Source organism: Chenopodium album, chromosome 10 (assembly GCF_948465745.1).
Source record: "Chenopodium album chromosome 10, dcCheAlbu1.1, whole genome shotgun sequence".
Taxonomy (NCBI): Eukaryota; Viridiplantae; Streptophyta; class Magnoliopsida; order Caryophyllales; family Amaranthaceae; genus Chenopodium; species Chenopodium album.
In genome coordinates this window covers 62,421,481-62,565,175 of record NC_137843.1, presented here as the reverse complement: position 1 = coordinate 62,565,175, position 143,695 = coordinate 62,421,481, and the positions used below count along the sequence as shown (strand labels likewise).

Below are 143,695 nucleotides of genomic sequence, written 5' to 3'. Positions count from 1 at the left end.
TTGACGGATGAATGGACTTTGTAAGAAATATCTCAGCTAAAAAAGTTTAGAGTTTTATTTTGGGGATAGGGATCTCATAAGGGCATTTTTGTGCATTATTAGTTGTCAATTTCAAAGCCGATTTTTTTTTTTTTTTTTTTTTCCTGAACAATTCTGTTAATTACTTGATTGGGTTTCTTTAGTCGTTTTAAAGTATGAATCAGTAATACTCTACATGTATCTAGATTTCTAGTGTCAGGTGTGTATATAGAAATCTACCTTTATCCTGGCCTTCTAGATTGGTAAGGAGTATGTTTCTGAAAGGCATTTTTGACAAGGTATATAGAAGGAAGAGTGATAGGAAAAGGTAGTCAATTTTGGCCATTATCTTTACAATTTTGGCTAGGTTGGTCATGTCTGCAACAATCTTTTGCAATAACCTTCACTCTACTACTCTTATTGTACTAGGTCTTTTTTAAGACCATCCTCTTCTGATTTAAGTTGATGAAGCTCAAGATGCTAAGCGAAAGATTAGGGTTTGTAGTCAATTAGCTGTGTTTAGGTTGAGGGGGGCTCACACCTAAAAAGTGAGCGACTTTGGCTCTAAACATGGAGGAGGAAGCCGCTTTTTCTCTCTACGTGGTGAAGGGAATGAAATTTCTATGTTGAGCTATGGTGTTAGACGTTTGGATCTGTAATCGCATTGGTGCCTATATGTGTCCTATGAATTATGTCATTTATTGCACCTTCTGCAATATTTGTTTGATTATGGGTGTTGGTGTTCCTTAGCCTAGTTGTTCACAATTGTCTTAGTTTCGACTTGCCTTGTAAGAGTTGTAACTATTGTAAGTGTTGGTAAGGATTGAAAAAAAAGGTACTTCCTCTAGTCTTTTTTAATCGCAACATGAGTAAAATGCACTTTTCTCACATGGTCCTTTAATTGTCTTTTTTGAGATTTTCACAATAGAAAAATAAGTCATGTGGGGTCTTGTTAGATTCATCTCGATATATATATATTTTGGTGAAGATATACTTTTTTAATATTAACTTAAATAATTTGTACTCAAGTATAATTACATATACAAATGGTATAGAATGTGCATTGACAAGCATGAAAACTCTTAACGTTTCAATTAAGAAATAATGGGGGAAAGTATTAGCATGTTGCAACTTGCAAGCACCCCCAAAAAAAAAGTCTATTTGATGAAATATGGTGTTGCAATCTGTAGAACTTCTGGTTGGACATCATATTTGTATGTTAATATCTAAACAACTTGTAGCCTAGAATTTTAATTTAAACATATGATGTCCCTGTCCCTTATCTAATTATCAAATTCTAGGATTTGTGAGGCATTCATCTGTCATCTCAATAACCCCTGTTTATAAGCTACAAATTATCATTGTTTTTAGTTATATAACCTTTGATGACTTTAATCAAGCTGTTTTATCTTCAGAAGAATATATAAGAATTCTCTATCTCGCGTGTTAGCTTCTAATGATTGTTACGTTGAAATTCAGGAATGGGATAGTTTGATGCTTTCCAATTTTGCTCTGGAGCAACAATTACATACTGCCAGGCAAGAATTGAGCCATGCTCTCTACCAGGTATTAAAATTTGTCTTTATGCATTGACCATTTGGGTTTTGAAGTTAAGTTATGCCGGCTTTTCACTTTACTTCAGATCCTCTACACTATCATGTAATGGGCATTTTGACATTTTTGGAACAAAAGCATAATTTTTATATATTGTAAATTGAGTTTGACACTTGGACACATACTTTTATCTAATATGAGATTTATTATTAGTCAATAAGAGGTTAGGGGGCAAATACCTGATTCTGGCTTAAATTAAAGTCATTTGTGGCTGGATATGCTTGTTATTGACTTTTGAGTGATTCCTAGTTTTGAAGAAACAGGTCAAGTGTCTGAAATGATCTCCCAATGTTTATATGTTTTTTTTTATTGGATTTAATAAATCGATATATTATATATCTATCTTTGATTTTACATTATGTGCCATACTTCATTTGATTACTCTTTCTCTCTGTCATGAGGATTATGATTGTAAACAAGTTTGTGATTTCTGTCTGCAGCATGATGCTGCTTGCCGTGTAATTGCAAGGCTAAAGAAGGAGAGAGATGAGGCAAGATCGCTTTTGGCTCAAGCAGATGAGAGGCTCAGACCTATGTTAGGGGCAACAGGCAATGCAGTACATCAACCTGCATTGAGCAATGGGAAAAGAGGTAGTTTTTATTATTTCTCTTTTTCCATTTCACTGATGGATATTTGGACTGAAAAAAAATGTGAATTGCAGTTTCTGAGGAAGAGACTCTGGGCCCTGATGGAAAGAAAGCCCGAATGGGAATTTCTGCTGATACAATCGCTGAACTGACTGATTGCAACTTGGAACTTTCACAGCAGCGTAAAAAGAGAACGGTATGTTTTGTATAAAAGTATATGTGCTATAATATGATCTTTATTTCTTCTGTTTTGATTTAGTTGCTACGGCTAGAGTTTTGCACTAATCCTCACTCCACTTTAACTTTAACAATATTGTCATGTGGGGTCTTTTTAGATTCGCCTCGACTTGTAGTGTTTTTTTTTTTGACAGAGACTTATAGTTTAATTATATTTAAATTTTATAATTTCTACCTTATGATAATTAGATACATGAGTGTTTGAAACCACGCATTGGCAAACGTGAAATGAGAAACGATGCATCTTAATAAAAAACAGAGGAAGTATATGATAGCTTTTGTGTTTTTTTTTTTTTTTTCAAGGCTATGATATAAATCTTCATTGGAGAGAACGCTTTAATTTTCTTGCACTTGATACTATTGGGAGATTTACTGTGTTGAAGCAGTAGCTGAGTTTTCTTAATTGCTTGTCTGCTAAATATAGTTTTTCTCTGTGGTATTGTCTTTCAGATACCTTCTACCTTGGCTTCTATTGAGGATCTGGAGCGCTATACACAGATCTCTAGCTATCCCCTTCACAAAACTAACAAACCTGGCATTCTATCTGTTGATATCCAATATTCCAAGGTATGCTAGATACAATTTTTGGTGCTACAATGCTTACAATTTCACTTTTAGTTTGTGAATATCAACAATATTTTGGGGGGCTGTTGTGATATTATTTCTCAATAATTCTGTCTACTCGTGACCATCCTTTTGATTTTAAGTGATTCTAACCTCTGCTGTTTTGGTGTATGTGTGGTTTATATTTTTTATTTATTTTTGTGTTTCGAATATCGTTATCTGATGTATGTATCCATGTTTTTATAGGATATCATTGTGACCGGGGGGATTGATACAAATGCTGTTGTCTTTGATCGACCTTCTGGACAGATTGTATCTACACTAAGTGGTCATTCAAAGAAGGTCTTTTTTTATGCCTGCTTTTGCAATGTAGAAACCATATGGACTAGTAAATGTTAAACTAATTTACATCTTATTGCTTTTTTTTTTTGCAGGTTACCAGCATCAAAATTGTTCCACAGGATGAAAGTTTAGTTATAACTGGATCTGCAGACAAGGTAGTATTCTATCAGTTGTGATACACTCCCTTTAAACACACATTTCCTTATTATTGCAGAGAGTCTTTTACAGTCATTTGATTAATGTAATATGTATTGCTTTAACTTCTAGTGATTTTTTTGTTGTATAATTTTCTATTACGAGATTAGAATCCTTTCCTGTTTCCATTGCTTTTTAATTTTTTTTTTAATTTTTTTTTATTTTTTATTATTTTTTAGGGTAATGGTTGCCATCAATTTCAGATTTTTTTTGTTGCCATTCTGATTGGAAGACACTGTAGTTGTGCGACTTGTTTAAACTGCAATTAGTTTAGTGCTATTCTGTTCATGTCACAGTGTTCAAATTTCACTGCTTTGTAGTTGTCTTCCCTTTCTTCCTTTAGCTTTAATCCTTTAATTCATTCTTCCTCTTTAATTTTTTCTCTCTTTTTTAATTGGATATTATTTTTAAATCCCTCCCTCCTTTGACTCTCATTTGTTAGCTAACTTCTATGAAGCCACGTTATTAGTGATAGAAGTATTTTGTGATTTGTGTTTGGTTAATTAGTTAGCTGCAGGAGATGAATATTAGAAATTCTTCATTTTAAAACAGAAATTGAATATGGTCTTATTTAACACAATGTAATAGACTTACCCAGGGGTAGGGCATTATAGAAAATGTATATTGGATTTTTGTTATGAGATAGCTTGGGGAGTAATTTGAGAATTAGTTATAGTAGAGAAGGAAAGAAAACAGATTATTCATATATAGTAGTGATCAAGGAGATTAAAATGAATTAGATAATTGCTGAGTGGATTTTACTTTGTTTTGAGCTGGTAATTAGGAAGCCCTAGGCATTTGGAGGTCTGGGATTGTAGGTGCAATTTGATTTTTTAATCTTATATGATTACGATCAAATTATCAAATTTCCTAATGTCTCTGCTTATTAGTCCATTCTGTATATCCATTTTTTTTTGTTCTATTACACTTATGAATTTTTTTCTACAATCACATTAGCAACACTGCCCTCTTGAAATATTAGTCCTGGCAATAATTGTTGTCATATCATCATCCTTGTATATTTAGGTTCTTTTAACATTCTGGACTTTTTTGGTTCTTCAACTCTAGATTTACTTATCTTTGTTGGTCTGTCATGCTTCCAAGCTATCTGAAAATAAAAAAGGTTGATAATTATATAATACACTTTTGATGTCTAGTAAATAGTTTGGCAGGAGCACATTGCTTCGATTTGGCTTGGAATAGTTGGCTTCATCTTGGGTCATTTTTTTTATCAACTCAAGTCCAGACTAATTTGTTATTGAGCCAACTGTTCCAATATGATCCATTTTGTCTTTTTAGTCATTCTGGCTGGACAAGAATGGGCATAAAATTCAGCTATGTAATGCAGACACTGGTATTAGTGTCTGGTGCAGATACATATCCGAGTATCTGATGTCAAGTATGGCAGTATTAGACATGGGGACACTGCCCTTAATTGGACACAGATGTGGGAACACGGCATAAATTAAGCGTTTTCCTGTTCTTATAAGACTTTTTCCATGAGTTCTAACGTATTAATGCACTCATTTTCCCACTAACATGATTGTTGAGTCTTGCTGAAAACTTATCTCAAGCCCATTTGTTATTATTGCTTGACACATGTGTGCTGTCCAACAGACTGTAAGATTATGGCAAGGATCAGATGATGGTAATTATGATTGCAGGCATGTTCTAAAAGATCACACAGCGGAGGTAAATTATCTTTTAGTTTTCTTTGTTCCTCTCTTTGGGAGTAAGGCTGTGGCTTTGTTGTTTGTTCTTTGCAAACTCTCTCTAATTTGAATATATGTGTGCTTGGCTTTTTTCTGGTGCTTTTGTCTATATGTTTCTCAATTATATGTTAGCAGACTAGGATTATCTTGCTTTTGATCATTGAGCTAGTTACACCATGCTATAACAGTTGTTTTCTGTTCTCTTAGAAATCATTGGTTTAAGATATTTTCTCAGTTTTCATTTACTTGCAACTCACAACTTTGGCGCACACTTAAAGGAAGATAGACTAGACAAACGGACAAATTAATTGAAATAACATTTATAAGAAGAAAGTCTTTTTAAGGTTTGACAGCATTATAAATTTTTTGTATGTTCCAATATGATGATTATTGTTCAAAGATTTACTATCAGCACATTAGTTTTGAATTGGAAGCTATTGGAGTAAAACATGAATTTTTACCTAAGGTCTGATACACATTTTTAAACATGGACATTTACTCTTTGAAATACAAGCTGTAATTGTGTTGCTATCTATTAATTTGTGACAGGTGCAAGCCGTTACCGTTCATGCAACTAACAAATACTTTGTAACTGCTTCCCTTGATAATTCATGGTGCTTCTACGATCTTTCAAGCGGTCTCTGTCTCACACAGGTTTTGTCTGCCTACTCTAAGCTTCTTCTTTTTTTTTTTTTTTTTTTTTTTTTTTTTTTCTTCCTTGTACGATTTCCCAATATTTGTGTGAAGTTGAAAATTGCAATGAGAGAAACACTTAATGGCTGTATAACTTGTATTGCATGACTTGCATCTCCCTGATTACCTGTGTCGTTATCTTATATTGAACAGGTGACAGACTCTTCAGGGTCTGAGGGATATACATCTGCAGCTTTTCATCCGGATGGACTCATCCTTGGAACAGGAACGACAGATGCTCTTGTCAAGATTTGGGATGTTAAAACTCAGGTAGAATCTAAGTAGATGGTTGCCTTTTGTTAAGCTCTAACCCACTTTGATTTTCCTTAATTTTCCACTTAATGTGTGTTATTGTATGCTGGTTTTGCAGACTAATGTTGCCAAATTTGACGGGCACACAGGTCCTGTTACAGCCATGTCTTTCTCTGAAAATGGATACTTCCTTGCGGTAGGGTCCTTATATATATATATTTTTTTTTTTGGAACTTGGCTGTTGTGTTAACATAATTGCTCCTCTGATTTGTCTCTGAAATTTCTCAGACTGCAGCTCATGATGGTGTAAAACTTTGGGATCTGCGTAAATTGAAGAATTTCCGGTCCTTTGCCTCTCCTGATCCAGACACACCAACTAACTATGGTATTTAAATAATTTAAATTGAAATTTATCCCATCTCAAATCTTCATTCAGAATAGGAGTTTTTTTTTTGTTAATCTGGAACACTTGCCTTTTCTTTTTACCTTGGTGATGTGGTGCATTTCATTGCGCACCTTGGTAAAACTGTGAGCAAAATTCTTACCTTTGATGGAAGCCTATTGTTATTTATTCTGAATTTATGCTAACAATCTACCAATCTGTTATAAGGGGTTTTGTATTAATTGATTTGACTTCCACAGTTGATTTCGACCATAGCGGGAGTTATCTTGCAGTTGCTAGTTCAGATATAAGGTCAGTGTGTATTTAATCTTTGTAATATTAATAATACTCTGTTCTTCAGTTTTCTCTCAGACGACTTTTTTGGTATGTTGAAATTTGTTGATCTCAGGGGTAATGAATTATTGCTGGATTGATTCAACTCCTACATTATCTAGTTTAACAAATTTTAGGTGACAGGGGGGGGCCTGGGTTGGTTTGATTTTTGATGGAAATTAGAGGGAATAGGAAGTCAGCAATGACTTGGTTATCCTTGCCCATTAAGAAATTAATTGACATATTGTCAACCTATCTTAAGTCAGCTCTCTTTTCTATTATTGAAACCTTCTTGCTGAACATGTGGATCGGGGATGATCAGTATTCTTTTTACATAGGCTAATGAACACAGGTTTTTCCGAATGACAGTTTCTGATATCTATTGCCTTACCCATGTGGTGGCTTGATATTGGGAAGGGGTGGTTAATCAGACTAAACATTATTGAAAATCCATGTTGGAATTGATTTCTTTTTCTTTATTTTTTTTTTAATTTATTGTAGTCGTTATATTTATATTGCTAGCTATACTTTTCTATGGTGCAGAGTATACCAAGTTGCAAGTGTCAAGTTAGAATGGAATCTTATCAAGACCCTGCCTGATTTGTCCGGCACAGGTTTCCTATTCTATTTCTCTTTCTAAATTCACATCTGCCATGCCCTGTAGTGTATTATAGTCCTAAGGGGCTTCAACACAGGGTTGCTAATGTTCAATTTTTACCTATTTATGGGGCCTTCAATTGCAGGCAAAGCTACCTGTGCGAAATTTGGTCCAGATGCAAAATACATAGCAGTAGGATCATCGGATAGAAACCTTCGAATATTTGGCTTGCCAGGGAATGATGGTGCTCCTGAATCTTAATATGCTGGCAAAGTGAAATGACTCTTATGGTAGCAAATGTGGTTACGTCCATTTTGGGGGGCACGAGCGACCCCCGGTCCTGACAAAGACCCTGAGCCCATATATTCAATTCTTACCTTCTGGTGCTCGAAAGTTTAAAGTGAAGTTCAACCAATGGTTGTTTTACAGTTTCATGTCAATTCATGTAAAAGCGGTAGAGATGTATTTTTTAAATGTCATGTATTCTAAAACATTAGTATAGGTGTATCTGATGACCCGAGGTATCAGAATTTTTTTTTGCATATTGCGATGAATTTTGAGCTTAGTGTTCACTAAAGTGGTTTGTCATAGTTTGACCTGTGCTTTAGGAATTCAATGAGAGATTATAACTAAATTAAGTTCTAAATTTCTAATCTCAGCCAGTATTTCGTGATGCGTGTTACTAATATTCTAATTCAATCTCACTATAATTCTCCAAGATTCCGATCCAGCTAAAGCAAAGTGTATTATTTTCTTGTGTTAAAAGATCAGAAGCTTATTCTTGATCTCATTGAATTTTTCGTATACTTCTTTGAGCTCTATGCTTCTATCTAACCTGTTTTATCTCATTTTAGTGGAGTGATTTGTGTTGTAAATCCATGACAATAAATAATACGGGGTTGAACTGCCTATGTAGACACCCTGCTGTGTTCTGATACAGTATAACAGATAGTACTACTGGAAATGTCTCCCATCCCTGTGACCAGAATCTAAGCTCAAAGTCGAAGAATCACAGAATCCGGAATTAGGGTAGAATTGAAACAGAAATACATTTCCTCCTATTTCGAGGAGGGTAAGGATAAATGTTACCTTCTAGCCTGGAAAGTTTGTAGTAGTAGCAGCTGTTTCTCTCATGATTTTACACTCCATTAAAATCCAATTTTCAATATTTATAGCAAATGCACCCTTAGTATATGTTCCACTCGTTTTCGTTAAGTAATGTTATGACTCATGATTTCATGGATGAAGAGGGAAATATCAAGAGAGATAGAAACAAATTGGATGGAAATAATTTATGACTATTCTACATCTCTACCTACTTTATTAAAGGTTTTATCAAGTAACCACAATTTTTGGTGCAAATAATTAATTGTACGTAAATTCGTTAGACACCAACTATGTGCTGGTTGACATATAAAAGCAAATTGATTGGCCTAAGTTGAACATGAATAGGAAGAATCCAAAGGTAAACATCAAGAAAGATAGAAGCAAATTCGATGAAAATACGTTATGAATGAGTAGGCCAGCCAAATTCCATGAATAATTTCAAAACTTGACTATTCTACATTGTATGGATTAGCAAGTGGAGGCAGCAGAAAATTGGAAATATCAACCACACAATTTGTGGAGCAAATAGTAGGACTTATCTACAGTTTAAGATAGGGAGGCAACTAGCTACTCAGATCATTCATTTACCAGCCAAATACCATTGCAAATAAAATTATTATTGTACTATATGAATCAATTTTAACTCAAGGTTACACGTTCTTAAATTAATGAAACCATTTCTATTGTTCTAAATACAAGTAGATAATATAGTATGACTACTAGCTGATTTTGCTATGATTAAAGGACCAAACCTGCTGATAAAATTATTCATGGAAATTAACTCGATCAAACTTCATTAGTTCATTTAGTTACCAGTTTCTGGAGGTTCAAAATTTCCGACTATTCTTTCCAACAAATAAATTCTGTATTTTTGAAGCAAATTCCAGAAAATAAAAAATCTGTTGACTATTCTTTCAATTTTTTGTTTTTTATTCTACATGTATTTCTTCACACAGGCACCAAAAAATCCATACGAAGTTTCCTTTATTAATTATGAGCAATGTTTTTATGGTGTGTATATGGATAAGAAAATAAGAAAGATCAACCACACAAATTTATATAAAATAAGGTAGTTAGCTCCTTAAGTGCTCATTCAATTCATTCCTCTCACTCTTCTTCATTCTCTCTCCAATAATTTCATACTCTTCTTGCCTCCTTTGTCTGCTTCACCAAACAATGGAAGGTGCAGGTTTAGCTTTCTCTGCTGTTCAAACTCTTTTAGCAGCCCTGCAATGTCCGCAACTTAAAGATATCCGCTCAACCTTTGAATACAAATCCCAACTTGATGACCTCCAAGGCACTGTCGAATTTCTTCATTCTGTGCTCCGCGATGCCGCTGAGATCGAGCAGGACCTCCTCTCCAGTCAAGACAAGGTTCAAATCGACAAGATTATGGATGCTGTTTATGAAGCCGATGATCTGTTCGATGAGTTTTTCACTCTTGCGCAGCAGAAGCAACTCCTGAAGGCTGATGGTAGAGTCTCTAAAAAATTACGGAGTTTCTTTTCGCGTTCCAACAACCCAGTTAGCGTGGCTTACAGAATGAGTCATGGGGTTAAGAAGATCAAGAAGAAGCTGGATGCTATTGCTACCTACAAGCAGTTCAGCTTTAAGCATGATCCTCAGCCTATCAGGAATAGAAGGCCTGATACCTGTTCTTATGTGAATCAAGTCGATATCGTTGGAAGAGGGGATGACTTGGAGAAGATCGTTGGAATGTTGCTTCATCCTTCTGATGATCAACGTCACAACGTGTCATTCCTTTCTGTTGTGGGTCTTGGAGGGTTGGGAAAAACTGCTCTTGCTCAGCTTGTGTTCAACGATCCAAGGGTTACAAGTGCATTTTCATGGAGAAAGTGGACTTGTGTCGCTGATCAAGATTAGAAAGAGCTTGATGTAAAACAAGTGCTTTGCAAGATTCTTGAACGCGAAGGCTCCACCTTGGAGCAGGTGCAAAGCCAACTTCGAGATTGGATTTGAGCTCATTTTCTAGTGGAGGCAATAGTAGCAAGTTGTAGGTTCCTAAGGGCATTGGATTTGAGCTCATTAACTGTGTGGTGTTACAATGGTGTAAAAATGCCAGGTTGGTTAACCCTTGTTCAAAATATGGTTAGTCTTACGCTTTATACTTGTAATGAGTTGGAGTGTCTGCCATGCATGGGAAAGTTATGTCATCTGAAAGACATTCATCTTTCTGATTTAGCAAAGCTGGAGTACATAGGAGTAGATGATTCTTCATGGGCAAATTCCAATACAACGATGCCAATGTCTGGGTTGGGAAGCTGTGACAAGGAACTATCATTCTTTCCCTCCCTTGAAGAAGTTACGTTATCAAGTCTGCCAAAGTTGAAAGGATGGAAGAGAGGGGTAGTAGGGCGGGTGGAAGACAACAACCTCCAATCACAGCAATTACTACCATGTTTTTCCAAATTGCAGACATTGACAATACACGATTGCCCGGAGTTGACAAGTCTTCCGTCATGTCCCGGTTTGGAAGAGCTAAAATTAGAGAAATTCAACGAAGGGCTGCAAATAATGAATAAGAAAAGAGATGAAGTTGCTCCAGCATCCTCCTCCGCATCTACATCCTGTTATGAGATTGTAAATCCCAAATTACATAGTCTTGATATAGACAACATGGCATGGCTAAATTCGCTGCCGTCGGAGTATTTTCATTGTGTTAATACCCTGATTCTACAGAGGGTCAATGAGGAGGTGGACGTGGATCTGCCCGATTGGATGCAATTCTTTCCCGCCCTCCAAACCCTACAATTTCACAAATGCAGAGAACTGGAAGTAATCCCAAAGTGGATGCCCAAACTCACTTCACTCACAACACTTCGCCTTCATGGCAGTTCAGAAAGCTTGAAGAGAAGATGCAAAAAGGATCCACCTGGAGATGACTGGCCCTATATTCAACACATCCCTCACATTCAATTTTTGGGTTCGTCAATTTCTTCCCCTTTGTCATTTTTAATTAACTTGGTCAACGCTTTGCTAACTTCCTCCCTGGATTTATCTTATTTAGTCAAGTCTATGTATGTCGTGTATGCATCTTCATTCAATTCCTTGATTTGAAAGTGTAATATGACCCTGAATTTCTCCCTATTTTAAAAATATTTCTAATTTAAATTGCAATTTCGATATTGTCAAGTGATTTTATAAACCTCAATTAGATATCTTTAATCTTGCTTCAATATTTAAAATTTAGCTTTACATTTATTTAAATTTGAATGAGTTTTTATTACCTCATATTATCTTACTTGATTGTTCAATGATTTTAACTTCCAAATAAAAAAAAAAAAGGTTATGTGACAATTCATCCGTTTGTTCCAATGATTTCAACTCTAATAGTTGCCCATAAATGACCATATATTCGTATATTGGGCATGCTATTCTTTGTCTTGTAATTTATTTATGAGTGATTACTTAATTCTTCCTCATTATGTGATTGTTATTCTGTTTATTTGAGGCTCTTGAACTCAGAACTCGTATATTAATTTGTCTGCTAATTGTCATGCAGATAGCCAGCTCAACCTGATGAATGATATTGTGTTCCTCAAACTGATGAATGATAGCTAGCACAAGTTGTTTGTATTTTTTGGCATCTATTGTGAAGCCATTACTCTAATAATGAGCACTGCTGGAATTCCTTTCTCCTAATTTTCAAGGCAAGGATCCCAAATTCCAATGTAAACACTACATATTCTTCATCTTGTATGGATCTTTATATTTTGATTTTGAAAGAAAAGCAGCTTAGGATGATCTTGTTCTCGACGACAAACACTTGCATAAATTATGTGTAATTGAATTCCTACTTGTGTAGAAAATGCCTTAGTTATTACTATTACTTTTTTTTTTTTTTATTATTTCTGACATAATGGAGCTATCCTCTTGTATGCTTCAATTTCATCTATAGTATGCTCTTGAATAACTAGTTTTTTGTACATATTTCTTGAGGCATTTTCTTGAAGTAAGTACTTAGACAATGAAATACATTTTAAATTTTTCTTGAGGCATTTTGTTGGAGGATAAACTGTACTAGTGGTAATTGTATTTATGCACAATTAAGAAAGTTGAAATGATTTTAGAGGATGCAAGAGATATCATACTTTCCATTTCTATCATGATCAAGTAAGTACAAATTCTGTGTATCTTCAAAATTCTAAAGGAATTTTCTGAATGCTGATGAACTTTAGAATTTTAGAGTAAGAATTGGACTGGCCTGACTGTATTGCTGTCAAATGGAATTGACCATAGCAAAATTGATGCATCATAACAATTGAATAAGGTGACAAATTGAAATCTGAATCTCTGGGGAAATGCAAGTTGCAAGATTCGCCTTCGTGAGTCGTGACTTGTATGATTTCCGAACTAAAAATCTAGGTAATAAGTAAATATAATGATAAAGGATTCTGCAGAGGGTTCTAGTTTTTAGAACTTCTGTATAAGTTGGTGCAAATGTACTTGAGCTGATACTTTATGGCCTTCTTTGTATGTAGTCAATCACAAGGGAAGTTATAAATTTTGGTTTTCATTTAGAGAGTGCTATTTTTTCTGGGATCATGCTCCATTGAAACAGGCATATCATACTTGTGTCTTAAAATCTTTGTGGAAGGGCACACCGAATGTCGCTAAAACTTTCAAGGTGAAGAGTTCTTGCAGAAGTTTTCATCTTGAAAGTTCCTGTTATAATGAAGTGAAGCTGAAATTAGGAAATCAACTACTGTATAGCTGGTAATTTTATTCTGTCATAACATGTGATGTCTGTTAATATGTAATTATCCACTGTATTAAAACTATTAATAATAAATTGGTAATTACATCTGAGTATTCTGCAATGTAAACACCAATTATAAGGCTATGCTATTATGGGCCAGCAAATAATTTCATCTCATGTGATATAATCATATAATCCATGTACGTGGGCCTTGCAGCTGCTTATGTTTTTGTCATGGGTTTGTGGATCACATTTTACAAGGAAGGTTGGTTACATGAGTTGTACTGGTTACACGAACTTGGTGCAGGTTGCATACTCTGATGGAGGGATAGCTCAAATGGTTAGAGCTTCCCTCCTAATTCCAAGAGATTTTGGGATCGATTCTCACTCCCACCATTGTGGCTCTCTAAACACCAAAAAAAAATATATAGCATGTAGGGCTGCTGTTCGTTGTTCACCAACCTCGCATATTGCACGACTAAATTATTATTGCACAAAGAAGGCAGAGAGATAATAACGTTAGCGTGGCTTTTAATGACTCGTCTTGGCTTAGGGGAGCGCTTCCTGCAAAATCAGGGGTTTGGATGGACTAAGTTATTATTCACAAATTATCTAGTAATGCAAGAATGAAATGAAGAGCTGACGATGTCATTAGTTTGTTAATCAAAGTTTATATTGATTTAGACATGTTTACTTACTTCACTATAATTATTCTACTACACAGTACAAAACACATTATAAATGGACCTTCAGTCTCTATGCTACTTTTTCATTTGATTTTTAACATACTGACCAATTTTGCACATTTAATTTGTATGAAAAGAATGGCAAACATCTAAATTCCTTTATTTTTATCGTTTTAGCTGCTTACTTGCTAAGGAGAAGAGCTATGTTTGAATCAAAACCATTGAAACATTAGAATTACCATAGTTTTGTCTCTTCCTATATACAAGTATATAATAAAATTTCAAGTATGAAAACAGGTGGTTAATCCTTAAATCTTGTGTATATTACCACTCGTTTTTTGGTAAAGTAATGTTATGCTTATGACTTGTGAAATGACGAGGGAAATATCAAGAAAGATAGAAGCAAGTTCCAGAAAAAATAACATACATTACATGGCCTTAAAGTTTTTACTAATCAGGTTAGCATTTGAACTTATTTGATCTTGGTAAAAAATGTTGATTAAGAAATTTAGATGTTTTATAATCCGTACTTTGTAGTTACAATGGAAAGTAAATACAGTAAAAAACAATTATAGATGATGTAACAATTGAATGGCCCAAGCTACACATGAAGAATCCATTAGCAAAGTTTGAAGCCAAGCACATAAAGCAATTAGTGTTACACAAGATTTTTTTTCAAAGACAGTACACTTTACTAAAAGTCTACAAAAACGCGTCATGAATAATGGATCTTCAGTGTTTCACCAGATATTTTTTTTTTAACCATCTGAAATTTGTTCTCACAAACTAGATGATTACATTGCAATAATTATGTTGGGAAATTTTTAAATTATTTTCCTGTCATGGGGACTACCAACAACTAGCTTTTTACAAAAATAGCAGAAAGTTATATAAAACCAGCTAGCTAGCTGCTCAAGTGCTCATTCATTCCTATCACTCTTGTTTATTCTCTCTCCCATAATTACTCGTTAATATCCGCTCAATCGTTGAATACAAATCCCAACTTGTATAATGTAGTATGACTACTGATTATATTTTTCGAACTATGATAAAAGGATTGAACCTGCTGATAAAACTAACATCTTATACTTCAATCATCCTTCATTTAGTTAACAGTTCCTAAAGGTGCAAAATTGAAATAATGAGCTTCAATCCCACAAGGACATGAATTTAGGATGGTTTTCAATATTGATTTAGACATGTTTTATTCACTTAACTATAAATGGACCTTCGGCATGGAAAATTCACACAATTCTGCATTTATTTCAGTCTCGTTGTTACTCAATTAATTTAATGATGAAGAGGGAAATATCAAGAAAGATAGAAATAAATTGGATGGAAATAATTTATGACTATTCTACATCACTACCTACTTTATTAAAGGTTTTATTGTATGTACATTCGTTGGACACCAGCTATCTACTGGTTAATACATAAAAGCAAATTGATTGGCCCAAGTTGTACATGAATAAGAAGAATCCATTAGCTACATTACAAGATATGGAGCAAATAGTAGGACTTATCTACAGTACAAGATAGGAAGGCAACTAGCTGTGCTAAGATCATTCATTTACCAGCCAAATACCATTGCAAATAAAATTATTGTACGATATGAATCAATTATAACTCAAAGCTACACGTTTTTAAATTAATGAAACCAATCCTATTGTTCTAAATACTTGTAGATAATATAGTATGACTACTAGCTGATTTTGCCATGATAAAAGGACCAAACCTGCTGATTAAATTAACGTCTAAGAACTCGATCAAACTTATTCAGTTACCAGTTCCTACAGGTTCAAAATTTCTGACTATTCTTTCCAACAAATAAATTCTGTATTTTTGAAGCAAATTCTTTCAATTTTTTGTTTTTTATTCAACATGCATTTCTTCACAAAGGCACCAAAAAATCCATACGAAGTTTTCCACATTAATTATGAGCAATTTTTTATGGTGTGTATGGATAAGAAAACAGGAAATATCAACCATACAAATTTATATAAAACAAAGTAGTTAGCTCCTCAAGTGCTCATTCAATTCATTCCTCTCACTCTTCTTCATTCTCTCTCCAATAATTTCATACTCTTCTTGCCTCCTTTGTCTGCTTCACCAAACAATGGAAGGTGCAGGTTTAGCTTTCTCTGCTGTTCAAACTCTTTTAGCAGCCCTGCAATGTCCGCAACTTAAAGATATCCGCTCAATCTTTGAATACAAATCCCAACTTGATGACCTCCAAGGCACTGTCGAATATCTTCATTCTGTGCTCCGCGATGCCGCTGAGATCGAGCAGGACCTCCTCTCCAGTCAAGACAAGGTTCAAATCGACAAGATTATGGATGCTGTTTATGAAGCCGATGATCTGTTCGATAAGTTTGTCACTCTTGCGCAGCAGAAGCAACTCCTGGAGGATGATGGTAGAGTCTCTGAAAAATTACGGAGTTTCTTTACGCTTTCCAACAACCCAGTTAGCGTGGCTTACAGAATGAGTCATGGGGTTAAGAAGATCAAGAAGAAGCTGGATGCTATTGCTACCTACAAGCAGTTCAGCTTTAAGCATGATCCTCAGCCTATCAGGAATAGAAGGCCTGATACCTGTTCTTATGTGAATCAAGTCGATATCGTTGGAAGAGGGGATGACTTGGAGAAGATCGTTGGAATGTTGCTTCATCCTTCTGATTATCAACGTCACAACGTGTCATTCCTTTCTGTTGTGGGTCTTGGAGGGTTGGGAAAAACTGCTCTTGCTTAGCTTGTGTTCAACGATCCAAGGGTTACAAGTGCATTTTCATGGAGAAAGTGGACTTGTGTCGCTGATCAAGATCAGAAAGAGCTTGATGTAAAACAAGTGCTTTGCAAGATTCTTGAACGCGAAGGCTCCACCTTGGAGCAGGTGCAAAGCCAACTTCGAGAGAACCTAGCAGGCAAGAGATACTTCCTTGTTTTAGATGATGTATGGACTGAGAAGCAAATTCAATGGCGTGAATTGGTAAAATACTTGATTGGAGGTCAAAAGGGAAGTTGGATCATGGTGACTACACGCTCACATAAAACTGCAGAAATTGTAGGTGGTGAAGTGCATAAGCTACAAGGCTTATCCGAGGAAAATTCATGGAGCTTGTTTCAACAATCAGCTTTTACATCAAATCAGTCATTAAATCCTCCTGATGAGCTGGTCAAGATTGGCAGAAAGGTTGTTGATGGATGTGCTGGAGTTCCGCTTGCTATAAAAGTGGTAGGGAGTTTCTTGTATGGTCAAGACAGGGGCAAGTGGAAGTTAGTTCAAGAGAAAGGATTAGCCAACATTAGGCAGAGCGACAATGACATTCTGCCCATATTGAAGTTGAGCTTTCATCATCTTGAAGCTCCATTAAAGAGTTGCTTCGCTTATTGCGCACTGTTTCCAAAGGATTTTGAAATGGAAAAGGAGATGTTGAAAAGCCTTTGGATGGCACAAGGCTATGTTGTTCCATTGGATAAAGGTCAAAGTATAGAAGATGCTTGTGAGGAGTATTTTTCAATTTTGTCGAGAAGATGCTTTTTCCAAGATATCCAAAAAAATTATGATGATGAGATCTCATGTAAGACACACGATCTCATGCATGATATTGCTCTAGATGTCTCAGGGAAGGAGATTTTCCATGCAACAGATACCATTAGAGGCAACTTGGATACAAAGGTTCGCCATCTATTAGTTGAGAGACTTGAGACTATGAGGGAACGTGGCAATTACTCTTTGTTCGGTAAGTCTCGTATTCGTTCTTATCTTCTTAATTATAATTTTGTTGAAAAAGATACTCAGTTTCCGGTGGATGCATTAGTTGCAAATTGTAAGCTCCTAAGGGCGTTGGATTTGAGGTCGTTAGGAATTAAAAGTTTACCGGGCTGCATAGGTGAATTGTTGCATTTGAGGTATTTGGATCTCTCAAATAATGGAGGTTTGGAAGTGCTTCCCAAGTCATTTACAAAACTCTATAATCTGCAAACCTTAATGTTAAGGAAATGTTGGAGTTTGAGAGAGTTGCCAAAAGATTTGAGTAGACTAGTTAAGCTGAGGCTCTTGGATGTTACGTTATGTGATAATCTTACATATATGCCTGAGGGCATGGGTAAGTTGAGTAGCCTTCATTGGCTAAGTCATTTTATGGTGGGTGGAGGAGGGATTAGTTCAAGTTGGAAACAATGGTTTGATAGCCTGGATGACTTGAAGGCTCTTAATAAACTCAAAGGTAGTCTTAACATTCAGATCTGGTGGCCCAAAAGAGAAAGGAATATTGTTAAGGAAGATGGTGATAAGAGAGAAGGATTATACATGAGGAATAAAGAACATCTCAATCATTTAAGTGTTATATTCGAACACGAGGTGGAAGATTTAAGTTTGATGGAAGATGATGGAGGAAAGGATGAAGAGTTAAGTTTGATGGAAGATTTGCAGCCACATTCTAATCTGAAGGAATTAACTGTGTGGTGTTACAATGGTGTAAAAATGCCAGGTTGGTTAACCCTTGTTCAAAATATGGTTAGTCTTACGCTTTATACTTGTAATGAGTTGGAGTGTCTGCCATGCATGGGAAAGTTATGTCATCTGAAAGACATTCATCTTAATGGTTTAGAAAAGCTGGAGTACATAGGAGTAGATGATTCTTCATGGGCAAATTCCAATACAACGATGCCAATGTCTGGGTTGGGAAGCTGTGACAAGGAACTATCATTCTTTCCCTCCCTTGAAGAAGTTACGTTATCAAGTCTGCCAAAGTTGAAAGGATGGAAGAGAGGGGTAGTAGGGCGGGTGGAAGACAACAACCTCCAATCACAGCAATTACTACCATGTTTTTCCAAATTGCAGACATTGACAATACACGATTGCCCGGAGTTGACAAGTCTTCCGTCATGTCCCGGTTTGGAAGAGCTAAAATTAGAGAAATTCAACGAAGGGCTGCAAATAATGAATAAGAAAAGAGATGAAGTTGCTCCAGCATCCTCCTCCGCATCTACATCCTGTTATGAGATTGTAAATCCCAAATTACATAGTCTTGATATAGACAACATGGCATGGCTAAATTCGCTGCCGTCGGAGTATTTTCATTGTGTTAATACCCTGATTCTACAGAGGGTCAATGAGGAGGTGGACGTGGATCTGCCCGATTGGATGCAATTCTTTCCCGCCCTCCAAACCCTACAATTTCACAAATGCAGAGAACTGGAAGTAATCCCAAAGTGGATGCCCAAACTCACTTCACTCACAACACTTCGCCTTCATGGCAGTTCAGAAAGCTTGAAGAGAAGATGCAAAAAGGATCCACCTGGAGATGACTGGCCCTATATTCAACACATCCCTCACATTCAATTTTTGGGTTCGTCAATTTCTTCCCCTTTGTCATTTTTAATTAACTTGGTCAACGCTTTGCTAACTTCCTCCCTGGATTTATCTTATTTAGTCAAGTCTATTTATGTCGTGTATGCATCTTCATTCAATCCCCTTGATTTGAAAGGAAAAAAAAATAGGGAAATTCTCTTTGCTAGACCTCTAATAATAAACATTCTCAGTGGTAAAATGCAAAAAAAAAGTTAATATCCTTGGTAAACTATGTTTTAAAAAGTTAAGTCAATAGTAACATTTAGCAAGATAATTAGCATTTTAAGCATAACTATGGTTAACCATGGTTAAGAACCACCTCCCCACCACCCCGCCACCACCACCTCTATCCCTCCCCTGCACGCAACCCCCCTCCCCCACTGCCTGAAAACCGTCGGCGTCCCTTTCCCCCTAACCAACCGGCGCACAACCTCCTCCCCTACCGCCGACTTCATCCCCCCTCCCCTTTCCCCTACCCTCGACACCACCAGCCCCCACCCACACTCTTTCCCGAAACCCTAAATCCCCACTAGCGACACCTTTTGCTTCAACAAACATCAAATTAATTTCAATTACCTGTAATTCACATAATTTCTTATTCAATTGTGAGGAATTAGGGTTTCGATTACCAGAAAATCACAAATTTAGTTTGAATTTTTTATCATCGTTTTCAATGGTGGTGAGGTGCGAGAAAGGAGAGAAGATGGGGAAGGCTGGTCGAAGGGGTTGGGTACTTGGGGTGTCGGGGTGGGGGTTGGGTAATCGGGGTTGGGTGTCGGGGTTGGGTACTTGGGGTGTAAGGGTAGGGGATAAAGGTTGCCGGCGGGAATGGGAAAGTTAGGGAATAGGGGCTGGGGGAGGGGAGCTGCGACCAGAGGAGGGGGAGAGGGAGAGGGAATGGTGGCAGGATGGTGGGGAAGGGGGTGGCAGGGTGGTGATTTTTATTTTTTATTTTTTTAATTAATTTTAGAATGGGGGTATTTTAGGCATCACAACTTTTTTTTACTTAGAATGGTTAACCATGGTTAAGAAATGCCTAATTACATTGATTAAGGTTACCATTGACTTAACTTTTTAAAACATAGTTTACCAAGGATATTAACTTTTTTTGCATTTTACCATTGAGAATGTTTATTATTAGAGGTCTACCAAAGAGAATTTCCCTATTTTTTTTTCCTTCTCTCTACTTTCAACATCATTTCAATTATATTTATCCTTCACGCATCAATATCAAAGCTGTACTATTTTAAACCTAAAACTAAATGAAATTTCTCAAAAAGCATGGATATTAGACTTTAATTTTGAATTTTTTTTTACTTTTTTTTACCATGGTTCCGAATACCCTCTGTGAGACCAATTGGATGGGTGAAACCATTCTATTTGTCTTTAAACGGCCAATTTACCGATTTACAACTTGCACCAATTTAATTACTCAATCCTACTACATACATTTATGACAACATATATTGATCATATATGGTTCCAAACGGCATTATATGACCCCGAGATGTATTCCCAAAAATCTCAAAACTTTTCAACACTAGGTCTCGAAAACATCCCAAATTTCTCAAAAAGCGTGGATTTCAATTTTGGAATTTTTTTACTTTTTTTCGCCCGGAAATAAAAATTGTTGAAATGTTTACCATGGTCCCTAATACCCGCCGAGAGTCCAATTGGGCGGGTGGAACCATCCAATTTGCCTTTAAACGAATAATTTACCGGTTTACAACTTGCACCAATTTCATTAACTCAAGCATACCACGAACATTTATAACAATAAATAATGATCATATATGGTTCCAAATAAAATTATATGACCCCGAGATATATTCCCTACAATTTCAAGAGTTTTTGACACCGGGCTCCGAAACCTCTAAAATTTCTCAAAAAGTGTGGATATTAGCCTTCAATTTTGGAATTTTTAGAATTTTTTTGCCCGGAAATAAAAATTGCCGAAATATTAACCATGGTTCCTAATACCCTCTGGGAGTCCAATTGGTTGTGTGGAATCATCCAATTTGCCTTTAAACGGCCAATTTACCAATTTACAACTTGCACCGATTTCATTAATTCAAGCCTACCACGGACATTTATGACAACATATAATGATCATATAAGATTCCAAACGGCATTATATGACTACGAGATGAATCCCCTAAAATCACAAGGCTTTTCGATACCGGGTCCCAAAACCTCAAAAATTTCTCAAAAAACGTGGATATTAGCCTTCAATTTTTGATTTTTTGGACTTTTTTCGCTCGAAAATAAAAATTGCTGAAATGTTTACCATAATTCCTAATACCCTCCGGTAGTCCAATTAGATGGGTGGAACCATCTATCCAATTTGCATTTAAACGACCAATTTACCGGTTTACAACTTGCACTTATTTCATTAACTCAAGCCTACCACGAACATTATGACAACATAAAATGATCATTTATGGTTTAAAACAGTATTATATGACCCCGAGATGTACCCCCTAAAATATCAAAGCTTTTCAACACCAGGTCCCGAAATCTCAAAAATTTCTCAAAAAGCGTGGATATTAATCTTCACTTTTGGAATTTTTTGACTTTTTTTTGCCCGGAAATAAAAATTGCCGAAATGTTAACCATAGTTCCTAATACCCTCTGTGAGTCCTGTTGGATGGGTGGAACCATCCAATTTGCCTTTAAACGACCAATTTTCAGGTTTACAAGTTGCACCGATTTCATTAACTCAAGCCTACCACAAACATTTATGACAACATATAATGATCATATACGGTTCCAAACGACATTATATGACCCCGAGATGTATCCCCTAAAATCTTAAGCATTTTGGACATCGTGCCTCGAAACCTCTAAAATTTCTCAAAAAGTGGAATATTAGCCTTAAATTTTGGAATTTTTTGACTTTTTTCGCCTGTAAATAAAAATTACCGAAATGCTTACCATAGTCCCTAATACCCTCCGGAAGTCCAATTATGAGAGTGGAACCCTCCAATTTGCCTTTAAATGGTGAATTTACCGATTTACAACTTGCACCGCGCTATTTCATTAACTCAAGCTTACCCAAACATTTATGACAACATAAAATGATCATTTATGGTTTCAAATAGTATTATATGACACTGAGATGTATCCTCTAAAATCTCAAAACTTTTTGACACCAGGTCCCGAAACCTATAAAATTTCTCAAAAAGCGTGGATATTAGCCTTCAATTTTGGAATTTTTTGACTTTTTTTCACCCGAAAATAAAAATTGCCGAAATGTTTACCATGGTTCCTTATACCCTCCGGTAGTCCAGTTAGGTGGGTGGAATCCTCCGATTTGCATTTAAACGGTCAATTTACCGGTTTATAACTTGCACTTATTTCATTAACTCAACCCTACATACCACGAACATTTATGACAACATATAATTGTCGTTTATGGTTTCAAACGTCATTTTATGTTCCCGAGATGTGTCTAATAAAATCTCATTTATTTTCGACACCTGGCCTCGAAACCTTCGAAATCTCTCAAAAAAGCGTGGATATTAGCCTTCAATTTAGGAATTTTTGACTTTTTTACGCCAGGAAATAAAAATTGCCGAAATGTCTACTATGGTCCCTAATACCCTTTGGGGTTCAATTGGGTGGGTGGAACCTTCCAATTTGCCTTTAAACGACCAATTTACCGGTTTACAACTTGTACCGATTTCATTAACTCAAGCCTACAACAAACATTTATGATAACAAATAATGATAACATATGGTTCCAAACAACATTATATGGCCCCGAGATATATTCTCTAGAATTCCAAGACTTTTAGCCACCGGGCCCCGATGACTCCAAAATTTCTCAAAAAGCGTGGATATTAGTCTTCAATTTTTGACATTTTTAACTTGTTTTCGCCCGTAAATAAAATTTGCCGAAATGTTTACCATGATCCCTAATACCCTCCAAGAGTCCAATTGTGTTGGTGGAATCCAATTGTGTTGGTGGAACCATCCAATTTGCCTTTAAACGGCCTATTTATCGGTTTACAACTTGCACCGATTTCATTAACTCAAGCTTATTACGAACATTTATGACAACATATAATGATCATACATGGCTCCAAATGGCATTATATGACCCCAAAGTGTAATCCTAGAATTTCAAAGCTTTTCAACACCGGGTCTTGAAATCTCCAAAATTTCTCAACAAACATAGATATTAGACTTTAATTTTGTAATTTTTTGAATTTTTTTCGCCCGAAAATAAAAATTGCCGAAATTTTTACCATGGTCTCTAATACCCTTTAAGAGGCCGATTGGTCGGGTGAACCATCATATTTGCCTTTAAACGGCTAATTACCAGTTTACAATTTGCCCCGGTTTCATTAATTCAAGTCTACCACAAACATTTATGACAACATATAATGATCATATTCGGTTCCAAACGACATTATATGACCTCGAGATGTATCCCCTAAAAATAAAGGTTTTTCGACACCATACCCCAAAACCTCTAAAATTACTCAAAAAGCGTGGATATTAACCTTCAATTTTGGAATTTTTGAATTTTTTCGCATGTAAATAAAAATTGCCGAAATGTTTTCCATTGTCCTTAATACCCTCCGGAAGTCTAATTAGGTGGGTGGAACCATCCAATTTTCCTTAAAATGGTGAATTTACCGGTTTACAACTTGCATGGATTTTATTAACTCAAGCTTACAACGAACATTTATGACAACATAAAATGATCATTTATGGTTTAAAACAGTATTATATGACCCCGAGATGTATCCCAAAAAATCTCAAAACTTTTCGACACCGGGTCCCGAAATCTCAAAATTTTCTCAAAAAGCGTGGATTAATGTCTTCAATTTTGGAATTTTTTGACTTTTTTTCGACCGAAAATAAAAATTGTCGAAATGTTTACATTGTCCCTAATACCCTTTGGGGGTCCAATTGGGTGGGTGGAACCATCCAATTTGCCTTTAAACGACCAATTTACCGGTTTACAACTTGCACCGATTTCATTAACTCAAGCCTACCATGAACATTTATGACAACATATAATGATCATATACGGTTCCAAACGACGTAATATGACCCCGAGATGCATCTCTTAAAATCTTAAGGATTTTCAACACTGTGCTTCGAAACCTTTAAAATTTCTCGAAAATCGTGGATATTAGCCTTCAATTTTGGAAATTTTGACTTTTTTTTGCCTGTAAAAAAATAAATTGCCGAAATGCTTACCATGGTACCTAATACCCTCCGGGCGTTCAATTAGGTGGGTAGAACCATCCAATTTGCCTTAAAATGGTGAATTTACTGGTTTACAACTTGCACCGATTTCATTAACTCAAGCTTACCACGAACATTTATGACAACATAAAATGATCATTTATGGTTTAAAATAGTATTATATGACCCCGAGATGTATCCCCTAAAATATCAAAGCTTTTCGACACCTGGTCCCGAAATCTCAAAAATTTCTCAAAAAACGTGGATATTAGCCTTTAATTTTGGAATTTTTTTACTTTTTTTTTCGCCCGAAAATAAAAATTGTCGAAATGTTTACCATGGTTCTTAATACCCTCCAGTAGTCCAATTAGGTGGGTGGAACCATCCAATTTGCATTTAAACGGCCAATTTACCGGTTTACAACTAGCACTTATTTCATTAAGTCAAGCCTACTACGAACATTTATGACAACATAATAATGGTCATTTATGGTTTCAAACGTCATTATATGTCCCCGAGATGTATCCAATAAAATCTCATTTCTTTTCGACACCTGGTCTCGAAACATTCGAAATTTCTCAAAAAGCGTGGATATTATCCTTCAATTTAGAAAATTTCTAACTTTTTTTCGCCCGAAAAAAAAAATTGCCGAAATGTTTACCATGGTCTCTGATACCCTTTGGTTGTCCAATTGGGTGGGTAGAATTATCCAATTTGCCTTTAAACGATTAATTTACCGGTTTACAACTTGCACTGATTTCATTAACTCAAGCCTACCACAAACATTTATGACAACATATAATGATCATATACGGTTCCAAACGGCATTATATGACCCCGAGAAGTATCCCCTAATTCTAAAGGCTTTTCGACACCGTGCCCTGGAACATCCAAAATTACTCAAAAAGCGTGGATATTAGCCTTCAATTTTGGAATTTTTTCGACTTTTTTTTCCGCTTGTCAATAAAATTGCCGAAATCTTTACCATAGTACCTAATACCTTCCGGGAGTCTAATTGGGTGGGTGGAACCATCCAATTTGCCTTAAAATGGTGATTTTACCGGTTTACAACTTGCACCAATTTTATTAACTCAAGCTTACCACTAACATTTATGACAACATAAAATGATCATTTATGGTTTAAAACAGTATTATATGACCCCGAGATGTATCCCCTAATATCTCAAAGCTTTTCGACACCAGGTCCCGAAATCTCAAAAATTTCTCAAAAAACGTGGATATTAGCCTTCAATTTTGGAATTTTAAGACTTTATTTTGCCCGAAAATAAAAATTGTCGAAATGTTTACCATGGTTCCTAATACCCTCCGGTAGTCCAATTAGGTGGGTGGGACCATCCAATTTGCATTTAAACGGCCAATTTACCGATTTACAACTTGCACTTATTTCATTAGCTCAAGCATACCACGAACATTTATGACAACATATAATGGTCATTTATGGTTTCAAACGTCATTATATGTCCCCGAGATGTATCCAATAAAATCTCATTTCTTTTCGACACTTGGCCTCGAAACCTTCGAAATTTCTCAAAAAACGTGAATATTAGCCTTCAATTTAGGAATTTTTTAACTTTTTTCGCCCGAAAATAAAAAGGAAAAATGCACTTTAATAATCCCAACTATTGGCGATTTACTTAGAATAATCCCAACTAAGGATTATTTTCTAACAGTCCCAACTTTGCCTCTTATTTTCTTCCAACGGTCTCAACCGGTCAACTATGGGTCAACAACCTGTTACAACAGGTCACATGCCACATGTCAACACACGATTGGTCCAAAATAAAAAAAAATCAAAAAAAATAAAAAAATTAGAAAATACAAAAATAATCAGAAAATTGAAAAAAAATAAAATAAAATATAGAAAAAAATAGAAATTTGAAAATATTTATAAAAAAAATTAAAGAAACAAAAAAAAAAAAACACCCAAAACCCACCCAGCCACCCCTCCCACCACCCCGTAACCCTAGCCAGCCACCCTCCCTCCCCTTCCCCCGTCGGCGGCCAACACCTTAAACATCCAAAATGGCCGGCCGACACCCGCGCCTAACTCGGAAACTATCCGGTCGGCCCAAAATACCCCCGAAACCACCTCCCCTCACTATTCCCTGACCCCCATAACCACCATCTCCTCTTCTCCGACCCTCGAAACAACCCCACCTCCTTTCCCCCACCGTCAAAATCGGCGGTAAGGGAAAGGAGGAGGGGCTGTTTTGATGGTCGGGGAAGTGAGAGGGGGTGGTTTTAGGGGTCGGGGAATAGCGAGAAGTAGTTTCGGAGGGTGGTTTTGGGTCGGTCGAGTGTTTTCCGATATGGGTGGGTGTCGGCCAGCCATTTCGGGATATTTTGGGGGTTGGCCGCCGGCGGGGAAAGGGGAGGGAGGGTGGCTGGGAGGGTTTTGGGATTTTTGTTGTTTTTTTTTTCTAATTTTCTTATTTTTTTAACTTTCTGTTTTTTTTTTTTTAATTTTCTGATTTTTAAATGAATTTTCTAATTGTATTTTTATTTTCTGTTTTTTTTTTAAAAAAAAAAAAATTTCCGCTAATTTTCTTTTTTTTGTCCATTTTTTTTTAATATTTGATTTTGTTATTAATTTTATTTTTTCAATTTTCTGATTTTTTTTTTGAAGTTTCTGATTTTATTTAATTTTCTAATTTTTTTAAATTCTAAACTAATCACGTGTTGACACGTGGCATTTATAAAAAAAAATTTAAAAAAAATTACCTATTCAATAGGTTACCGGTCATTGGGACCGCTGGAAGAAAATAAGAGGCAAAGTTGGGACTGTTAGAAAATAAACTTTAGTTGGGATTATTCTAGGTAAATCGCCAATAGTTGGGATTATTAAAGTGTATTTTTCCAAATAAAAATTGCCAAAATGTTTACCATTACCCTAATACCCTTTGGGGGTCCAATTGGGTGGGTAGAACTATCCAATTTGCCTTTAAACGACCAATTTACCGGTTTAAAACTTGCACCGATTTCATTAATTCAAGCCTACCACGAACATTTATGACAACATATAAATATATAATGATCATATACGGTTCCAAACCACATTATATGACTCCGATATGTAACCCCTAAAATCTAAAGGCTTTTCGACACCGTGCCTCAAAACCTCCAAAATTACTCAAAAAACGTGGATATTAGCATTCAATTTTTGAATTTTTTGACTTTTTTTCACCCGAAAATAAAAATTGCCGAAATGTTTACCACGGTTCCTAATATCCTTCGGGAGTCCAATAGTGTGTGTGGAACCATTCAATTTGCTTTTAAACGGTTAATTTTCCGGTTTACAACTTACATTGATTTACCGATTTACAACGGTCAATTTAATTAACTTGCACCGAACCCGACTTGAACCGAAATTGACCCAAACCTGTTTTAACCCTTCAAAACCCGAATTTAGCCCGACTTGTTACTAACCTGACCTGAATTCAACCCGACCCATTCGTAACCTGACCCGAATTTAACCCAACCTGTTACAAACCTGACCTTAAATGAACCCGACTTTTTATTGACCTGACCCAAATGTTATTGATTCGATCCGAATTTTACCATATCTATTACTTACCCAACCCAAAAATTCAACCCGATCTATACTAACCCGACTCGAAATTAACACGACTTGTTATTGACCCGACTTAAATTCAACCCAAATTGTCCCTGACCTGATTTCAAATCACCTTAAATGCAATTTAGACCACCTTATTAATGTTGACCAAAACATTTTGTCTTGGGAGACCAAGTCGATCCAGGCCAACAAAATAAAGGAACATCATCTTCAAATTTAAGAGTTAAATATAGTATATATTTGTTGTATGGTTAAAGGAGATAATTATCTTCCTAAATTATAGATTATAGTTCCCTATTATATTGTCATATATATTATATTCAAAGGAAATAATTAGCTTGATAAAAATGATAATTATCTATTTATAGTTAGTTGAACCCGAATATGACCTGACTTGGAAATGACCCAACCTAATTGTAACTTGCAAATTATTGACTTGAACATAACCCGACTTGAATCCAAGAGTGACCCGACTTGGAAATGACCCAACCTAATTATAACCCGCAAATTATTGACTTGAACCGAACCCGACTCAAACCCAAGAATGACCCGACCTGATTCTGACCCGCAAATTATTGACTTGAACTGAACCCGACTCGAACCCGAGAATTACCCTAACCCATTTTAACCCGTGAAAACTCGAATTAAACCTGACCTATTGTTTACCCGACCCGAATGTAACCCAACCTAAACTCGACACAAACCCGATAAGAAGTATGACCCGACTCAAGCATGACCCAACCCAAACCCGACCCGTATAGGTTATGGAATTAGTCTGAATTGACCCAACCCGAGTTGACCCGAGCCACTCTTACCTGACCCGTTTACCCGAATTGACAACTCTAAAATAATTCAAAGAACTTGCAAAACTAGTCTATTTGAAACCCTGGAACTGAATAAAATAATCCAAATAACTTTTTTTGATAAATAAATAGGCTTAATTTTTATCTCGAGAGGATTTTGAAGGTATATTGACTTTCATTCTAATCAGTGGAGTACTATCGCATCGGCTTATCGCCTCCCAAAATAACCTGGGTATAAATAGAAAGTAATAGAAGCATACACTGTTGTACAATATATACACCCTTAAAAAAACATAGATTAGTGAGTATAAATAACCAATAAAATGTGATGATGATCCTCGATAACAAATAATTGAATTAACGCAGATATCCACTACACCAATTCTCCATCAGTTTCATATCAAGTAAGGTATCGAGATGAATGGATGAAACCCCACAGCTGCAGACAGGGTAGAAAGAACAAATTCAGCAAAAAAAAACCAAAGATTTCTTTTAAGACTTAAGAGATTGAAATAAAGTCAATAATCTAACTGAAATTGATTCCAAGATCTCCTCCACTCATGTATTTTAAACCAAAAAATACAAAGTTAATTCTTGATCTAGCTCATGATAGTTAACTTGTCAATCCATATCATCAGGATGTAAAAACTAAAAGCAAATCTTTAATGTTAGATCTACACCAGAAGTAAAAGATGTTGTAGTAGTTATCAACAATGGCTAGTCCTACATTAAAAATTCAGTTGTTCTAATGTCTCAAAATTGAACTAAGTTTAAAATTCCTTAGAATCCTTGCTGGTAATAACCAGCGCAAGCTAAATCATGTACGGGACTTAAATTGGTCCTTTAACCTCCTACTCAGGTGACTCAAGCAGTCAAACCCACAAAATCCCAATCAAAAACCATCAGAAGATACAACAAAGACCGAGTAAAGATAAGCTATAAAATCCACCAAGAGAATATGAGCGCAAAATACAACCAGAACTTCAAAATGCAACAACCCCCAAAATTACACTTGCATTGTATAATCTTTTTCTTCCTCCTTATATTGGTTTTTGTACTATTAAACCTGAATCTCTGGAATTCCCAATTTGTTCCCAAAAAAATTAAATTAAAAAAATTAATTAAATAAAACCTTCAAGCTCTTGATAATAAGGTGGCACACACCAAAATCTTCTCTCTTCCTTTTTTTTCATTATTTTTTTTTTAAAATATTTATTTACTACACTCTCCAGAATAGTCCACAGCAAGTATATTAACTGATAATTTAAAGCGTACTCAGAGAAGAAGAGGGGAGGGGAGGGTAGGAAAAGGCAAAAGTAAATCAATATAAGCTGCTTGTATGAGCTATTCAAAGCAGGTATGATCCCTTGCAAATTTGCATTATTCTATTTATCAGTCAATTTCTAACAACAGCATAATAACATCTAATCTGACTATGTCTGCAATATCTGTTCATGCATAAAATATCTCATCAAATGCCCTCAATAAGTTACAGTCCTGCAGCAACAGAGCTAACACAGCTTTAAATACTAGATCTGCTCACATTTTTCTGTTCTTCACAACTAGCCAGTTTCTATTTTAGACTATCAGAGTACTGACTACACAGAATATATAGGCTGTGTTTGGTAACAGGCGGATTGGACAGCTTTTAGCTGATTGATGGCAAATTAGAGGTTTGACCAATCAATCCGCTAATTTGAGGTGTTTGGTAATCGGTGGGTTGGAAGAGCTGATTGAGCACAATCCGCTGATTTAGAAAAAGCTCCTTATACCAGCGTTTTCAAAAGTGATGATTTGTATCTATTGCTAAAATTACATTCATACCCATATTTTATAATTTAACGAATTAAATTGACTAGTGAATGAATAAATTAATATACCATTAATCCATAAATAAATTCTTCCTTCAAAAATAAAAATAAAAAATCCAATAAATTCTAGAATAAATAACACAGTATTGAAGAATAATTTCCATCAATATAATTATAATTTATATGCATGTACTCTGTTTTTATAAAAAACAGAACAATATCATCAAATTATCAAATATTAAATCGCTTCTCCTACCTCTGATTTCTATTGCATGTCAAGCTTCCATGATTTAAATGATAAAGTTTGAAAGGAAGATCAAGAGGTTGGAATATATGAAAGGAAGATCCTTCAAAAAAAGTAAAAAGAAAAATAAAAATGAAAAATGAAAAGAGGAAGAAAATGGCTGAGGTGTGAGGTCTAAAATGTGCGGTGTGCGGCCATTTAGAATGGTTTTGACTTTTTATATCCCCTGCTTTGTAAATAGTTAAATACAAGTAGAATTCATCTAATGGGCTTAATTGGGAGGTTTGGGTAATTGGGTTCATACTTAGCCGCATAATATTGTAGACTTGCTTGATTAACTATTATTATTCCACATATTTTAAAAAAATAATAATTATTATTGCAGTATTACTTCATTCTTTGCACTAAAATATATCTATGTCCTTATTGGTAATTTTATATACTCAATCAGCTATAAGCTAACAAAAGTTTACCAAACACTTTTATATAATCAGCTAATATAATCAGCTAGTCAAATCAGCTAATTCAATCGGCTAGTCAAAATCAGCTAATACAATCAGCTTCGGCTATAAGCTATCAACTTTTTACTAAACAGGGCCATACAATGTACAACTAAAATTCTAACAACTTTATGTAGCTTTAAGATTAGGGCTGGCAAAAATTGACCCGACCCGAAAACCCGACCAGAAAAAAGTGGGTTAGGGTTGAGTTTTTCGACCCGAAAACTTAAATGAGTCGACACGAACCCGAACCCGAAATTAAATGGGTTAGGTTAAGGTTGAAAATCTCAACCCGAAAACGACCCACTTAACCCGAAATAAATTTCAAGTCAAAATCAGGTCGGGTCAACCTGAACCCGACCTGATAAACTCGAACATTATACGGTATAAAAAAAAAAATTAAAAAAAAAAAAAAAAAAAAACCAAACAAACCTGATGGATTAAAATTCAGCCCAAGCCCAAATATGTAACTAGTATCTAAAACCCTAAAATCCTTAATGCCTCCTCCTCACACAATCAGCCGTTTAGGCTCTCTCTCTCTCTCTCTCTCTCTCTCTCTCTCTCTCTCTCTCTCTCTCTCTCTCTCTCTTCAACTCTAAACTCTTGAAAGTTGAAACCTCCATTCCAAATAAATTATTCTCGGTTCTTCCCATCCTTAGATCTTCCTCTCCTTCATAATTTAAGTGTTTAAAGATTCACCACTTCAACCTTCAAGGTAATTGCTATTTTGAATTTTGCTTTTATACGATTTTTTGGTTGTTTAAATACGAATCTTGCATGTCTGTTGTTGTTGTTTTTCTTTGCTATTCAAAGCCTAATTTTGATGTTGTTTGTTGTTTTAGTTGTTATTCAAACCATAATTTAATTATATGGTATTGTATTTTTTATTTTAATTGATGTTTGTGTTTGTTATATTATTGTATTGTTGGGATTGAGTACTTTATTATTGATGTTTGCTTAAATTGTTTTTATCAGATTTGGATCCTTACACGCCACAAACATAGCCTCTGCTTCAGCTTGCTTCAAGTCTCTGCTTCAACTTGCTTCAGCTTGCTTCAACATTGTACATTATTTGAGAACTATGTTGTATAAAGTTTGTAAAAAAAAATCAAAAACATTGATTGCTTTTGAATTCTGATTTGTTATTTATTTAGTATACTATATTTTTGTATCTAATCTTTAATTAGACTTGCTAAATAACTTAATTTAAAAATCAGGTTATATTCGGGTTGACCCAAACCCGGCTACTATCAGGTCATTTCAGGTCAAAATGACCTGATTTAAACCCAGATAAAAAATCAGGTCAATTCAGGTTACTTTCGGGTTGACCCGAACCCGAAAATATCAGGTTCAGGTTGGGGTTCTCAACCCGAAACCTTAAATGGATCACGTTCGGGTTGAGGGGTAGCTGACCCGAAATCAGCTGACCCGAACACGAACCCGACCCGACATGATCCATTTGCCAGCCCTATTTAAGATGTGTCTTGAACTGATTATTCCAATTTCAATATGACCAATGAATGGCAACAAATATACAGCTTATGGGGTTTTCTTAAGTGAAAATACTCAATAGCTCAGGCTTCAGAATTTCAGCAAGTAAATAAGTTATGCAAACTGCAGAAACTTTCACCCCAGAAATTAACTGGAGAACAGCAATTATGGTGGACTCTGACAGTTGGTTACCCAAAACATGAAGCAAAAAAGTAAATAAATTTAGTGACCGCTGATATCTCAAAGATAAGGAAAAGAAAAGTACCTCAACATTTTTCAATTCGAACTCTGGATCATGAGCTAAGCATGTGTTCCCAAAAGTCTGGCATGGCCCACTACTTCCAGCCAATCTGATAAACAAAATAAACAGATATATAAGTATAATTAGCCTTCAAAAACAGTATATGAGTCATTCTCATAGATTATTGGAAGGGAAAAAAAAAAAAAAAAACAAAAAACAAGACTTACAAATCTTCATCCAATGACAAAGCAAAGTTGCCTCCCCCACCAAATGCTAAGAAGTCATTCAAGCACAAATAGTAGTATCGATTGGCACCTATAATAAAATGAAAGACATGTCATAAGCATTCACTGCTGAGAAGCTTTTACAGCTTTAAGTATTGGCAAAATGGCATGTAAAGGTAGCAGACAAGTGATGTTTACATTTACACATAGCAAATGACAGTAAAGCTTCATGACATAAGCTTTTCTGCCCTTGTGGAGACATTTATACACCCTTAACCCCAACCTTACAGTCCATTAACACCGAAAGTACATTGACCATTTTCTCGTTGATATTTACAAACACTTTCAACCTAACAGCTTACACAAGGTCAAGAAAAATAAGCTTTACCTGTTGCTCTAAACAGCCTTGGTTCACCGAATTTAGTGGTAAAAACAAATGCGTGGTTTGTTCCCTGTCAAATTTAACATTAGAGTGGTAATTCAAAAATTAAATCGCAGAGAAAAAGAAGTAAACATTGCTGAGATCAACGCACTTGATATTTCCTCTTAGGGCATGGCTTAAGAGGACAATCAAGGAGCCCACCAAATACAGCCCCCTTTCTATCTCCAACAATCTGGAAGATGAACAGCAGTTTCCATCAGTCATTATCCAACAAAGTGATAAAATGTATCTCCATGACTAATTTACAAGTCATCCTTACCAATAAGCCAGGACCTGGAAGATCAGCACTTTTCCGTATAAGAGTACGTAGAGATGTACCATGTTTTAAAGTACTGCCCTTCAGTTGAAAGAAGCCAAAAGAAACTATGATAAAATTAGTGAAAAGCATTGAAGCAGTTGATGAAGATCATTAAGGGAAGCAGTAGAAAAAGCAGTTACCTGTATAGCAATACCCATTGACAACCCTTCACAATGTTAGGAAGGGATGCCTCAAGAAACTCATATAATCCCACATCAACATATGAAGAATCGTCTGTCAAATTAGGCATAAGCTTCCAAGGGCTCGGAGGCTCAATTGCATCCTCAAAGAATTCTGGCACACAACTACTTCTAGTAGAAACAGGGCTCTCATGCTCATTATGAGAGATAGTTGATTCTCTACATTCATCTTGTGGAATGAGTTCTGCCTGATTTTCCATGTTTTGAATTCGCCGAGAAAAACTACTACTTTTCCATCTTGTGGGAGATGATTGCAATGACTTCAAATCACCCTGAGTCTTTTGTTTGGCAGCTAAAGGATGAATGTAGGTAAAGAACGATGACAAAGTTTTTGCTCCCATGGAGTATGAATTGACCTGCACATTCCCCATATCTTACATTCAGCATTAGGATGAAAATTACACTACTATTACTACTACTACTTGAGCCAGGGTTGAAGGTTTGGATCCTAATCAATCAAGTACTCTAGCAAAAGGACTAATCAAGACGCGAGACTCATCCTTAGCTTAATTGCAAGAGAAGGATCATATACACTCCACTAGTCCACTACTCCAGCATTCCGAATTCTAGATTTGACAATCATCGTAATATTATACTGCTCGAATTCCAGTATAATTCAACATGTACCCAATTGCTTTATAGCTTATAGGTAAGTGCACATTACAAATTAAAGTTGCAAATCTTTACAAACTATGCAAAAAACAAACGAAATTCAGGTTAAATAAAATTCACAATTTTCTATGATCGCAAAAATTTCAGCTTGGACTAATTTGAATCTTCATCACATTGAAAATCGACGATTAAGAACCATAATTACAAGCAATATCAGCTGAAACATCACAAATTTAACAATAAAAATTCCTCTTTTTAAACTAAAATCATGATTAACAAACAAAATCTAGCATCACGAACCCTACATTGTGTAGATCTCATCAAATAAGCTTAAATTGAAGCTTAAATAAGCTTACAAAATTCAAATAAAAAGCCCAAAATCAAAGTACCTTTGGAGATTCTTGCAATTGAGGAGATGGTGGAGACGGAGAATCAGCCAAAAGACGAGATAATTTCTCACTCACTTTCTCCTTCAATGCATACATTATTGATTGAATTGAATCAATAATTAATAAAAGGTTTGATGATCTTCAAGAAAAATCGAAGTTTTCTCAGAATTCGATCATCAAACGGTCAAACCCTAACCCTAAAATTCGAAATTCGACGAAAAAAAAAAGGGCAAGCAATTCCAAGAGAAATATAAAAGGCAGTGAATAAATAGAAGACGGCAAAGACGGATGCACCACCGCAAAAAGGCAGTAGATTTGTTGTGAACTTGTGATAGATGTTTTAAATGAGTCGGTGGTGGGAATATGGGAAGAATATCAATTTACCAAATTAGGCCCCTCACTTGTCACTTCATTTTTTTATTTTTTATTTTTTTTTTTTTTTTTTTGTGAAATAGAAATTATTTTTATTAAATTTAAATTATTTTTATTAAATTTAAATTATTTTTGTTTAATTGAAATTATTTTTACTGATTTTTTTTTTATATTTCTTTTTTAAAGTTGCTGATTTTTATTGAACTGAATTGTTTTTACTAAACTGAATTTATTTTTACTAAACTAAACTTATTTTTGTTGAATTGAATTTATTTTTGCTGATTTTTACTGAATTAAACTTATTTTTACTAATTTAAAGTTACTGATTTTTACTGAACTGGACTTATTTTGCTGAATTTAAATTATTTTTACTAAATATTATTGTTTATAAGGTGAAGTGAACATGATTTTATAGGGTAGGGGTTTTTTTTAATGATTGGAGAAAATCCAATTTTATATTCATGAGAAAGTTGGATAGTTTATCGTAGGGCAATTTTGATATTTTGTGCTATAAATTAGGGGTCTTTATGAAATTTTAACATTTACCCTGTTAACCAGAGAAATTGGCAAGTTGTCAGCTTCTATCTTGATCATTAATAGAGGTTGAAAGTTCACAAATAGGGGAAAGTTCATTTTCAATGGTGAAATCAATAGAGGAGGCATATATCACTTATTCTTTAGGGTTAACCATACCTTGAATTTATCCATTTTCATAGGATTTTTGTTTTCTCGACCTCAGTGAATTATTATTATTTGTTAATATATTTTTCCCATAAATGAGTAATAGCTAGGTATATTTCTTAATAATCGATCTTTAATTTACAAATGACCATGAATTTTTCTATTGGTTAAATAATTAAGCATAATTTGATCATTATACCGGCTGCAAGCTTAATCTAAGATTTTGACATGCATATACCAAGATTTTAACCTATTTTTTATTAATTATTATTATTTTAACATAAACTTACCTTCTTAAACAACAACAAAAACACAAGTATATCACACGAATCAAAATAAACCTTGTAGCGAGGTTTATTTCTCTATAGAAATAAAGAATGACTGCAAAGTTAACTCAAAAAATTTGTTAATATATATTCCTATATTTGTGTTTCCACCTATGTACATATTAGTGTTATTTGTTAAGTATTGAATGTCATTGTCGAAAGTTGCATAGAATCAATTCTATTATTCGACATTATAAATTTCGATTATAAATGTATTGAAAGTTGAAACATTTTATTAATTGAGTCAAATTATATTCAAAATTTAGGTCGAATTATTAAAATCAACGTTTTCTAGCTCTACTTTTGAATTTTGGTAACAACATTCATTAAAAAAAATAAAAAAAAATTACTCATTAATAATGTTGAGATTCAAACCCCGTTTGAAGTGCTCTGTACTCTGGGTCAAAACTTTCTGTTTTACACACTTTTTCCACCCCAACTCACAAAAATGAGATTCTTTGTCTTGTTTCACCCCACAACTTCCCAACTCTAAGAATATTTCATTTACCAATATACATACAATATTGACTAATCTTATATTATAATTTTACCTAGGTATGTCTGTATTTTTTTCAAAGACTACAACATCTAATATTTTATTAATCTTTATACAGATTAATCTAACCATCTTTTGTTCTTAACCTCTTCAAATAGTAAACTAGATTTTGTCATTCATTTTGACTGAAAAGAAGCATATCCTTTGTTTCAAAAAAAAATAAAAAAATAAAAGAAGCATATCCTTGCTTCAATAATTAATGGTACTTGCAAATTAATTAATGTTATTAAGAGTACTATTATGTTGTCTGGATGCATGTGCATGTAACATTATAAAAGTATATTGAGAGGGGAATATAATTAATGTCATACATGCATGAATGATGCTATTCTGCTCAAGATTTTATTACTACGGAATTTAATTTGAAAACAAAAGGAATAATACAGAGTTCATATTTAGTAAGCATAGTTTAAACTTATATCTTTTGCATTATTGTATCTTCTACAAATTACTTAATAATCAAAATAGGGAGGAGCTTTAAAAGTTAACTGAGACCATTGTTGTTAGGGAGACATACATAATGGTTTATGTCTCAATATCATATCATTAAAAAGTTCCTCATATTATGGTTTGTAATGGTTATAGGAACCGAATAATAATAGTGTCCTGAACTCATTGATTGAAAAATAAAAGAAATACTAATTATGGAGTATTATTTGTTATACTAATATCCGTATATGAGAAGAATGAAGTAGTTTTAAGAGTTCGTTGATATACTAAGAGGACTTGACTTTTTGGTAAGAATTTAGCCTCCTAAATAGATGATTTACATAATTAAATCCCTTTGTGGGTTCTTTGGAGATGAAGATTCTCTTACCCTTTACCCTTGCTCCCAAAAGTTTAATCTGCAATGTTAGACGGATTTGACATGTGACAAGTGCTAACTTAACAAGACCTTTCACTTTAACTCACAAGTTCTTAAAAAAATAACTAATAGCCATAAAATGATAAAATATTGCATCAAACAAAAAGACATACAATCTCATACATATTGCTCACAAATCCAGTAATTAAAGACTGGGTGGTTAGCTTAAGTGACTTTTTTCTACGACCTCATTACAATATCGGCTCTTCATAACCATGGACAAAGCTTAGTTGAGGCCTAATAAGGCCATGACCCCTATGGTGTTTCACCTTACTAGTGCTACATGCTACTTGTGCTTATTGAAGTAGCATGAATACATATTAGATTGACCCCTCCTCAATCGCGCTTAGTAGATCGCCCACCTTCCTCAGCCAAGTCTTGCTTCACCCCTGTTCATAACCATCCTAATACCATGAGATTCTAAGGCCTGTTCTCATTGACTGAACTCAGCTGAATTGAACTGAACTGAACTGAATTGAACTGAATATTTTATAAGAGAAGGAAATTAGGAGCTGAACTGAACTGAATTTCAACGTAAGAGAACAAACCCTAAATGGAATACGGTAAACCATACTTCTATGTATCCTTCTAAGCTCTTACACAAGTATAAATGAAGTGGGGAGAATATGAAAGTGATTTATAACAAGCAACCATTATAAATGTACTCAATTATTCAATCTCTTTTTTAAGTTTTTGAAGTAAATAAAGAGCATACAAGTACTACTTCCAATTAAAGAACAATGCCAATGGACTGTACAAGATTGAATTTTATACTCAATTTTATTAATATTTATAGTACTTGTACTATTCTCTTTATTTCATTTTCATTTTCATTTTCATTTACATTTTTTTGCCACTAGCAAAATTTGCACTGTTTTTTTAGACAAAGAGAGAAACGCCGCTCCACCTCTCCTATTTCTCTCATCTCAAAAGTTGTACTCAATTTTACACTATCCCCCAAATTTCACTCACAACCCAGAAAAATCAAACCAAATTCACTCATACCCTCTTCATTTTTCTCATGAAAAAACACACCAAAATCTTCAAATTTCAGCTTTTTTACCAAAAACCCACTTCCCATTTTCCTTCCAAAACCTAAGATCTTCAACAAATTATACATGATTTAACCATTAATACCCAGAACAATTTACATAAAAGAAAATGGGTTATTATTCATTCATTCTTATTCTGCTAATTTTCACCATTTTATACCAAACCCAGTTTTCCAAATCTGCCCCTGATTACACTACTCTGGTTTACAAAGGCTGTTCTAGACAACCCATTTCAGATCCATCTGGAAGTTATGCTCAATCCCTTTCTTCCTTATTTTCTTCTCTTCTTCAACAATCTTCAAGATCCAAGTTCTACAAATCAACTACAGGTGGTTCACAATCATCAATTTCTGGGTTATTTCAATGTAGAGGTGATTTAAGCAATGCAGATTGCTACAATTGTGTTAGCAAACTCCCTCAATTATCAGACCAATTATGTGGTAAAGTAACCGCAGCAAGAGTACAATTGTTAGGCTGTTACATGTTATATGAAGTTTCTGGATTCACCCAGATTTCTGGTATGCAAATGTTGTTCAAGGATTGTAGCCGCACCAATGTTGCTGGTGCCGGGTTCGAAATGAAGCGAGATAGCGCGTTAACTGTAATGGAGAATGGTGTTGCAAGTAGTGGGAGTAATGGGTTTTATACAACTAATTATCAAGCTGTTTATGCTTTAGGACAATGTCAAGGTGATCTTAGTAGTACTGATTGTACTCAATGTGTTAAGGCTGCTGTTCAAAAGGCTCAAATTGAATGTGGGAGTTCATTGGCTGGACAAGTTTACTTGCATAAGTGTTTCATTAGCTATAATTATTATCCTAATGGGGTTCCTAAATCGTCTACGTCGTCTTGGTCCAGAGGCGGCTCAGGTAGTTTTCGCATTACTAGTTCAAATTACACTATCTTTTTAATTCGACGTTACTAGTTTAAATTACACTATCGACGTGATTATTGGTTTGGGGTGGGGTTGTGGGGGAATGGGGGGTGATTTGTTTGTTGACCATTTTATTATATTTTAGGATTTTGGTAGGATTTGTTTGTTAATAATTAGGAGTGTGAGTTTTATTTATGAAATGACATGATGGACTAGAAAAATCATTAATTGGATTTCATTCATTGTTTAGTCTTTTTGTTGGGGTGGCCATTTCAAATCTAAAATTACCTTGAATTTTGGGATGTTTTATTAATTTTTTTTGGGTTTCTTTTGATTATTGCTTGTAAATGTGGCATGTACAAGGTTGATGAGTTTGTGTTCGATTTTGCTAAGCTTTTAGTGCAAGTTATCCCTTTAACTTTATCTTTATTATTACTTCCTTCCCCACTTTACCTTTTATTAATTGGGATTGTGACTTTGAAGTGTGGGCATGTGTGGAATTTATTGTGGATATTCAATAAATTTTTTTAAAGGGTGATATTTTGTTTTAGCATATCTACATCGGATTGTGAAACAAAAATAAGGATGATCGGATTGTATGTAAGCATTAAATATGTTTCCAAAAAGAAAAAAAAGGAAGTTTATAACAAAAACATATGTCGATTGGTATAATGAATGCTTAGTTTTCTTAATCAGATAGTAGTATTTTCCGAAGTTGTTTTAAATTGATAGTATTGATGTGACAACGGACTTTGCATACTCGAATTAAATATATTTTCTAAAATAGTTTTAAATTGATACTTCGTAGTATTGATGTGACAAAATAACTATCGTTTGTTGGGTGTTATAAAATGTTAAAATGTTCAAATTTAGAGTATATTAAAAACAGTTTTGCATGTAATTTTTGGTTGTAGGGTCAGGGCAAACTACCGGAAAAACTGTTGCTATAATAGTAGGAGTAACGGCTGGTGTGGCATTCTTAATTATAATGGTACTCTTTGTAAGAGGGTTGAAGAAGAAGGATGATGGTATGAAAAACTCAAATTTCTTAGAAACTTTCAATTTATTTTGTCTTTTGTATTGTATATTTGTATTTCTTGGGAACATTTTCATGTTCTTGATTCTCATGTTAATAATATAAATAGCTGTATATTTTTGTAATTTTATGCAGATTTTTGAGGAAAACAGCTGGTTGAAGAAACAAATTCTTGTTTTTCTTAAAAGGTGGGAAGAACCAAATTTTTGTGAATTTTTGTTTATCAAGGGAAGGTTGTTTTTCATTTTGTTTGGTGGATTAATTAAGGGCGAAAATTGTAAAATTCCCTTTTTTTTTGTAGTCAGAAAAACAGCTGAATTATTCAGTATAAATGGTAAGAACAAAGGTTCATTCAGCCATTCAGGCATATTGAATGTTTTTTGTCATTGTCATTCAAGATGCCAATTTTTTTTAAAAAAAAATAGAGATGGGATATTTTGAAAAAGTTCTTTGGCACTCTGTTTTCTTATTGGCATGTCACATGTGACTTATTTTCTTTTTCTTTAGGTTTCGTGCAAAGATCCTTTATTCTATTATTGTGTGTCTTATTTATCTTGTACATTTCCGATTATATCTAATACTCCTATGTCATATTTCTATTTTTAGACCGGTTTGGAAATAGTATGTAATTAGTCATTCTCTAACTTTCGTAAAGCTATGTGTCCTAATTTGATCGTTATATATGTTAACGCTGAATTTTGACTAATAATATATGAAGCACTGTCAATAATAAAAAGTTATATTTTGATCATTATACATATATTATATTAGATACTTTGCTAAGGGGTTATATAGGCCCAATTACATAATTTGCTACTAGGGTATCTTTTGTGGAGCGGTCCGGTTTATCGTTGTAAAGCGATCTCCACCGTTGAAGCAATTTATGAGTTATTTATCAAATTTTCAATTTTTAAAACTAATGCTGCCAGAATTGGTCGCTGAAAATGGTTGGTAAAGGTTGGTGTATGAAGTGTTGTTGGTTAGTTGTCTGAGATTTTGGTGAAGAAACCTCAATTTGAGAAAGCTAAAAGGATTAAAGGAAGGAGGAGGAAGAAAGGAAGGAAGAAGAGGAGTGAGTCAGTAACATTTGAGAAACATTCTACTAAGGGTTTGTTTTGATTTACTAAATTGAGCTGAAATGAACTGAACTGATTGGAGTTGAACTGAACTGAACTTAAGCTGAAGAGAACAGATCCTAAGTCAATTGAGAAAAAAAGAATATTAATCAAATGTGGACCGGTAATTATTGATGAACTAGCATATTAAGTCATTATTGTATCTACTTAGAAAAAGGTGTTAGCACAAATAAAAAGAGAGCATATTAGGGGCTTAGCCGCTTAAGATTAGGAAGAGGACGAGTACTATAATCAGTAGTATTACTTCCTTGAGATTTTAAATTTAATGTTTTTTTCTGTTGTTAAAGTTAATCCTAATTGAATTGCTGCATTTTCTGTTGATGTTAGATGTGGTACTATGTAGATTAGTTGGTTAGTTGGATCCTTTGATAGTGAGGGGTAAGTGGCTACTGCCTGGCGACCATGATACTTTGTTGTACTATCCTATGTTATAGCCCGCCATTTTTAGGATTAATAAACTTTACATTAATTTGGGTCAATAGTTACATGCTTGACTAAATGCTTGTTTGTAATTTCACCCTCGGTGGCTTGGTTGAGAATATTATGGTACATCAAAGAGAGCTCCGGTCGTCTCTTTAACTCTTAAAGATTGTTTTGTTTGACTTTTTATAGTGTGTATGTGACGTTTTTTAAGATAATAAACATCTTTATTTATATACGTGTAGAATCTTAAAAATTTGATATTGAAAAATATACTTGTATATGAATTGACTTATTGAAACAAATTTAATAAGGTTAGGCACAATTTTGTCACTCTTATTTTCAATAGAATAATGAGAATCCATAATCAAAATTTTTAAATTTGAAGTTGTAGTTATTTGACTTTATTTTGCCTTGTAACGCAATTGACTCAATTCGACCAAAAATTTAATAGAAAGAAACTTATGTACAATTCATATACATACTATGCTAAGGGTTTGTTCGCTGAATTGAACTAATTGGAGTTGAACTGAACTGAGCTAAACTGAATATTTTATGAGAGAGGGAAATTAAGAGTTGAACTGAACTGATTGGAGCTGAACTGAGCTAATTATAGCTATTTGAAATTAAGTAAATGCGAACAGGCCCTAACTAATTTTAATGTCTATGAATTGAAATTTTGGACTTCGCTCAAACAATTTTTCTTGTCAATTTTAAACTTTATCAATATCATGTGGAAATGTTATTCCTATAAACCACTAAACACTAAGGAATATATGTTCCTTAGAATTAAATTTTTATGAAGCAAGCAAGAATTGAAACTAATGCGTTCCTTTGCTATATGACATTGGTATATTCCGCAGGGAGACACTTTTTACTCCATGAACTAGTGAAATACCCTCTTTATTAATGATGAATTTTATCCGTACTTGAGTTGTAATCTTATGACTTGTGAATTTAGTCAAGTATCTCATTGATACCTTATGACATGTCCTCTTGTTTCATTTACTTTAGAATCTTGTTTATAAGTTTAGATAATTTACCACTTAAGCACCTTTTTGTTGCTTGATAATCGCATACACATAGTAAAAAGCAAATTAATTATTTTTCGGGGTTTTGATGGGGCATATTGCACGTGATAAGGATTACATAAATTTAATAAAAAAAAATTACAAAAATTCAAATAAATATCGATAAGTACAAATGAGTGAAAGTAAGATGAAGAAAACAAACCTTACACTCAACGATACAATATAAGAAGTCCGAAGTACATAATACCAATTTGATCTTTATAGTTACTTTTAACAATCTTTGCAATATTTTAGTTATGTTAGAAAGAAAACCATCTTTCTATTAAATTACTTAAAATAATACTAATATTGTTACTTTTCTAAAGTGTTAAAATAAATAATAGACACATAGAAGTTCTAGAACTTTTGGAAGATCATGCTTGTATGCACATTGATTAAGGGTTAACTACTACGATTCCTTTTTGTTTTTTGGTGGACGTTTGTTTGCTTTGGATGAATATGACTAATTATGTTCCAACCATGTGATGTACATACATACCACATACTTATTCCAAGGAAACTAATTTGCGATGCATATTCAATCTCCGGCGCTCAATTTTGACTCATCAAGGCCCACCTTCTTTTTTTAAGTAGGTTTGGGACTTGGAGTGATATGCTTTTTAGGTAACAAGATTAGGAAGGTAGTAATGAAACTTATACATAATTAATTAGTTACAAGATTGTAGGTTAAAAGTAGTACTCGCATAATCACCATGGCTTGTGTAAATAGCACCTAACTTTTGCTTTATTAAAAACGTTTCGGTCATCATTAAGGTCGAAACTCATTTTTAAAAAATGAACACATGCTTGTTATTGAGTTTTATAATAAAAGTATTAGATATTTCAAAAGGCTGGAAATTAAAATGTAAATTTTGATACTCTATCATTTATTTGGGTAATGGCTTAATATGATAGAGCACTATCCACCTATATATTCTAGTCCTATACTAGATTACTAGCATATAAAACATGAGTTTAGGCGCATCAACCGATATATTAATTTAAGTAAACTATATACAAAAGTGAACTAATTAAAAACCTCTTTTCGAATTTTCAACAGAGCCATAGCCTATGAGTTGGTGACTATTATCACCTTCCTTGGTACCTTCATTAATCCCTTCTAAAATGTCATACCCTCCAATTATAGTAGAGATTTAACCATTAATAAGCATATTGTTTCTAATTATCTCCTCAAAGTTCTCAACCATAGTATATTATGACTATCTTATTAATATTGAATCATATCAATATTGACATGATATTTTAGAGGCAATTAAACCCATGAATAAGTAACATATACAATATTGACATGATATTTTAGAGGCAATTGGACCCATGAATATATAAGTAACATATACAAGCATGTGATTGGTTAAGAACGAGAACAAGTTGCAAGACCCTACTATTCAATCTAAGGTTCAAGGTCACATTAGTATGATAAGATGGGTCGTTTCTCATAGGGTCATCTAGTCATCATCCACATAATTCCTTCTCAATAATTGAAAGATTATGTCCCCTAAATCTACTTTGGAGGCTTATATAGTGTAGAGTTTATTTGAAAAGGCTTTGGTAGTTTTGACTTTTGAGTTTTGAGAATAGCTTAGTTGGATATTATTATTATGCAACGATTGCAACCAGAGAGAGAGAGAGATAGTTCAGTGATTTATGGTTATATATACGAAGTATATAAAGCGAACTAGAAGAGAAGTACTCTTTTTTATTTTATTTATTTATTATTATTATTATTATTTTTTAATAAGAAGAGAATTAATTCATAATAGAAAGAACACAATCAAACATAAAATAAAAAAAGGTAATGTAGATTTACCCCATCTCACTCATAGGATGGATTTCAATAAGCCATCTTTAGTTTGATCCCTTTGATTATTTACAAGGTGTATAAAATTGGCTCATTTCTCCTTTTAAGACTAATTTAATTTTTGTTTTTTCAAATGTAGCTTTTTTGAGTCTAAAACTATTTTCAGAGGATAAATGCAAGTTTCCTTTTTGTGTGCACTACTCAAGTTTGTATAAGTCCCATCTCATGAGGTAACTAGAGCTGTCAATTCGGGTAAACGGGTCGGGTAAGAGTGGGTCAGGTCAACTCAGATTAATTCCATAACCTATGCGGGTCGGGTTTGGGTTGGGTCATGCTTGAGTCGGGTCACGTCGGGTCATACTTCTTATCGGGTGTAAGTCAAGTTAATAACAGGTCGGGTTACATTCGGGTCGGGTGAACAATAGGTCGGGTTTAATTCGGGTTTTCACGGGTTAGGGTAATTCTCGGGTTCGAGTCAGGTTCAGTTCAAGTCAATAATTTGCGGGTTAGAATCACTGAATCAGGTCGGGTCATTATCGGGTTTGAGTCGGGTTCGGTTCAAGTCAATAATTTGCGGATTATAATCAAGTCGGGTCATTTTCAAGTCGGGTCATTCTCGGGTTCAAGTCGAGTTCGGTTCAGGTCAATAATTCGCGGGTTATAATCAAGTTGGGTCATTTCCAAGTCTGGCCTGGTCATTCTCGGATTCAAGTCAGATTATGTTCAAGTCAATAATTTGTAGGTTACAATCAGGTCGGGTCATTTTCAAGTCAGGTCATATTCGGGTTCAACTAACTATAAATAGATAATTATCATTTTTATCAAGCTAATTATTTCCTTTGACTATAATGTATATGGCAATATACTAGGGAACTATAGTTTATAATTTAGGAAGATAATTATCTCCTTTGACCATACAACAAATATATACTATATTTAACTCTTAAATTTGATTATGATGCTCCTTGCTTTTGCTGGGCTGGACTGACTTGGTCTCCCAAGAAAAAATGCTTTGATCAACAGTAATAAGGTGGTCTAAATTGAAGGTGATTTGAAATCGGGTCAGGAACAATTTGGGTTGAATTTAGATCGTGTCAATAACAAGTCGTGTTAATTTCGAGTCGTGTTAGTAATAGATCGGGTTGAAATTTTGGGTTGGGTAAGTAAAAGGATGGTAAAATCCGGGTCAGGTCAATAAAAAATCGGGTTGAATTTGGGTCAAGTCAATAACAAGTCGGGTTGATTTCGGATCGGGTTTGTAACAGGTTAAATTCGAGTCGGGTTAGGGAACAGGTCGAATTGAATTCAGGTCAAGTTCGTAACAAGTCGGGTTAAATCCGGGTTTTCACGGATTAAAACGGGTTTGGCTCAATTTCGATTTAAGTCGGATTTGGTGCAAGTTAATTAAATTGGCCATTGTAAACCGGTAAATCGGTGCAAGTTGTAAACCGGTAAATTGGTTGTTTAAAAGCAAATTGAATGGTTCCACACACCTAATTGGACTTCTAGAGGGTATTAGGGACCATGGTAAACATTTTGGCAATTTTAATTCCCGGTCGAAAAAAAGTCAAAAAATTCCAAAATTAAAGACTAATATCCACGCTTTTTGAGAAATTTTAGAGGTTTCGGGGCCCGGTGCCGAAAAGCCTTGAAATTCTATGGGATACATCTCGGGGTCATATAATGCTGTTTGGAACCATATATATATGATCATTATTTGTTGTCATAAATGTTCGTTGCAAGCTTGAATTAATGAAATCGGTGCAAGTTGTAAACCGGTAACGTAATTTGGTCGTTTAAAGGCAAATTGGATGGTTCCACCACTTCCACCCACCCAATTGGACTCGCAGAGGCTATTAGGGACCATGGTAAAAATTTCGGTAATTTTTATTTCCGGGCGAAAAAAAAGTCAAAAAATTCTAAAATTGAAGGCTAATATCCATGCTTTTTAAGAAATTTTGAAGGTTTAGGTTCCCGGTGTAGAAAAGTATTAATATTTTAGGGGAACACATCTTGGGGTCATATAATGCCATTTGGAACCATATATGATCATTACATGTCGTCATAAATGTTCGTATAGTAGTAGGCTTGAGTTAATGAAATCCGTGCAAGTTGTAAATCGACAATTAAATCTGTCGTTTAAAGGAAAATTGGATGGTTCCACCAACCAATTAGACTCCCGGAGGACATTAGGGACCATGAAAATTGTTGAGGGTAAAAATACCTCGTATATGTGGGCCAATTCCATAGTGACACGTGGCCCAGTTATGGGGTGACACGTGTCACCACGGGAAGATGCCACGCAATCCAGAGTTCTTAAGGTCTCAGGCCAATCCCATAGTGAACCGTGGCCCAGTCATAGGGTGACACGTGTCATCACGGGAAGATGCCATGTGTTTAGGCAATATGATCCTTCTAATAATCAGCACACCAAAAAGCCCTAACAACGTCAGAGCCCAAATCCCGAGAGATGACGCTGAAAGCCGCAAAACAGCGCCCCCAGAGGGGCACGTGGCATTCGCTGATTGCGCAGCCAATCACGTCACGTAAATCTAGGGTATAAACCCTAGAGAGGGGCACGAGTCCCACCCCTATATATACCCCAATCATTTATAATGGGGGGGGGGATTCAGAAAATTGAAAACACAGAGCATTAAATAGCTCCAACTTCTCTCTACTTTATCTCTCTAGCCCTTTTTCCGTTCTGATCACTGACTTGATCGTCGGAGGCGAATATTCCGTTGATCGGAATATTCGTTGTTTTGCAGGTAGGACCGACTCATTGCCAGCAGAGCGTGACCAGTATCCCAGGAAATCCAAAAAATACTCGAAACAAAAATCATTTTGGAAATTTTTATTTCCAGGCGAAAAAAAGTCAAAAAAATTCCAAAATTGAAGACTAATATCCACGCTTTTTGAGAAATTTTGGAGGTTTCGAGGCCAGGTGTCGAAAAGTTTTGAAATTTTAGGGGATACATCTCGGGGTAATATAATGCTTTTTGGAACCATATATGATCATTATTTGTTGTCATAAATGTTCGTGGTAAGCTTGAGTTAATGAAATCGGTGCAAGTTGTAAACGGTAAATTGGTCGTTTAAAGGCAATTTGGATGGTTCCACCCACCCAATGGGACTCTCGGATGGTATTAGGGACCGTGGTAAATATTTTGGCAATTTTTGTTTCCTAGCGAAAAAAGTCAAAATTGTAAAAATTGAAGGCTAATATCCACGCTTTTTGAGAAATTTTGGAGGTTTCGGGGCCCGGTGTCAAAAAATCTTGAAATTTTAGGGGATACATCTCGGGGTCATATAATGATGTTTGGAACCATATATGATCACTATTTGTTGTCATAAATGTTTGTGGTAGGCTTGAGTTATAATGAAATCGGTGTAAGTTGTAAACCGGTAAATTGGCCGTTTAAAGGCAAATTGGATGGTTCCACCCACCCAATTGGACTACCGGAGAGTATTAGGGACCATGGTAAACATTTCGGCAATTATTAATTTCTGGCAAAAAAAAAGTCAAAAATTTCCAAAATTGAAGGCTAATGTCCACACATTTTAAGAAATTTTGGAGGTTTCGGGGGCCCGACGTCGCAAAGTCTTGAGAATTTAAGGAATAAATCTGGGTGTACTGTCATATAATGCCGTTTGGAACCATATATGATCATTATATGTTGTCATAGATGTTAGTGGTAGGCTAGAATTAATGAAATTGGTACAAGTTGTAAACCAGTAAATTGGCCGTTTAAAGGCAAATTTCACCCAATTGGCCTCCCGGAGGCTATTAAGGATCATGGTAAAAATTTCAGTAATTTTTATTTCCAGGAGAGAAAAAGTAAAAAAATTTCAAAATTGAAGGCTTATATCCACGCTTTTTGAGAAATTTTAGAGGTTTCGGGGCCAGGTGTCGAAAAGTCTTGAAATTCTATGTGAAACATCATGGGGTCATATGATGCCGTTTGGAACCATATATGATAATTATATGTTGTCACAAATGTTCGTGGTAGGCTTGAGTTAATGAAATCGGTGCAAGTTGTAATCCTGTAAATTGGCCGTTTAAAGGCAAATTGGATGGTTCCACCCACCAAATTGGACTCTCAGAGGGTATTAGGGACCATGGTAAACATTTTGATAATTTTTATTTTTGGGCGAAAAAAAGTTAAAAAATTCCAAAATTAAAGGCTAATATCTATGCTTTTTAAGAAATTTTTGAGGTTTCGGAGCCAAGTATCGATAAGGCTTGAGATTTTAGGAGACACATCTCGGGGTCATATATGTTTTAATCATCGTTCATGCAATCAAAATATAAATGAAATTTTTGCACAAATTTGCTCCCAAAATTCTTCAACATGGATTACTTTGACGCACTATTATCATCAAATTCCAAAGATCCACGAACATTCCACGCCCACATTATCAAAACATCAAACATACAACATTCCCTCTCTTTCCTCAACAGGTTGATCACTTTCTACTCAAAATCCCACCATTTTTCTCAAGCTTTTGCAGTTTTCCGGCAAATCCCATCTCCCAACGTCGTCTCATGGACTTCCCTCATCTCCGGCAACCCCAATTCTCCGCTTTCTCTGCGCCATTTCATCGCCATGCTCCGCCACCCAACTCGCCCCAATCAGCGAACTTTAGCCTCCATTATCAAGACTTGTGCTACTCTTTCTCTGTTACCCTTTGGAACCCAGGTTCATTCTCTCTCCCTTAAGCTTTCTCTGTCATCTCAGCCCTTTTGCGCGTCTGCCCTTGTTCATTTTTACTCGAAATTGCGTCTTCCTGATTATGCGTATAAGGTGTTCGATGAAATGCCTGAGAGAGATGGGGTTTGTTATTCGTCTATGGTTGTTGGGTTTTCTCAGAATTCTCGTCCTGTTGAGGCTTTGGGTCTTTTTGCTGAGATGGTGTCTCGGAATGTGAGTTCTACGGTTTATAGTGTTTCTGGGGCGCTAGGTGCTGGTGCTGAGCTTGCTACTTTGGAGCAATGTAGAGTTATTCATGGTCATGGAATTGTTACAGGGCTTATTAAAGCTATTTATGTTAGTACTGGATTGGTTACTGCATATGGGAAGTGTGGTATGGTAATGGAAGCTAGGAGGGTGTTTGATGAGTTCTTGCCTGATATGAATATTGTGGGATGGAATGCCATGATGGCCTCTTATGCTCAACAGGGTGATCAATCTTCAGTTCTTGAACTTTTTGGTTTATTTGAATCGCGAGGACTTGCACCTGATGACTTCAGTTTCTTGGCTGTGTTAACATCGTTATATAATGCGGGTTTGGCTGATGAGACGGAGTATTGGATTAATCAGATGAAAGTAAAGTATGGTTTAAAGCCTTCATTAGAGCACTATACTTGTTTAGTGGGTGCATTGGGTAGAGTTGGGAGATTGGATGATGCTGAGCGGATTGCTATGACCATGCCAGTTAAGCCGGATGCTGGTGTGTGGCGGGTTTTACTGTCAGCAAGTGCGGCACATGGTGATGCTGATGTTGCTTGGAGGATGAGTAAGCGGCTATTGGAACTTGACCCTAATGATGACTCTGCGTATGTGATAGCTGCAAATACATTCTCTGCATCAGGGAGGTGGAATGAGGCTGCAAATGTTAGGAAGATGATGAATAATGTGAATGTGAAGAAGGAAGGTGGGAGAAGTTGGATGGAAGTGCGAGGAAAAGTGCACATGTTTTTAGCAGGAGACAGCGAGCATGAACGGATAAAAGAGGTTTATGCAAAGCTTGCAGAACTCATGAAAGAGATTGAAAAACTCGGTTATGTGCCAAATTGGAGCGAGATGTTACATGATGTTGAGGAAGGGGAGAAAAGAGAAGGGCTTTCATATCACAGTGAGAAGCTGGCGTTGGCATATGGGGTGTTAAGTGGGGCAGCACCTCCTGGGAAACCTTTGAGGATTCTGAAGAATCTTAGAATTTGCAGGGATTGCCATGAAGCCTTCAAGTATTTCAGTAGGCTGTTGGAAAGGGAAATTATTGTGCGCGATGTCAACAGATACCATAGATTTATTGACGGAAGCTGTACTTGCCGAGATTATTGGTAACCCGTGTAAAGTGTTACCACATTACCAGCTATGGCAACTAGCAAATTGCATTGTTTTCAGTCAGCTGGTAAATGTTTTACGCTATCTTTTTTTTTTTTCTCTATTAAAAATGAATAATTGAATTCAAAAGTGAACTGTCATGAGCTCATAGTTATATTGGTAACATTTTTTAATATGTTGGAAGGATAAACTAATTTTACCAGTTTAACTACTTGAGGTAACATCTTTTGACACCCTGTATTTGCGCTAATTTTCCGTCCACTTGTTTTTCCACATAAGCAGCTTGCGTATCTATCTCGGTCCAAGTTGCCCCACTTTTCCAAATTGACATGTCTTAGACACCTGGCTTTCTTGCAGCCATGTTTTTCATATTTTGATTCAGAATATTGAATCACTTGCTGTTGGATTTGTTTTAAGAAAAGGAAGATTCGCTTATGATATTTAGCATTCTTATTTTGTTATATGCTGTCTACGTCGTACTGCTCTATTATATTACATTAGCTTGCATCACAGCACACAGGCACCATAATTCTTGAAAATAGTTTAATATCAAGATAAACTTATCTTCAATACTAAATTAAGGGATTAGGACCACTGAGTAATTAATCTCAACCGAGCAATTTTTTTAATCCTATTCTGTTTGTTTGCACCACTTACCTGATTATATTAAACTTACATATAATGTCAGCAAAATTCACTTTCCATAAGCCGACTTTGTATAAAATAATGTATGAGATTAGTTGAGCTAGCTTATAAACTTCCAATTTTGCTTGCTAAAGATAGCACCCATTCTTGTTCAAGTCTTAATGCTACAGTGTCTCTGTGAAGTGTTAACGCAAGAATATAAATATCTCCTTGGCTGTCTTAAGGGTTGAAATATTGAAACTGTTTATCATTGAAAATTGCGTTTAGGGGACTAAAACGCGTATATTTTTTAGGGTGGATAATTGAAATTAGAGGATAAACTGCTCCTTGTAAGAGTTTAGATTTTGAAACCCTATTGAGTTTCTTTATTGTAATCTGCAATTTCTGAGGACTCACAAGCTCAAAACAACATATTTCTGAGCACAGGTAACACTATTGACTTTATTGTTCACAAGCAGTATAGAGTTCTGTCTTGTAAGAAGTCAAGGGATTTCTTTTTTAATTTTCTATGGCAGTTATGTGTTTATAAAGTCTGCCTTTGCAAGTCTCTGAAACAACTTTCTTATTTGCACTTTTTCTTAGATTTAATTACCTCCCCATATCTTGCCACCCTTTGATGCATGTTGGGTTGTTGATGTTTCTGTTCTTGACAGTCATGAGATTGCAAAGTGTGGAGCTATAGATTTGGTTTTAGAAATTTTTTGATCAGAAGTTAGACTTCTTTCATCCAAGGCCAATATGCTTTGTCAGCCCTTGGGCGTCAATCTTAAGTAGTCATGCATATCAACAATTTCAGGCATTCAAGCTAAACTATAAAAGATTGTCAATTGATTTGCTAATAATTAACCTGCAGAACTATGGTACAATTTTCCTCCCTATTTGAGGGACTGGCAAAGAGTGTTTCATCCAAGGGCAGGAACACTAAGAATGATAAGGGAAGGAGAGCTGCCGAGTCATTGGAAGATGAAGCAAGGAGGAATCATCTAATCTTAAGATGTCCTGGTGTAACAACTTCGAGGTCTAATGGAGCAGCATCAGTTTTTTCCAAGAAAGGGGAGAAAGGAATTAATCAGGATTGCTTGACAGTGTGGAAGGTACGTTTACAAGTTAATTGTTATGAATTCGTAACTTTTTTTTTGGAGGGGGAGAAATAGTATAACGTGATCTCATGCTTTCGGCCTGCTGGATGTAGATATGGCTGGTAAATACCTTTTTTTTTTTTTTTTTTTTTTTTTTCGTACCTCACTCAACCAGGCCAAGCTAAATTGGGTGTAGCCCAAACAAGATTAAATCACATACAGAAGTCACTTTTAGGCTACATGATAGATGGTGATTCTATGTTCTCTACAGTAAATGCTTGTGTAGTTGGATTGTATTTCACGTACTCTATAAGACTATATTAGCTGAAGTACATGATAATTGATTTATATTTTCTTTAGTAAGTATGCTCTATATTGGTTTAAAAAAATAAATAAAAAGTATGCTCTATATTATGCAGATTTCTTCTATATTTCAAAAATTGATTAATATCTGTATAAATAAATGCAGGAGTTTGGTTGCCAACAAGATATGACGTTCTGTGGAATCTTTGATGGGCATGGTCCTCTGGGTCATTTTGTTTCTAAGTATGTCAGCAAATTACTGCCATCTTTACTGCTACGCAGTTGGCAGGAAATACTTGCCGTCCATCCACTTGAGCTTGAGCTTGATGTGGATTTGAATCAGCTGACTAAAGATGCCCAAGAGTTTCACATATGGAAACAAACATATTCAAGGACTTGCTCTGTCATTGATCAAGAACTAAAACGCCATCCAAGAGTTGACTCATTTGATAGTGGGACTACTGCTTTGGCAATTGTGAGACAGGTATTGATGATTTTTTAAAATTTTTTTTTATTTAATTTAAAAGCTTGTTATGTATTTCGTAGCTTAATGGGCTAAATGAATAGTGTTCCTTAATACATCTTGCTTCTAAGAATTTAAAACTACTGTTGCTGCAGATCTGTTATATCACCTTGCACTTATTTCACTTTGTTTGGAGCCTGCGTTTTTACTTTGTTATTACTTGATCTTCTCTAATAATACTAACATATTGTTTTGAGTGTTATTTTATTTATTTTTTATTTATTTTTTATCACAAACTTGAGCTTCTTAAATATTTAGCTGAATAGTACTTCGTATGAGTTTGTGATCAATGGATGAGGAATAAAAATCCCAGATTCAGTTTATAGTTGAGCCTGTTCTGAATAGGATCCGAGAATCTGAAATGAACCAATCTATATTGAGACTGATAATGAATGTCAAATATAGTAATTCTTTGGTTAATGGAAGCCCTCTCTAGGAGAGTGTTCACATCTAGGCAGTCTAAGCAACTGGGGAATGCACGATAAAATGACCAAGAAAATCATGCTCCAAAATTAAGTTCTAGCAAGAAATGACTTCTTGTGAGTTGTAGGATCAACTTGTCTTTATCAGTTTTATAGTGTTATAAATAATCCAACTAACTGCGCTACACATGAATAAATGATGTTTTCTTCTGAAATTATATATCTATAAGAAGTATTTTTTCTTTTCATGTCTTTGTGAAAGATTTCAAGTTTCTTGACTGTGACAATTCAGTTATTTTTAACACATTATGTTGTGTATGGAAAATTCAGGGTGAACTGCTTACTGTAGCTAATGTTGGAGACTCTCGTGCTGTTTTAGCTACATTGGGTGAAAATGGAAATTTGGTACCAGTTCAATTAACAATTGATTTGAAGCCCAACTTACCTCGTGAGAGCTCTCTATCTGTCTTGTAACATTATTTGTAAACATTTTTGTGGCTTAGAAATTTAACAGCATTCCATGTATTCAATTTGCAGAAGAAGAGGAGAGAATAATGCTGTCAAAAGGACGAGTATTTTGCTCTCATGATGAACCAGGGGTCTATAGGCTCTGGCAGCCAAATAATGGGGCTCCAGGATTGGCACTTTCACGAGCCTTAGGAGATCATTGCATGAAAGATTTTGGGCTTATTTCTGAACCTGAAGTTACACAGAGGCGCATTACATGCAGAGACCAATTTGCCATACTGGCTACAGATGGGGTTAGCTTCTTTAATTCCCTTCAATTTTGTGTTGCTTGCTTTCCAATTATCATCCTGAAACCTAGGATTAGCTATGCTTTGTGTTAGGTGAGGAATGATGGTTTGTTATTTTTCCTATGCCAATGTAGAAGAACCCTTTTCATGGAATTCAGTGCTGCCGTACTTTTTCTACACTGTTTTGCCCTGATCTAATTATGACTAGAAAATACAAACATTCCCAGTTCATCTGTACATATTGTCTCTTTTACTTGATCTATACTTCAATAGTTTCTCTTGGGGAAATTAATTGGAAAAGTAGCATAGATGCTAGGGTAAAATATTGAAATGCTCTACAACTTCTAGGACAAAATAAAATAAAATTGAAAGATCATAATCACCCTTTGATTCATAGTATGCTGTTGGACCAATGATTTCTTATAAGTGGGACTAATTTCAATGTTGCCACTTTTAAGAATGGCTTCTGCATTCCTACCTTCATGTATTAAGAAAACACCTTTAAGGCATCAAAGGAAACTACAATGATAAAAGGAAACTACAATGTTTGGTTTATCGTCTTCCTTGGATGTTCAAGTTCCACTAGTAACCAAGTTCCTACAGAACATGGGAATTTGCTCGTCTAGAAGGGGAAGTTGGACTTTCCTAGCTTGTATGAGCATAGATGCACTAATGATTTTACAAACTTGTACTTTTGTTATTCCTGCTAAAAACCAATGAACTATGCTTTATGCAACGCACTGTATATTTGTGGGCTTTCATGAAGGTTTACTTAACGGAACAAACAATGAACCATTCCTTGAAATCACATACTTATCTTGAAGTTCAATTTGGGAGTTGGTTCTTTCATCAGACAAAGAAGTCTATGTCAATGCATGAACTCTGAAGTGATTTGGGATTGGGATATATTTGACGCCTACATATCTTTTGATCAAGTACAATATCTTATTATGTATGCTACTTAAGATTGTCAATTACAAATGCCTAATGGGACTTTTCATTTTTTAAAATTTAATACAGGTGTGGGATGTTATCTCCAACGAAGAAGCTGTGCAGATAGTTTCTTCAGCACCGACAAGAGAAAAATCTGCTAAGAGGTTAGTAAAATACGCAGCTCATGCATGGAAATCTAAGAGGCCTGGCATTGCAGCGGACGACATCTCCGCCATCTGCATGTACTTCCACAACTCTTCAGCCCCCCATCAAGTGCAGATAGGACATAAAACTTTAAAGTAAGTCTCAAATTATCTCCATCCTATCCCATGAAATTTGTCACATTTTCTGAAACCCATAAGTAATATATATGGGCTGCATTTTAGAAAATTTGACAAACTTTATGAGACGGAGGAAGTATATGTTTGTAGCGTCGAGTTTATAGGCTAACACCTTAGGGGTAGATGCACGGGTTTGTGTCTTGAGATGCTCCTGTCTTGTGATCCAAGGGTATTACCTAGATTAGTCGGACTTGGGAAATGATATATATGCGCGTTTAAGTTCTTTGGTTGTATACTTTCCTAGTAAAGTGCACAAGATGTACTATAATAATAATGTATATATGTGATGGGCCATCTTGTATGGATTTTCCCACGGTAGTTATAAACTTATAACTAACCATAATTGGTTAATCATACTATTTTGAAGTAAATCATATAGTCCCTTTGTTTTCTCTACTCGAACTTATTTTCCCATGACAATGTTGTTAGAATAATCGAGTATTCTATTTGTTTCTTTTTGCTCTTCCTATTCAGGATATCAGTTCAACTATGATCGTAAATTCTAATCAAAATATATACAAGTATAAGAAAAAAAAGTCATGTGTAATATTGTTCATTCCTCTAAAGGTGAATTTCTAAACTATCAACTTCTGGATATTTTTTTTTTTTTTTTTTGCAATTAAAGAATTTAGTGATCCAATTTTTTAATAAAATTATCAAAGATGTGTATTGAAGATTGTGATAAGTAAATAGGAAGATAAAATAAAGGAATGGAGTGTATATTATTACTTGGTTTCTGAGTTTCTGAAAATTTATACCAAGTTTTATGGTATTCATGTCGTTCCTTAAAATCAATGGCTCACTTAGTCGCAAACAATAATACTCCTCACTCGCTTTATTATTTTTAGTTTCTTATCTGTCCATTTTAGGAAAACTTAATCGTTGAAAGAATGCTCATTTGGGAAGTAAAAACATAAGCACACATATTTTTCAAGAAAAAAAAATTGTGAAGCCCCATGATAAATGGTATTTTCACTATTATTAACCACTGATATGTATATATATATATATATATATATATATATATATATATATATATATATATATATATTTCATTTTAATACATTTTTCATTGTCATTTTACACTTTTATAGTTTATTTTGATTAAATTTTAAAACTTGAGATGATTGTAAATTTGTTACTCTTTTGTAGTTTTTACTCCACAACTATCTATGTGACTTTTTTACACTTTGGTATTGCTCCTTTGTATTAATTTGATGTTGTAGGTTTGACTTGGGAGGTCTTCATCACACATGCAAAACATAGAAGGGTACCAAGAAGCGAATCAAAATACAACTTTTAAATTATGATTGAAGGGCTTTTGTACAAGGTTCAACTTCAAATAGTTATTTGTATAACCGATTCAAATTGGAGATTAAAGTTCATTTCCATAGCTTTTCAATAACTGATCGTCACATCTACTCTTTCGGCAAATATATGAAGAAGTTATGACCTTTTATTTGAATCAAAGTTGTAACCTTCATAAATGTAGAACTTAACTTGCCAAAAAGTGTACATTTGTTAATATTGAGGATTAAGAGATGAAATTAAGTAGTTGGATTAAATAAACCTAGCTAGTTTGATAGAATACGATTTGGATATTTTTGAATGAATCATATCTTTAATTTGTCGTTGATCCTTTTAGTCATTGTACTCGTAAAATTTACCTTTACCTTTATCGAGATTTGTTAACAATCTACTACCCCATATGTGCTATAATGTAAATAATTGCGTTAGTCATCGTTCTCTTCAACTTTAATTAGTCCCAGTACAATTTTAATTATACATTTAAATAAGTTTATTTTAGCAAAACAAGTTGAAAAATATTGGCTAAATAAGATCAGAAAAAATTATTATGTTCAGCAATAGGGTTAACTTTTACAAGATGTACCCTATACATAATTTACGTTAGGATAAGGAATTCCACTCTCAAAGTATCCCTAGTGGAATATTCACTCCGTACAATTTTTCCCACCGGACAAAGTTTATTTTTTTGCGATAAATGAGAATTTTAGTTAGAAACAAGAGTAATGAATACAAGTGTTATACTCTCCGTCATCTTCTGAGCTCTGTTACACCGACTGATCTGCCGTTGCCGGTGATCACTTCGCCGCTTCGTCGGAAACCACCGTCATTTCTCTCTCCAATTTCCCATCTCTGTTTTCTATCTTTACATTTTCAGGTAAAACACATCCTCACTCTCTTAATTCAATATCAATTAATTTTTAACAGAATTTCACCATTTTTTTTTGTTGGTGTATCATAGAGATTATTAAACATTCTTGAAATTCATTATTTTTTACGGACTATCGTAATTTGATCGATTTTTTTTTTTTTGGGTGAAATTGTTTGAAACTAGAGAATTACTTTCAGAATTGTTCTTTCTTAATTTTGAAGTCTATAATATGTGATTACCTTCAATTAGGACTTTAGGGTAGCTAAATATTTGTATATGAAATGCAAATTTTGTTGTTTTGTCATAGGAGAGGAAGAAAGGGCTTGGATTTGGTGGGTATTGGGAATTTGGAAGTGGGTAATGTGAGTATTGGGTTGGGGTGTGCTTTATTAGATATTGGATACATTAAGATGGAAAAAAAAAATTATTTGATATGAATTTGACTTGCTTAAGAGCAAAAGTTATGGAGAATGATAGGAATTCATGTAAAAGATCAAGATGAGGTAAAATTGCATATGTACTTTGTTATTTTGAGTGTAATGATTTAGGTAAAATTTTTAAGGAAATTTTGTTGGTACTTATGTAGTTTTAGTGTAGTGTATTAAGGCTATACTTTATGGTGTGAATTTAACTCCTTAGTTCAACATTGGAAAGAATCATCAAGTTGTATAATGTATGGCTAATCTCACATTTAACTCTTTTGAATGCCTGCAGTGTGCTTTATTCATCAAGCATCGATCATGTGGAAGTTTAAGCCCTTTGTGCAGAAGGAAACTTCGGGGCTTGAGGGCCGTTATATTGACATTGGTGACACCAAGGTTAATGTCAAGAATGTCATTGCTGAGGGAGGATTCTCTTCTGTTTACTTGGCTAAAGATGCATTGAATGCATCGAAGCAATATGCTTTAAAGCATATCATATGCAATGATCAGGAATCATTGGATTTAGTAGTGAAAGAGATACAAGTACTAAAATTCTAAAAGGACATCCTAACATAGTTTCGCTTGATTCTCATACTATTTTGGATATGGGAAGGGCAAAAGAAGCACTTCTTCTGATGGAATATTGTGAGAAATCTCTGGTAAATGTTTTAGAGAGTAGAGGAGCTTGTTACTTTGATGAAAAACAAGTCTTAACAATTTATAGAGATGTTTGTAATGCAGTCTTTGCTATGCATTGCCATTCTCCACCAATTGCCCATCGGTAAGGAACAAGCTCTCAACACAATTTTTTTAATGGAAGGTTTAAGGTTTTATTTTTATCTGTGTGTCTTAAATTTCAGTGTTGAATTCATTTTTCGCAGATGGTTCTGTATGACGATTCATGTTAAATAACCCCAAAGTCTCTGCCATGTGACTTTTGCTATTTACTTCTATTTTTTATTTTGTATAATTTACTGCTTTTTAGTCCTCTCCTCCTCCAGGGTAGCTTGTGGGGAATAATTTCTTTTTTAGAGACTTCAAATTAGAAAAGTAGAACTGCAGTAAGCTGATGAAAATGTTGCCTTTTTTCACTTTGAATTTCATCTGATATTGCTTGCTCATCCTATCTTTTATGTAGTGACTTGAAAGCAGAAAATCTTTTGCTGGGTTCAGATGGGTCATGGAAATTGTGTGACTTTGGAAGCACTTCTACCAGTCACAAACGCTTTGAGAAACCTGAAGAAATGGGAATTGAAGAAGACGACATTAGGAAACACACGACACCCTATAGAGCACCTGAGGTTGAAAGAACTTGCATTACTTTATCCAATGAATTGTGACTGAAATATATATGATTTTTTTTTTTTTTTTCCCCTGGGACAGATGTGGGCTCTGTTCCGAAGAGATTTCATTAGTGAGAAGGTGGACATATGGGTAAGTTGATCTTTGACATGTTTGCTTTTAAACGAAGTTATATTCGTTTAGAGTTATGAATGCTACAAGCACCAGAATTTAAATTCCTTTCTTTTGTTTAGGCACTTGGCTGTTTGCTCTACTGTATTTGCTATCTCAAATCTGCATTTGATGGCGAGTCAAAGCTACAGATTTTGAATGGAAATTATCGCATCCCAGATTTGCCAAAATACAGTGTTTCCATTACTGATTTAATCCGAGACATGCTTAACTCTTCCCCAGACTCCAGACCAGACATCACACAGGCAAGCACTTTGCTTGATTGGTCATTATGAACTTAGGTTTGTTTAATTGTTTTAGGTCATCCATATCAATGCAGATATAAGTATTTTCTAATTGTTAGCATTATTATCATTTGTGTTCTCATTTTTTTTTTCTTTCCTGACTATTGTATTCTTGTTTATAGGTCTGGTTTCGTGTCAATGAGCAATTACCTGTTGGATCACAGAAGTCATTACCTGATCGACCGCCTAATATGCATGAATTAGCTCCAGGCTAACCGAAGGTACTTTGCAACATATCTGAATGCTCTTCTCCAATGAGAGAGATTGGATTTCATCCTGACTTCATATAATAAAGATTCCTTAACAATAATGAAGTAATTTATAAAATTATTACAATCCTTTCTGCTGTACTAGGAATCCCCAAAGTCCAAGACTATGTCTAGGGCTTCAAATCCTGTGCTTTGGAGATTGTGCGTTCATTTAGTATTTATTTTTTCCCAATACTCCGCTCCATATTGTTTTGTCATCACCTGTTCAATTTTAATGGGGGGCATAATCATCAATTCTTGGGTAAAAAACAAATGTAACTCCCTATGCTCCTACATGTGTGTTGTATGATTCAATTTTTGTAAATACAAATTAAAAAAACTGATGTGATTTCATCTTTACGGAAGTATGGGGCAAACACATATTGAAAAACAGACTGAATTTTTTTTTTTTTTGTTTAAAATTATGAATAACAACTCTATAATGTAACTCACTATGCTCCTTTCTATTAAAAAATATCCAAACTGTTCAATTTAGGTTCAGATCTGGACGTCCGGTCCAAGCAAAACCGGTCCGATCTCCGAGTCTTAATATTTCAATTTTTGGTATTGAACCGTTGAACAACCCTAAGTAAAATAGAGGGAGTAACTAAGCCTTAGTCACCATTACTCTTACTATCTTTCTCCACTATCATCTGTTCTTTATTCACTCTGAAAACTCTACCAAAACCCAATGGCTGAACTCGGAGTCTCACTTGCTACGAAACTCATAGAAGTGATTAGCAGTGAGATCATTCAAGAGATATGCGATATGTGGGGTTACAAATCTGATCTTGAAGACCTTCACAAAACTGTAACCACCATCAAGAATGTGCTCCTTGATGCCGAATCCAAGCGAGAGCTCACCAAGGCGGAGCGAGGCTACATCGAGGACCTCAAGGATGTTGTTTATGATGCCGACGACTTGTTTGATGAGTTCCTCACTCTTGCTGAGCTGAAACAGATCGATGGCAATGCCAATAAGGGTGGTAAGTTCTCTGAAAAGGTGCGTCGTTTCTTTTCTTCTAAGAAAAAGAAGATGGGTCAAGCTTACAAGATGTCTTGTAAGGTTAAGGAGATTAAGAATCAGTTAGATGATATAGTTGATAGGCACACTAAGTTGGGTTTAAAGTTGACTATAAGCCTATTTGTAGAAGAAGGGAGGAAAGTTGTTCGTATTTACACGCGAATGATATTATTGGGAGGGATAAGGATAAGGAGACGATTATAGATATGTTGCTAAATCCTAGTATGAAGGAAGATTTTTGTTTCCTGACTATTGTGGGAATGGGAGGGTTGGGAAAAACCGCTCTTGCTCAACTTGTGTTTAATGATGATAAGATAAAGAATGAGTTTCCGGATTTGAGGTTATGGGTTTGTGTCTCTGATCAAGATGGGGAGATATTTGATGTGAAAGCAATCCTTTGTAAGATTATTGAATTGGTTGATACTGATCGTAAGATTGATGGTAGCTCTACAATGGAATTGGTGCAAAACCGATTTCAAGATCAATTACGAGGAAAAAAGTTCTTCCTTGTTCTTGATGATGTATGGAATGAGGACCGTGAGAATTGGCTTGCTTTGAAGAAGTTCTTGATGTTGGGTCGAGGAGGGGGGAGTAGGATTGTGATAACTACACGTTCAGAGACTACATCAGCTATAGTAGGGGATGAGCATGCCTATAAATTACAAGGGTTATCTCAAGAGGATTCGTGGAAGTTGTTTAAGATGTCGGCATTTAGCAATGGATGTCAGCAAGAAAATTATGGTGAGTTGGTTGAGATTGGGAAGAAGATTGTTGCAAAGTGTCATAACGTTCCTTTAGCTATAAAGGTGGTAGGAAGTCTTTTGTTTGAGCAAGACATACGAAAGTGGGAGTCGTTTGAACAGAGCGGACTAGCCACAAATGGTGAAGGCAATAATAAGATTATGTCTATATTAATGCTCAGCTACCACAATCTAGAATCCTCGTTGAAGAGTTGTTTCAGTTATTGTGCAGTGTTTCCAAAGGATCATGAAATAGAGAAGGGTGTATTAATTGAACTTTGGATGGCACAAGGATACATTGTGCCATTAGAAGGAGGTCAAAGTATAGATGATGATGCGGAGGAACATTTTGTGATTTTGTTACGGAGATGTTTCTTTCAAGATGTCAAAACAAATGAATGTGGTGATATAGATTCAATTAAGATCCATGACTTGATGCATGATGTTGCTCGAGAAGTGGGGAAGGAGGAGGCCCGTGTAGTGACTTCTAAGACGGATAAAATGGGTGATAAAATACGTCATATACGATATATTGGTGATATATTATGTCCAAACATGATCTCTTCATGTAGCAATAAGATTCGTTCATACATCAATGTGAGTTATAAATTACCTCCAGTGGATACTCTTAGGTCTCTTACTGACAAGTGGTTGTGTCTAAGGGCGCTTGATTTGTCAAATTCGCGCATTGAAATCTTGCCCGATTCAATAGGTAAGCTGTTGCATTTAAGGTTTCTTGACCTGTCTCATAGTCATAGGTTGGAGATACTTCCTGATGCAATTACAAGGCTGCTTAATCTGCAGACATTGAATTTACACGATTGCTATAGTTTAAGGGAGTTGCCAAAAGATTTTAGCAAATTGGTTAACCTTCGGCATTTGGATTTACTTTCTGATTTTAACTTAATTGGTATGCCTTCAGGCTTGGAAAAGCTAAGTAGTCTTAGAGTGCTTACATACTTTGTGGTAGGTAACAGAAATTCAAGTGATGTTGACGAGCTGAAAGCCCTAAAACCTCTCATCAACTTAAAGGGATCCATCAGGATTGCAATCGGTGAATATTATACTAATAGAAATGTGGAAGGCATGAATAACGGGGTAGAGGGAGGGTATCTGAAGAGCATGAAATATCTCACCAGCGTCTATATCATTTTTATTGTTAAACTGGGTGAATGTGTGAAACGTGAATGTGTGAAACGTGAAGCTGTGTTGGAAGTCCTGGAGCCACCTTCAAATCTCAAGGGATTTTACATGTGCGATTATCATGGTACAACAATTTGAAAGTGGGGGAGAGCAGAGAGTAACTGGGCAGTCTCCCTATCGCGTCTTGTCAATATTGAGTTTGAAAGATGTAGAATCTTGATGGAGATGCCAGTGCTAAGTAAACTGCCTCATCTGAAATCACTGCTACTTAAAGATTTGGATAGCTTGGAGTACATGGAGAATACAAGCATAAGAAATGACAATGAAGCAACAAATGCAGAATTAGCAACATTCTTCCCTTCCCTTAAAAAACTTAGTTTTTACAATTTGGATAAATTGAAGGGTTGGTGGAAGGAGGAGCCATCAGCTGATGATAATCACGGCTTGAATTCCAGGTGGAGATTTCCCTCTCTATCCGAATTACATATCTCTGATTGCCCAAACCTGACGTTAATTCCTCATTGTCCAAACCTTGAAAAGCTGACCTTGACAAGTAGTAAAAATTTCCAAATATTAAAAACTGCAGATGATGGTACTTCTGTCAGTGTCAAATTTTGGTACCTGCATACCGACAATGCGAGTATTTTGAAATCAGTGCCCACAAATAGTCTTACTTTTCTATGGATAACAGAAGGAGGAGATCAGGAGAGGGAGAATAAATCAGAAGTTGGAGAGGCATTTCAGAGAAGCGCATCTTCTTTGCAAAGTCTATCAATTAACGAAATAAATAGACTGAAAAGACTGGCTGGAGGAACAGGTTTGCAGCATTTCAGTGCTTTGGAGGAAATCAAATTAGGCAGAAGTAACTATTTCTACGACTCCGAAGTGTATGAAGAAGATGACAACATGATGCTTTGGAAATCTTTTCCTCAAAGCCTCCGCTCCCTGTATTTATATAGATTTGATTGGACTAGTTTGCCAAAGGGGATGCAGTACTTGACCTCCCTCAAAGCCCTCACCATTTACAACTGTACCAAATTGACAGCCCTCCCAGAATGGATAAGCAGTTTGTTTTCTCTTCAAAGCCTTGTCATAAGTGACTGTTATGCCCTCATATCAATACCAGAAGCAATGCGGACACTCACCTCCCTCCAGAGACTTACAATAGAATATTCCCCGAACCTAGCTAAAAGATGCAAAGAACCTGATGGAGAGGACCGTCCCAAAATTCAACACATCCCTCAAATTGTAAGTCATTGCACCAACTATTTACTGTATTTATATTCATTTTTATCAATTTGATACATAAAGTTAGCGTTCTTTGCATTGGTTTCCTGTCCCTTCACAAAGTTACAGCTGAAAAAACCAAGTGTTGATCTTCCAGTCCTGTGTTTAAGTTTTTGTTTTTATGTATCTTTTGGAAAATAACAAGCTGTTTATTTGACTAGATGCACCCAGTAATTTTCAGTCACTTAACATAAGATTTCTGTATCTCAGGAACTACGATACAGATGGTATCAGGCTTCTGAGTCTTGCTGATAACAGCCTGAGATGACCAGATGTACATTATCTGCAAGAGGAAAAAAAAAAGACGACTTGAAGTAAGCTTGTTTATTTGTTCATTAAAGGAATCCGGACAATGCTTTGCTTATGTATACAAACCTGATCAATTGATGGCAAGTCTGCTGTAAATTTTCTGCCTCAGTTGTCACACTTAAGAGTAGAGGGGGAAAGCAAAGAAATCCTCATACTCTCAAACAAATGTAGTTGGACTGTTGGAAGTTTATTCAGAGTTTGAGAATGTAAGTCATTCAGACTGCCTGTGATGACCAGCTGAAGATTCTTGAAATTCTTTATAAATGCATTCTGCATATAGCTTGATCCTAAACACAAATTATTCAGGTTAGAATCCAGCTCACTTGTCTTTTTGTTCATTCTCAAACTAATAGGCACTGTTTTCAGCTGATTTATATCTCTTTATTGTTATTATTATAACTATTATTAGTATCATCATGATGCAGTTACATTGTTGCTGAAGTAGGCTTGTTAATTTGGTCATTTATGGAGGTAGGCAAAAAGGAATCCGGACAATGCTTACTTGTGTATTCAAAGCTGATCAATTGTGGCAAGTTTGCTGCAAACTTTCTGCCTCAGCTACAGGTTGAGTAGAGGGCCGGGGGATGATAAAGAAATCCCCGTACTCTCAAATAATTGTAGTTGGTGAGTCTTGAACTAATTTTAAAATGGGATTAATTGGCTCATCCTGAGCTAATAAGCTTAATTGCTTATGGCATTGTAGCATCGTTTCTGTTAGCTACTACATCGACGAACTCTTATTTGCAGCTTTTTTTTTTGGAAAAATCACCATTGATTTTCCCTTACTTTATGTCTATATCTTTAGGAAAATGATAAACTTTCACATTTTTCTCTGTATTTTGGCTCTTGTAAGAGTTGTAACAGTTAAGTCTTTTGTAAGACTATTACTCAACAGTCAACACCAAACTTAGCTTGTTGTTGCCAGATTTCTCTTCTATGAACAAAACTAAATCTGTTTTGGTTTGTTTCATGTAGACTATAATATAGGCAACTGATGGCTGACTATAATATAGGATCAGGCAGGCGGCTACTTCTACGCTGTGAACCTGCTTCTCTGATCCTATTATTGTGATGAAATGTGTTTATAAATATGCGTTGATTCCCAATATTTATGCCACAATGACAATCCATATCCTTTCTGATTGAATCAATTAAATAAAACCATTTGAAAGTAGATCATCTATCGAGGCTTCCAAAGGTTTCCAACTGTCTATTTATGTAACACTTGCCAATGCATCTACTGGCCGTGTGTTGGACAGTGCATTTCATACCCACCTTCGCATCCTCACTGCCATGAGTGTCTAATCTAAGAAGAAACTAACCACAAAAGTTCATCAATAATGTATGAATAACTTTTGGCTACAGATTATAAGGTCTAAATAAATAATTGATTGATTGATTAATTAATTTTTTTTTTTTGAAGTATTTTTCTAAAATGTGTTCTTTCCACTTTGACTTTTATTCTTAAAAAAGTGATTACCAACTAGAAGGTGAATGGTATACAATGATGGAGTTCTAATTTACTACCACAAGGGGCGAAGATAGTGATATATGCTCGCAGAAGAATAGGTGAATTTGGAAAACAAAAACTATACCATCAAATGAAGTTAATTAAATTATAGAGGATCATGATAAGTTACTATATAGTATTGCAATCACAGTAATTTCCTCTTATTATGGAGTAATAAATTGTAATGATGATGTTGCATTGATAATTTCATATACTCCGTAGAATTACATTGTCCTCTTTTTCTTTAATCTTAACATTGTTAGCTCTATTATTGTTCTAATTTCATTTGATTTTTCATTTCTATCTATACTTTATATACTAAAGTAATCCCCGTAGTTAGCCCTAAAGTACACGTGTGGCATCAATTCATAAAAAAATTTTCCGCCAAAAAAATTGTTACTCTCTTTTTTTTTCTTTCTTTTTTTTTTTTTTTTTTTTTTTGAATGAAGTTTGTTTCTATATCTCATAGAGAAGCTTTGGCTTTATACTTAGGGATTGATACCTAAAAAAATATAATGCTAAAGAGTGAGAAATATTATGTAATAATATAAAATACTACTTAGGATATTATCAAAAAGTATTATTAATCTTATGGTATATCATAATGTTTGTTGTATTTTATTTCTTTTGTATGTTTTTTTACTTCATATGATTTCGTTTTGTACCGTTTAGGGTCTGTACTGTTCACCTTATTTTCACTTATTTCAGGTGTAATAAGTTCAAGTAAGTTAAGATAAGTTCAGTTCAGGTTTAATAAGTTCTTATAAGGGTTATCCAAGTACAAATTACAACTAAAATAAGTTTTAATAAGGTCTAATAAATTCAGCTAAATTCAGGTAAGTTCATATAAGTAAGATAAGTTTAGATCAGTGAAAATCAGGTGAATATAACACACCTTTAAAAAAATTATAAAATAATATCGTAGAACCGTGTATAGCACGGGTTTTGAACTAGTTTTTCTTTTCTTTTTTTTTTTATAATAAACTACGTCCCATATAAACTTATTGGGTGGGACACGTGTCGTTCATCCTTGAGACGGTTACCTAGAGGTGGGCATGGGTCGTGCCGGCCCGCGAGCGGCACAAGCCCAGTATATGAGATTTTCCCAGCACGGTACGGTGATCGAGGGAGGGCCGTGGCCGTGTCGTAACACGATTTTAAGTATCCCTATTGGTCTTACATGCATCCTTATGCAGCTAGGATACATACAACACCGGCCAATAAATAAGCAGTTTAGTTGCTAAATTCGCCCAAATGCCCCAAAACAAAAACATGACCCAACCCAAACCTTCACTTCCCAAACGTGACCCACTCCAAATCTAAATTTTGGTTTTTCATTTTTTTTTTTTTGTAAAAAGTTTTACTTCTCATAATTTCTCCGATTTTCTCTCTCCAAACTCCATTCTCTCTCCTTTACATGATTTTACTTCACTAAAAACTGAAAAATCAACAATGGATATATAAACGGGAAGAGATGCAAAATCAATAGGATTATCCTTAAAAAAAAAGGTAAATTTTCTCTTATTTTTGTCCGATTTTTTGTAAATTTTTACGAATATCACTGACTTTCGTCGTTAATTTTCATCCGAATTTTTCGATACTCTGTTCGAATTTTTTTTTCATAATCATATTAGAAAACCAATGCTTATGTTCATATTTTGAATGATGATGTTCACTTTTTAAAATGCATACGTTCATATTTCTTATGCCTATGTCTTAAAAGCTAATGTTCACATTTAAGGGAACCTATGAATATGTTCATATTTTTGCATGATTATGTTCTTTTTTCTGGAATTTATATATTCACATTTTTTTGGAATATGTACATATTTTTATTACTTATAATGCATATATATGTTTCACAGTCATATTATTTTTTATTTCTTAGTTTTTATGTTCAAAATAAAATGCCTTATATTCATAATAATATTTATTATGTTCATATATTATTTCAAATATTCATTATGTAAATATGTGTTGTTCATGAAATATTCTCATTAAGTCTGTCTATGCATAATAATATTTTTGACTAGTTGTGGCATAGGTTAATAGAGCGAGGGACGAAACCCGGTACGGTGCTTTAAATTTCTAGGAATTTGAGTAGTTATGGCATAAGTCAATAAAGGGACGAAACACAGTACCGTGCTTACAACTGCTATGGATTTGACTTCAACACGCAAAAGTCAATAGAGGGACAAAACAGCGTACCGTGTTTATAACTTTTAGGATTTTCACTAATTGTGTCATAAGTCAATAGAGGGACGAAACACGGTATCGTGTTTTAAACTTCTAGGAATTTGACTAGTTGTGTCATAAGTCAATAGAGGTAGGAAAGACGGGATTGTGTTTTAAACTTCTAAGAATTCGACTAGTTGTGGAATAAGTGTATAGAGGTAGGAAACACGATATTGTGTTTTAAACTTCTAGGAATTTGACTAGTTGTCCGTGATAGGCTTGAGTTCACGAAATCAGTGCAAGTTGTGAACGGGTAAATTGACTGTTTTAAGGAAAATTGGATGGTACCACCCACCTAATTGTACTCCCAGAGGGTATTAGGGACCATGGTAAAATTCTCGGCAATTTTTATTTCCGGGCGAAAAAAGGTCAAAAAATTCCAAAATTGAAGGCTATTATCCACGCTTTTTGAGGAATTTCGGAGGTTACGGGGCCCGGTGGCGAAAAGTCTTGAGGCCCTAGGGGATACATATCAGGATCATATAATGCCGTATGTAACCATACATACCCATTATATGTTATCATAAATGTCTGTGGTAGGCTTGAGTTCACGAAATCGGTGCAAGTTGTGAACTGGTAAATTAGTCGTTTTAAGGTAAATTGGATGGTTCCACCCACCTAATTGGACTCTTGGAGGGTATTAAGGACCATGCTAAACAATTGGGAAATTTTTATTTCTGGGCTTAAAAAGGTAAAAAAAAAAAAAAATTTAAATTGAAGGCTATTATCCACGTTTTTTGAGAAATTTCGGAGAACCTGGGGACTGGTGAAGATACGTCTTGAGGCCCTAGGGGATACATCTCAGGTACATATAATGCCATTTGAACCATATATGACCATTATATGTTGTCATAAATGTCCGCGGTTGGCTTGATTTCACGAAATCGGTAAAAGTTTTGAACGGGTAAATTGACTGTTTTAAGGCAAATTGGATGGTTCCCACCTAATTGTACTCCCGGAGGATATTTGGGACCATGGTAAACTTTTCTGCCATTTTTATTTCCGGATGAAAAAAAGGTCAATAAATTCCAAAATTTGAAGGCTATTATCCACACTTTTCGAGGAATTTTGGAGGTTACGGGGTTCGTTGGCGAAAGGACTTAAGGCCCTGAGGGATACATCTCAGGGTCATATAATGCCGTTTTGGAACTGAATATGACCGTTATATGTTGTCATAAATGTCCGCGGTTGGCTTGATTTCACGAAATCGGTAAAAGTTTTGAACGGGTAAATTTACTGTTTTAAGGCAAATTGGATGGTTCCACCCACCTAATTGTACTCCCGGAGGATATTTGGGACCATGGTAAACTTTTCTGCCATTTTTATTTCCGGATGAAAAAAAGGTCAATAAATTCCAAAATTTGAAGGCTATTATCCACACTTTTCGAGGAATTTTGGAGGTTACGGGGTTTGTTGGCGAAATGACTTAAGGCCCTGAGGGATACATCTCAGGGTCATATAATGCCGTTTTGGAACTGAATATGACCGTTATATGTTTTCTTAAATATCCGTGTTAGGCTTGAGTTCACGAAATCAGTGCAAGTACTGAATGGGTAAATTGATCATTTAAGGCAAATTGGATGGTTTCACCAACCTAATTGAACTCCCGGAGGATATTACGGAACATGGTAAACATACATCTCGGCAATTTTAATTTCCAGGCGAAAAAATGACAAAAAATTTTAAAATTAAAGGTTATTATCCACGCTTTTGTGGTATTTCGGAGGTTACGGGGCCCGTTGGCAAAAAGTCTTGAGGCCCTAGGGAATACATCTCAGGGTCATCTAATTCCGTTTGGAACCATTATATTTTGTCATAAATGTCCGTGGTACGCTTGAGTACGCGAAATCACTGCAAGTTGTGAACGAGTAAATTGATCGTTTTAAGGTAAATCGGATGGTTCTACCCACCTAATTGTATTCCCGAAGGGTATTAAAGACCATGGTATATTTCTTGACAATTTTTATTTCCGGGAGAAAAAAGGTCAAAAAATTCCAAAATTAAAGGCTTTATCCACTCTTTTTGAGGAATTTCGTAGGTTACGGGGCTCGGTGGCGATAATTCTTGAGGCCCTAGGGGATACATCTCATGGTAATATATTGTCATTTGGAACCATATATGACCATTAAATGTTGTCGTAAATGTCCGTGGTAGATTTGAGTTTATGAAATCGGTGCAAGTTGTGAACCGGTAAATTGACCGTTTTAAGGCAAATTGGATGGTACAACCCACCTAATTGTACACTTGGAAGGTATTAAGGACCATGGTAAACTTCTCGAAAATTTTTATTTTTGGGCGAAAAAAGGTTATAAAATTTCAAAAATGAAGGCTATTATCCATGCTTTTTGAGGAATTTCAGAGGTTACGGGGCCCGGTGGCGAAACAAATAAATTCCCTAAGCGATACATCTCAGGGTCATATAATGTCGTTTGTAACCATATATGAACATTATGAGTTGTCATAAATGTCCGCGGTAGGCTTTATTTCACAAATCGGTATTTGAACGGGTAAATTGACTGTTTTAAGGCAAATTGGATGGTTCTGCCCACCTAATTGTACTCTGGAGGATATTAGGGACCGTGGTAAACTTTTTGGTCATTTTTATTTCCGGACGAAAAAAGGTCAATAAATTCCACACTTTTCGAGAAATTTCGGAGGTTATAGGGTCCGGTGGCGAAAAGACTTGATGCCCTAGGGGATACATCTCAGGGTCATATAATGCCATTTGGAACCATATATGACCATTAAATGTTGTTGTAATTGTCCGTGGTAAATTTGAGCTTACGAAAACGGTAAAAGATTTGAACGGGTAAATTGACCGTTGTAAGGCAAATTAGATGGTTCCGCCCACCTAATTGGACTTTCAGAGGTTATTAGGGACCATGGTAAACTTCTCGACAATTTTTATTTCCGAGCGAAAAAGGTCATAAAATTCCAAATTTGAAGGCTATTATCCACGCTTTTTGAGAAATTTGGATGTTACGGGGTCCGGTGGTGAAAAGACTTGAGGCCCTAGGGGATACATCTCAGGGTCATATAATGTTGTTTGGAACTATTTATGACCATTATATGTTTTCATAAATATCCGCGGTAGGCTTGATTTCATGAAATCGGTAAAAGATTTGAACGGGTATATTTACTGTTTTAAGGCAAATTGGATGGTTCCTCCCACCTAATTGTACTCCTGGAGCATATTAGGGATAATGGTAAACTTTTCTCCAATTTTTATTTCTGGACGAAAAAAAGTAAAAAAAAATCCAAAATTGAAGGCAAATCCACGCTTTTTGAGGAATTTCGGAGGTTACGGGGTCCGGTGGCGAAAAGTCTTGAGGCCCTAGGGGATACATTTCAGGGTAATATAATGTCATTTGGTATCATATATGACCATTAAACAATGTCGTAAATGTCCGTGGTAGGTTTGAATTTATGAAATCGGTGCAAGTTGTGAACGGGTAAATTGACCGTTTTAAGGCAAATTGGATAGTACAACCCACCTAATTGTACTCCCAGAGGGTATTAGGGACCATGGTAAACTTCTCAGCAATTTTTATTTTTGGGTGAAAAAGGTAAAAAAAATCCAAAATTGAAGGCTATTATCCACGCTTTTTGAGAAATTTCGGAGGTTACGGGGCCTGGTGGCAAAAAGTCTTGAGGCCCTAGGGGATACATATCAGGATCATATAATTCCAATTGTAACCATATATAACCATTATATTTTGTCATAAATGTCTGTGGTAGGCTTGAGTTCACGAAATCGGTTCAAGTTGTGAACTGGTAAATTAACCGTTTTAAGGAAAATTGGGTGGTTCCATTCTCCTAACTGGACTCCTAGAGGGTATTTGAGACCATGATAAACATCTCTGAAATTTTTATTTCTAGGCGCAAAAAGGTCAAAAAATTTCAAAATTGAAGGCTATTATCCATGTTTTTTGAAAAATTTTGGAGATCACGGGGCCCGGTGGAGGTACGTCTTGAGGCCCTAGGGGATACATCTTAGGGTCGTATAATGTAGTTTGGAACCATACATGACCATTATATGTTGTCATAAATGTTCGCGGTAGGTTTGGTTTCACGAAATTGGTAAAAGTTTTTAACGGGTAAATTGACTGTTTTAAGGCAAATTGAATGGTTCCACCCACCTAATTGTACTCCTGGAGGATATTAGGGACCATGGTAAGATTTTCGGCCATTTTTATTTCCTGGCGAAAAAAGGTCAAAAAATTCCAAAATTGAAGGTTATTATCCACACTTTTTGAGGAATTTCGAAGGTTACGGGGTCCGGTGGCGAAAACACTTGAGGCCATAGGGGATACATCTCAAGGTCATATAATGCCGTTTGGAATCATATATGACCAATAAATGTTGTCATAAATGTCTGGAGTAGGCTTGAGTTCACGAAATCGGTGTTAGTTGTGAACGGGTAAATTGACCGTTTTAAGGCAAATTGGATGGTTTCACCCCCCTAATTGGACTCCTGGGGATATTAGGGTTCATGGTAAACATCTCATCAATTTCCGGGCGAAAAAAGTTCTAAAAATTCCAATATTAAAGGCTATTATTTACGCTTTTTGAGGAATTTCGGAGGTTACGAGGCCCGGAGGCGAAAAGTTTTGAGGTCCTAGGGGATACATCTCAGGGTCATATAATGCCGTTTGGAACCATGTATGACCGATAAATGTTGTCGTAAATGTCCGTGGTAGGTTTAAGTTCACAAAATCGGTGCAAGTTGTGAACGAAATTGATCGTTTTAAGGCAAATTAGATGGTACTACCCACCTAATTGTACTCCCGGAGGGTATTAGGGACCATGGTAAACTTCTTAGCAATTTTTATTTCCGGGCAAAAAAGGTCAAAAAATTTCAAAATTGAAGGCTATTATCTATGTTTTTTGAGGAATTTTGGAGGTTACGAGGCCCGGTCGAAAATTGGATGGTTTCACCCACTTAGTTGGACCCCCGGAGGGTATTTGGTACCATGCTAAACGTCTTGGCATTTTTTTTTTTTTGGGTGAAAAAAGGTCAAAATGGCAAGCCTTTGCCAACAATACCTATACACCAACATCTGTAGCTGATCTTCCTAAGTGTGCTAGGGTTAGGAATGGCCACTTCAGCAAGCAAGATGATTTGGCTGGATTAACCGAAGATGGATGGGGATTTGGCAACGATAACTTCACTGCAGCTCTTGCTGCCAGCTTTCGAACATCTAGATTTGGCGAAGGCAATACTTCCCAACATATTGGAGATCCAAATAAGTTAGCAAGCAAGACTACAGCTTCTCAACCAGCTGGCTAGGCTGGTTTCTAACTTAGGAAGGATAGAGGGATTTTTTTTGTATTGTTGACTTGTTCATATAATTCTTCATGATTTGATATCATATTCTTCATGATATAATCGTTTAAGATGCTTACCTTTGGAATCAATTCACCAAGTTTGGTTGGAAGGTAGTCTATGTATAAACAATAAGTTTCATTCTAATAATCTTTTTTTTTTTTTTTTTGATGCAAAGCCGGGGGGCAATAATTAGATTTTAATAATCTTTGATTTCACAAAATAATTGACTCGAATCCTTGTATAAAAGGATGATGAGATGATCAATTAAGCTAATTCACCTAATTCTCTTCCTTAAATACACGAAATGATTTTCTATTGCCCCTATATTCAACTCTTTTATTCCTGTTAATTTAGGTGTTCTAATTTGAAGATGAGAAACGAATAAAAATAACTTATATCAAACTTTCTCACAAAAATTTGTGGGAAAAGAATATGACAAAACCACTTCCATCAATTTACACTTTCAATTATCAATGAAAAAAAAAAGTTAAATTTTTAATTTAATGCAATTCTTAGGTGTGCACATTCGGAGTTCTCAAAAAAAAAAAAAAAAAAAAAAAAAAAAAAAACTGTTCTTGGAATTTGATTCGTTTTAAATTAGAACACAAGAGTTGAGAGAGGGAGTCAAAAGAAGTACGTAGTAGAGAATGACAGTATCCTCGTCATTTCTCACTCTCAATTCTCAAATTCAATTACTTCCTCAAATCCCTTCAAAATCAATTATAAACCCAACTCCTAAATCCATCAGTAGCACAAGTACAACTAATTTTTCTTTCACCCACCTTGTTGTTAGCACTAATTTCGATCGAAATCAGACGATTATGGCTGCTTCTTCATTATCATCATCCATTTCAACTGATCAATTTAAGCCTTTTCAGCTTGATGTTATGTCAGATTTTTATGCGATTTCCTCTCCTAGGGGATATGTCTCCATTTGCGGTTTTGGGTCTCTTCTTTCTGGTAAAAATTCATTTCAATTATTCTCCAAAATTCTATCTTTTTTCTGGGTTTTATTTGGTGGGGTTGAGGATTTTCATATGTTAGTCAATTGGAGGTCCTGTAATTATATGTGATACTATTAAAGTTTTGATAATATTTTAACTTGATAGTGGGTGAGGAAGTAATGAATTAGTGGTTTTGAGGGCGATTTTACCATTCATGTATGTGAGATTGATCAATATTGGATATTAACATCATTGCGGGCATGGTAGAAAGTAAAAAGTATGGAGCTTTTCATATTTTATGTTATTGCAATGTTGCTTATGATCATTGTTAATCATAATGTTAGATTTTTTTTGAACTTTTTTAGACCAGTTCATGTATTTCACTTAATCATTTTAACTTAAATATAACTCCAATTGTGGCTTACTTAGAGCAAAGTTTAAGAGGATAATATTGGTAATTTTGGTATAGCAAAAAGATGGCCATGATTTATTGATATTGCCGTTAAATATAATCTCAGTTTGTTAAATCAATATTTGAAACTTAATCCTTGATTGTGAGTGTGATAATAATGGTATTGGTTTTGAGCAGAGAGGAGTGCAAGAAGTACATTTCCTGATTTGGCTAACTTTAGGATAGCGCGGTTGAAAGGTTTTAGGAGGGTTTTTGCTCATGTTGCTCCTATCTTCTTCGAACGTGGCATTGCTAAGCCTGAGACCAAGGTCATTTCGATCTTTACATCGTTTTTCATTGTTCTTAACTTCATTTTTTTTTCTTAGTTAATTTAAACATATTTCTGCTGATTTTGAGATTATTCTCTGAAACTAAACAGTGTATAATTTTTTATTCTTCTCCTTCAAGGTACTATTCAATCCATTTATGTGTCTGGTTTTTGTTTTTGTTGCTGATTTACTTAAATAGATGGTTCGTCCAATGAAACTGTACTTAGAAATCTAGATTTATTGCAAATACCTAAGGAAATTTATTACATTGAAATGAGCAAGGGTTGTTCATAATGTATATGAGTAGCCTGGCTATGTTCTAAGTAGTACTGTGAGATTAGTGGACAATCAAAGTAGGACAGTCAGAAGAGAACATAGGTATTATTGGGCGATGCTAATTGTAGTCCAACTTACCTCCAGTTTTCCTGAGCATAACATGTTCTGTTGCCTCACTTCTTCTTTGGTTCTTCCTGATAGACTCATGTTCAGTTTGGCTTAATTTTTAATGTTCTCGTAACTTTCTTGCGCAATATGCTAACAGATTAGTTATAAACATATCAGGAGATCTCAAGTTTAAGTGTGAGCCTTGTGAAGGAGAGGAGCTCATAGTTACTGTGTTCCAAATTCAAAAGTCAGAGGTACATAGGATAATCAAAGCCTCTCTTTTGTGTATATTCTCCAATACATTTTCATATGACCACATGGTATTTACTTAGTCCGTCAATTTGATGAGTTCAGGTACCTTATTTTATGGAGAGGGAGCTTGAGTTCCGATTTTTAGCTGTAAGTTGAGAGCCTATGTCAAGAAGTTTGATTGTTTATTCTTATTACTGATAATTTAGTTCCCAGATCATTCTTATATCTGATTATACAATACCATGTGTCATCTTTGCAGGTTCTGCCAGAAACAATAAAAGGGACGCCTTTTAAGAATCCAGCGGTATGTTCTAATCTTTGAACTTCAGCTCACGAATCAAAATTGATCAACACTTATTCTTGTGGGAAATATGTAGGTTCTATGTACTCGGTACAGTGATGAGGAATTTTTCAATGTAAGATGTGAAGGTAATTTTCCTCTATCTGTTACTCTGTTAGTCCATAGTCCTGAATTCTATTTTGTGTCACGCAATTTCTTTTTCCCCTCTACAATCCTTATGGTCTGATATCACTTGTACCTAAAATGTGTAGAGTTTGGTTTTCACTTTTCTAGTTCATGTTTTGATGCCATTATACGCATAATAATTATCATAATCAATCATGTTGAGTCTGAGTCATTCCCCCCCCCCCTCCCCCCCCCCCCCCCTCTCAAACCTCAGCTGAAACTTATACTACGTAAAATTTTCAATCTAAATCATTGCTTACTTCTTCTAGAACAAAATTATGTTCAAATCCAGTGACAAGAGATATTATGGTGATTGTCATTTCAGAATAGCATTCCAAATTTGTTTTACTCCGTATTAATAATACAGAATCAGAAAAAGTGGGATTAATATCATTTAATTTTCACTGTTATTCAGAACTGAAACTCACTCTGTCAAGTACATGTGCAGGAAGTAAAGAAGTATACCATCAGCATTATGGACGATATAACATAGATAAAATATGGAGGGATGATGTTTTTCCTTGTCGAACTTATCTGCGCCATTGGTAAGATTTTAGGTATCCTATATCAGGCTTGAAGATGTCATGAGGTTGTATAGTTAAGATCATCCTGTAATCTGATGTATTTATGCAGTGTTTTAGCAGCAAAGAATCTTGGAGATGCAGCCTACAACAATTTCTTAGATCATACATACCTCGCTGATCGTCAGACAACCATTCGTCAATACCTGGCAACAGCAGGTGCAGGTATAATGGAAGAGGAACCTCCAGAATCCCTGAAGACTCGTTACGGTGGTTGAGCTGACCAGGAGAATACAATCCAATAGCATTCATAATCTATATAAAACTGTAGCTGATTAGGATCCTTAACTTCAGGTTTGGGAACTTGCAAAATCTGACAGTGTAAAACTTATTCCCTGTGGCATATTACATACTCTTGTGCATTTGACCCCATTTAACGCTTAAAATGTCATAATAAATCAGATGTTTTCATATGCATGGATACGGTCTATATAGGGATAAAGTGTTGTAAAAGCATAGTAAAACTTCCTGGTCGAAGAAGGTATTTGTGAGCATATATGATTCTACTGGAAGATGGTGGATTCTACTATCCCCAATCCCAACTACACTTTTGCAGGAACTAGGTTCTGTGATCAAATCCTCAAACAAATCATTTAGGGCTTGTTCTCATTGACTAAACTCAGTTGAACTGAACTGAATTGAAGTAAAATGAATATTTTATAAGAAAAGGTAATTATGAACTGAACTGAAAATAAACGTATCAGAACAGACCCTTAGTCCGTTTTGCCATGTATTTGGTGCTGGTGTCTTTAAACTGGTGCTCAAGAAGATTTTGTCATTTGAGGTGATGTCATGGTTTGCATAGGTCTATTTATTCTCAAGAGGTTTTTCAGCTTTGCACGGTCAAGGCACAAGGACGATTCTTGTTTGAATCTTCGCCAGTTGGAGACATTAACACTTCCTCTAGTTGAGCCGGTTTGAATATAGTGTAAGAGATTATGGTTGTTGGTTAATGTCTGGATGTCTTTGTTAAATACATGTTTCGTTGTTAGTGTTAATCTTCGGAAAACTTAAAAGGACATCTCTATAATAGCTTGAACGGTGCATCAAACATAAGCAAGACAAATAATCCTTTGAGGAGATTTCCAACATGTATAAACATAGAAGTATATGGTATTGATTTAATTTTCTTTTGTATCACTTGAGAGTGTTTGGTCATTTTCAAGTTCATTGATAAGCTGTTCCATCGTTTTCTTATACATTGGCATATAATGATCATTAATCATCATTTTTGTCAATCTAATTTTACTATACAAATGTCTAGGTGTTTCGTAAATACCCACATGTTCCTCAGCGGCATCGTTGTCACCTGAACTAGCATCATTGGAAAAACGAGCACATACCATATGCATGATTCGTCCTGGTGGGTAAAACTGATGATTCTCTTGGATGTCTGTAGTGGAAATCTGTTGCTTATTCTCCACAGCATCAGCTAACATATGTGCCTCTTCAGTAATCTCTTTAACGGTGGCAGCTTCTTCCTCCTGCGCTTGAACTTGAGCCTGAGCTTCCTCTTGTTTCTCAAGTTCCTTCTCTAGCTGGTACCACAGCTCACCTTCAGTCACAGCCTCCATTGTTGATGTGGTTATATCTTTATCTGCTGCCAGAAGTTGCTCTTCCTCTTCCTCTTCCTCTTCCTCTGTGTCAATTTCGTGTCCTGAACCTTCACTTGAAAAGTTGTAATCACCATCATGCATTTCGATGTCTCTAGAAGCTACTTCTGTCACAAGAACTTCTGATGTACTGGTGGTAGTAATCAATGAGGCCTCAGCCATATTCTCCTCTTTCAGGTTTATTGATTGACCCACATTCCGACGTCGCGCTCCCATACAGGACCACGAAGACAAGGTTGGACGGGTACGGACAACGGCTTGTGCAACATCCTGAGCACGCCTCATCACAACCTACACATACATAATGATGAATAAGCCAAAGCCTACTTTTTTCCTGAAATATACAACCACAATTTATTACTCTGTATCCAATACTTTTGGTAACCTTTCAGTCAATCACCCATATCCTGCAACTTTAACTTTTAAATCCACTATTTGTTAGATATTTTGTGCATCCCCACTACCCTCCAATGCCTCTAAAGAAGCTCGCACTCTGAGTGGGGCAGGGAGTTGGATATAAAGTTATAAACAACCACATAATCTACTTGACCAATTGTAATAATTTTTGAAAAAATTTAATTTTTTTCAAATTTGACACCTTTGGCAGTGGAATTGCAATTTGCTAATTCAAATTTTCACAAAGAGCAAGAAAAAGGGTCAACGAGCCATTTGAATTTGAATCAGTAGGATCAAAAAGTCAAAATCAGTTTAACAATATAGCAAATGTTTATGACTACCAAAATCGCAATTTGCAAATGCTTGCAGAATTCAAATACAGGCATTAGGTTCAACCTTTTGACAGAAAAATCCTATTGATTTTTAGCATTAGAGCACTTATCCACCCTCACAGAACCCCCAACCCCCCCCCCCCCCCCCCCTTCTCTCTCTCTCTCTCTCCTAAAAAAAGTTTCATTAGGCACCCAGTAGGTAGTTAGGAACTTAGGACATTAGGTACTATCAAGCTATCTAAGTAAGCAATGACGAAAGAGAAGTAATTTGTTTACACACGTCCAAACCTTTTTATCTATAGTGATCTGAGTAGGATAGCAAAAGAAAAATTGATCTTCTTTTCCTTTTTTTATCACAAATATGAAGCTTTATTAGCCCCATGACCTAAGCTGATTTCTTCATAAATCTATTACAAACCAATCCAATAATTACCTGAGTGCCACTGGAGACAGGACGAAAAAGAGCACCAGCACCAGCAACCCTAGCCTTAGCAGTGGTGGCTATATATTGTGTACGGGACCCTATGGCTGAAGCAGAGCGGTAGACGACATTTAGGACTCTTGTTCTCTCAACTTGATCACGTAAATCATTTAACCAAGATGATGCAGTGACCTGCTCACAAGTCAAAAGTTTGAGCCATGTTCATACAGGAAGCAATATAGACATATAATGAAGTATGAAGAAAAGCATGAAGAGATCCCAGCACCTCAGAACGAAGAGCATCAATAGATGTAGTTGAAAACGTCGGCACTAAATCAGCACCATTGATGACTGTAGAAATGAAATGCTTGCCTGATTCTGCCAATTCCCACGTCATACAAGCAGCTGCAAGAATGGACTCTACTGTTAAGCAACTATATGATTTTAACAAAATACTCCCTAAGTCCCTTGTAAAAATATACAAAATAAATAAAGAACACACACACACTTTTAATTCAAGCAATCCCCCAAAAAGTAGGCCACTTACAAACTGAACATTCCCATTATACCCGTTAATACTGCCTCTTAAGTGAGAATATTTTATGGTTATGGTTGAGAAGTGAGAATTCTAAATTGTGAAGAATAGTTATGAATTTTTACTTGATACTTTAAAACAATCTCTGTATCAATTATGCCTTATAATTCAAGGATGGAGGATAGATCCAAATGAATAGAAAATTTATATATTTTTTGTAACTCTTCATTTTGTGCCACTTATTTTTCTTTATTACATGAAACAAGCACTCGACATATAGGACGACTTGTAAAGGGTAAAAATAAAAAATCACAGGATACATTTGATGGCACTCAAAATAGGTCAAGTAAGATAAATACCAGGGGCAAATGATACACAGGTACTAGAGGAAAACTCCTTTTGTTCTCGGAAAATGTACGTCAACAAAGCAGCAGTTCCACCACCAAGGGAATGACCAACAACCTGGAGCACAAAAGGGAGCCACTCAACCCTTTAGAAACATCAATCACAGCATATAATATGTCAGCAATTAATTAAATAGTATACTCAAGCTTCAGTACATTAGTTAAGGATGAAAGTGCAACAAGGAGTTGCATTATTTTACTTTCAATTCTAAATAACTATCAATTAAATGTCCATATGACCAGTAAATTAACACCCACAACAAGTTCAGATAGCACAAATATATACATGCACAAATGTACAAGGCATGTAGAACATATAGATCCAATATACAACACACAAATATAGACATATAGTCAATTAGTCACCAAATGCATTGCTTACCTTGATATTATAATCAGGATGATCATTTAGAGCTTTGATGAGGCAGGGAGTGCTAAGCTTAGCTATCCAACGAGCTGCAGCTACCATCCCACAATGAGCATATCCCAGAATTAAATTGCTAATCCCTCCATCATGTAATACAGAATGATGAAAAGGCACAACTGCACCAGTTGCTGCTGTTAATGTATCTTTGATACTGTGAGTACCTCGAATCAACAAAAGGAAACATTTGTTGCCATGATCACTTATAATTGTAAAAGCAGGCTTCAGAAGCTGCAAATATTTGACCATCAAACACAAACTTCTTTAGAATAAGAGACAATCAACAGCAAAATAGAGTAAAGAGTATCACCCTCAAAAAGCCAAAGTTGTATTACAGAAATTAAGTAGATTAAAATAGAGAATTACAACTACCAATCAACTCCATGCATATGAATATAATTTATACATTATGCTTCCAGGAAAAAAAAGTATGGAATATTGGGTTACGGTGGTGCTGTTTCATACAAAACTTTGTTTCAGTTGTTATGTCCTATATATAATGCATCAACGGAACAAACCAAGAAGTTTTTTCAAGAGAAAATACAACAATGGTATGTGCTGTTGACACTGGACAAAAGCTCTACTAATGATGGCCTTAAATCAGAAACACCAAAAAAGAAACATGCGGAAGTTGTTTGCTTACAGCAGCTTTGGGCTTTTGAAGAAGAACATCAGCCTCTGAGAACCCAGCAGACTCCAAAAACACAGGAAATGGCTTCTTGGAGAAAAGCATACAGAGAGTTAATAGCCTCAGTAAATGTTTTAATTCAGCCACGATTTCAGGACCTTTGAGCTGTATACAATCGCCTCCAGCATAAACACCTGCAACTTGTAAATCACCCTGTAAAGCATAGTTTCAGAGTCAAATAAACTCAACACTGACAAAAAGAAAGACCATATAACTACGACAGTTTCCATAGAACTGTAAACTTCACGAAATAGCTAGATCTCAGTCTCTTTTTGGAAAGTGTAAACTGTATTCCATTGTGAGCAATGCTTGTCAAAAGTGTTATTACAAAGAAGTTTGCTTGGTTAATCTACTTTCAGGAGTAGTTAAAAGAATTGTCAGATTCTTAACCTTATAAAAAAGCACCTACAATGCAAGTAGGATTCACCTTTGAAAAGTACAAAAAAAATTGGGCCTGTTTTACATATTAAAGATAACAAGGTGCATAGACAGATTGTTTTGAAACTTGAAAAATGATTTTTTTTATTTTTTATTTTTTATTTTTAAATATAGCCCAAGAAGCTTTCATCTTTTGCCTAGGGAATTATACACATTAAGGAGTGTTGGGAAATCCCAGGGAAAACAATAACAATCGTAGCCTTAATCCCAAATATGGGAAACAACCCAGAGTATAAAACCTGAAATCAGAGACTAAATGAAAACTATACAACACCCCTATAAGAACTCAGGAAGGCTCCCTTTAGAAAATTATACCCTATATAGGTCTATATAGCTCATCTTCTTTCTCGAAAGACAATCTTCTCTTACCATCTTAAAAAGAAAACCCAAAGCAGGTATCATTGTGAATCCTCCGACATCTCCATTGAAGGCATATGTCACGATAAGGTTCACTAATTCATCATTGTTAATGTAAGATGCTAGGAATTAGCATGGTTTCTGACCAGCAACATAACAACCAAAAGCCCACGTTTAGCTATGTCCAAAAAGGTCAAGAAGTATACAGCCTTATTTCCAAATTTCTGACCAATAAAGACTAGCAGGCTAGCAGCATTGCAGCGAATACCATAACACTTCAATCTCCCTATATTTGTAAATATCTCAACTTCTTCCCCACAACTTATAACCACTACATCGATATTTTGCACCATTCAGCCAACCTTGAGTCTCATAAATAAAAGTCAGAAACTCTTAAAGTACAGTTATAGCATCGGAAGAGTTGATCATCACACCCATCAATAATCATGAACACACCGGCCATTACCCACTCTAACTCACCAGCAGACATTAGAACCAGAGATAGAGTAACAAGGAGGAAATATAAAGAATCGAAAAAGCTAAAACAATGACCAGCTGATGGGGAAGCTGAGAAATAATGGAAAGTGCTATTCAAGGTAGGAAGTGAAGTAATGGATTACTCCCCTGATGTGACAACTAGTCAACAATTACGTATCACTAGTATAATTAGACAGTTACCACAGCCTACAGGCATATATGGCCATTGGTCACTGATAATCAAAGACACCCTCATTTGATAAGAGTTAATCTCAGAACTTGAAATCCCTCAGCCCGTCATAGAGAAGGTTCCATGATCATCTCACCAGGATAGGTTAGCATGCTTTTATTGATAACTAATATGCATGGTGATACTCACCAGTAAACAGCTAACTCTAATAACCCAAAACAAACACATCTTTCCCTACGCATTTCACCTCCAATGCATGAAAGAAATCCTCTATATATGAAGACTATTGTAAGCATTTAAGCTAATTACCTAAATATTAGCATAAACCATTTGAACATTATTGTAAGCATCTAATTAATTCCGGAAAAATAGAAGACCTTTATTGTACATAGTACTTCCAAACCAAATTTGAGATTCCCAGAGAAAATTAACCTCATGCTTCCATTCCATTCTCTCATTTTCCAATCAACACCCTACAATTTGACCCCATTATCCCTGCATCACCATCACCTTTGTCCTTTAAACCCTTTTCACCAAATTCCCAAAAACCAAGTCTCCCTCTTTGTAAGATCCCTAGATTAATAACAAAAGATCATCCAATCCTATGAATCATAAAATCATTCATCTTATCTTAGATTAACACTACATAAGACACATAATCTAATAAAGGTACCTTCAAACTACACATATAAATTAAAGTCCCTAGCTTGCAGATAATACAATCACAGCACTTCGAAAATAAATCATTAGCTTGCCTCTAAGGTACGACATGCAGGCTTAATTGATACAGGGTGATTCAGATTGCTTGGCAATTGACAATTTCCAATCTTTAAGCTAAAATTATAAACTTTCCCAAATACCAACCAACAAAAATCACTAAACCAAAATTAATCTTACACTAATCAACAGTAAATCAAAGCTTAATTCAATCAAAATCAACCTAAATCACCAGAAATTCCAGAAAAAATCAACAAACCTGCCGACGCATAAGATAATTGATCCCAAAAGCCAAATCACCAAGAGGCCATTTCCCCAAAGTTTCCGAATACGTAAACCTTAAAGTTTCCGACAAAGTACTAATCGTCTCAAACCAAGTCGCCGGAGCTTGCGCAGGCCGCCGAGAAATCTTCCGTCTAATCGATCGTGATTCACCATCATTACAACTCCGATCATCACCATTTTCATCAGAATTCGCCGATAATCTCCGATTCAAAAGCACATACAACACCAGAATAGCTCCGGCGGCAGTCGCCATCGCCGCCGTCGCCATCTCCGATCAAAATTTCCCGATCAAAAATCCCAGAAATCGAGAAAATTGGGGGAATGAGAAAGAAATTAGGGTTTATGAGTTGAAGAAGAGGGGAGAGTTGAGGTGAGTATGTAATGGAGGGAAAACTGGAAAAGCGATGACGGAGTTGAAAGGAAATGACGATAATGCCCTTGAAATAGGGGGTTTAAAGGTGAGAAAGTAGGGGTAAAAGAGTAATTTCGGGATGGAAGGGAGAAGGAAGAAGAGAGGAGCAATGGAGTCGAGGGGAGTGTAGGGAGTTGGGAGACAGAGGAGAGAGAATTTGTGAAAGGATAAGGACAAAATATTATGACAATGAAAAAAAAAAAAAAAAGGATGTATGATTTTTATATTTGTAATAAAAAAAATTTGGATTTGGATTTGGTTGAAAATTAAAAAATTATGATTAGGAGTTTTTTGTAATGATTAATGGTATCGTTATGGTAAATTGATAAGTTATTGAGTCATTGTCTATTGTAGATGGATTTGTTGATCTTTATGTTATGGGTGTGTAAATTTGGATTTGGTTGATTATTTTGAGTTATTTTGGTTAACTATCCACGTTAAATCATTAACTTTTTTTATCTTGATAGAAAACTATTTAGTAATTAAATTAGGTAAGTTAGAGCATAGTACTCTGTTGATTACGGTTGTCTAACTTGATTTAAATTCAATTCAGATAATATATGTTTAAATAAGTCCAGAGTTCATGTGTGACAATATAGGTTTTAATGAGTTTAAATCAGATAAGTTTATACTTCGTAACTAATAAGAAGATTGATGAGATAAGATAATACTTTGTATAATTATAAATAAACTAATTAATTACATATTAATTTATTGCGCCAAATCATCAAGTGTCGTGCCACCTTGGATAGATTTCATAAGATAAAAAAAATTAGATAAAATCCTATTTTCAATCAAATTAGGATAGAATTTTAGAATAAGATTATTAGTTTAGAGTTATTTCTTCGATAAAATACCAAATAATAAATTTATAATTAGGCCACAGGACAACATCATTTAGCGTTTTAATTTTTCGCCAAGTATTGTACCACGTTGGATAAATATAGGTTGACTTTGTAGCAAAAAAAGTTAATTTATAATTCTATTTTCAATCAAATTGAATTATGATAGTATAATTTTATTTTTAAAAAAAAGCCCATAACTACCCGGGAATCACCGGGGCACAAAACTAGTTATAAATAAACTAATTAATTATATATTAATTTATTGCGCCGTCAAAAAAAATATATAAATAAATTAATGAATTAATAAGATAAGATAAATGAAGTTTAGTCAAATAGAACATTGTCCTAATTTGATTTTTATTTTTTTTTATTTGAAATGTCGTCTTAACTTAATACTTAGCACAATTAAGCTATAATGAAATTCATAATGAGTTAATGACTATGAAGCAAACTAGAGCTGTCAATTCGGGTAAACGGGTCAGGTAAGAGTGCGTCGGGTCAACTCGGGTCGGGTAATTTCAGATTAATTCCATAACTTATGAGGGTCGGGTTTGGGTTGGGTCATGCTTGAGTCGGATCACGTCGGGTCATACTTCTTATCGGATTTGGGTCGGGTTTAGGTTGGTTTAATAACAGGTCGGTTACATTCGGGTCGGTTGAACAATAGGTAGGGTTTAATTCGGGTTAAAACGGGTTAAAACGGGTTAGGGTAATTCTCGGGTTCGAGTCGGGTTTGATTCAAGTCAATATTTTGCGAGTTAGGATCAAGTCGGGTCATTCTCGGGTTTGAGTTGGGTTCGGTTCAAGTCAATAATTTGCGGATTATAATCAGGTCGGGTCATTCTTGGGTTCAAGTCGGGTTAATTAGGTTTAAGTCAATAATTTGCGGGTTATAATCAGGTTGGGTCATTTCCAAGTCAAGTCATTCTCGGATTCAAGTCGGGTTATGTTCAAGTCAATAATTTGCAGGTTACAATCAGGTCGGGTCATTTCCAAGTCAGGTCATATTCGGGTTCAACTAACTAAAAATAGATAATTATCATTTTTATCAAGCTAATTATTTCCTTTGACTATAATATACATGGCAATATAATAGGGAAGTATAGTTTATAATTTAGAAAAATAATTATCTCCTTTGACCATACAACAAATATATACTTCGTACTATATTTAAGTCTTAAATTTGAGTATAATCTACCTTTCTTTTGCTGGCCTGGACCGATTTGGTCTCCCAAGACAAAATGCTTTGATCAACAATAATAAGGTAGTCTAAATTGTATTTAAGGTGATTTGAAATCGAATCAGGAACAATTTAGGTTGAATTTAGGTCGGTCAATAACAAGTCATGTTAATTTCGAGTCGAGTTAGTAACATATCAGGTTGAATTTTTGGGTTAGGTAAGTAATAAGTATGGTAAAATTCGGGTCGGGTAAAAAACAAGTCGGTTGAATTTGGGTCAGGTCAATAACAAGTTGAGTTGGTTTCGGGTCGGGTTTGTAACGGGTTGGGTTAAATTTGGGTCGGGTTGAATTCAGGTCAGGTTAGTAACAAGCTGGGTTAAATTCAGGTTTTTGACGGGTTAAACAGATTTGGGTCAATTTCGGATCAAGTCGGAGTCGGTGCAAGTTAATTAAATTGGCTGTTGTAAACCGGTGAATCGGTGCAAGTTATAAATAGATATATTGGCTGTTTAAAAGCAAATTGAATGGTTCAACACACCCAATTGGACTCCCATAGAGTATTAGGTACCATAGTAAACATTTCGGCAATTTTTATTTTCGAGCGAAAAAAAGTCAAAAAATTCCAAAATTGAAGGCTAATATCCACGCTTTTTGTGAAATTTTGGAGGTTTCGGGGCTCGGTGTTGAAAAGTCTTGAAATGGGATACATCTCCAGGTCATATATTGCCGTTTGGAACCATATATGATCATTATTTGTTGTAAAAAATGTTCGTGGTAGGCTTGAATTAATGAAATCGGTGCAAGTTGTAAACTGCTAAAATTGGTCGTTTAAAGGCAAATTGGATGGTTCCACCAACCCAATTGGACTCCCGGAGGATATTAGGGACCATGGTAAACATTTCGGCAATTTTTATTTTCGGGCAAAAAAAAGTCAAAAATTCCAAAATTGAAGACTAATATCCACGCTTTTTGAGAAATTTGGAGGTTTCAGGACCCGGTGCCGAAAAGTCTTGAAATTCTAGGGAATACATCTCGAGGTCATATAATATCATTTGGAACCATATATGATCATTATTTGTTGTCATAAATGTTCGTGGTAGGCTTGAATTAATGAAATCGGTGTAAGTTGAAAATCGGTAAATTGCTCGTTTAAAGGCAAATTGAATGGTTCCACCCACGCACCCAATTGGATTCCTGGAGGGTATTTGGGACCATGGTAAACATTTCGTCAATTTTTATGTCCGGGCAAAAAAAATTCAAAAATTTCCAAAACCGAAGGCTAATATCCATGCTTTTTGATGAGAAATTTCTAATGTTTTGGCCCGGTATCGAAAAGCATTGGGATTTTAGGGGATCCATCTCGGGGTCATATAATGCTATTTGGATCCATATATGATCATTATATGTTGTATTCATAAATGTTCGTGGTAAATTTGAGTTAATGAAATCGGTGCAAATTGTAAACGGTAAATTGGTCGTTTAAAGGCAAATTGGATGGTTCCAAACAGCCAACCGGACTCCCGGAGGGTATTAGGGACCATGGTAAACATTTCGGCAATTTTTATTTCCAGGTAAAAAAATTCCAAAATTGAAGGCTAACATCCACGCTTTTTAAGAAATTTTGGAGGTTTCGGGTAGAGCTGTCAATTCAGGTAAACGGGACGGATTTAGGTCAGTTAGAGTGGGTCGGGTCAAATTGAGTCGGGTTAATTCGGATAAATTCCACAACCTATGCAGGTCAGGTTTGGGTTGGGCAAGCTTGAGTCGGGTCACGTCGGGTCATACTTCTTATCAAGTTTGGGTCGGGTTTAGGTTTGGTTAATAACAGATCGGATTACATTCGGGTCGAGTGAACAATAGGTCTGGTTTTCACGAGTTAAAACGGGTTAGGGTAATTCTCGGGTTCAAGTCGATTTCTGTTCAAGTCAATAATTTCCGGGTTAGAATTAGGTCGGGTCATTCTCGGGTTTGAGCCGGGTTTGGTTCAAATTAATAATTTGTGGGTTATAATCAGGTCGGGTCATTCTCGGGTTCAAGTCGGGTTCGGTTCAAGTTAATAATTTGCGGGTTATAATCAGGTTGGGTCATTTCCAAGTCGGGTCATTCTCGGATTCAAGTCGGGTTATGTTCAAGTCAATAATTTGCAGGTTACAATCAGGTTGGGGCATTTCCAAGTCAGGTCATATTCGGGTTCAACTAACTATAAACACTACAAAAATAAAAGCTTTTTAGCAACTAAGTTTGGGAACAGATTTTTAAAATGTTGCTAAATAGCAACTATATAATCTTTTTTTCATTGACTAATTAAAAGCGATATTTTATGCTTTATTTTTTAATAATTAATGGCTACATATTTTTGATTTGTTGCTGTTTAAAACAAATTGTCTTACTAGCTGTTACTAGATGACATCATTTTTTTTCTTCTTGTTTCCATATAGTAACATACTATGGCATGCAACAAATATTTTATTTGTATTGATTTAGAAACAAACAAAGGCAATGAGCTTTTGAATTGTTGCTTTTAGAAACAAGTCGTCTAAACTATTGTTGCTAGATGATAACGTATTTTTTTAGTTGTTGCCATTGGAAACAAGTTGTGTTACATTTTGTTGTTAATTTATATGTTGGCCACTTTTTTCTATTATGTATAAAATTATTTGAAGACACTCTTCTTATTATTTGTTGCTATAATGATATCAAATAGAGACGGATTAAAATTTCGTCTCTTATTTAGAGACGGATTTTTTTATTTTGTCTCTAATTTAGAGACAAAATTTTCAATTTCATCTCTAATATTTCATTCACTTATTATAAATTATATTCCTATATGTAAACAAATAGTACTTGGTATAGTTGGTAAAAGATTCACCATGTGACTTTGAGGTCACAAGTTCAACTCCTACCAACTGCGATTCTTGTGACTGGAGATTCAAAGAGCCTTACATGCAAAGTCAAGCCGAGTTGACCTAACATGAGTGAGATTTCAGATTGGTAAAGGCCGAGATCGAGTTGTACCGAATCGCTAATAGGGATTAGGTTTTTCTCTCGTAGTGTTGATAGCAATCAATACTTATGATTTGTTGCTATTTTAATTTTATGAACCAACTTTAATAATTTGTTGCTATTTTTAAGAACAAACATTAATAGTTTGTTGCTATTTTAGGAACTAACATTAATAATTTGTTGCTAATTTTAGCAACGACCAATGGTTATCTGTTGCCAAAGTTGGCAACGAGTGCACCAAAAACAGCAACCATCATGGAAACTATATATAAATTGATGCAATATTGCAACAAAATTGTTTTGCAACTAGTAGCCAAAATTCCATGGCAACAAGCCTTTTAGTAACAACAAATTTTCGTTTCCAATCCATTGCTAAATAGAGTTGGCAACGAATTTTTGGTGGATAGCAACAAATTTTAGTTGATGCTATATTGACTTAATTTTGTAGTGAAATATATAATTATCATTTTTATCGAGCTAATTATTTCCTTTGACTATAATGTATATGGAAATATACTAGGGAACCATAGTTTATAATTTAGGAAGATAATTATCTTCTTTGACCATACAACAAATATATACTATATTTAACTCTTAAATTTGAGGATGATGCTCCTTTTTTTGCTGCCCTGTACCGACTTGGTCTCCCTTGACAAAATACTTTAATCAACAATAATAAGGTAGTTTGATTTGCATTTAAGGTGATTTAAAATCGAATCAAGAACAATTTGGGTTGAATTTAGATTCGGTCAGTAACAAGTCGTGTTAATTTTGAGTCGAGTTAGTAACAGATCGGGTTGAATTTTTGGGTCGGGTTAGTAATAGGTATAGTAAAATTCGAGACGGGTCAATAACATGTTGGGTTGAATTTGGGTTAGGTCAATAACAAATCGGGTTGGTTTCAGGTCGGGTTTGTAACAGGTTGGGTTAAATTCGGGTTAGGTTAGGAACGGGTCGGGTTGAATTCAGGTCAGGTTAGTAACTATTCGGGTTAAATTCGGGTTTTGACGGGTTAAAACGTGTTTGGGTCAATTTCGGTTCATGTCGGGTTCGGTACAGATCAATAAATTACGGGTTACATTCGGGTCGGGTCATCTCCAGTTCAGTTCATGTTCGGATTCGGGTCTCACATATTCGGGTCAGCTCGGGTCTAGGGTTGGTTTCAGGTCGGGTCAGGTCACCATTTTTTCAGGTTTAGATGGATCGGTTAATAATCGGGTTTGAGTCGGTATTTCGTGTCGGGTCAACTTTTGACAGCTCTAAATTAAAGCAAACAAGATAAAGGAAATATTTCTATAAGAAAAAGTTAAACTTTAGTATACACTCGTGATTGAATAGTAACACTAACTAGTTAGCCTACCAAAAAAAAAATAAGTATGACATGCGATTTGAATAATACTACATGCATGGCTACATTTTTACATATTTACAATAAAAATAGTACAATAATTTGACTAATTATCTAGGCACCTAAATAAGTAGTGAAGGAATCTAAGTAATAGACATATATAGTCCAGACAAAGAGAAGATGAGAAAAAACATTGCCCTTAAGCTTCATCGAGCCCTTAATTAGCTGCATCGAGGTTTTAATAACACAACTCTATACTCTATTCTCTATATTAAGAATAAATAATTTTGAACTTTAAATCATATCTTTGGGATATATCACAATAATTTCCAACTCATTTTCTAAATTAAAATTGTTATTTTGAAGTTCATATGGAGTGATTTAAGGATACTTACAATATGACACAAAATGTTACAGAGTACATATTTCTAAATGACTTCTATTTTTATTAACGGTCTAAATAACTTCTATTTTTACCAATAAAATGTTCAATTTTTCCTGAGATAAGCCAGGTTAGCTAATTCAGTACTTTTAAAATAAATTTATAAGTAGATACTTCAATAGTAAAGTCAAATCAGTTTGAAAAATGTGAGACGTGTGTACATGATCTTGAATATAATATGATCATGTAGTTGAATTTATATGACATGAAAACTTTGTTTTAGAACATTTTGAATCAAGGAATAACATAGACTTTGTAAAAAGGTTTGCATGCATGAATGCATGAGATTACATTATTTTATAGCAGTTGTCATGACCTCCACCTTTGTACTTTTTTTTTTTTTTGATACATCAAATTTAAGTACATTTGACACTTCTGATAATAAAATGTAGCTAGCCATTGGGTAAATGGCTTTCCTGCCCTCAATAAAGGATATAATAAATTCTTATTAAAGTTTGGAGGTGAAAATTTCAAAAAATAGATATGTTCAAATGGAATGCAAATTGAGTACAAAGTATCTATATACGAATTGTTAATTTTGTTTTTACTCTATAATTGAAGTTTACTTCTTGAACTTATGTTATTTGTACTTATTTTGATAATATAGGAGTACATTATAAAATTTTTAAACTATACGGTGTATAAACAAATTGAATATGGAATTGCTTGATTTGAAGGCGAAACCCAATTAAAATGTTTTGCACAAAGTACCATTACTAGAATAAAGGTCCTTAGAAGTCAATATTTGTATCTTTCAATACGGAAATACCTTTCCTTGTTCCCAAGTTGGCCAAGTACACTCTCTTTGTATTCATTTATACAACTATATTATAGACTTCAATACAACTTTATGGTTGAAGGACTAAGTACAACTTTATGTTTTGAGGACTAAGTACAACATTATCAATGAAGTTTTTGAAATAATTAAAGAATACTTATTTTCCTAAGAAGAAATTGTAGTTTTACCTTAGTTTTGTTTGTACATATACAATGAGAGTCAATCACATGAATAAGGCCAGGGCATGTTTTGATTTATTGAACTGAACTGAGCTGAATTGAATTGAAATAAACTGAACTGTTTATGAGAGAAGGAAATTAGGAATTGAACTGAAATTAAGCGGAAGAGAACAGGATGTAAAAGAGATTTGATTTTAAGTTATAGCTATTCATAATTATGTAGGTTGACTATACATATCTCTCATATAAAATTATTTCAAATCAAACAAGTACATACCTGAGCTTTAAAGTTATTGCATGCACTAACCTAAAAATGTGTGTAATAAATTAAGACAGAATTTGAGATAACGAAGTATTGTGCCTAAACGCGATTGTGTACAACTTCATGTATGTACCACTTCATTTTTATTTTTATTTTTTGGCAGAATGTACCACTTCATATTGTGTACAACTTGATGTACCACAGAGTTGAAGGACTATAGTGACTAGTGAGGTAGCTAAAAACAAAATTTAAGGGCAACACGAGAAAGCGTGATAAAAATTGAAGTGAAGCATTTACGAAAATCATGTTCATCGTGTCAGTTGGCCTTAATGAAGCATCTTAGTATACAACAGTAAAGTTGATCCAATCTCATATTCTCATGCATACATTACTAAGCTGAATTTGCTGCATAATAAAAGATCATACTGCTATGCCCAGACATTTATATAATTTATGTCTACATTTTTATAATTTTTCGAGTGAGATTAAGTTATAATTGAATTGATAACAACATAATCGTCTTTATATGGTGAGTCCAAAAGGAAGCTAATTTGTAGAGAAATGATGATCTCAAAAAGAAATTTCTTTGAATTTATATTATTATATTCGATTTTTCTTAGTAGTAAATGAAAAAATCTAAAAAAATTATGTCTAAAATTTTATGATAAAAAAAAAAGTCGTACAAATTTACTTTGTCTAAAAATATTTTTTATTTCTTAACTTATATTATAAACCGACCCTTAATTATAAGTTTATATAAACACTCAACATCCTTCATATTAGGTTGTCGTTATCCATTAACAACTCTAATAATAGCCAATTCTTAATTTCTTATGAATCAATTGTGACCAATATTGTTGGCCATTAAAATAAAGAAAAATTTATCAAGAACCAATTACTTGTGTTAATACACAATTAATCAAAATATAAACACATTGAAAAAAAACATTCCCTTTGAAAATCAAAAAATATATTTAAAAATAAATAAATAAACTCAATCTCCTGTCAAGTTTAAAATGATACAATTCACATTTTAACTAATCCATAAGTCAACACTTTTTATTTAAATGAAATAATAATCACCTAACTATAAGTTCGAAAACTCAAATTATATCCACCACTTCATAAAAGCCTTTGACAGATCATAAATTCCCCGCAATTAGAGAATACCATAACATAACTCCAATTAAAATTGGAAAACGTTCCAACTTACCAAAAATGTAAAGCTAAACATAATGTTGCTTGGTACTCTTTACTAGTCATTCCCACCAACTAACCAAACCACCCAAAATTCCTAAATTCCAAAATTAAATCATTCATTCTTCAATTCATTTTTTCTTCCTCCTTTTTCTTAACCGCTCCACTTCTCTCTCCTTCACTCTCCCTCTTTCTCTCTCTAAAACTCCCTCTATCTTTCACTCTCTAGAATATGGTGAGAGTAAAACAACCACAAAAACAAGAATTACCAAACAATAATTATGATGTTAAATCTCATTTAGCCATTGATACTTGTAATATTTACCATAATTCTCATTTTTCTTGCATTCATATTAATAATAATAATCATTCTTTTGATAATTCCTCTATTCAATCTCATTTTATTGATTGGTACTTGATTCTCAGAGTAAGTTCTACTTTTTTCTAAAAAAAAATTATTCATTTATTTTGTTTTGAAAATGTGACTCTGTTTTCAAAGAGTTTCTTGATAATGGGGTTTTGAATTTATTCTTTTTAATTTTGTAATTGCAGGTTACAGAAGATTCAAGCTTTTCTACCATTAAAAAGCAATACCATAATCTTGGTATTTTCTTAATCCTTTTTTTTTTTAATAATGTTGATCAATATCAATATTAAACTATTAATCCCCTGTTTTAGGATCATAATTGACATATATATTGTTTGACGTATAACAAAAATAAATATATTATCTTATAATGTAATATGAGGAATTATTTGGGTTTTTAATTTTATTTTTTTATGGGTTTTTTGGATAGCATTGTTGCTTCATCCAGATAAGAATAAACATCCAAAGGCAGAGTTTGCTTTCAAGCTTATTTCTCAGGTATTTTTGTTATCATTATTTAAATTTCTGTTAAATTTTGTTAATTACTAGAATAATTAATTTCAAATTTTGGTGAAGTAATTATTTGGAAATAAGTGAAATGCTTAGTTAAGGACAAAATATTTGAATTTAGGCTCATGCACAAATAGGGAAATCTGTTTGGGCTCTGTTTTCAGAGTCAAAGATTATTATTGTTTTTGTTTTTGATTTTCTGGGATTAGGATTTTTGGGGTTTACCACACTTGTCACGCACCCTATTACCCTAATTTTCATAACATATATTTTAACAACCCTTTTTTCATAAGAATGTGACCATAATATAAGTTTTGAATGGATGTTATGTTCGAAATAGTTAAACAACGTTGTATGTATACTATTTTAGTCGCTTAACAAGTAATTAAACACGTATCATGTCGACATTCTTATGTGAAATGATAAGAGTAGTTTGATTATTAAACACGATTTTTTAATGTTAGAGTTTTTAACAATGTTAAGGTACAATCTTTAATGTCATAGACTCTTTTAGCTACCTAATAGCAATAGTACTGACCTTAGTTTAACAAGTATGTACTACGTATCAATAAGATATTTTCTTAGACGACCTTGATGTTTTTTTTTTTTTTTTTTTCCAGTAAATGTTTGAAAAAATTAAGCAATGTTAGAATAAGCATTTTCTTGGAATTGTTCACTGTTTCAAAAAAAAAAAAATATTAGGGAAACAATTAAACAATGTTTAGAAAACCTACGTTTATTATTATTATTGAAAAAGATGATAGACCCTGTTTAATATAATTACAATTAAAGTTGATAGAGTCTGATGAAGCAATTATGTTATATACTTAATTACTTATATTAGTTCAACTCTCCATATCTATAGAAAAATAAAATGAGTTTATTTTAAAGTATATTCCATGTAACCATAGATTATAATGTGAATAATATATAAATGTTTGAATTACATCACAAATGTTGTCTTATTTTGGTTGTTAGTTTATTTAATTCTTGGTACATTTGAATGGCTATTATTAATTTTAACAAGCATCAAAAGACAAACATCCTAATTTTCAATTTTAGTATGACCAAGTATCCTAAAATTGGAACAACTTGTCACTAAAAAAAATAAAAATAAAAATAAAAAATTGAACAAGGTGTGTGTAATAATTGCTTGTATGGCTTTATCATTTGGTTGTAGTCAATTTTAGAGAAGATCCATTATTCATGATATTACATAATATGAGACATTTGGTTGTAACATACTCAAGATAGCACCATCACATTTTTCATGGTGAAATGGTCAAGTTATTTTTTATATAGATTATAAAGATGGTATATATCTATATATATAGTGAATGCTTACTTAAATTTTAGTACAATATTACAAATCTCTTTGTGTTATTCAATTGTTGTGTTGATTCTACTTTAGAATTTCTTATCTACTATTGTATATATCGTTACGATATTACCACTTTGATTCTTTTAGAATTAGAGTTTAATTCTCATATGGACAGTCAGAATAAATGAAAGGAGATAATTTTAAACGTTCATGAGGAAATAAAGTTATTGTTTGAATGTACATAAACGGAAGTGATTTATATAAATTTGAGGATAGAATTGTGCATGTATTATTCTAAGTTTTAAAGCTTGGTCTTAAGTGGGCTAACTATCAAGTCAAATTAACCTAATTTCAAAAAATAGGCTATATGTTCTCTTTTATCTTTTTTGTTACCATTTTTAACCACTAAATACATTTTACAGGCATACAATTGTCTATCTGATGAAGCAAAAAGAATATCATTCAACTTAGAAAGGTTGAGAAACCATTGCACTCAATGCAGCAGAATTCCACACAACACAAATCCTACACACAATTCCAATACTAGCTCAAGCAACTCTTCAAACTCAACAAAAAACTCGAAATTTTATAAATTACAGCAGCACTTCAGAGCCATCAGAGATCAACTAATACATGAAGCCAAGGTCATAGAAAGCTGCATTAGAGTCCATCAACGTCCAAAAACCGAGTACCCGGTTTTCGATCCATCAAGTTACACACACTCAGGCTACCCACATATGAGAAACAACCATCATCATAATAATCTGTTTTACAAGAAAGGTGCAAGTTTTAGGGATGTACCAAATCGGAAAGTGGTTCCGAATTTTGATCAAAGAAAAGGCAGGTGTGAAATCCCCATTTTCGAGCTTAGAACAGATTGTAGCTCATTGAACATTAATTCTGCTTGTGTTAGTTCTTGACAGTTAGTATGATTATACATTCTTTAGTCTTGGCCTATTCTATGCAGACAAGCAATTTTACAGAAAAATGATGGCTTTATTTTTTTTTTGTTGGCAAATTCTTATTTTCCGTAATAATTGTTATGAAATTAGGCAAAGGGTTAGTCAAAAAGCTATCAAAATGTCGGATCAACATGCTTAATTATTCAAGTCAATCTCACCTAATATTTAGGTTTGTTAGGGTAATTACAGAGTTTTTCCTTTAAATCAGCAATAATTTAAAGACTTTCCAACTAGACCTGTCAATTCATGTAAACGGGTTGGGTTTGGGTCGGATAAGAGTGGGTTGGGTATACTCGGGTCGGGTCAATTCGAATTAATTTCATAACCTATGCGGGTCGGGTTTGGGTTGGGTCATGCTTGAGTTGAGTCATGCTTGAGTTGGGTCACGTCAGGTCATACTTCTTATCGGGTTTGGGTCGGGTTTAGGTCAAGTTAATAACATGTCTAGTTACATTCGGGTCGGGCGAACAATAGGTCAGATTTAATTCGGGTTAAAACGGGTTAGGGTAATTCTCAGGTTCGAGTCGGGTTCGGTTAAAGTCAAAAATTTGCGGGTTAGAATCAGGTCGGGTCATTCTCGAGTTTGAGTTGGGTTCGATTCAAGTGAATAATTTGCGGGCTATAATCAGGTCGGATCATTTTCAATTCAGGTCATACTCGAGTTCAAGTCGAAGTCGGGTTCGGTTCAAGCTAATAATTTGCGGGTTATAATCAGGTTGGGTCATTTTTGAAGGATTTATGTCTTCGATAAGTGCAATTACTAGATATATCAAGGATCACTATTATGGAGATAATAAGTTCATTCTATAGGGTCGTCAATATCTGGTGCTAGATATGATAATTGATCTTTGGGTTAGTTAAATAGCCCAAAGCCTTATAGAATGGATCCTATGAGGTCACACAACAAGGGTATTGGGTTAAGCAAGTAAGAGGCCCATTAATGGGCCTCATGAGCAATTAACTAATCATGAATTGGATTAAGCTAGCATAGTTGGATTGGAATTAGGTTTTGGGCTTTTGACATGGGCTCTTATTTAGAGATGAGATCTATAAATAAGATACATGTCTAGGGTTTGCAGTAAGCAGTCATAATTCACACACTGTGAATTTTGACATCAAGGCAACCAATCCCAAAACCCTAATCCTCTCTCCAACTCACGGCCCTCATCCTCCCCTCACGTCCGTACGGCCGGCCACCCCTTGGTGGCGCGTGTGGTGGTTCGTGGTGGTTCTTGGTTAGTATGTCGCTCTTCTCCGTAGAAGGTCAATTGAAGGTTTCAATTGCAACTAACTAGCATTAGTGGAGGTCTTAACTTGTGCCCGTGGACCAAGTAGAGGAATCACGCTTGAGGTTCTTTATCTCCCCTTGTTCTTGCTCGATCACACGTGGAATCACGCTTCAAAGGTACAATTATTTGTTCTTTATGTGTTATGCATTAGATCCTTGGATTAGGTACTGTATGAATATGATTCATGTTATTTCCGTTGCGTAGTACCCATAAATCCCTACAATTTCCAAGTCGGGTCATTCTCAAATTCAAATCGGGTAATGTTCAAGTCAATAATTTGCAGGTTACAATCAGGTCGGGTCATTTTCAAGTCAAGTCATATTCGGGTTCAACTGACTATAAAAAGATAATTATCATTTTTATCAAGCTAATTATTTCCTTTAACTACAATATATATGGCAATATACTAGGGAACTATAGTCTATAATTTAGGAAGATAATTATCTCCTTTGACCATACAACAAATATATACTATATTTAACTCTTAAACTTGAGGATGAAGCTCCTTTCTTTTGCTGGCCTGGACCGACTTGGTCTCCCTAGATAAAATGTTTTGATCAACAATAATAAGGTGGTCTAAATTGCATTCATGGTGATTTGAAATTGGGTCGGGAATAATTTGGGTTGAATTTAGGTCAGGTCAATAACAAGTCGTGTAAATTTCGAGTCAAGTTAGTAACAGATCGGGTTGAATTTTTGGGTCGGGTAAGTAACAGGTTTGGTAAAAGTCGGGTCGGGTCAATAACAAATCGGGTTTAATTTGGGCCAAGTCAATAACAAGTCGGGTTGATTTAGGGTTGGGTTTGTAACAGGTTGGGTTAATTTCGGGTCGGGTTAGGAACGGGTCTTGTTGAATTCAGGTTAAGTTAGTAGCAAGTTGGGATAAATTCGAGTTTTGACAGGATAAAACAGGTTTGGGTCAAACTCGGTTCAATTCGGGTTCGGTGCAAGTTAATTAAATTGGTCGCTGGTAAATCGGTGCAAGTTGTAAACCGATAAATTGGTCGTTTAAAGGCAAATTGGATGGTCTTACCCACCCAATTGGACTTCGGAAGGTAATAAACATTTCGGCAATTTTTATTCCGGGCGAAAAAAAAGTCAAAAAATTCAAAAATTAAAGGCTAATATCCACCTTTTTAAGAAATTTTGAAGTCTTCAGGGCCCTTTGTCTAAAATCCTTGAAATTCAAGGGAATAAATCTCGGAGTCATATAATGTCGTTTGGAATCATATGTAATCATTATTTGTGGTCATAAATGTTCGTGGTAGGTTTGAGTTAATGAAATCGATGCAAGTTGTAAATCGGTAAATTGGCCGCTTAAGGGCAAATTGGATGGTTTCATCCACCAAATTGGACTCCCAGAGGATAATAGGGACCATGGTAAACATTTCGACAATTTTTATATCCGTGCGAAAAAATGTCAAAAAATTCCAAAATTGAAGGCTTATATCCACGCTTTTTGAGAAATTTTAAAGGTTTCGGGGCTCGAAGTCGAAAAGCCTTGAGATTTAGAGAATACATCCGGGGGTCATATAATTCCGTTTAGAACCATATATGATCATTATATGTTGTCATAAATGTTCGTGGTAGGCTTGAGTTAATGAAATCGGTGCAAGTTGTAAATCGGTAAATTGGTCGTTTAAAGGCAAATTGGATGGTTCCACCCATCCAATTGAACTCCCGGAGGGTATTAGGGACCAAGGTAAACATTTCGGCAATTTAATTCTTATTTCCTCAAGAGAAAATAAATAGATTATAGATGTACTGTTAGAAGTTAAAAGGTATAAAATTAAATGATAGATTTATTTTATTTTATTTTATTTTGAAAAGTTGAATGATAGATAAACATGTATAACACTGATCAATAGAATAATGTTGTCATGAATCCCAAAGATATTAGTCTTAGAAAATGATTTCAAAGTTTATAACAAATACAACAGAGTGGTAAAGATTATTCCAAGAAAATCTTTATCTAAACACAAAATTAAGGTAGATACAATAATGATTCAATCATCAAAGGTATAAAAATAAGCACCTAAACAAATACAAATATCTAGTACACACATTTTAGGATTTTGACAGTTTTCTATATAAGTATGTATTTTTTTTTTCCCCTTTTGTTTTTATTTCTTTCCATCTTTATTGTTCATATAACCTTTATTTCAAGTCAGAATCTAAAAATCTATAGCCAAGAGCAGAAATCAAATAAGATCTCAGCACTTTTCAAATAGGCTAACCAAATCTCCTCTTTTCACCCATTTCTGGTAGGGTTTTCTTTGTAAATTCACCCATAAATAATAACCCAAACAACCCATTTGCTATCAAAATGAGAACTGGATCTAAAGCGCTATATGGTATTTTACCAGAGAAAAAAAAAAATCAGCTACAAAATCTGGACCGAAATGATCCCTTAATAGATAGATATGCACGTTCAGCACCCAAAAAAAAAAAAAAGTGTAACAGCATAAAAAAATAAAAAAAGACATTTGTTAACTACATACTTATCTCGGAATATGCTAAAATAATATTGTTCGACCAAAATTTCCGACTGCAGGTGGTGAAGCCACTTGTGATTTACCATTGAAATGCTTGATATCGTTGATGTGAAATCCATCAGCCCCGGGGTTGTATATTCTAGACAGCATTGATCATAATACTCAAGAATCAGGACATTAATATATGTAGTATATATAATTTTCTCATTTGAGGGATAATTTATTTCTCCACTGATTTAGTCTCAGAGATTTTAAGAGCACCACTATTGATTAGAGGCTGCAACTCCTTGCTTGCCATCTTCTGGACCTCCAGATCTGACGACTCGACAAACGCTGCAACTACCTTTGCACTGAAGACATACCAAAAATATAGATCAGAAAGTTATAGGCAAATGAAAAGTATAAGAGATGTCAGGAGCAGGACATACCTATGACCAACCGCCCATAGCTTAGAATTTCCTGCTAGTGTTGTTTTCCATAGAATTGAGGCAAAAGCTGGGCATTCCAACACAAGTCTTCTAATGGTTCTGCTAGAGTGGAAGTTCTCAAGAACATGTTCTGATTCATCTGATTTAGGCTGAGCTGCAAGAGTTGCCACTTTTTCATAAAGGCTTGTCAACTTTTCGTCCAACGTTGGATGAAGAATTCCATCAACACCCCCAGTGGCAACCTGAACAAGAAAAAAAAAAGATGAGTTGTGACTATTATGAGTGCCTTGAATAAGAATCTGCATAACTATAGAATTAATTGTGATACTGGGAAAAAAAATAATTCGGAAAAGGAAAACTATTGTTAGTAGAAAGCCACATCTGTACAAAAAAGGATTAGTAATTTCTACAATCAACAATTTATGAAAAAGTGGTATAATCGAAAAATGCACCTCATATAGAACATCTTTTCCAAAATTAGACTTGAGTAATTCCTCTACACTCTCAGTGCAGACATCAACGAGACTCTGCAAGATGATCAAGAAGTTAGGTGTTATGTCACCCTTAATAGACCCAAGGTCGAAGAAATCCACTAAATAAATATTTTTGAGCATATTTCATCTACAAAAATTACCACACCAAGTCACCAACCCAGATCCTAAATAGGGAAGAAAGGCTAAAAAAAATACCCACTCCCCAACCCCCAAATAAAAAAGAAAGTCAAAAACTCGCCAAAGAAAAGAAACATGAGTGAAGCACTTAAGCTTGTGGAAGCACACATAGGTCAATTCTCCAAAAGCATAGGAAAAAGTGAAAAACCCATGTTTGTGGAAAAAATATATAAATATATTATCCAGAAAAGAGTCCACAAAGGCACAAAGATCACTCTCAAAATCATATTCGAGTAAATATTCACTCATTAATTTTGCCAATTACCGATTCCAAAAACCAAGTTCTAACAAACAATGGTTTATGAAACTTGGTTAAGAAGGATCAGTTCCTCCAAAATAAATTAACCAACAAACCTCAGCAAGCCCGCTTTTCACCAACAACTCCTGCCTCCTGACAAAAGGATCCTTTTTACTTCCCTCAGCCAAGTGGGTGTCTTCCTCAGGTTCCATGCTTTCATCGGCTTCACTAGCAAGTAATTTGTTGACATGTTCAACTTCCTTATCTTCTTCATCGTTATCTGAAGATTCAACTAGCTTGTCCTCACTGTGATTTGCTTCATTTTCAGCCTGCTATAATATGCAACAGAAATGAGCACTAAATGCACAGTGATAATGCAAAAAGGAAGATCGAAAATGGGGCTCAAAGATTGGATGACTTGCCTTTGGAGAAAGTGAAGGAATTGAAGCATTTAAAGAAGCCAAATCATCAAGACTAAGATAACGCTGACAGTCTGGATGCAACAGTTGCAAAACAGGACGCCTCCCACTCTTCACCACCAAAAAAGAAAAGAGAAAAAAATTAGTCGGAAACTACAGATGCCACTGGATAAGTGGATAATTAGGCAAATATACGATATAGGCAAAGCGGCCTATAGTTTGGAACAAAATCAGCTTCTTGTGAAGAAATGTATTAAGCAAAACTAAACAAATAAAGCAATGCACATTTACTGAATTTAATAGGAATTTAATAGGGATGACAGGCATCTCTTTTATCTAACAGTTACATTGTCCCCTCCCTAACAATGAAATAATAAATTCAAAAGGTTAAAGGGGCACCTTATCCAAAACAAGTTCACTCAGGATTGGTTGTAGCTCCCGAATGATAACCTGTTAGAAGAAACGTTATGCATAGATTTCAGAACTGTTACATGCAAATATAGATTATCTCTGATTCAATGTAACAGTTACATCCCCCAACCCCAAATAAAATTTGGAAAGAAGAGAGATGCCAAACCTTAGTAACAAGTTTTGTATCATCAACAGTTGATAGAACAGAGGCCAGCACCTACAAAGCATTTTCAGTGAGGAGCTTTAAATAGGTATCAGGAGAAGAGTTGCTAGAAGTGATATCAACTAAGGATAATGTTTCTCTTAGTTGGTACTTCACAGACAATAGCTAAACAACCTTCTTAAAGAGAAACTGAAACTTAAAACGAATTTGACATTCCACCATCAGAAAGAGCAATGAAAGTGATTAAATATCGCCAAGATACTTGAAAAAGTCAAGAGATATAAGCCAATATTTCTTTAATCCTGCAAACTGTTGGCAATAATCCAGTTCATACAAACTCATGAAAAAAAAAAATCTAAAATTACTAAGTGAAGAGTTCTGTACTCACATGCAGTATTTACAGAATTCTTAGGCATGTCAACAATTTAAATGTAGAAAAAATTGCTTACAACACTATAGATGGTCTGAATTTGTTTAACATATTGCAGAAGCTCTATAAGTATTCTATTAGAAAAAGAGATTATAGAAATTATGACATAAATCCAACTGGACTACAATAATCCAATTGTAACCATACCAAGCTTCCACATTGATCATGGGCGATCTTCCCAACATGTCCCTTCATTCCCTTAACAAGCTTCTTTCTTTCCTAAGACAAGGATGTAGCAAAAGAAAAAATCAGTTCAAGTCTCGTGTCAAAGGTAACCAAATGCATAGATCTCTAATTCTTGCTAACTAAAATGTCTCAACAGACCTTGGCACTACCATGCTTGACACAGAGCATCCCTATTCTCGAACCATCTTTTGTGTGAATCATTCGAACAAGGAGAGATCCAGACAATTGTTTTATAACGTCTTCTGCTGAGAGCTACAAAAACAAAATTAGGAAGGAGGCAATAACAATAATAATAATAACACCTTCACCAGAAAACTTTACAACAGAAGCCACACAATAAGCTTTGTGGGTAAATAACTAGATATATACCTTATCAGCAATGCTGAGGTACTCGATCAAAGCTTTGTGAATGATTGAGTGATCAACTATTCCTTTCTCCAAAATAGGTTGAATCACACAAGTCATATGGCGCAAAACAGATAACTTTTTAAGGCCTATTTTAGATATTATATCAACAATCCTGAAAAAAAAAAAACAATTAAACAAAACAGCTCAAATTAATATAATGCTACATTAAAATAGTATTGTACATCAAATCTACAAAATTGCATATCAGCATTCGACACAATTCTTCTAGAGCTTATCCGTTGCTTTAATTTCATCTTTGCACAAATCAGACAGGCTAACTTCAAAGTGCATGCTATCATTAAGGTCATGCAGTGTAGGTTAGACAAAAGACTATGCTTCTTACTCTCTTTTACATTTTATTTTTATTTCTATTTGCATATGAAGTATAGTTTTGCTTCAGCCCTAACAACCAATGACAATGAGATCACCACATGTTCTACTTTTTATACCCTACTCCCTTAAAAATCCCACGACTTTAAAGTTTGCAACAATTCCACAAACAAGTACTTCCTTCACACCTACTCTGTTTGCCCCCTTAAACAATACTGTTATGTTTTATAAATATTGTGCCATACAACAAAAGTAATAATGATCATAATTTTGCAATTTTAATAGAACAAGAAATGTGGTTTTTTGCCCTAGGAACCGAGTTTAACACTTCCACCTTCAAAATAATTATGATTCTCTTGTAATTAAAATGTATAGATCTGGGACATCCAAGAAAGAACTAATTACAAGTAGGTCTCAACTCTCAAATACCCAGCAAAGTAACTTTGATAGTCTGCAAAGGCATTCACACTAGCAAACAGATTACATATAACCTAAAAATATGTGCACTACAAAAACCCTGTGCACTAACCATAATATACTAAGCATATCATGAAGGATAACCAAAAACCCCGTGCACTACAAAAGCATATTGGCACTATCTGCACTACAGTAGATTAAGGTTAAGACACGAGACAATGTCAAGTGACTACATAGGAATGAAACTCACTTGTTCTCTTTAATATTTGACAGATCTTTGAACAACTGGAGCTCGGTAGAGTATAATTCCATCAAGAGTTCACGTTTTTGTGCCGCATTTCCCATTTCATATGCATGTTCAACAACTGACAGAAAATGATAGCAAATATGTCATATATAGCAGTATATCAGTAGATGTATGATGAAAAGAAATAAAACAAATATATAGTGAAACAATAAAGAGACCCTAAACTAAAAGCAGTTTCAAATCTAAACCATATAAAACATGCATAATTTTATGGCTTCTTATATTAATAATTTAGCATTTATTAGTTATTACGAGAGAATTCAAGTTCATGATAAACAAAAAAGATTATCTAGTGGCATTTTTGTAAATAAATCAACAACTTTTTCTTATATATTTTATGGGTGTTTAGAGAGCCACAAGGGCAGGGATGAGAAATCGATCCCGGAATCTCCTGGAAGTGGGAGGGAAGCTCCAACCACTTGAACTATCCCTCACTCCGACTTTTTCTTAAATACGGGCCCAACATATGTTGATTTCATCACGGAAATGACATGCTAACTAGGATTATTTTGTGTATTTAATTGTAGAAATGTCACGAGATAATTTGCTAATCAATCAGATGAACTAAGGCTTAAGAGCAAAGATTCAAGCACATTCATTTTATGTAAAACATACCAATAGAACCAACACTATGTCTCAAAAGTGAAGCAACATGCCCATGAAGTAGTGAGATCAAGCGTGGCAGCTGAGATTTGGAAGCTGCAGAGAAAAGAAAAAAAAAAAGGAAAACTTGAACAAAAGGCATCAAAAAGAGCAAGTCTTTAATCATATGGATCATAATTTTTGGTTATATACCATTGTCAAACATTTTGGTCACCAGATGGACTGCATAAGTACTTGAGGCGAGAGTGAGTAAATGTGGTTTCAACTCCTCATACACTACATCTCTCTCGGCATCTGAGCAATGTTTAACGCATGTCTGAAGTAGAATGATGAAAATCACAAGCAACCATGTTAATCAATAGATAAATTCCTACAACTTGGATAATGTATGATTCCACAAAATTATTGCATATGAGACCACATCACCTGCAATACACGTGATGAGATATGAGAGCCAGCAATTTCTGGTATTTTACCCTTCATTTTCTGCAATGCCTCAGAAACAAACCTAGGAGCAATTGGGTGAATGAGTGAACAAACATGTAGCTATCTAGGCAAAAAAATCCCATTGGTACACATTTTTAGTGACATACTTTGATCTCTCTTCTTTGGAAATATTACGACGCCTCATCTTCTCCCATAATAGTGCTAACTCCTACACAAAGGTAGATTCAAAGGTGAGCCAGATAAAGGTAATTGCTTCAAGAAGGTTATAACTATTAACAAAGACATTCACAATCCACTGACAAGGGTTCAGGAACAGATTTCATACCCACATTGAAGTATAGATTGCCTGACACAGCCACACAGGTCAAAATTTGAAGAGACAAAACAAAAAAGCACTCTACCTTAAGTCATGTTTTCTACATTAAATTTAATTGTTATTTTCAATCATCCTCCCCCCCCCCCCCAAAGGCAGTCCCCAACCACAAGAAAATAATCGCATATGGCATTCCATGCCTCTTGGGCTCCTTTGCTAGAGCTTGTAGTGGTCAATAATACTAATCAATACGAAACAGAGAAAGCATTGCTATCTCCATGGCTACTTGAATTAGTTGTATATATTGCCAGTACACCACACTTAATTGGTAACCTTAACATCGAGCAAAGACTTTGTTATCTTTTCTAGAATGTCTTGGCAATGAAAGTCCTTCACTCAATTTACTTCTAGCTCTAAGCACCAAATTGCACACTGTCTAAAAGACAATCAACACACCTGCGAGCATTAAGTCTAACAAAGGCTTAACAGTCCAAAAAAAAACTAAAAACTCACCACACCATTTCACACAGAAACGATCAAGTTCCACCCATTTCATCACGATAACAAATAATTAAACAATTTTGAATAGTAAATTCACAACCATAAAGACTAAAACAATCATTTTATTGATATAGATTGAAATGAAATACTGACTTGCTCAAGGGTAAAATGTCTCTTCCTCTTCTTCTTCCTGGCCTCTGTTTTCTCCTGCAAATCACAACACAAGCATCAAATTACACAACTTTAACTAAAATTCAAACACACCCAATAAACCCCAACTCCTCAAATTAATTTGAACATAACATACAATTAAATATAATCTCAAAAAAATCAATAAAAACCAAATTCAATGAAATTAAACCTTTGCAATTTGTCGGAGCTCTTTTTTCGACAAAGGTCCATCCTTAACTGGAACTTCCACTTTCTTCTTAAAGGGTTTAGCAGAAATGGGTTTACTAGTGAGTTTTTTGGGTTTCTTCTCTAATTTAGAAAGGTATGTTGCTTCGATTTTACTGCCCGAATCACGTTTCCTTTTCTTGGCAATCTGGGATTTATCTTTGGGCGCCATTGTTGTTGGAGTTTCGAGTTTCTCTCTCCTCTGCGATTTCAATTAGGGTTTTGGGAGGGTTTTGGGGATTTTGGCTTCTGTTGTCTGATGATAGGAAGAAGTAGGAAGTGTTTGAACTTTGAAGTTTCAGTTTTGCGGGTTCGGGTTAAGGATCCAATATTGGGGCATACCCGCATACCTTTGAGGGCTCAACCCGATATGGTGCATGGATTATAGGTCTGTACACAAGATAAAACCGCCACTGGTGTTATTGGTTTTACACAATTATAATACGTTTGGGTATGTTCTATTCAGCTTATTTTCAATTCAATTTAGCTCAAATTAGATCAGTTTAATTCTTAATTTCTTTCTCTCATAAAATATTCAACTCTAATAAGCTCAGTTCAGTAAATCAGAACAGGCCAAAAGTATTTAACATTTAAAATTATTACCCAAACAATATGTTATTCGATCTCTTTTAAGTTATCTCAGACAAATATGACTACTAATGTAATTATCTTTTATATTGACACGCATTAGCACTAAAGCACTAGACGAGTGTAGTTATTTCATGTGAAATGGATAGTCAATTTACATGGGTTCAATGGTTGAACTTTGTTGTTAAGAGTAGGGGTAAGTAAATGATGACCAAAAGAGTGGGCAATCATTGGAATTTTATAACATTACTCTGTATGATTGTATTAGATAATTCATGAACAAAAGATTTTAACCATCCATTGAGTCATTGACATTACTTAATTACTTATAACTTTAGACAAATTGAGTTTTAATGAATTCAAACGCACTCGCTTATTAGGTTTTTCTAATAATCAACATATGTCAATTTAGAGAATAGTCTAAGCCTCAACAAGAATTATACCTTTGTTAGCATAAGTGCCTAACTTATATATTGGGCTCCTTTCTAGCATGTAGAATACGTACAATGCTTAATATGCATGAATTATGAATTAGTTAACAAACTACTCCACTATATATGAAACTAGGTTAAATCCCGTGCCATGCACGGTCATAATTAAACTTTACGACAAAATTTATAAAGAATGGTGTTAATTCAACAAATTTATCCAAAAAAAAATATTTGTAACAAAATAATAGTCTCTAATTAAAGATATTGATGGTCAAAGTTGTGTCGCAACAAATGTGCAAATTCAACCATAACTTATAAAAAAAACGGAGGAGCATAATATAATAAAATGATTTTATTCAGTTGTTCTTATAAACGTTATGTATATTTGTAAGATTTATACAAAGTATCATACCAAAATTATTATTCCTATTTTTAATTAAAATAAATTTTAAGTCGGAGGAAAAAAAATTATAATAATATTATGATAATCTTGGATGATGATATATGTCAATACCTTAATTTTAAACTATGTTAGTATATTTGTGACTAAAAGATTTATAGTATATAAAATATATGTTAAAAAATAATTAAAAAAAAATTTAAATTGAGTATGATTGGATTAAATGTGTTGTCAAAATGGAAATAAGTATTATGGTAGGTTATAAAATGGAAGTTATTAAAATTTGGCAAAAAAAAAAAAAAAAAAAGGAAAGATAAAAAGGCGGGAAAATTTTTTATAATATCGTGACAAGTGTCACTTTAAGTTCGCTTTTAGTATAGGTTAATTAATTAACTGATAAAGTACAAAGGTATGTAACGAGTAGTCTAAATTATTTAAAAATTCGCAACATTGTACACTTCAACATTTTAGACAATCACTATCCAATTGTTTACAAAATAGAGAAGGAGATGGAAATCATTTACTTTTATATCTCAGTTCATTATCTCCATCTTCTTTGTGAGAAACATAAGAAGTATAAGTATATCTGATATAGTTAAAAATCGAATTTACATAAAGGGAAAAAAAAATATGCATATCAATGTTAAATGCATCTTTCTCACCCAATTCATTAATAATATTTCTATTGGGTCACAACCATATACTATATATATAGGGTATGTTCACATTTACTAAAATGAGTTGAATTGAACTGATTGGAGCTTAACTGAACTGAATTGAATAGAGTTGAAATGAATATTTTATGATAAAAGGAAATTAGGAGCTTAATTGAACTGATTGGAGCTAAACTGAAACTGAAATTGAACTGATTAGAGCTAAACTGAACTGAAATTAAGTTGAAATAAACAGGTCCATATAGCAACTTTTTTTATTAGTTATTACCACCAATTAGCTAATAAATAAAGAACCAAATTAATTACAAGACAATATACCTAGTAATAATTAGAAAATGGTAGTTGCATGACAAAGAGGAGTTGCATTAAGATGAAATGACATAAAGCATTGACAACATTCCTTAACAGTAATAACAATAATACCAAGTAATAATATTATAGTCAGTCTTGTGGGTGGGTGGTCATACTATGTGACCTATTGTAAAATAACAAAGTAACTTTTATTGCATTGACTGAGGGCCTGTTCATATTTACTTAATTTCAGTTCAGTTCAGTTCCAATCAGTTCAGTTCAGTTCCAATCAGTTCAGTTCAGTTCAGCTCTTAATTTCTCTCTCACATAAAATATTCATTTCAGCTCAATTCAGTTCAGTTCAGTTTAGTTCAGTTCCAATCAGTTCAGTTCAGTTCAGTTCAGCTTCAATCAGTTCAGTTCAGTTCAGTTCAGCTCAATTCAGTAAATATGAACAGACCCTGAATTATTCATGTAGCACCAACAGAGTAGCCCATATATCCCTTACTGAGTAACTCCTATAACACTAATCGAGCAATTTAGGCCATATTCTATTCACATTATTTCAACTCATTTCAGCAAAAATAAATTTAAATAAGAGTTAGTAAGTTTAAATAAGATAAGTTCATGAAAAATAAGTTGTGATAAGGGTTAATTAGGGCTATTTAAGTTCAATTTATAACTAAAATAAGTTATAATAAGGACTAATAAGTTCAGATAAGATCATATAAGTAAAAATCAGGTGAATAAAACACATCTTTAATAATAATATAATAAGATTGATAGGTATGAAAATAAGACAAGAAGGAGAGTGAAAGAAGTGGTAAGCTTAAGAAGCAAAGTAGGAGTAGTAGTAGTTGTTGTTGTTGGTTTGTGATGGTATTTGGAGAATGAATGGTGATTAGAGGGATTGCCAGGCTAGCAGCCTTTTTGGACATGATTGGAGGAATGGTGGGCCCTTTTATACCCAATCTACCCTGTCAAGCCACATGCGGACTCGACACCCCATGCTCTCTCTCTTCTGTTTTTGTTTTTCTACTATTTCTAATCACCCTTATTCAAATCCATAATTCGTTTTTAGTCACTTTTTTTTTTTTTTGAAAAATTGATATTATTTCGGTCTTAAAAATAAATAAATAAATAAATAAAAACTCGAGTTAAGACGTTACTTCAGCTTAATTTTAATTCAGTTAGTTTAATTTAGCTCCAATCAGTTTAGTGTCGTTCGGTTCAAATCCTAATTTTCTTGTCTCATAAAAAATTCATTTCAGCTCTATTTAATTCAGTTCAGCTCTAATTAGTTTAGTTTAGTTCAGTTCAGTGAACAGACCTTCTCTATTCCAAAATACATATCTTATTTCAATCGACACATTGCTAATTTAAAATTTGGCTAAGTGGTTAGATTTTCATTATTAGTCTTTGTGGTTCTCTAATCAAACACCAAGAAGATGATATAGGAAAACAATACATTAAGACAATTTCAACAAGTTATATATGAATAGTACAAAAATCAATATGGGTCATTCAATTCAGATCGAAGAGAGTATAAACTCGAAAAATTAAGTTTTGAACATATTTTTTTCATTTATGTACAATTTTTATCACTATTTTTTTTTTTTTTTTGGAAACCATTTTCGTCACTAATTATATCTTTAACTTCGTGCATTTTATCAACCTTATTTATGTATGATCTATATAATTTGAATTTACATGAACTTATTAGACATTACTTAAATACTTCATATATTTTAATTGTGAATTGAACATGACTAGCCTTACCTTATTAACCTTTATCTCTGCTTACTACTCGTAAAACTTATTTTCTTAAACTTGTTTTTCATTAAATAAGTGGAAATAAGATTAATAGAACAAAGCTTAAGCTTAAATTACAATATTGAAGTATAAGTAAAGTTAACATAAATATTTGTTGAAAATAATATAAAAGTGAGTCCAATTTCCTAAAAAGAAATAGTCGAAAAATAGAAAGAGTTTAATTTTCCTTTTAGGTGAAAACCTCTAAACATAAGTACACCTATTAAATATTTCCCTTTTTATTACTACTATAGTCTACTACCCACCCCCTATATACCAACATCGTCAGCTACAACTATTAAATTTTTGCTCATTGTATTGTTATATTTATGCATTCAACTAATTATTGATGATAATAATATGATGATTGAAAATTGAAATACTCTTTTTGTCCTCGTATGATTTAATAGGTGTACCATAATGGGATGTTGATAGAAATTGTCATTTTTCTTGTCATTTTTAACCATAAATACAATGACATACTCATAATTTTTCCATCTGTTTTTAAAAATCCTCCATTTTAATCCACACCAAATTTTAGAAAGCTAAAATTGTTGTGGAGTATATATGTACAACCTGTTGGGAATTAATTCAAAGTAAAGGAGAAATGTGATAGAAAAAAATGGGTGGGAAATATGAGGAGATAAATATAAAAAAGTAAATTATTAATTGAGTTTTTTAAAATTCGTCTAACTTTTTAGTTTTTATGATTTTTTCAATGTGTAACTTGAGGTTTTTTAATTATAAAATAAATTGCATTAAAACTGTATAGATACCAAGTGGGACAAATAATTTTTTATTTTTTTTTTAATAGCAAAAATATTTCATTAATTAAAAGTCATACAACATCTACAATAGAGATTCGACGTTAACAAATACATAAGATATTGAATCAAATAAAATTTTCCTTCCTAAAAACTACGATCGTCGACTAGATCTTGCACTGCGGAGCATCTCAAGTGGGAAAAACATTTAAACATATGGAGTAAACTTTTTCATCCCATCCAAGAGCATGAAATGAACTGAACTGAACTGAATATTTTATGAGAAAAGGAAATTAAAAACTGAACTGAAAATAATCTGAAGAGAACATGCCCTAAGCCTACCTAGTCTAAAAACAACTTTGAACCACTTGAAATACCACACCACCTAGCCTTAAAGCCACATCACATAAAAATGGCAATGAATAATGAGGGGGGAAAGGAAAGACATGGTGATGGGGAAAAAGAAGTCGTTTCAATTAGCTTATTCAATATCTTAAGGTGAAATGACACTTATTGGTCATTTCACATACTCAAACAACTTTAATTAATCAACTATTTACTACTTTAATACAAATCAGTTTAAAAAATAAGTTAGTCAAAACAGTTAACATAACCAGCTCAGCCTCAGCTTTTTACCAAACAAAGCCAGTGAGAGCTAGAGAAAAGTCAATGCCAAAGACGTAAGTCAAAGGTCATGATTCGTCTTAAGGTTGTGTTTGGCAAAAAAAAAAAAAAAAAGAAAAAAAAAGGTGTTTTCTTTATTTTTTTTTTAAAAGGTGGTTTCTAATTAACAAGAACCCTCTTCGGATACTAATAAATTTTCGTAAAATAAATATTCACGTGGTAGTTAAAATGGAGTTTGTGAATAGTGATAACAGTCAAAATGTGTAATCTAATCTGGATTGAAAGAAATACGAAATATATATTGTCAATTGTTTAAGGTATTTCAAATTTTGGTATTCAGATTTTCATTCATAGAATTTTATTGAAATTTGTTAAGTCCGCAATGATAAAATGTATAATTCAACTTTGTAGTTAATATATATATATATATATATATATATATATATATATATATATATATATATATATATATATATTTTATAAGTTGATAAAAGATTTAAAACCCTAATAATAATAGAGGATATGATAACAAATTAAATAAATACTTACTCCAATACAACACTACCCTCAGTAGCAAATTAAACAATTATTTATCTAGCGCTTTTACACTGACAAACAACTTAATTACAACTAACTAGTCAAAACAGCTAATGCAAACAACTAGTTAAAATAACTAATAACTAAAGCTAATTGTCAAACAAGACATATAAAAGTATACTCTGTATGTTACAAGAGTATTAAATCATTCTTATAATGCAATTTATTTGCCGCTAACCTTATACTAAGTTTCTAGGCACCTATACATGCAATAAGGGTCTGTTTTGATTTATTTAACAGAACCGAGTTGTACTGAATTGTTTAGGAGAAAAGGAAATTAGGAGCTAAACGAACTGAATTGAACTAAATTGAATTAAGTTGAAGAGAAAATGCCCTAAGATCCAACCAGAAGTTGACTTCATCAAAGATTTGCTTTGCACGGGCACAATACTTCAGTGATACCCTCTTCCTCAGGATCAGTGGGTTTAAGATGACTCAAACATGACTACTTTCAACTGGAACCAAAACCCAATTTGACACCTTGTATCTTCATAGGGATGAATCACATAATGAAAAGGAGAGTTGAGCTCACTTCACACAAAAATGTTCTCCTTACTAATCATATTAATTTTTTATTGGAAAATTACTCATGCTACATCAACCTTGATAATTATAAAAAATATGGAGTACATTTAACACGAACAAAAGTTTTTCTCCGATTTCACACTCCACTCACTCTTACTTTGCATGAAAGAAGAGAAAAAGCAGGAGAAGGAATGGCGAGGGAGAGGGGGTCGTTACAAAAAATTTTGTCGGTCATAAACGCCTTTTTAAATTCAGGAAAACCCAAACATAGAACGCAATTAATACTATTAATTAGAATTCGAGTAATTATTAACATCATTTATTCCCTACATTGACATTTACCCTAATTATTAACCCTAATGCAAGCTTAGTTTCCAAACTCAATTCATTTGGAGGGTCTACAAGTACAAATTCTTTGTTATTTTTCAAAGATTTTATGCTCATACACATGCAATTGAGAGCTGGCATTCCTTGTTTAAAAAATAAGCTATAGTCCTTATTAATTTGCATTATTTATTTATTTATTTATTTTCCTTTTCAAGTGAATTTCTTTTCTTACTTTCTCTCTCCCCCTCTTCTTCTTCTTCCTCTTCTTCTTCATCTGTCACTCTTGATGCCCCCATTGATTATTTTGTCGTTTACATAATCAACACTACTTATCAACCATAATCATAGAGGGGCAAAAAAAGGGTAATAAGAAAAATATATAAAGTTTTAATCTTTATTATTTTTTTACAAAAATGGGCCATTTTTATAGTAAATAAAAATTAAATCTTTATTTTTTTTGAGGGTTTTTTTCTTGTTGTTGTGAAGCAAGATTTTTATTGTAGCTGTTGTTAGGTCATTGGTTGTGTTGTGCGTCTATTGTTGTTTTTTTAGGAAGACTGTTTCTCTCTCTAATTTTTCTCTTTCTACCGATTTTCTCTCTCCTCTCCATTGCACAAAATTTGCAGAAGCTGTGTCACTACTCCATGAAGATGCTAGTAAGTATGTTTTTTTCTTTTGTGGGGTGATTGGAAATTTCTTCCCCTTCCCACAAAATTTTTGCTTTTAATTGGGTTTTAGAATGCTGATCAGCAGATTTCATGATCTGGGTATTTCTTGCATTGGATTGATGACATTGATTGAATTGTGAGTTGAATAGATGAGATCTTTAATTTTATGTGATTCAATTTTGAATTTTTGCAATTTTTTTGAGATTTGTTCTGTTTTTTTTGTTCAGTAAATTTGTAATTGGAATTTCTGTTGTTTTTTTTTTGCTGTTTTTTGTTAATGGTCTCAGTTGATTGCTATCTGTTTGTTTGTTTTTTTAGGTATTTATTTGGTAATTTTGCGGGGTTAAAATGACCATTTGGATCAGTTTCTTTGTACTTTGTTTTGTGTTTAAGTAGTAACAGTATTTTAAGCTGCTGAATTTGGTAAATGAGTGTTATTTTTCCTTGGTTTTTCTGACATTCTGGGAAATTCATGAGGCAGACTTGGTCAAACTCGATTTGCTGAAACTGTTAATTCATTAATTTCATTAGTCTTTCTGTCGTTGCTCTTTAATTGAAGTTTACTGGATTTTTGAGTTTGGATGCTTTGGTTACTGGTCTGCATTATGCAATTGGTTCTGTTTTTGAGGGTTGATTCCTGTAATTCTATATGATAGTGATTGTAAGTTTGTTTAATTAACATTTTATCAATTTTTTTCTGTTCCTTTGTAGGTGGCATTGCTTCTGCTATCAGCACTTAGCAATGCAATTGTAGTACTCGGTAACGATACCAAAGAACAATGCAGCCACAAGCCCAAATTGGACCCTAGACCTCACAGTGTATCCATTGTCGAGTTTGGCGCTGTTGGAGATGGAAAAACATTGAATACGGGAGCGTTTCAAAATGCCATTTTCTATCTCAACTCTTTTGCTGATAAGGGTGGTGCACAATTATACGTGCCACCAGGGAAGTGGCTCACTGGGAGTTTCAATCTTACTAGCCACCTCACTCTTTTCTTAGAGAAGGATGCTATTATCCTCGGATCACAGGTTTAGTTGCTTTGCTGAGCTATAGTACTCTTATGTGTTGTATATATATACTTTGCTCACTTTGCATTTATTCTACAAAGTACATTGGTTTTGTTGATAGGATTAGAATAGGAATTACTTAGCTTAGGTTGCATTCATTATATCTTTGAGTTATTGAAATCATATCCTTGAATAAGAACAATTTTTCAAAATACTTTCAAATAAACAAGTAATTTGTATAATAGTGTTATTATTTAACAAAACTAATTCCAAGGGGTATCTAGCTATTAAGATATATTGGTTGATTGAGATTGTTAAGTAGAACTACCTTAATAATTGCTAACAATATGATGAAAGATGGTTAATATTGTGTAAATTCAATATGTGCAGAATCCAGATCATTGGGGAGTAACTGATCCATTGCCATCATATGGTCGTGGAATAGATGTTCCGGGAAGTAGATATCGAAGTTTAATAAACGGATATAATTTATCTGATGTAGTAATTACCGGTAAGTTGTATTTGATTACATATTTATATTACTAAATTTGATTACACATTTTTTTTATTACTCTTTTGACTATAATATGTATTTAATGAACTTTAATTTATTAGGTAATGATGGAACTATTGATGGTCAAGGATCGTATTGGTGGGATAGTTTTCTCACTCATACATTAAATCATAGTCGCCCTAATCTGGTGGAGATTGTGGAATCCGTTGGGGTTGTAGTTTCAAACTTAACATTTTTAAATGCACCAGCCTACACCATTCATCCGGTTTACTGCAGGTAAAAATCTAAATTCTTGCTTTACAAATGTTTGTTTGAATTTTTGTTTTTGCTTATCATTATTTTTATTGAATGCAGTCATGTACTCGTACAAAATATATCAGCTTATTCACCACCTTCATCACCTTATACAATTGGTATTGTGCCAGGTTAGAATCTATTTCTGATATGGTATTATATGACAGTATAATAAATTGTTATGTTTGATTTATCCTTGTATCCAAATGCTAACATGTATAAAGGTTGATATTAAAAGTAATCCATTAAAATAGCAGATAAACAAAGACCCCTATTGTGACAATTGGATACATATTACTTATATTCTAAACATGGCTTTGCCTAAGCTTTATGTAGAAATTGGATGGCTAGACAAGTGAGCCACTTTGTGACTATATGGGGCAATCTTAATTGTGTAATTGACTCAGACCGCTCAGTTATCGTATAAAGCATGTTTAATGTGTGACTATGATTTTGAATATGTCATTGTCCTTGACATAAGGACATTTGTATTGTGCATTTTCCTATGCCTTGCTAGCATTGTGGTGCAACATGACACAACACAACATCTTGCTAACCTTACCAGGTTTTGCTACATCTAAAGTTTTAAGGAAAGCATGTACTTGCAGGCCTTTTTTCAATTTTTTTTTTAAACTGCTTGAAAGGGTTTGCTTGGCTTTGTTTGTTTGCTCATCTACTTGGATAGGATGCTAACCTAACATACTTCGTGAGAAATATGTTTGCTTGTTTAGATTGTTTCAATTTATTTGAGCTTCATCCAGCTAGTGTCGCTTCTTTCAAAGATAGATGTTTAAATTTGTATACTTTTTCGACTGCATAGGAGATTTTTCCATTAGATCTTCAACTTAGCACAAGCTGACTAACCACCTCCTTTGTAACAGTCAACTCAAACTCTTTGTTTAATCCATTATAACTCATTTAAGAAACTGCTATCTACTGTGTGTACTCATGCTTAATTGAAATGAGCAAACACACTGTGGCAAAAGGATACAATGAGTTCATGAAACTTTCGGCTCCACTGAAAGGGCCTTTAAGCAAGAAATCCAAGTTAAAGCCTTATTGCCTTTGAATTTGTGCATTAATCTTGTTCCTGAAGCCAGATATTGAGGATTTAGTGGATTATTCATAGTTCTGGTGTATGTGCAGATTTACGTAGGAGTCACTGTGTCTCACTGTAGAGATCTCATCAATTTTCTTCTAGTACGTCTTTGTAAATCTGTTTGTACTTGTCTGAAATGTCCTGATAGATAATAATGATTTGCTATTATGAAAGGTAATGAACTGTCATTATCATCACACGATTGAAAGCCAGTGTTGATCTGCAACCCCCAAACCCCAACTGCACTTTCAGTTATTTGCCTTCTCATATAATCTTGCTGCATATTCTGAGTTATCCTTGTTTTGAAATTGTATTTTCAGATTCTTCAGATCACATGTGTATTGAAAATTGTAACATAAGCATGGGTTATGATGCCATCACTCTCAAAAGCGGCTGGGATGAGCATGGTATAAAATATAATAGGCCGACGACTTATGTGCATATCAAACAAGTCAACCTTCAAGCATCAACAGGTTCTGCCGTGGCATTTGGCAGTGAGATGTCTGGTGGAATTTCTCATGTTCTAGCTGAACATCTGGACATTAAAAACTCATTCACAGGTATCGCCTTCAGAACTGCACCAGGACGAGGGGGATACATAAAAAACATAGAAGTGTCATCTGTTGAAATGGAAAATATTCACACAGCATTTATTGCAAGCGGTCAATATGAATCTCACCCCGATGAAGAATATGACCCAAGTGCCCTGCCCATTTTGGAGCAAATTACAATCAATAATGTTGTCGGGGTAAATATTACAGTAGCTGGTAGCTTCACCGGTATTGAAAATACTCCTTTTGAGTTTATTTTGTCAGAAATCTCCTTATCCTTGAATTCAGCTTCAACCTCAACTTCAGCTTGGGTGTGTTCCGATGTTGTTGGATCTTCCAAGAGTGTCTCTCCCGAGCCTTGCCCTGAACTCAAGAGCTCTTCCGATTCAAATTCTTTCTCTTCCTCCATTACCACCTTAAGTTCCAAAGGATCGGCCTCATATTTATAATCATCCCTGCTCGGCGCAGGGAAAAGGGAAAGAGTTGGGATTCTTCTATCTTCATCATTGCTTCTTCACAAGCACCAATAGCATAGATTCTTTCCAATAAGTTCAAAAGTATATTTTCATTTCATTATTCATCTTGTTGCATTCTTGCATTTTTACTCAAAAAAAAAAAAAAAAAAAAAAACAAATTCTGCATATTAGTGTACAGCTTCATTTCTTCATTCTTGTGTAAGCAAATTTTTGGTAGTGGTGACAGAAAGTATCAAGAAAAAAGTGCAATGCTGTGTATTTTACATTAATATTTACATGTTAATGTTCTTTTTGTTTTTATTTTCTTTTTCTTTCTCTTTATTTTTCTTTTTTCTTTTTGGCATTTATTTGTAATTATCATTAAACTCATGACTGTTTGTAAATCATCTTTCATGATGTTAGGTGATACAGAGCTGTTAATGTTTAGTGAAACAGACTATTATATATATATTTTTTTAATTTATATAATTATTATTTATATTCAAATTATTAGCACTAAAAAATACTATTGAATGTTTTTGAGTTGTCAGATTTGGCTTTTTCTAAGTGTGTTGTCTGACTTTTAAACAATGAGCTTTTTCTTGTTGTCTCCATTAAAAAGTGCATTAATTTTGAACATAATATTCTGTTGTTGTTGTTGTTGTTGTTCCTAGTTTAGTGGAATCCCAGGTAATCTTATGTTTCCCCTTTGTGAATTGGTGTCATTGTACTGCAGAATCATTACTTAACCTTTTTCATATTCTCATGCCTTCCATTTTATCTCTCTATTTCAACCTTTGTCCTCAAAAGGTACTGTATGTTTCATTCACTAGATAAAGAAGGAAGGTAGGATTTACGGTTTTTTCACGGGATATCCTTCAACTTTTGTATAATATAATCCACATCGTGTTTTTTTTAACATTTTATTTTGCACAAATGTGTGAAAAAACTAACAAATACTCGTAGTTTAATCAACTAATTATTTTACCACATCAGTTGCTGATTAGAGATTAGGGTGTATGGTGCATTAAATCTGATAGAAAAGAACAAATCTGGCGAATTTCACCAAATTAGCTAATTATTCAACCACATCAACCTCAGAATGATATTTGAATTTATGACTACTACAAATATTTTATTATTGCAAATCTAACCATGTATCTGAATTTGAAAATATGGAGATTTATATTTGGAGTCAATATTCAAATTATTTAAAAATGTGAATAATTATTGTGGGGAGGGTGCATTATATTCCTCACCTAACTAACGGTGATCTACAGTTGGACCACTAGGGGGCCGAGAGCCGTCTATCACCAATCATGGAACCACTCGCATAAATTTATTTCAATCTAACATTGTTTCATTTTTTTGTCACATGGGTTTAGATTTATTTTCACAGCATTATCAATTTAAGGGCCTGTTGAGCTCATCTCAGCTTAATTTCAGTTCAGTTCAATTCAGTGCAGTTTCAATTAATTTAGTTCATTTCATTTCAGTTCACTTTAGTAATGTGAACATATCCTAAGTTTAAACGCAATAAAAAAAATGCAAGTATTAAAAAATAAACTAATTAAGTACGGAATACTGCACCGTATATATTACGTATACTATTTTGGTTGTAAGAAAATCCAGAAGAATAATGATATACACGAAGTATGTAGTACACTAGCCTATCGGGATCGAAATAGTTAGATTCTTGTATTGAGTAAATGATTGTTGAAACATGAAAGAGTGAAAGACATCTATATACTACGTCTATGAGTTGGTGATGATACTAACAATGTATTCTACATACGTAACTTGTAATAAAAGTAGTTTTTTTTTTTTTTTTTTTTTTTTTTTTTTTTTTTTTTTCGAAGGGGATAAAAGTAGTCTAAATCAAATCATTAGATTCCAAGCTAATAATATGTGATATTAAAAGTTATAAATAGAGTAGACGACAACAAATGTATACTTAAGAGGTGTGATTACTTAAACGTGAATCTTGGTTAATAACTTTCTAAGAGAATTATAGTCTATTTTTATAGAATCATATAATTAAATATGTATTGTTTTTCAAAAGCATTAAGTTGATCCAATTGCCTTTTAATTAATGTATTTTGTGATCCATTAACATTAGCATAATATTGTTATTCATTCTAGTGCTATATTTTTATTATAGGATATCATAATGAATTAACGATTAATAAAAGTAACTAGTTCGAATCCTAATTAATCAAAGCTAACTTAAAATCTTCAAAAGCTTTTGAAATATTAGATTACAAATGTATAACATTAGCATAATATTGTTATTCTTATACTTTTATTTTTTTTGAGGGAATTATATACTAATATTCATTATGTTTCAAAAAAAAAAAAATTCATTCATATTTGATAAAGAAACAAATAATTATTATACAAAAATCAAGATATAAACTGTACACTATGTCACTATATGTTAGTAGATGTTCAATTTTCCATAATTACTTGATCTTTTCAACTCATCTGGCATGATGAATAAGTCAACAAATAGATTGAGTGAATTTTTGGACATTTTACTTGATAATACGAGAACTAATTAATAATAATGTTTTAATGATTCTTAGAATCTCATCTCGATTTTTGGTCGGGAATTATTCAATGAACACAATCTACAATGACCCATGAACATGAAGCATGACTTTATAATAAAGCTAAGTTGTCTTTGCATGGACCATCTTAGAATTGCTCTAATATGAGTTTAAGTTAATGTTATCCTTTGATTCATTTAAAAGATTAGTTATAAAAGAGTGACAAACTCAACAAAATTGAACTAATTAGAGCTGAACTAAACTGAATATTATATATAAGAAGGAAATTAGGAGCTAAACTGAACTGAACTTATTAGAGCTGAACTGAAAATAATCATATGAGAACATGCACTAAATATCAAAACATCAAGTTTATCACATGAAACTTATGCAAAAGCAAATCTAGTTGCATTGAAATTTTATGTACGTAGTAGTTTTTAATAGGGTATAAAACATATTTTTGAGCTTCAAACATTGGCTATATTGATCCTTTAACATGGTATCAAAAGTTATGGGTTCAAATCTCATCCACTCCCAAGTTTCAAAAGAAATATTTCGCACATTATAAGCAAAGGGCCCATGCTTCATCCACATTTCTGTAATAGAGTATAAAACATATTCTTAGGCTTCAAACATTAGCTTAATCTTTTAGCTGAATTAGTCCTTTAATAGTTTAAATTTGAAGATTGATGGGAGAAGTTAAGGAAGAAGAGTCCTAGCTCCCAGTAGATATATATATATTTCCACAAAAACCGTCTTATAGATACCACGAAAAATATTAAAATATGAAAAGAGGGGATGATATATGCGTGTATAATAAGACTAGGTATAAATAGTACTCAAGGTAACAATCAGGGCATAGTCCGAGCCAAGCCACATAGATTTATTATACAAACCTTCTAAAAGTTAAAACAATATACGAAGTACTGCTGAAAGTTTCGAAGCACCAGCCAAAACAGGCTAGGGCTAAAGGGGAATCCGTATATAAGCAAGGAGTACACGATACATAACTAAGGGGATTAGTAAAATTATACAAGCCATCTGAATTTAAAGATAAAACAACCACTGCACTGCAGGTTTCAAAGCACCCAAACACTCATACAATGGCAAGAATCAACAAAGAACCTGAGTGCATCAATTTACCAACTTTCGAATAATCCTGGACCAAAGAAGACAGGTTCACCAGTATCTGTTTCTATGGAAAAGAATGAGAGGAGGGTATGCTCGCATAAGGATCACTAAACGCAACAATATTTCCTTGGCGCGAGAAAACAATCTGCATCAATAAATGGAGATCTCCAGTTATTTCATCGCGTCTACTTATAACAGATCACAGTAAAGCTAGTAAGCGTCTCTGATACACACACACACACACATACACATACACTTATTCACATATAAACTGTTTCATTTCTTGTTTTGTGCTGTTTCACATATTATTTACACACGAGACAAATTCCTATGCTAACAAGACATTTAAGAGAGGTATGAAAAATTTCAGCGAGAATTACCTGGTAATCCCCAAGAGTCCGGGTCTTAAACATGGATGCCATATAGTCAAAGTAGTATTCCCATGCTCGGATGAACTTCTCATCAAATCCAAGTGAACGGATTTTGCTAGAAGAATATGAAAAACAGTACAGAATTTTTTTTAGCAGAGAACAGTCAATCCAAAGTAGACTACCTATATGAATTTCCAGAATTATATTTAAAACGTAGTCTATGTTATAATTAAAAAGCAAATGCAGCATTAGTATTTGGTTTTAGGTAGCAGCAGGTAGGTCACAACCAGTGTGATTGACCCGGGTGCAGCGAGTACACAAGGAATGTTAGGTTGTCACCTTGAAGCGGAGCACCACATATATAGCATTGGCACAACGTAAAAAATAATAGTATCCACGGAAAGTTAAAGAGAATTTTCAGGTGGTTTACTTGACGGTCAGATTTAGAGACTTCTTAGTTTCCTTTTAGAATAGTGAATGCAGCTTCAATGCAAAATGGGGTAACATATTACAAAAGATGCAGTGAATATTCCTTGAATAATATGAAGATGAAATGCATCTGTGGTGAATAATATGGAAACAAGTCTAACCTCTGATTTTCCAGAAAATTTTTCCTCCAGCATCTGAGTGTTTGTCCATAATGCACCCCGATATTCTCCACATGTTCCACGCTGCAAAATGGAGCAGTTGATTATATCCAGAAGACAGATATCATTGGCTATCAAAAATATAAACAGCTACCTTTAAAAAATTAATCAATGATGTTGCACTTACCAAAGTCTAGATGTAGCAATCATTGCTGATGTTAATCGGCTCAGAGAAGGAAGGCATCCTCCTGGGAAAATGTATTCTCTCATGAAATCTGAGCTTCTTTTATGCCCATCATATCTTTCATCTGGTATAGATATGGTCTGAAGATCGAAGAAGCGATTAGAGCATAACTCAGCCAACAGGATATAATTATAAGCATGGCCAAAATCTTTTATACTTTGACACTACTTGTATCCTAGAGATGATGCAAGTCTCATACGTTCCAATAAATATATGTTTCTGCCTGATTAGATCTCCTACCAAACCCAACTTCACCACAATTTTTACAGCAATGAGCAATGAATTGTGAACCTTACTTCACACGAATAATCAGCCAAATTAAACGGTGGTACTATGTGACATACATGATCCAATCATGTGAGTTATGAAAAACACAGCCTAGCAGACATCAGTTGTTCCTGAAACACCATTTTCCAATTACACAGCCATTTACCTGAAGGACAAGAAGCCCATTTTCTGCCAACAGGGATTCACAATGCCGGAAAAAATCCTCATAGTATTTATCTCCTACATGTTCTAGCATCCCACTGATTCAAACGCAAGAGCAACGGTTAGATTATAGTCAGTGAGTTATTTAAATAAAAAATCAGCAAGAGGGTCTCACCAAGATATTATTCTGTCAAATTTGTGGGAGGCTGGCAACTGACGATAATCACAGAGAAGAAGCCTTATGTGATCCTGCAAGAACACAATTATACAGCTAATTAAGTAGCATAATAATAGTATCAGGTAATGAAGAATGAGAATAACAATACACAAGAAGTTTCTAAATGTAAATGGATGCCTTATTTGTCCCACTCAACACAATGCATGAAGTGAGGTTTACTCATCCATTCAACATGTGTCTTCTACTCTAAAACTTTTCAAACACACATAAATTCTGATAATGCTTTTATGATACCTCTAAGCCAGCCTCCTTCACCCTTTGTTCTGCTAGTTTCAGTTGCTCCTCAGCTAGAGTGATGCCTGTGTATCGGCATCCAGTTTTCTTCACAATTTCAATAGCAAGGCTACCCCAACTACAACCAATGTCAAGTACCTCATGGTGTTTCTCTACTCTAGCCTACATTATACTCAAATGAGATATGTGAGCCTGAGTGTAAGTATAATTTGATAAAAAGTAGAATGAACTGGAGAATGCTCACCTTTTCGATCAGAAGGTGGAGTTTTCTAAGCTGTGCAACCCTTAAGTCTTCGTTTTCAGACTATTATGGGATAAAAGATTTGAAGTAAAAATATTGCAACAAAAATTCTATTTTTAAGTTAGCAGCATACAGTATTGAGTTCTAAAAGCCTTAACTCTGACCTTGAAGATAGCACAAGAATGTCATTGTGTCGTCCAAAAAGAGGGAAAACATGTCATTACTCTGTGATTAACGTAAAGATGATGTCAAAAAAATTTATATACTACGTACATTGACTACGTACCTAATGCACATACATATACTCAAGAAGATATGAGAACTCAACAAAACTAGTAAATCAACTGTCATACCAAATCATAATGGCGAGCAATATTACTACGAGCTAGAGTAACCGAGTTTTGTCTGGATAAATGCTGGTAGAAATATTTTGCAGAGGCTATCCCAGCTGTAAAAAACATTGGTGTCCACCAACCCTTGAAATCAAGGCTGGAAGAAACAAAGGATTCAAATAAACAACAAATAACTGATGGGTTGGTGAAGGGTGACAATGTAACATTCAAATAGGTCCTAAAAGCAAGAACAAACCTATTTTTCTCATCCTTTGACGCAGGAGCATATAGATATAGGTTGGCAAGAAAGATCTGCATAAGAACTTGTAAAAATCATATAAGAATGAAATATTACAACTAAAAATTACATTGGAATGTGCCAAGGAAATACATATAAGAATAACTTATTAGTATCTGAAGGCAGTACAAAACTTTCTATTACCCTGAAAAGATTCAGGAGACCTTCATTTTGGTCAACAATCGAGATGTCTCCATTAATGAATGCATCTGCCAGACCCAAGTCAGCCTCTATGGCAACCTGAGGAAAAAAAAAAAAAAGATGAATTCCAATTGTATCAGATAAGGTTGATACACTTGACTTGAGAGAATATGTTAGTCAAGGAGAAACACCTTCCAGTAAAACTGAGGGCTGTGCACTCTTATTGCAGTTTTCCAATACATCTTTTGTCCAAACCCTCAAATTTCAGAACGGTGCCTCCGTCCTCCAACAGACTGCCACAATTACAAAAGACAAAAAGGATAAGCAGACTAACATATAATTTCACCAGAAGAAAAATGAAATACAATGCTTTTCAACTCATGTATATTGGGGCTGTATAGTTCAACAGCTAGACATGAGGGGAGCAGGGAATGCAGAGGCCGAACATAAAATAATGACATATATCAGTCTCAACACTAAAGATCAAATGAAGCAGGGAGACAGCAGCACACCCAACAGATAGGAGAATGCATCTTCTTCAATTATAATGCCTTTTATTATCTGACATCCACCAATGCAGCATAATATACTATAATATACTTAATTAGAGACTCTTCCCAGGCCAATTCTACCATAGCATCTTATACCAAAAACTGATATACCTATGACCAGTAAGAGACTCCTTACTAATAGGGCAATTTGCATAACATGCATTGACTTGGGCATCGCTTGGGCCAATAACAGCATATCATCAGAAAAAAGGTCATAGTTTAGCCTAAAAAACAGTGCGTAAAGGTCTAATTGTAATATTTCTATGGACAAAGCGAGTATTTTACACAGGTCACAGATCTCATGCATGCTCAAAGAGATAGGACTTACATTAAACAGCCAGCATGGATAAAACGCTGTAGGAATCTGGATATATAACTGCGGGCTAAAGCTTCTGTCCAAGAAAACACCATGTTTTTGGGGTTTGCAACTGGAGTGTTGTTCCTTTTAAGAACAGCATTGGCAGCAATTAACCCAGCCTGACAGATAGATACACACCCATCCGAGGTATTATAAACTCATTTAATAGAAAATACACTCAGAGAGTATCTTCAGAATGAAAAAATGGTTCTACTATTCTGTTGTGGTAATAGTCTGGATTCTGGATCAGTATAAACAAAATTGTGTACCTTCAATCCATCCTCGTGGAAATCGCAGCCTGAGAATACGAAAAAGAAAATTACAGAAAAGTGACTCTGAGAAGCAGTGATAGTTAGCATTTTAGCAACTGTATGTTCTTTTAGTAATAGCTACTAGTATAAAAATCCAAGCATGGCATTGGAAGCTAATATTTTCAGAAACATAACTCTCAGACCAAATGATAATTCAAATTTTTTGCAGCCTCACCCCTGTACCAAGATTACTTGATTATTGAAGATAAATGTGAATGTATAATCTATGAATGTATATCAAACTATTTTAATTAAACATACCATGAGATGCTCCACAGAACCAAATTCCTCGCTTTCCTTGAATATTACCAAGCTCAATTGAGGCCTTCATTGTACCAACAGAAGGTACAAGAAAACCACTGGAGCTCTTAAGCAGAATGTTTTCTGGTGGATGAGTTGGATTTAAAGTCAGAAGAAAAGGCGGATTTGTCTCAGAAATATTCTGCATGAACAAAGCACAAAAAATCAAACAAGGTACACATTGAGAGATATGAGATTATGAGTGACACCAGCACACAATCCACCTCAGAGCACTGACTGAAGATGTGCAGTACTTTAGAGCTAATTATAATACCAGCCATGCTTATATTACGAAAACAGTATACAGCATCATTGGACTTTGTTCGACAATAAACAACAGCTGTAGCAGTTGTATCTTCAATTTAAAATGCTAGAAAGTCAACACATATCATATATACAAGCATACAACAGTAAACCATTGTCAAATATCTGATGCACACAAGAGAGCTTCAAAACATCAATGACACAATGTCATCTGATGACAAGGAGAATTAGCACACACCTGCAGCACATTAAGCCAGTATGTCAATGTGCTCCCCTGAAAATTAAGTGCACTCCATGCTGCTGGATTTCGGGGCATGAATTTTTTGTCCTGATGAAGGTATACATCACTGCCAATCAAGAGTTGAAAATTTCATAATAATTATTAGGAAATTGCATAAATAAAATCAGCATATTCATCCTAAAAACATTAAAAAGACAGCTGACAACAGAGATATGAAGCATAATAATAACTTAAGGAAATTGTAAGCAACTCTTCTCAAGTGTCACCATAAATCATAATACAAGATAATGTATGCACAGCTTAAGTGTACAGAGCGTGGTACATCATAAGTTGCACACATCATCAGGAGAGAGATTCTAAAGTGAGAAATAGTTATGAAAGAGTAATCAAGTTTTTTAAAACATGAAAACAATCAACAATTCTCACACATATACACATATTGAAGGTGCAAATTAACAATGGGTGCAAGGGCACAGGTAATACACATAGAACCAATCGTGTCAAACAAGTTCAATGAATGTGCAGACACCAACTAATGCACCATCTAAACTTAAAAAAGAAATCCACACCTGTAAACATATTGAAAAGCACCGAGTATTCTCATTTCATCATGTGTCACCTCATTTCCTAACATCTTTATGGCATAAGGAGCAGGAACTGCTACAATGCATCCATCGTATAATTCTTTTGAACCATCCTCACAGAACAAAGTACACCCTGCAAATGTAGTGATATGCTATTCAGTATTAACACTGTGGGACCTCAATCCTGAAAATGGAGAGGGATACAACTAAAATTTTCTTCCCAAAAACGTTTTAATTTGGGTCAATGAAGTATAAAAGCTACATCTTACAAAAATGTTTGATTGCATTCACTTTGCTTCAAACTTTCCATGAAAGACGGTATGACTCTACATGTTTTAAGCTTATTTAGAGCTGTCAACTAGGAGCAGGATGTTGGTTATACATGAAGGGGATGAGTTGGTTCATTTTAGAAAAACCATTGTAACACATATAAGGCTAAAGAGACTCCCTAACCTTTGCATAATATTTTAAGCTTAGTTCCTATTCAGTCAATGACCAATGTACTAATAGAATGGTGCCTACAAATTGTAGAGGATTGATTTCAATATTCAATACACTTCATACAAGCCTTTCTTACTCAAATTTTTGAATCTTGAATTCAATATCATTCATACAAGCATTGCAACCGTATGCAATAATTTATATCAACCACTTGCATCCAAATATATCCTAATTGTCTACCATGGACTTAATCCATTGCTGATAATTAAGAAAGCCAAATATTTAAAATTACAAAAAAAGACAACTATAAGAATCATGTTCCAATCAAAAACAAAACACATAAATACACTACTAACCTTTATCACTTGTAGAAACAAACTGCACTTCACAACTGATTCTTATTTGAGTTCCCCTAACTTCCAGCTCCTCTCAATCAATCAATCAATCAATCAAAGCCTTAATCCCAAAAGTGGGGTCGGCTAACATGAACCAAATTTGATTATTCCGTGTAGTCATCAACATAAATCTTTCTCCTCCATCCCTTACGATCCAAAACTTCATCCTCACGTAAATCCATGCACTTCATATCCTTCCTCACTCCTTCCAACCAAGTCATCTTTGGTCTCCCTCTTCCTCGTTTAATCCCTCCATGGTCCCACTCTTCCACTCTTCGCACCGGTGCACCCTCGGGTCTCCGTCTTACATGTCCAAACCAACGCAGACGATTTTCCCTTAGTTTATCTACAATGCCCGCCACACCTACTTTCTTGCGAATAACCTCATTTCTGATTCTATCTCTTAAAGTGTTTCCACACATCCACCTTAACATGCGCATTTCCGTAACCTCCATCTTTTTAATATGCTCTTTCTTAGAAGCCCAACATTCTGTACCATAGAGCAACACTGGTCGTATGGCAGTCCTGTAGAATTTTCCCTTCAACTTTAAGGGAATGCTGCGGTCGCATAACACTCCCGTGGCCGCTCTCCATTTAAGCCACCCTGACTTAATCCTGTGGGTCACGTCTTGATCAATGTCACCATTCTTCTGGATGATCGACCCTAGGTACTTAAAACATTCACTCATGGTCAAATCCTTTCCATCCAAACTCACCACTTCATTGCGTGTCCCCCTCTGAGTGCCAAAACGACATACCAAATATTCAGTCTTACTCCGACTTAGCTTAAACCCTCTAGATTCCAACCTTTGCCTCCATTGCTCCAACTTGACATTAACCCCATCCTTAGTCTCATCCACCAAAACGATATCATCTGCGAACAGCATACACCATGGAACCTCATCTTGAATTGGTCTAGTTAATTCATCTAGAACCGTTGCAAAAAGAAAAGGGCTTAATGCAGACCCTTGATGCAATCCGATTGTAATAGGGAAATCTTTTGTCAACCCTCCGCATGTCCTCACATTTGTTGACACATCCCGATACATATCCTTAACTAGGTCTACATACCTTCGTGGGATACCTTTCTTCAACATTGCCCACCAAAGTATCTCTCTTGGCACCTTGTCATATGCCTTCTCTAAATCAATAAAGACCATATGAAGATCTTTCTTCTTTACCCTATAAAACTCCATCATTTGTCTTATCAAATGGATTGCCTCCATAGTAGATCTCCCAGGCATAAAACCAAATTGGTTATCTGAAATGCTTGTGCATGCCCTCAACCTTTGTTCAATCACCCTTTCCCACAACTTCATAGTATGGCTCATAAGCTTAATTCCTCGATAGTTAGAACAATCTTGAGCGTCTCCTTTGTTTTTATAAACCGGGACCAAGGTGCTCTTCCTCCAATCTTGTGGGATCCTTGTAGCCGTCCATATCTTGTTGAAAAGGTTTGTTAACCAATCAATACCAATCTTACCCAAACACCTCCACACCTCTATCGGTACCCCATCAGGGCCAACCGCCTTCTTAGGTTTCATCTTCCTCAGTGCAATCTCCACCTCTACTCTCCTAATCCTTCGCACATACTCCATGTTGATTTCTTCATCACTCATAGAGGTATCTCCTATCACAACTCCATTACTTCCATTAAATAATTCATCGAAGTACCCCTTCCACCTGTCCTTGATGCCCTCCTCTTGCACTAGGACCATTTGGTTCTTATCTTTGACACACTTCACCATGCCAATATCCTTCCTTGCCTCTTGTCTTCTCTTTGCCATCTTATAAATGATCCTTTCTCCCTCCTTGGAATCAAGCTTTTCATAAACCTCCTGATATGCCTTTTCTTTTGCTTGGCGAACAGCTGCCTTTGCCTTGCTCTTAGCCTCCTTATACGCTGCAAAGGTTTCATCACTCCTACATTTTCCTAAGGCTTGATAGCATTCCCTTTTTTGCTTAATTACTGCTTTCACCTCTTCATTCCACCACGAAGTATCTCTCTGTACCGAAGTTCTTCCCCTTACTTCCCCTAAGACCTCTTTGGCCACTCTTAGGAAACAGTTCTTCATTCGTAACCAAGTCATGTCCGGATCCACCTCTCCATCCCAATCCGCTTCTTCAATTACCTTTTCTGTAAAAACCTTAGCTTTTGCATCCCTTAGGGTCCACCATCTTATCCTTGGTTCTTCTTGTCTAACTTTTTTCTTCGCCTTCTCTTTCAGACGAATAGTCATTACCAATAGCCGGTGTTGGGTGACCACACTCTCCCCTGGGATAACCTTACAGTTTATGCAACTTTGTCTATCTATGCTCCTTGTGAGCAGGAAGTCTATTTGAGTTGCATTTGCTCCATTCCGAAAAGTTATCAAGTGTGAATCCCTCTTCTTAAACCAAGTATTAGCCAAAATTAAATCATATGATTGGGCAAAATCCATAATAGCTTCACCACCGGCGTCCCTCTGCCCATACCCAAAGCCTCCATGGACACTCTCATAGCCATCTCGGCTCGCCCCAACGTGCCCATTTAGATCCCCTCCAATATATAACTTCTCTGAGTGGTGGACACCCTGCACCACCTCGTCTAGGTCCTCCCAAAATTGTCGTTTCTCTTCTGCATCTAAACCCACTTGGGGAGCATAAGCACTGATAACATTCACAATCTCCTTGCCACATAGCAACTTCAGCCTTATCAACCTATCGTTCTTCCGATAGACCTCGATCACCTCTTTTGCCAACCTCTCATCGAGAACCACACCAACTCCGTTCCTAGCTCCACCATTCCTTGTTCTGTGGCTCGTTTCTTGCCCAACATACCATACCTTATACCCCAAAACCAAGCCTCGAGCTCCTTCTCCTGTCCATCTTGTCTCTTGGAGGCACATGATGTTCACGCGTCGTCTTTTCATTACTTCTACCAATTCTGCTGATTTTCCCGTAAGAGACCCCACATTCCAAGAACCAATCCGCAAACTAAATTCTTTTCTCCCACGCTCCCTCCTGATCCCAACTCCAAGCCCTTGATTATTTGACACCACAATTGGGCAATATGGCGCGTCGCTTCTGGGCGACGACCTAGCAACCCTTACATACTTATCACTGCACCCGGGTCTGGGAAGTGCAGCGCGTCGCTCAGTAGGGAACGCCCCAATGGCACGCCCTTGCTCATTTGACACCACACTCGGGCAATGTGGCGCGTCGCTTCTGGGCGACGACCTAGCAACCCTTGCATACTTATCACTACACCCGGGTCTAGGAAGTGCAGCGCGTCGCTGAGTAGGGAACGCCCCCACGAAAATATCTGAGTAGGGAACTTCCAGCTCCTCTCTTAGCTACAAAAGATATCACAACTTACTAAGGACGTGACAATAAAGAAATCAATAAACTAGCAGGGAGCGAAATGACTATTGCTTCAAAAGCATTGCAAAATATCCTGCCATTAAGAAATGTTTTGCCTCCACAGAATAAAAAGTAATTAATACCTTATTCACATATTGCTGTGAGCGTCCTCTCATAGAAAGCCATTGTGGACCGCCAGATAACTGCCAATACCAATGTTTACTTAATCAGTGGGATTAAACATGACCAAAAGACAGGAAAAAAAAATGTCAATGATATCCACCTGAAGTAAGTGATGGTTGCGACAAAAGGAAAGGGCCGAAAAGGCAGAGAAATCCATCACTCTCTCTAAATGACAAGACCAGATGGAAGCACACATGGGAATCTACAAAAAAAAAATAATAAATAAATAAATTAAATAAAATAACATAAGCTCTTGCTTGAAACAAGGTAAAACACAAACAAGATTAATTTTCAGCTTTTTAGCTCAACAAATATCAAGTTGAGCTGAAAACAGTAGTGCTTGACTCCTTAACAACCTGAACTTGATCACACAATTCAGTACATTTTGTAGCATTAATACATAATATTATGCTTCTCGAAATGAATGCTATCTTAATGCAGAGGTCAGATTTAAAATATATCCTTCCAAACTTTCTATTATTTTTACAAATTTACGATTGTAAAGGAGATAAAAGCTAGCCTCGGTTCAAGTTTGATCTCCACTACTCAACTCAGCTCCTTAGAAAGTTATAACCCTGACAAGAGCACTAAACCATCTGACAAAAAACTTTGGCAATCTCACCAGATAAGCTTTTTGAAACAACTCAGAGTAGCTCCTCGACTTGATGAAATGGCCAAGGGTTTCAGTACGATCCATATCTGGATTATTTTCAAGAACTTCAAGGTACCTTCATGAAGAAGGAAGGAGTGATGAGATAATAACCATCATCAGAGCAACAAACGTAAAGAATACTACATAAACAATCATACAACAATTTTATATTTTGACAGTATGATAAGATAAAAGCAATTATGTCACAACAAGAAAGGAAAAGGTTTCAGCAACGTGAAGGTCTTACATGATCACATCATCTTTGAATTTCTTAATTTCTTGGAGCATTTTCCAAAATTTTGGCTTCACTGCATTACTTAACTGTGCAAGATAACTTCTCAGCCCATTTCGGCTTCCCCACTCACATCCTTGGCCTTCATCTGAGCTCACAGAAAATGACATTTCAGAGGCTTCCACCTCGATACCAAGACCATCGAAAAGCTCTGCCACATTTGGATATGAAACCTGTCAAGCAGTATGAAATTTTCATATTTAGGAGAAGAGTGGAGGACTTATATTGTACATATATACTTTTATTTTGAGTTAGTCCACAAAAGCAGTACTCCATACCAACAAAATCATTAAGTACACCTAAATCAATCTTACTGAATATAACTATATAAGCATACTGAACTGAATTGAATTGGCCTGAATGGTAGATAATACTCTTATACATGAAGTGTACTACAAATCTTTCTTCATATATGGCATCCAAAGCCGTAAAAGTCCAACTATACTTCAATCCGTATTCATTGAAATTCCACATTTTATACATGGGCAATTCTTCAAGGTAAACTTCCCCTACAACATCTGATAATAATGTGGCTTTGTATAGTTTACTATGACCATCCCTAATCATTAACATGAAAAGACTTTTAATCCTTTGGTTACATGATAATTTTTATAAGGGGGTAATTGCTGATAAGTTTGCATGCACCAAAAATGAAAACCTTACAAAATCATATTGTAGTTGCTCCACTGAATATAACACTCGACGTGCATGAGTGAATAACTCGGTGGAGCTACACTCACGTTCCGTGGTCTCAACCTGGGATCAAGCACATCCTCGGGCATTCCCACCCACAGTTTTCTCGTGTGATAGGATGGGTTGTGTGGGCCCCACTTACCACCCCCCCCCCCCCCAAAAAAAAAAAAATTAAATAAATAAATCAATAATACTCGACATTATATATAAATTCATTATGCTATTCAATATATATATATATATATATATTCATTTTCATACTTACATTTTTTATTTATATCTATAATATTCCGCATTTCAATTTACTTGCCCCATTATTCTATCTCGAATGTTTCAATTTATTTGCCCTATTATTCTAATTGTGATGTTTAAATTTAGAGAAAATACAAGTTAATCACCTTGATAGATTAAATTTGTTTATCAAAACTGTAAATAAATCAACCACATTTTACTTAAAAAATAGACCCCATGTGAGTCAATATAATTACGAAAATACAATACTAACTAGACATAATTGTTGATTTATTTATAGTTTTGCCAAAATGTGCTAAATTGAGACTTCTTTTCCAATTTACTTGTCCTTTTCCTTCAAAATAAATATTTTGTCAATGGTTTCTCTCGACTTGGGTTCAACACTCATTTATTTCTATTCACTCGCGTAAATTCTTGTGCAAATGTCTATCAGGCATTTAATTGGAGCAACTATATGTCTATATGTCTGTCTACCATATACGAAGTATAAGATCTATTGAATTTCACATGTCCTTCCCTTGAGTTTTCATATCCCTTTTAATTACTATCTTCGTTTCTTTATAGTTGCGATAAAGGGTTATTATCTGCGAGACATAAAACATTCTTTTATTGTGACTAAAAAAGAAACAACGATAGCATTTGAATACATTCATGTCTTCTTTCCTACATGGGATTCACCTATAAGGCTATAACCTATCCCTCTCAATTCATCTAACCTCTTCTTAATTCTTTCATCTCCCAATTTCACTTTTTCATCAAAAATACCAACTACATCATTTACTAGCCTTGTTAAGTGTTCAATTTCCTGGTATCTATCTTCTATTCTTCTACTAAACTAAAACAACTAGTGATCTTAAAATCAAATAAGAAAGTGAAAATACAATTTCAACAACAGATAATACTTAAATTACTATTGTAGAATGCAAATCAATCAGACATCAAGTACAAATTCTATCAAAGAAAAATTCCAATAAAATAAGGGTGCAATTGCATAATTAACAAAAATGTATCAACAATAGAGTACCTTGGGTGCGATTGCATTTCCACATTATTTTTGAGTGTTGCCAAATTAAGAAATACGATTGCATTTCCAAACCCTATAATTATTTTAGTTTTACGTTTGTTTTTTTTGACGGAGAGAATTATTTGTTGAAAAATCAGTGTGACTAATCATGAGTTAGTCATTTTCCCTCCTAAACTCTTTTTATTTTTTGTAACTACTATATTTATTGTAAATGCCTCCAACAAAAATATCAAAACATCCGACATTTATTGTGAATAGACAACTATGCCCTTAGTGTTTCACTACTATCTTACTAACACATTGACACCACCACCCTAATCGGCGACGACCACCACCACCACCCTGACCGGCGACGACCACCGCATTCCCCTCAATGACGACTCACCACCTCCATTCGTCGGCAAGAAGGTGGTGGTATTTTTTTTTAATTTCGGCAACCATACCAACCGAAAGCCCAAAACCAATTACTGGCCATGGTAATCGATTTTGGGCTTGGGTTACCATGGAAACTACTTACCAGCCCCACGGTAATCGAAGCCCAAAACCGGTTACCATGCGCGGTAACTGGAGCCCAAAATCAGTTATTGTGCATAATAATCGATTTTTGGTTCTGGTTTCCCTGCACGGTAACCGGTTATGGGATCTGGTTATCGCGATTGTCGGAAATTAAAAAAACAATTGCCACCTTCCCGCCGGCGAGGAAAAGTGGTGGGTCATCATAAAGGGGGATGTAGTGGGTCGTTATAAAGGGTGATGTGATGGGTTGCCGCCTTGCCGGTCAGAGTGGTGGTGGTTGTCGTCGATTGGAAGGGATGGTGGGTTGCTGAGGAGGATAGGGGGTGGTGTAGTAGTAAGGGCATGGTTGTCCATTAGGCGGTGGTGATCATTTTAGATGGCGGTGTATAGCAATTCACAAAAAAATACTTTTTTTTTTTTTAGTTTTATTAATTTTACATGTATTAATTATTCTAGGAGCATTATTATCTAATTATTTATTGTTATGCACATTAGTCTACATACATTAAATTAATCGATTAACAAATTTCATTATTTATTAATGGGTTGACTACTATTGCCTTATATTTATGTAAAGAATTCTATATTTTAAAACTTTTTGTATTAATTTTAAAAACTAAGCATGGTTCGGACACTATCTAGTTTATAGTAATACGTGAGAAGAGGGATAAAAAAATAATAATAAAAAAAATTGTGTAGTTTTAGAATTATTCTTAGTGTCATCCTTGTTTTTTGTCAAAAACAATATAGAGGGTATGTTGAATTAAAAGAGGGGAGTTTTGTAAATCAGTGTGCTATTTGACCCTAATCTTTGAGACTTGAGAGTGGATCAACGTATCATTGTCATTGATGGTAGTAAACATGGGCACGGGCACCGCCGCGGGCCGTGCCGGGGTGGGGGTCGTGCCGTGCCGTGCCTGAAATTGGCACACCCCAGCCCACGGCACGGCACGGCCCACGTGCCTAGCGGGCCGTGCCGTGCCGGGCCGCAGGCCAAACCGTGCCACCCTTCTTTTTTTTTAAAAAAAAAAAAAGATGATAAAAAAAAAAACGAATTAAAAACAACAATGCATATAATAAAAAAAAATACGAGTGCGATAATCCGAAAACACAAAAAATTGAAGAATAACTTATTTTATTATATGACGGTAGCCGGTACGAATGTACGATAATTCAATAATACAAAATTACAAAATAAGTAATGATAATTAAAAATCGTACAATAGTGTATGAATATTGAATAACTTCATTTATTATACGGAATACGAAGTTCGATAATACAAAAAGAATACAATAGTGTATAATGTAAATATGTAATCATGTAATTATTATTGGTCGTCTTCGCCTTCGTCTTCGTCTCCTAGAGGTTTAAGTTCATCCGCCAATTGAGTGGATTGAGAAGTATGAGAACTAAAAGAAGTCGACGTTCCTTCATCGTCGTCGTTTTGTGCATAAGTACGATCTTGAGAACGAGTTTCGGCATCCAACCAATCCTTGAAGCAAACACACATTTCAAGTGTTTCGGGTTTTAGTCTTGTTCTTCTATCGTCTAGAACTCTTCCCGACGCACTAAAAGCTCTTTCGGAAGCAACGGAGGAGACTTGGATAGCAAAAATATCACGAGCCATTGCCGACAAAATTGGATGTTTCACGGCTTGTGATTTCCACCAATCGAGGATGTCGAGGCCAAACTTCTCTTCATCGTCCATGCCTTTCATGAAGTCGTAACTTAAGTACATTTGCAACTCCGAAACATCGCTTTGTGTTCTCCTAGATGATGATGATTCTGTACCTGAATACTTAGACATCAAGTTAGCAGCTTGTGCAAATAAACCTTTGGCCCGTTTACTTACATTTTTGGATGTTTGAGAAGGGGCAAATCGAGACACGGTTCCATAAACGGCTAGTTTTCCAACGGTAAGGCACGGGCCGTGCCTGGCCGTGCCACGTGCCGTGCCGGCGGGTCGTGCCAGCGTGCCCGCCCACGTGTCGGCCACCGTGCCACCCGCCGTGCCCGTGCCAGATTCCGGATTTTTGTTCACGGCACGGCCCACGGCCCACCCGCCACCCGTGCCCGTGCCGGGCCCGTGCCGCCCGCGTGCCGGCACATGTTTAGATGGTAGGCTATAAAACAAATAATTAAAAAAAGAAAGACTAAATATACCATAATAGTATGATAAATGAGATTCAATGAATTGTCTTATAATACTATAGAGTATTAGAAAGAACATACATAATGAGCAAACAGTAGCCTAAGTTAGAAAAATAATGTGCAGATGATCAACCTTTCCTTCTTATTGACTAGAGCCTTGAAGTTATACGCTAATGTGCACTAACATATATACTTCCTCTATTCCACAAATATTACAACAAGGATGAAATTACACATCTCAAAACACATTTTATACGTTAAATATCTATCATTATTGATATTATAGAAATACTTTATGAGACGAATCTAACAAGATTCTACATAACTATATTATATGTTACGTATAAATCTATGTAGTCAAAGAAGCGTGATGTATAGTGTAAAGTGCAGTTTTTGCAATATTACTATAACAGAAAAGGTATACTCCGTATTATTCTATGTTGTTATTTAGAAATGCATGATAAAACCACACTTTAAGTGGCGTTATGCAATAATAGAAATGATAATGTACCCGGTTGAAAACCATGAAACCAAGGTCAAGATAAATGCCATCAACATTAACAGTTTTAGCATGGCCACCCAAGTAGTCTTCCTTCTCGTACAACACCACTTTAACTCCTGCATTAGCAAGCTCATATGCTGCTCCTAATCCACTTATTCCACCACCAATTACTGCAACTGATTTCATTTTTTACAAAATTTTCTGATTTTCTTCACACTTTCCTGCATGAAAAACAAACATCACGAAGAAATTAAATAGTGTTGGTGGACCAACTCAACCAAAAGCTCAAACTCATGGTTGAAGTCTATGAATATATTTTATACTCTATCACGACCCTTACACACGAGAGCCCATTAAGCTTGAAGTGTGGATACAACATGGGCCCTCTTCATAACCAGCTCTTAATATTTTACTTGAAAGTGGGGGGTGGATGAGATCGAACCTGTTATCTTTGTATCATGTTGGCTCGATACCATGTTAGTGGACTAAATCAACCAAAAGTTTAACCTAATGGTTAAAGCCCAGGAATATGATAGTTGTAAAAAATTAAAGGTTATTGTGTGAATTGTTGAATACTCTATATTTTGTAGTTATTAGTTAATTAATACGAGTAGTTTTTTTTATTTTTTTTATTTCTTATCCCTTCCTAGATTTCTTGGATAAGTCTGGAGAACATAAAAAATTTTGCATTTAATTAATCAATTAATCATGTACTCCCTCCATCTCCAAAAGTCCGACCCTTTGGGTCTAATTTTAGTCTCAAAACGATCAACCCATTTGCATTAATATACCCACCAATTTACAACAATATATGTGTAGAATTAGGGTCTCCATATAAAAAAAAAAAAAAAAAAATCATGTTTTTTTAATTTTCTCATTACGTTTTTACAAACCCATGCAAATTTATCTTTCAAGTATACTTTTAATTTACTTCTTTTTATTTGACTTTCTTAATATCCGCAAAATCAACCCAAAATGGTTATTCTTTGGGGACGAAGACAGTATAATTTATGCAGCTTTTGATACTCCATACTCATTGGTTATACTACCTCCGTTACAGAGCCAGCGATTCGACATTTTCCCTCTCTGCTTTATGTCAAATCGTTGCACATAACCTGTAACGGAGGTAGTACAAAAGGTTGACTTTTAGATTTTTAGTGGGATCGTGAGAGTTATTGATGATATGACTTAGGAGAGAGATTAACTCTCGATTAAGATACTCCATACTATTCATGTTCTAAGAAACACTTACAAGGAAATTGAAGTGAAAAGTAATTACTACGTATTACTTTGTGTTAAATCCTTGCAAATAATATGAAACGGATGTAATATTAAGAAGAGTAACAGTACAATAAGTTTTTTTTTTATTTTTTTTGAACGGAGTAACAGTACAATAAGTTAAGGGGTTATATACGTACCTGAATATATAGCACCCTTTGAGTTTGAATTGTATTATATTACCCTTTTGTATGATTTAATTACCTCAACTCTCTAGCTTAGTTAGAATGAAAAAGATAGATATGAAGAAGTAAGTTATTAACACTAACAACGTCCTCTTTTATAATCTCCTACATTCGGATACACTTCCAATAAACGTGAAAAATGGCTTCAAAAGGTTGACTATAAACAGTTTAATTATGTTTTTAATTTGAAAACCAGTTTAATTTTGTTTAGTTAATACTTAAGTTATACGTAAACAGTTGGCCTTAGCTTTTTACGTATATAATTGTACCAGCTAAGCAATTAGAGCATAAACTAATCTACATGTCATAATTATTGTTATTATAAAAAATCAAAACTCCTTAATAACTATTTTAACTAGTTTAATTATGTTTTTGAAAACGTTGACTGCTGCCAACCTTAACTTCCACCACTCCAACTTTTAGCCTACACCGCACCAACTATTCAACATCAACATCACCTGATCCAACCAAGTCCAAGCAGCAGCCCTAACCTCGGCGAAACCCTAACCCCACACCTAACAAACTTATTAACCTTTTAAGGAGCGTAATGTTCACCCGATAGATCAGAGCAAGTATTTTGGTATGTATTAGAGGGAGTAAGTTCATCTATTCATGTCTAGTGCCTCTTGTAAGATGTCTAAATTTTTTTAAAAAAATAAAGATGAAATTTCTCTATTTTTTGAGCATTTTGGAGGAAAATATACAATATTGTATAAAAACACACAAAAGACAGTTGAAGTATATATAAACTATAAAAGGAGTTGAGTAATCATTTACGTAAAAGGAGCTGAGAAATATTATGCATGTGACCTCTCTAATTAGAGCTCATTCTAGCTAAAGATTTAGGTAATCATCATAATTCATATACAAGGTATACGTGTGTGAAGAAATTCAAATTCGTTGCTTAAGCAACTAGAGCATTTACGTATATCAATCTATCGAGTCATCATTGTTATCAAACTCATGGGTTAATTAGTAGACTAGGCACTTTGGGGGTGGGGAACGAAGGAGGAGGGTAAAGAAATCTCCGTCCTAAAGTTTTTAAAATTGGGAGGAAAACTCTAATCATCTAAGCTATCTGTAACTCTCATACCTACTTGTATCTAATATATGCACATTATGAGATTACTACATAGTATTCTGTACTTTATTATTTAATTTTATTAAAAGAAAATTTTGACTTGTCTAACGTGTACGAATAAGCATATGTTTGAAAATGCCTCACAAATATTAATAATCAAAACTATGAAGCAATGCATGCACACAAACAGTTTATAACTTTATATATGTCTAATTGTCTCATTTAGGCCTCTCTTTTCACCCTTGTTTTGATGAAACTAGTGTATTTGATTAGCTAAATACAAGTAAAATGTTTTTATGGTTTGGTTTTTGACTATTTACAGTACGAGTCATAACTAATTACCTCAAAAACATGAACTACTACTAAATTCTGTCAATTCTGATTTGTTAAACTTAGAAAGTCAAAAAATTAGTTCCAAAAAATGATGCAATTAGCTAATGAGTAGTTGCATTGGTCTATTGTTCAATAGTAGTTCCTTATTTGGTGTCAAAAATGCCGAGCCTAGCCGCCTATAGAATGAAATTAACAACATCGTTAGATTGTGTTTCCCTCACCTACTATAGACGGATTAATGTTTATCCCTTCGTTAAGTAATTGTCTCATCTTAAATTTTGTAGGACGATCAAATTTCTACTCTATTATCACGCTGATCAATGTACAATTTTATTGATTAATGTCTCTATTTATTAACATTGTGAAATCATAAAAAGTGGTTATTAAAAAAATGTATATTAGGACAATTTAATCATGATCTCACATGATTACGCCTTATCGTAGCTATAGATAGGATTGCAAAAGTTAGTTAAGATATAATTTGTGAATTGTGCAAAAGTCAAATAATGTCAACTAAAAAACCAAAGAGATAAGTATAAAATATCACATTTGCATTTTTGAAT

At 34.7% G+C, this 143,695-nt stretch overlaps 10 protein-coding genes, 1 long non-coding RNA gene and 4 pseudogenes across 17 annotated transcripts in view; 11 read left to right on the top strand and 4 right to left on the bottom strand.

Moving 5' to 3' along the window:
- Positions 1-8,070, top strand: part of LOC145564556 (pre-mRNA-processing factor 19-like) — a 9,266-nt gene extending 1,196 nt beyond the window's left edge. Inside the window, exons 5-18 of the mRNA XM_081624836.1 lie at positions 1,498-1,584; positions 2,073-2,223; positions 2,295-2,416; positions 2,908-3,024; positions 3,268-3,363; positions 3,456-3,518; positions 5,176-5,250; positions 5,820-5,924; positions 6,117-6,233; positions 6,334-6,411; positions 6,504-6,600; positions 6,858-6,909; positions 7,474-7,544; positions 7,674-8,070. Coding sequence (XP_081480962.1) covers positions 1,498-1,584; positions 2,073-2,223; positions 2,295-2,416; positions 2,908-3,024; positions 3,268-3,363; positions 3,456-3,518; positions 5,176-5,250; positions 5,820-5,924; positions 6,117-6,233; positions 6,334-6,411; positions 6,504-6,600; positions 6,858-6,909; positions 7,474-7,544; positions 7,674-7,789 — 1,347 coding nt within the window. The 3' untranslated portion in view covers positions 7,790-8,070. The remainder of the gene's footprint in view (positions 1-1,497; positions 1,585-2,072; positions 2,224-2,294; positions 2,417-2,907; positions 3,025-3,267; positions 3,364-3,455; positions 3,519-5,175; positions 5,251-5,819; positions 5,925-6,116; positions 6,234-6,333; positions 6,412-6,503; positions 6,601-6,857; positions 6,910-7,473; positions 7,545-7,673) is intronic.
- Positions 8,071-9,467: 1,397 nt separating this feature from the next.
- Positions 9,468-12,654, top strand: LOC145562872 (disease resistance protein RGA2-like). Of its 2 annotated transcripts, none has more exons than XM_081623292.1 (2): positions 9,468-11,579; positions 12,159-12,654. In XM_081623292.1, the coding sequence occupies exon 1, from the start codon at positions 9,812-9,814 to the stop codon at positions 10,517-10,519; it is 708 nt and encodes a 235-aa protein (XP_081479418.1). In that variant the 5' UTR covers positions 9,468-9,811; the 3' UTR covers positions 10,520-11,579; positions 12,159-12,654. The 2 variants fall into 2 exon arrangements, with proteins under 2 accessions (XP_081479418.1, XP_081479417.1); XM_081623291.1 differs by having other exon boundaries at positions 9,515-11,579.
- A 3,503-nt stretch (positions 12,655-16,157) lies between these two features.
- On the top strand, positions 16,158-19,351 carry LOC145565683 (putative disease resistance protein RGA1). Its single transcript, XM_081625605.1, has 3 exons — positions 16,158-16,765; positions 16,811-19,038; positions 19,164-19,351. Exons 1-3 carry the CDS (start codon positions 16,158-16,160, stop codon positions 19,349-19,351), a joined length of 3,024 nt encoding a protein of 1,007 aa, XP_081481731.1.
- A 9,851-nt stretch (positions 19,352-29,202) lies between these two features.
- LOC145564555 (uncharacterized) lies at positions 29,203-35,763 on the bottom strand. The gene is made up of 8 exons (XM_081624835.1): positions 35,447-35,763; positions 34,386-34,801; positions 34,207-34,279; positions 34,039-34,119; positions 33,894-33,957; positions 33,509-33,596; positions 33,306-33,390; positions 29,203-29,433 (listed from the first exon to the last, which is right to left on the bottom strand). The coding sequence occupies exons 1-8, from the start codon at positions 35,540-35,542 to the stop codon at positions 29,395-29,397; spliced, it is 942 nt and encodes a 313-aa protein (XP_081480961.1). The 5' UTR covers positions 35,543-35,763; the 3' UTR covers positions 29,203-29,394.
- Positions 35,764-39,147: 3,384 nt separating this feature from the next.
- LOC145564554 (plasmodesmata-located protein 3-like) lies at positions 39,148-41,449 on the top strand. Its single transcript, XM_081624834.1, has 3 exons — positions 39,148-40,167; positions 41,087-41,200; positions 41,344-41,449. The coding sequence occupies exons 1-3, from the start codon at positions 39,408-39,410 to the stop codon at positions 41,349-41,351; spliced, it is 882 nt and encodes a 293-aa protein (XP_081480960.1). The 5' UTR covers positions 39,148-39,407; the 3' UTR covers positions 41,352-41,449.
- An 8,541-nt stretch (positions 41,450-49,990) lies between these two features.
- Positions 49,991-51,879, top strand: LOC145564553 (putative pentatricopeptide repeat-containing protein At5g52630 pseudogene; annotated as a pseudogene).
- Positions 51,880-52,231: 352 nt separating this feature from the next.
- Positions 52,232-58,358, top strand: LOC145562869 (putative protein phosphatase 2C 34). 2 transcript variants are annotated; one of them, XR_014094463.1, is made up of 8 exons: positions 52,232-52,792; positions 53,220-53,460; positions 53,915-54,232; positions 55,024-55,141; positions 55,231-55,454; positions 56,469-56,680; positions 57,592-57,688; positions 57,949-58,358. XR_014094463.1 is itself a non-coding variant. In XM_081623289.1 (7 exons), exons 2-7 carry the CDS (start codon positions 53,224-53,226, stop codon positions 57,986-57,988), a joined length of 1,149 nt encoding a protein of 382 aa, XP_081479415.1. In that variant the 5' UTR covers positions 52,232-52,792; positions 53,220-53,223; the 3' UTR covers positions 57,989-58,358. The 2 variants fall into 2 exon arrangements, 1 of the variants encoding a protein (XP_081479415.1); XM_081623289.1 differs by lacking the exon at positions 57,592-57,688.
- Positions 58,359-58,755: 397 nt separating this feature from the next.
- On the top strand, positions 58,756-61,685 carry LOC145562870 (uncharacterized; annotated as a pseudogene). Its single transcript, XR_014094464.1, has 6 exons — positions 58,756-58,904; positions 59,613-60,101; positions 60,459-60,621; positions 60,704-60,754; positions 60,856-61,038; positions 61,200-61,685. The product of XR_014094464.1 is annotated as an uncharacterized LOC145562870 (transcript).
- Positions 61,686-61,818: 133 nt separating this feature from the next.
- Positions 61,819-65,685, top strand: LOC145565682 (putative disease resistance protein RGA1). Its single transcript, XM_081625604.1, has 2 exons — positions 61,819-64,362; positions 64,465-65,685. Exons 1-2 carry the CDS (start codon positions 62,556-62,558, stop codon positions 65,532-65,534), a joined length of 2,877 nt encoding a protein of 958 aa, XP_081481730.1. The 5' UTR covers positions 61,819-62,555; the 3' UTR covers positions 65,535-65,685.
- A 9,840-nt stretch (positions 65,686-75,525) lies between these two features.
- On the top strand, positions 75,526-78,670 carry LOC145562871 (uncharacterized; annotated as a pseudogene). Its single transcript, XR_014094465.1, has 8 exons — positions 75,526-75,862; positions 76,436-76,566; positions 77,128-77,204; positions 77,305-77,349; positions 77,462-77,506; positions 77,580-77,631; positions 78,117-78,213; positions 78,302-78,670. The product of XR_014094465.1 is annotated as an uncharacterized LOC145562871 (transcript).
- A 659-nt stretch (positions 78,671-79,329) lies between these two features.
- LOC145562868 (uncharacterized) lies at positions 79,330-86,114 on the bottom strand. Its single transcript, XM_081623288.1, has 7 exons — positions 85,501-86,114; positions 83,018-83,215; positions 82,333-82,605; positions 81,906-82,008; positions 81,298-81,416; positions 81,024-81,203; positions 79,330-80,153 (listed from the first exon to the last, which is right to left on the bottom strand). Exons 1-7 carry the CDS (start codon positions 85,792-85,794, stop codon positions 79,371-79,373), a joined length of 1,950 nt encoding a protein of 649 aa, XP_081479414.1. The 5' UTR covers positions 85,795-86,114; the 3' UTR covers positions 79,330-79,370.
- A 9,621-nt stretch (positions 86,115-95,735) lies between these two features.
- On the top strand, positions 95,736-97,918 carry LOC145564552 (uncharacterized). Its single transcript, XR_014094855.1, has 3 exons — positions 95,736-95,777; positions 95,971-96,038; positions 97,794-97,918. It is a non-coding gene; the product is annotated as an uncharacterized LOC145564552 (long non-coding RNA).
- A 4,088-nt stretch (positions 97,919-102,006) lies between these two features.
- Positions 102,007-109,172, bottom strand: LOC145564551 (pumilio homolog 24-like). 2 transcript variants are annotated; one of them, XM_081624832.1, is made up of 17 exons: positions 108,751-109,172; positions 108,543-108,596; positions 107,722-107,783; positions 107,555-107,636; positions 107,321-107,444; positions 107,141-107,224; positions 106,469-106,583; positions 105,433-105,583; positions 105,202-105,315; positions 105,025-105,096; positions 104,451-104,501; positions 104,273-104,323; positions 103,877-103,984; positions 103,571-103,786; positions 102,998-103,072; positions 102,546-102,787; positions 102,007-102,467 (listed from the first exon to the last, which is right to left on the bottom strand). In XM_081624832.1, the coding sequence occupies exons 1-17, from the start codon at positions 108,955-108,957 to the stop codon at positions 102,338-102,340; spliced, it is 1,938 nt and encodes a 645-aa protein (XP_081480958.1). In that variant the 5' UTR covers positions 108,958-109,172; the 3' UTR covers positions 102,007-102,337. The 2 variants fall into 2 exon arrangements, with proteins under 2 accessions (XP_081480958.1, XP_081480959.1); XM_081624833.1 differs by having other exon boundaries at positions 103,571-103,783.
- Positions 109,173-115,939: 6,767 nt separating this feature from the next.
- LOC145562866 (putative polygalacturonase) lies at positions 115,940-120,728 on the top strand. The gene is made up of 6 exons (XM_081623287.1): positions 115,940-116,474; positions 117,198-117,515; positions 117,885-118,005; positions 118,110-118,284; positions 118,363-118,433; positions 119,722-120,728. The coding sequence occupies exons 1-6, from the start codon at positions 116,463-116,465 to the stop codon at positions 120,399-120,401; spliced, it is 1,377 nt and encodes a 458-aa protein (XP_081479413.1). The 5' UTR covers positions 115,940-116,462; the 3' UTR covers positions 120,402-120,728.
- Positions 120,729-123,816: 3,088 nt separating this feature from the next.
- LOC145564549 (uncharacterized) lies at positions 123,817-140,473 on the bottom strand (annotated as a pseudogene). The gene is made up of 25 exons (XR_014094854.1): positions 140,265-140,473; positions 135,072-135,289; positions 134,795-134,900; positions 134,273-134,374; positions 134,133-134,192; positions 132,213-132,219; positions 130,609-130,680; positions 129,797-129,944; positions 129,225-129,333; positions 128,684-128,864; positions 128,381-128,409; positions 128,082-128,230; positions 127,394-127,495; positions 127,206-127,301; positions 127,020-127,075; positions 126,785-126,920; positions 126,596-126,656; positions 126,435-126,494; positions 126,191-126,352; positions 125,894-125,967; positions 125,723-125,816; positions 125,233-125,369; positions 125,049-125,129; positions 124,468-124,573; positions 123,817-124,232 (listed from the first exon to the last, which is right to left on the bottom strand). The product of XR_014094854.1 is annotated as an uncharacterized LOC145564549 (transcript).
- Positions 140,474-143,695: the final 3,222 nt, after the last annotated feature.

Excerpts from the sequence above, each read along its gene's own strand:
- LOC145562872 (XM_081623291.1), top strand. The coding sequence starts at position 10,712 with ATGCCAGGTTGGTTAACCCTTGTTCAAAATATGGTTAGTCTTACGCTT. Across the intron at positions 11,580-12,158 it reads CCCTCACATTCAATTTTTGG|ATAGCCAGCTCAACCTGATG; the intron begins GTTCGTCAATTT and ends ATTGTCATGCAG.
- LOC145565683 (XM_081625605.1), top strand. The coding sequence starts at position 16,158 with ATGGAAGGTGCAGGTTTAGCTTTCTCTGCTGTTCAAACTCTTTTAGCA. Across the intron at positions 16,766-16,810 it reads TCTGTTGTGGGTCTTGGAGG|GGTTACAAGTGCATTTTCAT; the intron begins GTTGGGAAAAAC and ends CAACGATCCAAG. Across the intron at positions 19,039-19,163 it reads CTCCTCCGCATCTACATCCT|GTGGACGTGGATCTGCCCGA; the intron begins GTTATGAGATTG and ends GTCAATGAGGAG.
- LOC145564555 (XM_081624835.1), bottom strand. The coding sequence starts at position 35,542 with ATGTATGCATTGAAGGAGAAAGTGAGTGAGAAATTATCTCGTCTTTTG. Across the intron at positions 34,280-34,385 it reads CAATGGGTATTGCTATACAG|TACTTTAAAACATGGTACAT; the intron begins GTAACTGCTTTT and ends ACTGAAGGGCAG. Across the intron at positions 33,597-33,893 it reads AAGGCTGTTTAGAGCAACAG|GTGCCAATCGATACTACTAT; the intron begins GTAAAGCTTATT and ends ATTTTATTATAG.
- LOC145564554 (XM_081624834.1), top strand. The coding sequence starts at position 39,408 with ATGGGTTATTATTCATTCATTCTTATTCTGCTAATTTTCACCATTTTA. Across the intron at positions 40,168-41,086 it reads TTGGTCCAGAGGCGGCTCAG|GGTCAGGGCAAACTACCGGA; the intron begins GTAGTTTTCGCA and ends TTTTGGTTGTAG.
- LOC145562869 (XM_081623289.1), top strand. The coding sequence starts at position 53,224 with ATGGTACAATTTTCCTCCCTATTTGAGGGACTGGCAAAGAGTGTTTCA. Across the intron at positions 53,461-53,914 it reads ATTGCTTGACAGTGTGGAAG|GAGTTTGGTTGCCAACAAGA; the intron begins GTACGTTTACAA and ends AAATAAATGCAG. Across the intron at positions 55,142-55,230 it reads TTTGAAGCCCAACTTACCTC|AAGAAGAGGAGAGAATAATG; the intron begins GTGAGAGCTCTC and ends TTCAATTTGCAG.
- LOC145565682 (XM_081625604.1), top strand. The coding sequence starts at position 62,556 with ATGTTGCTAAATCCTAGTATGAAGGAAGATTTTTGTTTCCTGACTATT. Across the intron at positions 64,363-64,464 it reads GTGCGATTATCATGGTACAA|TGCTAAGTAAACTGCCTCAT; the intron begins CAATTTGAAAGT and ends TGGAGATGCCAG.
- LOC145562868 (XM_081623288.1), bottom strand. The coding sequence starts at position 85,794 with ATGGCGACGGCGGCGATGGCGACTGCCGCCGGAGCTATTCTGGTGTTG. Across the intron at positions 83,216-85,500 it reads ATTATCTTATGCGTCGGCAG|GGTGATTTACAAGTTGCAGG; the intron begins GTTTGTTGATTT and ends TATGCTTTACAG. Across the intron at positions 82,606-83,017 it reads TTCAAAAGCCCAAAGCTGCT|CTTCTGAAGCCTGCTTTTAC; the intron begins GTAAGCAAACAA and ends AAATATTTGCAG.
- LOC145564551 (XM_081624832.1), bottom strand. The coding sequence starts at position 108,957 with ATGGCGCCCAAAGATAAATCCCAGATTGCCAAGAAAAGGAAACGTGAT. Across the intron at positions 108,597-108,750 it reads AGCTCCGACAAATTGCAAAG|GAGAAAACAGAGGCCAGGAA; the intron begins GTTTAATTTCAT and ends TGTGATTTGCAG. Across the intron at positions 102,468-102,545 it reads CTATGGGCGGTTGGTCATAG|TGCAAAGGTAGTTGCAGCGT; the intron begins GTATGTCCTGCT and ends GTATGTCTTCAG.
- LOC145562866 (XM_081623287.1), top strand. Across the intron at positions 117,516-117,884 it reads CTATTATCCTCGGATCACAG|AATCCAGATCATTGGGGAGT; the intron begins GTTTAGTTGCTT and ends CAATATGTGCAG. Across the intron at positions 118,434-119,721 it reads TACAATTGGTATTGTGCCAG|ATTCTTCAGATCACATGTGT; the intron begins GTTAGAATCTAT and ends TTGTATTTTCAG.